The sequence below is a fragment of the Pseudoliparis swirei genome, chromosome 12 (genome assembly GCF_029220125.1).
Source record: "Pseudoliparis swirei isolate HS2019 ecotype Mariana Trench chromosome 12, NWPU_hadal_v1, whole genome shotgun sequence".
In the NCBI taxonomy this organism is placed as follows: domain Eukaryota; kingdom Metazoa; phylum Chordata; class Actinopteri; order Perciformes; family Liparidae; genus Pseudoliparis; species Pseudoliparis swirei.
Window position 1 is genome coordinate 14245538 of NC_079399.1, and position 142655 is coordinate 14388192.

Below are 142655 nucleotides of genomic sequence, written 5' to 3' on the forward strand. Positions count from 1 at the left end.
ATCATATAAGCTAACGCCAATGGAGAGAAACATACACGGTATGTTTACGGGTTTTATGGCCCACAACATGGACCATAGTGTCTGTTATAGAAACTTTGGACGAACCCTTATTTTAGAGGGGAAAACTCTCCACTGGTCTATCCATAGCATAGTTTATCAGCGAGGGTCAAGCAGGGATTTGGGCCAGAGGCTCGGGGAATGCACTTAACCAAGGTGGCTGCTGTACCTCTGTTCGTGGGCTCAGGGTGTGGGTCAAGATGGCCGCTATCCACCCGTCCAGCAGTCTGGACGTTCAGCCGCCACTCGCCTCCTCCAGGAGACGCTCCTATATCCTCCCATGGGCGCTTGGATTTCAAAATAGGGCCATGTGTCGAAAGGGCGCGCGATAGAGCAGCACAGACAACTGTTGTTGGGTGAAGGTGTGTGAGGAGTGGACGGGCGACCCGAGGTGAGGACAGTAAGACGTGAAGGGGGCGGGGCTGGGTTCACATTGTTGCACACTTAAAAAATACGTGGATTTTATAATCAGTTTTATCAGCTTTATTGGCCATGTGTGTGTGCACATACATGGAATTTGATTCGTACAAATAGCAGGATAAATATATTTAATATTTTTATATTTAATTTAATTTGTCATTAGTATTGTGTATGCATATATGTTGTATATATACATATATATTTTATTTTATATTTTACTTGTATACTTCTATATCTTTCATCCCTGTTTTTTATATTTTATATTTTATTTTTTATTCTTGTGTGTTTAGTTTATTGGTGCTGCTACTGTTACGACAAATTTCCACTTGGGGATTAATAAAGTATATATCATCATCATCATCATCATCATGAATATAAAAAACAGGATAACAGCATGTATGTACAATAAAAAACAACAACAGTGACAATGAATGGGAATGTTAGTGCAGAAGAAAGGAATGCAACTTTTTTCGAAGGATTAAAACATATACAGGGTTGGAGACTCAGACTCTCATAAAGTTGTACAAATTAATATGTTTACACCATATACATGTGTAGTTTGTTTGGCTTCTTTCATTTTAGGGTTTTATGGCCTCAACTTTAGTGTTTTGATTTTGGTTTAATATTAGACTCCATCATATGACCCAAGGCACGACTTCAAATGAATGCTAATGTTTCCCTGTGTATGCTTGAAATGGTTTAACGATTGTCTCCATATTTAACTTTATAAAATGACAAGATGTGAATGTTGTGTTCAAAGCTTGTTGCACTGCCCCCTAATAAAAACCGATCAATGCAATGCAAAAAAAAACTTGACTTAGACTTAAGTTATATACGCAGTGACCTCACAGAGAGCCGATCACAGCTGCTTGGTCGAGAGATGCGGACACAGGTCACCTGTCAATCACAGGGGTGACATGTAGAGACAAACCACCATTCACATTCCCACCTACGGGCAATATTGGACTCAACATTGACCCTCACCTGCATGTCTTTGGACAGGCCTGCAGCTGGCCAGGGAGTTCAAATCCAGAACCATCTCGCTGTGACGCCAACTGCTAAATGCATTTGAATCACTTGAAATCAGCTGTGTGAAAACAATATTATTGCTTGGTCAATATCAAGTTATATAATGGTCAGCATGCAGAAACCAGAAAGACTTTCAATTGGCTTGTGAAGACTTTTTTTAAATAGCCCTGTAGATATTTTCTGCAATTGTAGCTGCATATTAACTTCATTAATATGGTTTATTAGCAATGACCATATCACAAACCGGCCTAAGAGAGCTGCATCATATAACGTATATAGAGATAAACAGCCCAGGCAGGACTAGTCAGCTTCATTAGTATACTACTACTACCTGGAATAAGAAAAGACTCTTCCTCCTCCTCTCCGAGATCCAATTCCAAAGCCATTGTAGTGGAAACCCTCCTTTGCAAGGCCCTTGTATTTTTAGGAAACGCTATTATTGTTCTGTTCTCTTGTATTTCGTGCCCCAGGATGCATTTCCCCCGAACAAGGTCAGAATTCCTGTTTTGTCATCATTATTCTACCAGAGAATAGTGAACTCGGCTTACAATGCTTTCTGCTCTCGGTACTTGTTTGTCTTCCATGGATACAAGTAGAGCTGAGATGGAATTCGGCCCGAGCTAAGTGAAGCTATTGTGGCAGAGAATAGTTTGGAATCAATTTAACTCAGCTGGAAGTTAGCCTGAAGTCATTTGGCTATTGATCGACCAGTGGACAAAAATAAATTCCTTAAAAGGGAATTTCTCTTCAAGTCTCTGAAGGCCCAATGATGCATTGTAATTGATAATATAAGTAATGATCACCCAGATGCTTGTAGGTTTTAGATATATCAGTTTATATGGAAGATAACGGACAACATTCCTGAGAAAAAACACATTGGCAAACACAACATAATACATCATAAAACGCTGTTACGACTTCAGTATTTTATAATGTAACTTTAATCAACCCACAGCCATCAGTGTGCTACTTAATGGGCTGCATGTTCTCATTTATAGTGAGTTTCTTCAGATGTATTCAAAGTCTGCTGCCCTCTGACACACCTGCACATTCAGGTATGCAAAGGTATTTCATGGCTTGCAGTAAATACACGGTCATGTTTTTAGACACTTATACGTTTTAAATAGGTATATTTTAAAGTGTCAAACAGGCTTTAAACCATGGGAGCATTCGCTCTCCACGTAGAACAGCGCAGATATCAAGGGAATATTTTAATTAATACGTATTTGTATTTTCCCTTCTAATGAGATGCAATATGTGGTCTCAAAAGTTTAGAAGCCACCTCTGGACTGGAGGGGTTGTGAGGCTGTTGGGACCATTGAAGCTTGATACTAAGGGACAGCTGCTGTGTCCCCCTGCTGGGAGGGAGCCCATTTTAACAAGGCAGGCCTATTGTCTTTTCCCAAGAATGACCAGAGAATGTGGCAACTCCCTGGGTCACACAGTGTTTACTAGTGAGTGTGTGTGTGTGTGTGTGTGTGTGTTGGTCATTGGGGTGAGTGGTGGGACAAGGCTGTGTCGCTTTCATTCGCATCACTATGGGATCACATGCCATCAGAGCTAATTACCTGCCTGGAAGAACCAATTAAGACACCCTCTAATCCCCCCCCCCCCCCCAAAAAAAAGATGAACAGGAAAGAGGCCCGAAGAATGACATTTGAAGTCGTCTGTGTGGAGACACGACTCCGTATGTCTCCGTTTCAGGAAGCCAATGCACGGACAAACAAACACAAACATTTAATCCAATTTAGGGTTCATAACAATCGAGAAAGTCTCGGTGCTTCAGATATTCTAAAGATGTCCACATACAACGTTCTGTCCCAGTAGTGAAACATATAGATTAGATTAGATTAGATTAGATATTCCGGTCCCACAGTGGGGAGATAGTAGGATCACAGCAACGGGTGCACATTAGAGCAGTAGTAAAAGATAAAAATAAAATACAATATTAAATACACAGAGGAATACAAAATATATATACAAGGTAGTGAATAAAGTGAATTGTCAGCGGGATAAAGTGTTGAGTAAGTATATAGTAAGGCAGAGACATAAAATACTATTGAACGTAGTGAAAGCGTGCTCTGTCTTTGTGGAGGTTTCATACTTGTTTCCTCTAAAAAGGTGAATATATAAAACCTTTTTCTGATAAATTAAACCTAAAAGTGGGGGATATACTCCTAATTTTTTATATCAAGCAATTTATCAGCCTGTGATTTTCCGGCTGACACGATGTTCTCTCACGATAGATGACTGAAGGTCTGTTGGACGTCATATGATTAAGAACGGCAATGTTAAAAAAAACGAAATCACCAGCGACAGCGTCACATTATGAACCTGGAATATGTTCGATGTTATGAAGTGGTGGATTTAAATAACCAGTACAGGCCTCCAGTGACTCCGGTTTACAATGGGACCTGAACGTTTCATTTTCTCTGAACTCGTAGTGAAAGTATTACGGGCTGTGAAACACTTAAATAATACGTCCATTGTGTGTTGCTTCTCCTCGGGTGCTGCTGTGAAAACCCAACACTTTGTCCAACTGGAGCGGCCAGTATCTTTCTGCTCTGACTGTCTGAGTGAAGCTGTCACAGCTGGACTGCAGCAGCCCTGTGAGACCCTTATAAGACATGGAGTTGTTCCGCGAACAAACATGGCCACCGAGGCCAGAGGAAGGGAGGGACAATGGAAATGACTCCAGTGTGGAGGTGTTGGCAGGCTGTCGTTACAGTTTTAGAAATGGTCGTTGGCATACTTGAACTCTGACCTTCTTTAAAAATCCACATGAATTGAACCATGATAACGAGGTACTGCACATCCACACGCAACATCTGCCGCTAATCAACCCAAGTGAAAACCAGATCATATTCTTGGTTCCTTTTGTTTCTCTGTCGTGGGAGGCTGTCGCATCTCATTCTGCCAATTGGTCACTTTTCTTTTTATAAAATAGTTTCTATTGGAGATAGAAATTGAGGTATAGCCAAGCATTGCAGACACAGTGAAGCCAAACAACACTGATCCCAGAATGTCGCTGTGGGTGACCCGCAGTTATATTTATAAATGGAAGTATGATGTCAAAACCATTATTTATGTCTCTAAATATGAAATCCTTATCCAAGCAGGACTTGGAGCTGAACGTTGCTGTTGTTTCTAATCTCATTTCTTTAGATTAAAATGAAAAATAGTCCTTCCTAGTGCATGCACCATTTCCCTTTATTTTCTTTATTGCACGAAGCAGCAGTTTGTCTGGCAGGTGGTTTTGTTTCGACTTAAATACAAAGGAAACCTTTAGGCTCTTTTCCATCTTCCAAACCCAATTCTCCCACGTCGACGCTCCTGCTCCCCGGTGAAATACTGCTCCTGGATGTGTGGATAAACAGATTGGGAGCAGGTAGCTTGAGGCCAAATGTTCCACTTTACAGAATTATACATTTATTTTCATCTAAATCCAAATAAACTGTAACATTTGTCACTCAGAAACGTGTTTCACTGCCCCTCTCATATGTGGTGATGCATTTAATGTCCAGTGGAAAAGATCTTTACATTCTGAAATATATGGTTAATTCCATCAACTTTTTTTTATTTCTTGCTTCATGCCATTTAGTTGTCATAAAGGTTTCTCCTTTAGTGTTTGTATTGTGCATCCCCCTTACAATCAGCCCGCTTATCTTATTCAGACACATTTTCCAACTAATTGTGTAACGCCATGCGATTGGGACCGGGTCACATGTTTCACTTTTATGAAAAAAGACAATGAATTATGACATGTTGTTATGCACAGCAGCAGCGGAGCTCTAATGGCAGCATGGTAATAGATTCCTTTGACATTATGTTCATATTCCCACTGACGGATCTTTGACTTTTCCTCTAGTGCCACCATGAGGTTGACATTTGTGGTTTTGAGTATTGCCCCAAAATGTGTTGTTGTCATAACTGACCGACCAATGGAAACTCTTTTCATTGAGCGGTATCATGAGGTCAAACAATGTAATATTTGATTTGACTCTTACATTCTCATCAGTCCTGTGCACTTTGTGTCTCGTGCTATATGTTAGCATCATAATGTGATCAAACTTAACCATGTGTCCTCAATGTGTTGTGCCTTTTATATATTATGCCCTGAATCCCTTTGAATCGACTTAAATGCAGTAAAAAAAACAATTATACCTATTTGTATTGGGCTCCGATCTAATGGATGATTCAGTTTCACATTGTAAATAAAGACAAATCCTTCAGCGGATCGATGGAAACGAATTTGAGTTGACCCCCAGGATGAGGTCAGGAGACCCAAATGCTACTTCAGCCAAACTTAACCCCCGCCGGGGCAGCCTGTGTGTCCTCGATCTGGTTTGACAGCAGCCGTTGTTCCTGGGGGAGGGACGGAGGAACCCGTGTCCCCTGACGGCTCACTGGAGGGTGACGGTTTGGAAAGTCCTCTTTGACCTTTGACGTCGGGGCTTGAGGAATGGACAGTCCACACCCCCCACACCATCTCCGAGGCTTGTATCTGGCTGCTTGACCTTTTCAAATGACCTCAGGACACTGTCCATGTCAGTCACGTTTCTGCTGTTGCTGAAGAGCTTTGAGCAGGAGCCAGGTCTGCAGCGAAACACTTCCATGTTTATGTTGGCTCAGTGGAAGACAGAGAGCCTCCACAGATGAGCTTTCTTTGTTTGAAGGTGCATCTGCTCTCTGGTCATCACAAGGCGTCCATTAGCCTTAAAATAATTCTGAGACGGTTAAAAACACACACAAATCTAAAATGCACCTAAATTCAGGTCAGATTCGATGTTGCAAAGTTGTTTACATTTCATAGATTAAAAGCAGCACAATGTTGTGCTCCACGAGAGTATCGGTCATTTGCAGCTCATTCTCATCTCAGATTTACAAACTTCAAACATACATATCTTACATCCACTCTGTGATTAATCAGTGGTTTTCAACCTCAAGGTCAAGACCTCAAAAAGGTATCAAGATAAATATCAGGGGTCACAAGATGGTTCATACAATTAGGAAAGAGGATCTGTATTTTTGCGACTAGAATTGGTTTAAATGATTTTCAAGCTACCTCAGGCATCTAAAAGAAATCATAGAATCAAACAATCTGAGCAGGAAAGAAACACCGGTTCATACCGCTCACAAACATCCACACTCAGGACATTTTCTGTGACGAGGGGGCGGAAGTAGAGATTGCTTTAAGAGGTCACAAACCAGAGTGGGTGTTGAATACGGTTCATATCTCACAGACACATGGCGCCCTCTAAAGCTCAACCACAGTACAGCGTTTAACGCTGGAGGTGTTTTCAATTTAATTTAAGGGGATAATGTCAACTTGGTTATTGTGGTGAAGTAGAAAAGAGGAGCACACTGAGAGCCTATTTAAGAGTATTCAAAAAAACATGTAGGTGTCGAGAATAAGGCCAGATGTCGATGTCGATCAAATCCGTGGCGGTAAAACAAGCCTTAAAGCCCATAGTCTCAACAATGACTAAATATATTGCAAGATATAGATTTCACATTCTGCAAAGGGATTATTATTATTGATGATAAATTACTGGCCTACATGTTGTAGAGAAGCAGATTAAGCAGAGACTTTAAGTATATCATCTTATATTATCTGATGATGCATCTTGTGAAAACAAACAAACACAGTTAAGCGTCAATAGCAGTGCAAACTAAATATTCAAACATTTTTTTAATGCGCGTATATTTATTAAAGTTATTAATGACAAAAGCACAAACATCTTAACTAACAAGGAACTGTCGTAACAGTATGATGAAAAATAAAGATGAAATATATTTTCATATGTTCAGTACTGTACAAAGCTACAGCAAAAAGTGACATTTATAATCAAAACAAAGTGAACTGGGTTCATGTTCACCAGCGGTCTGCACACCTGACCAGGAATCTGTGAATGTGTCACAATCAATAAACAATTAAATAAATTCAACCACATTTTCTAGATACATGCCTGCAAACTCACAAGGAGTGAAAAAGGTGACAGGGGGGGGGGGGGGGGAAGTGTGCTGGTGACTTTTTTTTGTCGCCACATGTTGTATGAACTACGGTCATTTGATTGTTCTGACCACAAATCTACATAAAAATAAACATTTTAAGAGAACAATAGGTCCACCATTCTCACTAAGTCAGTGATCGGGCCCTATAATAATAGTAATAAATATAAATTGTCATTATATATAATTTGGTCATTCATGAACCAACTTTTTGGCCTGAACAAGTCTTCAAGTCTTGTGTGCTCTGCTGAGCCTCGAGTCTGTTCCTCGAGTCTGTTCCTCGAGTCTGTTCCTCGAGTCTGTTCTGCCTCTACCTGGTTGTCACGATCTTTGATACAATACCTGCCATATCATGATACTACCACGATACCAGAATTCAATACCATAAATACGATACTGGTATATTTATCTATGATAGTAATAAATAAAACTTCTATTTGGTTCCTTTTTTACCAACTTTTTCAACACTTGATAGCCATGATAGCATTGATTATACACGGCTCTGTGGCTTTTTGTCAGTATCTGATTAGATGATACAAAGTTCCTTCAGTGTGAGCAATTATAGAGTTACATAACTTTACAGATGTGTGTTTAAGGTGAAACCCCCTTGGCTTTGAAACACACACACACACACACACACACACACACACACACACACACACACACACACACACACACACACACACACACACACACACACACACACACACACACACACACATATATACTTATATGCTTATCCTCCTGAGACACAGCCCAATCATTTGTGTGTATATATATATATATTAGGGCTGTCAGCGTTAACGCGTTTATCTATGCGATTAATTTGGCCGCGTTAACGCACTAAAATATTGTAACGAAATTTTTTTTTAAAACCGCGGCAGTACGGTTTGACACTGTTTCCGTTTTTAAAACAATTATTTCTCCGCGAAAATAAGGAGCATAAATCAGTTTAACTCGTGGATGAATCAGTCGGATTTCCTCCTGCTCCTCCTTCCTCCCGTCTCCCCCTCTGATACACAGAGGAACGGAGGGGCGACGTGTCGGGTGACGCGGCGCGGAAAGAACTCGACACACGAAACCTTCAACGTGATTTGTCAATCCGTTTGTCTGTCAACATTTCGGGAAAAAAACAACCAATGAACACTCAGTAAATCACAAAGGACCTCCCACCTCACAGGTGAGGCTCATTAGCAGCCTGTCAGTCAGAGAACCAGAGAACACGGCGCGAGGACAACTGAGCCTCATTGAATAGAGCTGAGATTGTTCTGGAATGTTTGATGTATAACACGTGGGGATGTGTCACATGCAAAAGACTTTAAACGGTGAATTTAATTTATTTTGTAAAATGTATAAAATGCCCCCAGCCTCCAGAGGGTTAACGTGACATATGTGAATGTCAGTCAGTTACCAAGGCCACTGGTTCTGCTGTTCAGTGTTAAAGATGACAGGACCAATGGGGTCTCAATATATATATATTTTTTACTAATCTGATGTTTCACTGAAGAAACAATTTATCATCCACGATATTAAATACCTCACTGGCACTTTATAGGTAGGAGCCTCATTGAAAACACAGCTCTGTGTGAAGTTTGGTCTTTAAAAAGAAGGAACAAACTTTTAAGCACGATTAATCGCGATTAATTAATCGCAATTTCAAAATGTGCGATTAATTAGTTAATTTTTTTTAATCGATTGACAGCCCTAATATATATACATACACACACACACACATATGTACATATATACTTATATGCTTATCCTCCTGAGACACAGCCCATTCATTTGTGTGTATATATATATATATATATACATACATATATAATCTGAGTTAAGGCTGCTTTTGTCACGCAGCCATTGAGACACGGTGCGTGTGTTAAATGATAGGCTCTCCGACCCCACCCCAGGAGGAGAATCACACAAGGTGACTCCCACCAAACCGCCCTCTGATCCCGCACTCTTTTAATGAAGTATAGATCCGAAAGATATGCGAAATCATATCGTTTTTAACGTACGGATAACTTGTTAGTATCGATACAACGTGCAACATGACTGCAGTAGATTTAGCGGGCTCCAAACGATGTCGACATCTTAACGCTGATTGGCTGAGACGCGACACGTCCCATCAAAGATGTTTTATTGCGAAGACCACTTCACATTTTCTCCGTGTCTCACTCCAATCTCATAAACGCCGGCCGGCCAGTTGACCACCCCCCCCCCAAAACAAAAACTCTTCGGATCTACACGATTCACGTGGATGACCTATTTTGATTTCAAAACGGTGAATTTCACCGAATGGTGACAAGTTTGCAGGTATGTAGATAGATGACATACAACACTTTCATTGCTTGAATAACCTAAAATAGTCAATGTGTCGTCTACAATGACACGCTTTCTGATCCGAGAACAAGCGGTTCAGGATATTAATGTTAGCGATTGTAAATAATGTTGACGTCTGGAAAAATATTACAAACAAGACCGAGGCTACAAGTGATCTGATGTAATCCGTCAATTTGAACCAAATGCACTAAAATGTTTCGTTTTTTTGCGTGAAAAAGCCAGATAACACATTTTGAAGCTTTAATTATTCAACATCTATACTGTACAAAAGAGTTTGAGAAAGAATTGGAACAAATGCTGGTCTCAACAGAGCAGATTTTCATGAATGCTTTTGATGATCTTGGTCAGGACGTTCTTGGCTGGACTGAACGACGCCACAATTTCCTCAATCTGCTGGATCCTGTGAATAAATGAAAACATTACATATACATCAAACTACATAGCGCCGAGTCAGCGCTGCGCTTACTGAACAGCAGCGCTGATGTAACACTGAAGACTGGAAGCAGCCACACCTCCTGTGCAGTGTGTTTTCTGTTATGTGAAAATTATGATCTAATTCGCCATGAACAACACTGACGGAGGACGTTACCGGTTACAGAAGCAATTTGTTTGTCCGAGAAAGTTTGTAAAAAGTGTTAAGCTAAAGAACACTTTATTTGAAGGCTATACCTACACACCTTTTTAAGCCATTAAAAAAACATAATCAATAAATAAACAGCAATAAATAAGAACAGAACGGGCCATTGGAAACAACGCAATAAAAGAAGGTCACCAAATAGGAAAATATCATATGATAAATGTTTAATAATTGAACAAATAAAACCATAAAATATGTCAAGGAAGAAAGAAAAAAAGACGCGGTTTGGCAGTTACACTCGCGTAGACGGCTGCTTAGATCGACATGAAGGCGTATCCGGAAGTGAAAAACGTCATCTTTGTTTGAACTTACGTTGTGTTGCCAGTCACGCTTTTGAAGCTCTGCACTTGAAGGACACAGAGGCGGTCGACCAAACTGACGGAGAAGATCACTTCAAACTTGGAGAATGTCTTGAGACGGCTGAAGACGATGTGCACTCTGGATAAGACAAAAAGAACGGACATTATAAGGTGTAATGTTACCGTTTTTCAACAATGGATCACAAGTTTAATTACTTTGTATTGTATTTGTATTGCGTTTCATATTTTGAAGCCACTTGTTTTGCTATGTACAGGCTAAATTCATCACAACGTTGCCTGTAAAAAGGCTGCACTAGCTGTGTCTGGTTGGGTAGAGTTCTGACCGAGTGTCCACGCAGCTGATGTGGAGAATATCGAGGCGTAGACCCCCCCACAGCTGCAGCAGGCGCAGCTCCTCTCCCAGCAGACGGCAGCGACTCACCACCAGGCCGACGTCGTGGAGCAGCTACACACAACACAGATTCACATCAACCACGACTGACAAACAACTTGAACACGCCTGACATCAAACATGACGCGCACAACATGCAGCCACACATGTGCCCCTCTTGCAATAGAACAAGTATCCATTCGCGCCTACCATTGGAACATGTCTGCTGGTTGGATACTTCCCCAGCCAGTCACTTTCTCCCTCGATGTACTCGGAGAGCAGTGCGTGAACGAGGCAGGCATGACCCCGGGACTTCTCACCTAGTTAGAGAACAAAATGCACAGCAGTCGGTTTCTTTGCTTTTTTAGACAAATATCCGGTAACAAGAACGTCCTCAAGTGTATCCTCATTATAAAGGCCTCACAGCTAAGCAATGATGCAACAAGCACAACATCCAAAGACACGGAAGACATGAATCAAGATTTGAGTTCATGTGAATCCAAACGCAAGAGTCACCACACATATTCTGACATGACACAACGGTCTGGTTATACGCTTTTCTTTTCTTACCGTCAAATTGAAGTTTGAATGCGAGGTGGAATATTTTCCTCTCAGACTGATCATCAGCATCATTTCCTTCAAATCGAACAACAAAGAAGAATAGTATTATCTATATATATATATAAATACACACACACACCATTTTTTTTTAAAGCATGGCTGTAAATTAAAACACCAATCAAATGACACAAAGTCTGTAAAGATCCTTTCACTCTGCCGGCTAGGACACTGGTGAACTTTGTAAACTTAGTGTGGCTAAAAGGGCGACATGGTTCAAATGTTCAGCCTTTAGAGACATATTTGTGGACGCACATGTTAAATGAAAAATAATAATTCTTGCAGAAACAGTATGAACGCCGTCCAGCATCTATAAGCTGATCTTAATTATCCACTCATTCCCTCTTCAGTGCCCGTCTGTTGAAGACCACTTACCACAGGATTCCTCATAGACCAGCTCCAGGTGCACGGTCTCATGAAGGAACGTGTAGGTGGTGCAGTTGTCCGTCTTCTCTGCAAACTTCCATTCATTCACCCTGAGGTAAGAAATGTACAGAAAGGATTTTGCTTTAGTATCATGGTCTAATATGAAAGTGGTTCGAGATGCACCACCGTGAGTGTTTTGTGAATGAGCTTCTGCGTGTTTTGAAGCTGACCTATGCAGCACGTCCACCTGGCTCTCAAACTTCCTCGTCTCAGCTTTTAGTCTGTTCAGTTTATTTGAATTCTGCTTCTTCTGCGTCTCCAGTTTGGCTATTTGCCTGAGGCAAAAGCAAAGAAAAAGAATGAACATTTAAAGTATTTAAACATAAATTAAAAAAAATTCATTACAAATTCTCAACTCACTGTTCATTATCCGCCAAAGCCTCAGCGACTTTCTGCATTTCTGTAAAAAGAAGTAAAAGAAATTCAACATTCAATTCAAGGTCATCAAAATGAATTAATACAATCATGAAAAGGCATTACAAGTTACCTTCCTGACGGGATTTCAGACTTGGTTTGTCTTCGAAACCCTTTTCTTCAACGGCAGTAAGTTCTAGAGGACGGTAAAAAGAGAGAAAGTGCACTTCATCATCGCAGTCACACCAATACGGCCCCATTTCTTTGGGTCTGAATTATTAACCTTTCATAGAGAGAAGGTGGCACAGTAAACACAGGAGCATACCGGTTTCTAAGTCATGAATACAGTCATCCAAACTTTTTAGCATCTCATCTGCTTCCTCAATCGTTGCTCTCGACCTCTGCTGCGCCTCCTGAAAATGTAAAAAAAATATCCTTTACGTTCCATGTCCTTTAAAATAATCACGATGTTGCGATTCAGTATTTCTGTGTGTGGAGGCTCTTACCAGACTAGCCTGCAAAATATTGGAGAACAACACCTCCTTCATTTCATGGGACTGAACTTTGCTCAACTTTCTGAAGAGGTTATTTCTCTCTTTTAGTTTTGCACCAAACGATTTGAGCTGCGAATTCAGACAAACACAGTGAGGGTCAGGGCAACACAAAATATACACCCAATTGATTCTCTTCCCACTGCTACATCTACACAAACAGCTGAAGAATAAATCACAGTCTTTGAACAGAATTACAATTATTCTCCTTTCCACACTGTTCCTGTGACACTGTAAACATGTCACATGACAGTCATGGAACAAAAAGGAAAAGAACTTGCAATTAACCCTCCTATTACCTTTGGGGTCAATTTGACCCCATTCAATGTTTAACGTCTCTAAAAAATTATTGACATAGTTTTTTTAAAATTCATATTTCATGACTTTCCATAATTTATTGGGGACAACTGGGTAAACATCAAATTCATATGATGATATGTTTTCAATGTCCTGTACAATTTGATCCCAGGCTGTTTTTCACTGTGTAAAACATAAGAAATATCTACTTTTTTATTTATTTAAAGGGCTATGTAGGTAGTCAACACACAAACATAAAGTACCTGACACTTAAACTTGGGAAACAATATTAATTCTAATAATTTTCTCTAGGTTTTATTTGCTAGTGTCAAATTGACCCCAGGGGTAAAAGATGTTAGTACATTTGAAGGTAACAGGAGGGTTAAAAAGAAATACACTTGTTTAACCTTTCATACCTCTTTCTCTGAAAAATTTCTCACTTCTTCCCACAAAGCTCTATTCACAATCTTCAGTGGTTTGTCCAGGTCTCGCATTCGCCACTTCAACCTGGGGAGAACCCAACAAGCCTGTGTTTTAGTTTACCTTCTTACGACAGTATCTTCCTATGGCTCTTCCGATTGTATTCTGCAATTTCGGACACAGTCCAACAAGATGTTCTGCTTTTAACAAATGCCTAGCATGCTAAGCAGCTAACCCCGGTGCGCCCCGTCTTATAATACCCCTCGTTTCTCCGAGAGGCGTGAGTGAGGCACCGTGGTGTCCATTCTGCTCTCAGTACAACGTGAGAGGACGTCGAGCTGCTCAGAGGGTTGGTTGTTTTGATAGAAGTGGCAGAAACAAGGAAATTACTCTAATTGTGGTTTTGCCCGGCAGCTGCTCCAGGAGACGGACCTTCAGCTGGCTGCATGAGACTTCACCGGGGGTCTGATCGAGGGGATTGACCCGACACCTCGCTGGATCAGCCAACTTCCTGTTGCTGAGGTTAGACCCAGCTGGGCAGACCGCGGCGACTCCCGGAGCAGAAGTTTGTGCTGGCTGAACTCAAGTTTACGTTCTGCCACTCTGGATTTGTCAGTGAACAAACTATCCAAAAATGCACGGATTATAGGGAGACGCCACTTGATGATTCAAAGATAGCAGTGGTATTTTGGCCTCAGAAGTTTGGATTATTTCTGTGTGTTTTTGCGCTGGTGTTAGTTTGTAGTTTTATTTTTCAATAACTGATGACTGTGAATTTAGATTGCATCAACCTAACAGAGATGAAAGGCTGAACCCCAGTTTACTGGTAGAAGATGGACAAGTACCACACATTGCACCTTTAAGGGGCCATGCTGACCTAAAATGAGACATGAACAGCCTTCAAGAAAAACCACAAGGTAAACAGCGTACTGTGACGAACAACAACAAATGTGTGACACAAACTCAAGCGTACGTACCCCTCCACCTTTTCTGTGAGGTTTAGGATGTCTGTCTCATACACCATCTGTTTAGGAAGGTAGATGTGTCTGTCCTTCAATAAATCCATTGGTGTGGAATCTGTGTCTGATAAAAGCTGCAAAAGAAGAAAGATTAAGAAAAGGTCATGTTACCACATTTGGCTATTTTTTCATATATTTGTGATATTATTGAAGATTAACCTACTCTGCCAGGAAGGATGCTTTGCCGAGGATTATGGATGACAAAGTCTATGTTGACGAGTTTAAAGAACTCCGACACTGTAATGTTGCCATCACCGAGTTTCTGTAACCAAAACATTGAGAGCAATAAATAACTGTATAAAACAGGATATTTCCAAGATTTATTCATAACATATGTCAACACTATACCCTCTGTAAATCATTGGTGTAGTCTTCAAGCTGGGATTCAAACAGGCTTTGTTTGAAAGCTGAAAAAAACAACATCAATCAACTGAAAATCTAGGGAAGCACAATTATGTCCACAAAACCTCATCAAATATGAATTTTAATGATACTCAAGTGAATCTATAACAACTTACTTGATTCAAATGAAGCTTCACATCTGACGCTGCCTGTGTGAATGCTGTTGGAGTAATCTGTGCTCTGTGTAGTCTGTAGAGCCTCCGCAGCATGAGACTGAAAATAGAAAACAAATGAAGAACCTCCATTACAAAAAAAGTGTAATATAATATACTGGACATTTTTGAATCAAAGTCAATATGCAAGTGAGGTGGGGTTAGTTCTGGTCAGTTTTTCCCACAAAAATATGATAAATATACCATTATAAATAGGCATTAAAAAAAAAAGGTAAACAAAGGCATTATCTATTATTTGAGAATTTACAATCCTCTAATTTGACCTACCGTCTCAGCGTCAGTGGGCGCCTCAGTAGATGTTTTCATACTCTTTTCATCCTCCATGTTGTTTTCATCAACTGGCAAAGATCTCCTCTTCCCATGGACAGAACTAGGAGACTCCTCTGTAAATACAGTGTCCTCTAACAGCTCATCCACGTGGAACCCTTTTCCAGCGGCTCTCTGAGGACTCATGTCCAGCGTTTCTGACACATCTTCGTAGCTTCCAAGCTCTTCGTTATAGATATTGCTCAGATCATCGTCAAAGCTGCTCAGTTTATTCGCAACATTGACAGTAGCTGTCCTTGTATGTTCTCCCACAGAATTCTGCTTCTTCGGATCTTTGCCTCTTTGAGGGAGTTTTGCCTTGAAGCTTCCCACTGAGAGTCTCGACATAAGTTGTTTAGTCTTCAGGTTGAAAGGAGTTGGAAAGGTAGTAGCAGTACAGGGCAGTTCTCCTTGCATAAGACTTTGATCGTGTGTTTTTTCTTCCATGTTCACCAAACCCATTTCAAGTTCAGGCTCCGGTACCGGTGGGCATTCGATTTCATCTTTTGAGTCATCGTCCATGTCGTGTCGCAGGCGAGGCAGAGGTGCTGTGCAGGCCTCCATGGCGACAGGAGCGGTATTAATGATGTGGCTCAAACGTCTTACTTTTGATTGGAGATCGGCCAAACTAATTCGCCGAGACTTCCGTGAAGGCGCTGCTTCAACATCATGTTTGACGGCACCGGGTGAATTCTCCATCTCCTCAGATAAAGTACAAGTTTGATTTGTTGGTTCGCACCCGGTGATAGTTTCCTTTGAGTGAAGAGAATCAGGAAGGTTGGATGATGCCAGTGCTTCACTGCTTAACTGGGAAGTGACCTCGGTTTTTGTTAAATGGTCTGAATTGGGGCTCAAGTCCTGTGTGGAAGAGGGGCATTGAGGTGGCTCATCCGTTTGTCCCAAAATGCAGCATGTCTGAGTTTCATTCATTGCCATGCTTACATCGTGCTCTGGATCTTCCATCATGGTTTTATGTATTGGCTTCTTCACAGCAGAGTAAACTAAAGCTGGAGCTTGCTTTTCAGTATCCACATCGGGCTTCTGTGTTTTCACTTGGTGCGGGAAGCCATTTGTGTCTTCAGTTTTTTGAGGGGACAGTGCAGTAAGAGCCGCTGCTCTGGTGATCACAGGGTTAGCCACGGGGCCACTTGTCTCATTTAGGGGGGGTTTAAATCCTTGGTCCAAAGCATCTGCTGATAAAGATCGGTCTCTCCGCTGAAGATGGGTCTTCTCCGCTGAGAGAGGAAGATTCATGTTTTCATGGCTGGATAAAATGTCCGAATCTTGGCGCTCTGATGCAGACTTGTGGTCGAACTGTACAGTGAGGTTCTCGGTCTCGTCCATAGCTGCATCTGTTCCAGTGAACCTCACCGTTGTCTCTCCACAAGCAGGTAAAGTCCCCACATTTTGGGGAGACTGCAGTTGAAAATATATGTCTGCCGTGTGACTTCTTGTCGCATCAATACAGGCGTCGTCAGCAGAGAACCTCACTGTTCTCTCTCCATAAGCAGGTAAAAAGTCCACATTTTGGGGAGACTGCGGTTGTAAATCTATGTCTATGTTGACTGTGTGACTTCTTGTCATCTCAATACAGGCGTCGTCAGCTGAGAACCTCACTGTTCTCTCTCCATAAGCGGATAAAAAGTCCACATTTTGGGGAGACTGCGGTGGTAAATCTGTGTCTATGTTGACCGTGTGACTTCTTGTCATCTCAATACAGGCGTCGTCAGCAGAGAACCTCACTGTTTTCTCTCCACAAGCAGGTAAAAAGTCCACATTTTGGGGAGACTGCGGTGGTAAATCTGTGTCTATGTTGACCGTGTGACTTCTTGTCACCTCGATACAGGCGTCATCAGCTGAGAACCTCACTGTTTTCTCTCTGCAGTCGTCTTCATTATCAAAATTGACCTGAAGGAGACAATCGGGGAAAATGTATCACACTTTTCTTGGAAAGCAGGTTAACATTATCATTTCAGAATTTAAACATTTGACCATTTCAAAGCCACGATTTCTAAAAAGGTCAGCAACCCCTTTCTAAAGCAAAGAAACCTGTACAATCGCTGTGGTTTTCTATAACTAAACTAATGTGTTTATGAGTGAGATGTGAATTATCACCGCTTAGGGTTATGCTTGGAAACTCCTAGGTTTGTATGTTTTCCATGTTCAGAGAAATACAGTGTTTAAAGAGACGGTTTTTAAAGCCAACATATCAACAATTTAGAAATGTGTTAAAGCAGACATTAAACAATGTTTACATATCCAGCAGATATGGAGAAATATTTGAGTTTGACACTATGACATTAACATTACATTTAATTCATCAAGTGTTAAAATAAACTGATTACTGGAGCTTTAATGATAGTTTAGAGATGCAGTGTGAAATCAAGCATGCAGTATAGTGATTCATTCAGGAAATAAACGTGTGATCAAATTAAGAAAAGGTTTATGCTCACCTGATGTTTTTGCACCTTTTTCTTTAAAAAAGCAGTCAATGATGTATCCATAGCTTAATGTGGAGAGGGGAAATAATAAAGAAACAATTCAAACAAAGAAAAACAGCTTTCTAAACACAGTTCCAATTTAAAAAAATTAAACAAAGTTGAAGCTCTTGTCTGTAGCCTTGTCAAACTAATTGGAGTGTTAAGTGTTTCCATACCTTTGAGGGTAGATGATCCCAGTGATGCATTGTGCTGCCGTCGTGAAGTAATCTCTTGTTTCTTCAGACTTTCTTTGGGTTTCATGTCTTTTGTGGAGAAAGCAAACGGGAAAGGCTCATCTGAGCCAGTGAGTCCTGTAATGCGACCTGTCTGAGCTTCAGTCAAATCCATGTTGGCATCATTATCAGGACAGATTGTACTTTCATTAAAAGATTCTCCAGAAACCCTGGTTGTAATTAGTGACGGATTTTCTTTTCCAACAGTACTTTTCAGCTGCGACAGGGAGCCGTTAGTGTCAACGGTTTCCCGAGAAGACGCCGCAGTCGAAGGAACCATTTGTGCAATCGCAGGACGGCCACTGGGGGCACCGGGTGTAGAGAAACTTGAAAGGAAGTTTTTAAATCCAAGATTCAAACTGTTAGCTGACAGGCCAGGCGTACCAAGAGTGTCACGTTTTCTCTCCTCTAGAGATGAAGCATAGTCCATTTTTCCACGAGTGACAAAAGCGTCCACGTCTTGGTCTGAAGGAGCAAATAAACCGATGTTCACCGTGTGACTCTGGGTCATATCCACCATCTCATCACCTGCAGTGAACATTATTGTTTTCTCTCTGCATTCGTCTGCTGTATCAAGATTGTCCTGAAAGAGAAAAGACATGGGAGAACATTAACTACAGGTATACACAATTAAAGACATAAAATGTGCGCAATTGGCAATGGTACATTCCACGATGCAAAAAATGAAAGGGAAGAATATTTGTATAAAATCAACATCAGATTAAAAAGCAGTAAGAAGATTTTAGAAATAAGGCAAAGAGGAGTTTACTCATTTATATATATATATATATTTTTCTTCTTTTTCTCAGTGTTCAATCTTAACCCTTGTGTTGCCTTAGGGTCATTTTGACCCGAATCAATATTACACCCTCCCCCCGCCTTAGGATTAATTTGACCCCATTCAATGTTTAATGTCGGTGTTCTTTCGGTAGTCAACAAACAAACATAAAGTGCCTCACACTTAAACTTGGAAAACAATATTAATTCTAATAATTGTCTGGAGGTTTTAATTGCTGGCGTCAAATTGAACCCAAAGGGTAAAATATGTTAGTAAATATAAAGGTAACAGGAGGGTGAAACATTGAATCGGGTCAAAATGACCCAAAGGCGGGGGGAGGGTGTAATATTGATTCGGGTCAAAATGACCCTAAGGCAACACAAGGGTTAAGTAAAGTTTTTTTTTTTTAACTCACCTTGTGTCTTTGATTAAAATCCTTTAGAGATGGATTCTTCAAGAATGGCATATCTGAATTTGGAAATTGAAATAAGATGCGAATAAAAAATGTTTAATTAGTCGTATGAAATAATATCAGCCTTCCAAAAAGACACAAGATGTACTGTATTAAGTCAAAGCAAATACAATATTGGTGTTAATCAGATTTTTTCTTGAAAGGAAATAAAATACCTTGAGGGTTTAATGATGCCTGTGGTTTACTGATCTGCTGCGGTGTGGTCTTCTCTTTGGTCTGTGACACTCTGCTGTCAAGCCGGGAGTACATTTCTTGTGTGGGGAAAAGACACTGAAAGGGATCATCGTCATCACTGCATCCCAGAATACGACCTGTCTGAGCTTCAGTCATATCCATTCTTGAATCATCTTCAGGACAGAGTGCATTTCCATAAGATAATTCGTCAATCTTCCTGGATGTACCGAGTGACTTCTCCATCACAGCTGGAACAGAAGTTGGAGCCTGGTTTTCTTTGCCCACATCAGCCCTTTGTGTTTTAAGCTGGGCCACGGAGACATTTGTTCTTTCAGTCGATGCAGCGGGCGTCATCGTGGCGATCACAGGATTAACGCTGGGTTCACTCGGTTTATAGAGACCTGCCAGAAAGTTTTCAAATCCGGGATCCAAAGTAAGTGCTGATGACGATACGTTGCTCTTCTCTACTCTTAGATCCATATTTCTGCTATTGGGCAGTGATACTGAGCCAATGTTCCCATTACGACTTCGGGTGATATCCATGGTGGTCAAAGAGTCAAACTTTTGGAGGGAAATGTCGGCATCATCTGCAATGTTTATAGTGCGACTGTGGGTCATGTCCATGGATGCATCATTTGTAGAAAACATCACAGTTTTCTCCCCAAAGTCATGCCCAGTATCAAAGTTGGCCTGGTGAAGATAAGTGGCTTTAGTCAGTGAATGGTCACTAAATATCAAGTTCTACATGAAAACGTCTCATAAACATGATAATGAAGCATTGTATTAAAATAACCATAACAAAGCAATTTAACCACGAGTGGCTGTGACAGTGGAATAAAATTCAACTCGGACAAAAACAGCAAATAAACCGATGTTTACCATGTGACTCTGGGTCATATCCACCATCTCATCACCTGCAGTGAACATTATTGTTTTCTCTCTGCATTCGTCTGCTGTATCAAGATTGTCCTGAAAGAGAAAAGACATGGGAGAACATTAACTACAGGTATACATAATTAAAGACATAGAATGTGCGCATTACACGATGCAAAAAATGAAAGGAAAGAATATTTGTATAAAACTAACATCAGATTAAAAAGCAGTAAGAAGATTTTAGAAATAAGGCAAAGAGGAGTTTACTCATTTATATATATATATATTTTTTTTTTCTCCTTCTTTTTCTTAGTGTTCAATCTTAAGTAAAGGTTGTTGTTTTTAAACTCACCTTGTGTCTTTGATTAAAATCCTTTAGAGATGGATTCTTCAAGAATGGCATATCTGAATTTGGGAATTGAAATAAGATGCGAATAAAAAAATGTAAATTAGTCGTGTGAAATAATATCAGCCTTCCAAAAAGACACAAGATGTACTGTATTAAGTCAAAGCAAATACAACATTGGTGTTAATCAGATTTTTTCTTGAAATAAAATAAAATACCTTGAGGGTTTAATGATGCCTGTGGTTTACTGATCTGCTGCGGTGTGGTCTTCTCTTTGGTCTGTGACACTCTGCTGTCAAGCCGGGAGTACATTTCTTGTGTGGGGAAAAGACACTGAAAGGGATCATCGTCATCACTGCATCCCAGAATACGACCTGTCTGAGCTTCAGTCATATCCATTCTTGAATCATCTTCAGGACAGAGTGCATTTCCATAAGATAATTCGTCAATCTTCCTGGATGTACCGAGTGACTTCTCCATCACAGCTGGAACAGAAGTTGGAGCCTGGTTTTCTTTGCCCACATCAGCCCTTTGTGTTTTAAGCTGGGCCACGGAGACGTTTGTTCTTTCAGTCGATGCAGCGGGCGTCATCGTGGCGATCACAGGATTAACGCTGGGTTCACTCGGTTTATAGAGACTTGCCAGAAAGTTTTCAAATCCGGGATCCAAAGTAAGTGCTGATGACGATACATTGCTCTTCTCTACTCTTAGATCCATATTTCTGCTATTGGGCAGTGATACTGAGCCAATGTTCCCATTACGACTTCGGGTGATATCCATGGTGGTCAAAGAGTCAAACTTTTGGAGGGAAATGTCGGCATCATCTGCAATGTTTATAGTGCGACTGTGGGTCATGTCCATGGATGCATCATTTGGAGAAAACATCACAGTTTTCTCCCCAAAGTCATGCCCAGTGTCAAAGTTGGCCTGATGAAGATAAGTGGCTTTAGTCAGCGAATGGTCACTAAATATCAAGTTCTACATGAAAACGTCTCATAAACATGATAATGAAGCATTGTATTAATATAACCATAACAAAGCAATTTAACCACGAGTGGCTGTGACAGTGAAATAAAATTCAACTCGGACAAAAACAGCAAATTGACTTCAAGCTCACCGTTTCCTTTTGTTGAGAGGCATGTAGAGGAGCATTCAACAGGGTTTCCATTCCTTAATTTGAGAGACTTGAGTTTAGTAAGCGTCATCTTACACTGTAACAAATAATGTGAGTAATATATGTTTGAGTTTTAAAAAAATGTATATCCCTACCCATAATTTGTTGAATCCCATCTTCAGTGATCTCCACCTGGACCCTTATGAAAGTGAACACACAATACTATTGTTGTTAGGACAGAACATTTGGTTTGGGGTGACTTGAAGTCAAAGATTAGCATATCAAAGCATTGCTAAGGAGGTCAAAATCTTAATATGGGGAGCTTGAAAAGATCAAGACACCTTACCCATTCTGTGTGGCTGTCACTGCTGTTGAATAACAAAGGACACATATTACAAGGATGCTCCAAAAGCTAATAATAAATAAAATACTTCGAGCTACGAACATTACATACTTGTTGTTATTAACCCTTGTAAAGGACTTTGGGCAGGAGAGGCACTTTTGACATCCCTGTAAAGATAAAATACAGATTAGGTTAAAATGTGAAGTGTCTTTGCGGTAAATTTGAGCCTGACTTTTTTCCTCTTGGTGTCTCACTTTGAGAAAAAAAGAACGTCGTTGGCCTCGGCAAAACTGACTCTTCTTGAAATCCTCTTTTCCACTGGTTTGGCACACTCCACCTTTGTAAAAATAAAAAACATACAAAGTAAAATATAAAACCATAAGCAAACTTTTCATCCTTGTTGGGCTGAGAATTGACACGAAAATATATTACGAGTGGAGCTTATCTTTCATTACAAGAAAAATCCCCAAATCCCACAAATCTAGCAATTCAGTTACCACATGTTCCTGTTGCTGGGGCTCAGGAAATCGGACGGATCTCCTTGGTGCTTTTAAAATCTAAAAATCAGAAATGGCAAAGGTTATGATTCAGGCGTATGAATATTTGTTTATACAAGAAATGTAAATATACGTTATCCATAAACGATGTGTTGCACTGACCGAAGAAATGCGTCGCTTAGAGAATCCACTGCCTTCACTGAAACAGCACATGAAACACAGGATTCAGATACGGTGGGTGGTCGTTCTTATATGAAATGTGAATACAGACTCATATCAAAAATCAATGTTAATGCATTTGTAGTCTGTTGCTTTGAGATTCAGGCACAAAGCACACATATGTGCTTTCTCCTCACAATAGAAATGTTTACTCACTCATTCGTGGCAGGATCCAGAGGCTCCATTCTCAACTGTGAACAAATGACAACATGAGCTTGATACAGCAAACCAGATTATGCAGTACATGATAACATTATATTATATTACAACATTACGTGCTGATAAGACACATGGCCTTTTCAGTGACATAGGGAAACATGTACATGGCCCTTCTTTATCTTTAGCAAAAGGATTAATTTAACCTGTTAACCCCCACCCGTTTTTTTAGGTTTCTGCTCAAAATGACATACCCAAACTAAAAAGGGTGTAGCTCTGCAACCACACAAGCTATTTGAATAATGTTGGTGTTATAATAAAGGGAACACAATGAGCTTTTGTTCAGATGTGTAAATATTAGCATATATGTTACTGGTTAAGAGTAAATAAAGATGAATCTTCTATTTTCATAGAAGTTTCAGGTTCGATTAGAAAAAAAAGCACTTTCAGGATGAATATATCCTGGATGGATGCACAGCAAAGGCCTAAAATCACCCAGATAATAATACAACTTGTGAACAGACTCTCTGCAAAGTTTGACTCAGAAAAATTAAAGCAGAACAATAGTTGGAGACTTTTTAGTAAAGAGAATTTAGGCGAGGTCTCTAAAATTTGCATTTGGGCACATTGAAGCACCATCTGTGCCATTTGACTTTTCTCATGTACCAAACCATTTATTTCACTTTCACTTTTACTTGTGGTGATCAATACAAGCAAATACATCATTATGTGGCTTTAAAACAGTAAATCAAAGATAAAAAAACGATCAAACAAAGTGGTGCTGTGCGCGTGCGTGCTGTGCGTAAAGCAGGTTTTTGGATCTGTCACAGCGCAGCTGTTGCGCGCAGATATCTCCGCCGGGGAAGGGCGGATTTTAAAGAACGACACGTCATTGGAATACTTAGAGCCAATAGAATCGATTGGTACCAAGAAAGACAAGATTGACAGCACTGTGAGCCAATAGGAGACAGAAAGGCGTCGCCATATTTGAAATGTGAAATCCGATTTGCTGAAATTGAACTTCCTGACAGCTGATTATGACGCTTCCCCAAAAGTCCGCCTGGTTTTAAAGGGACATACACACACACTAAAGCCATGCCGGCTGGAATGCAGGGGAGAGAAACGTTTTTTCTTCTTCTCAAGAACAAAAGTATGTTGAATTTGCTGAATGTAAAGCTATGAAGCGATTAATATTTCTGTGTTCTTTGGCTTATATCTCCGTGATACTTTGGTGTAGAAGGATTCTGTAAAGATATTTAGAATCTGTGTTAAGTCCTCTTGCTTTTGAACATCTCTTCTTTTATGATTGCACAAAGCTACATGTCGCTAGCTACGGAAACGTTCTGAGTGGGCCGACACCTGACAAAATTATGATTATGATATTTGTATTTTTATTTCAGTTGGTGTTTGAGTTGTGTTTAAATGGCTCACTGATACTTGTAGCCCCAGTTGTCTTCTTTAATTGATGTACAACATCAATATATTTGCTCATGTTTATTATAATATTATAGACAGTTTAGAACAAAACATCAAATCTGCCCCACAGGTGGGGCAATGGGGCTTAAGTGGCAACCAAATATATCATGTTTGGTGGATAAGTATACCTGGTGCGTTGTGTCTGGTTGAAGAAGTAAAGATTTACTAGCTAAGAGGTGGGTGAACAATTGACGTTATGGCATAACATTAAATACACACGTTATTCAACAGCAGTTAACGTTAAATGCTTTATTTATTTGCAAAATAATTGATTAATTATCCGAAGAACTAACGTTACAGTAATACGTGATGTGCAACGCTAGCAGGAAGTGAATTCCCCCTTTTAAATCCAACAATATTATGTTTGTTTATTGTGATTGAAATTCCGCGTAATAGCAAATGCGTGACGTCAGGTGGACATGAATTTCCTCACTACACAATCAAACTAAAACAACTTTCGCCAAAATACATATCTAATGTGTTCAAATTTCTCGTCATTCATTACAAAAACAGAGAGTTACTACAGGATTAAATGTTAGTACTGAGCTCGTGAGCAAGCAAACATTGTACCTTCGTGTTGGTCTGCCATTATCAACATGAACAGGAAAAACAACTGAAACCAAAAGAAACAATACAGCGCATACCTTGCAGTTGTTTAGAGCTATTTCCTCGGCTTTACGACGGATAGTGTTGTGCTATTACTTCTTAACTAACGTGAAAGAGCGTTCATGGCGGTTATATGAAGCTGGGTCGATGTGCGAACCTGTGAAATGAAGCTAACGGCAACGAGTATCGATGCTAACGTCTTCAGTTTTGAATTTAGCCGCCTCCACGCATGCGCAGTGGACTATGTTATTATTTTGTTGTCTTTCGCTGCTTATTTCGGTTAGTGCAGGAATGTTAATTAAACAACAATAACATAATGATAAACATAACGCTTAGCTATAATTAATCTAGAAATAAAAATCCTCCAAAGACAGGGAATAAAGAAAAGTCGTTTTTGCCACACCGGAAATAACGGAATCAAACCGGATATGACCGCAGATGGCGCGACGTTTTTAAATTATTGAGGCGCGTTTTGTTAAAATGACTGTTGACAAGCCAGAAACCTAATGCATCCTTAACGGTAGGCGTTGATGTTGTGTCTTACATGTTAGTATGTTTAAGTTGTGTCGAACTTTTAACGAGCACCTAAGCTAACTAGACCTAAGCTAGACCTTTTTTTAAAGTCATTTACCTAATTTCGAATTTGGAAACTCGCACCAAACTCGATCCATTCAAAGATAGACGGATTGTATGTTTCGCCTAATAGTGACTGTATAGGTCCTATCATTCTCCGATGAGGTTGTTGAAGCTTTAGAGTACGGACTAGCAACACGTGTTAAAACATTTTTGTTCAACTGCTGGTTCAGTCAAATCTTCCAGTGGTTGAAGATACTTTAATCAGATTGTTTCTTCGTACAGGTGCCTTTTCCATAGCTTGCATTGCACAACAGATGAAGAAAATGTCGTCCAGAATTCCAAGAAGTAAGCTGAATTTTCTGTTTTTGCACTGTATTGATAAATATATTGACGAATATTTAAATTGTTATTGTAGTTTAATATAAAACTAAGCCGATGTCTAAACAAACTTATGTTTTTCAGGTCTGCAGTTACCTGCAGAAATTAAGAAAGCCGGTTATAAAGTTGAATCCAAAGAGACAGCAGCTGTATCTGCAACAGCACATGCTGGACAGAAGTCAGATGGTATCCTCAAACCTCAAAAAGAAAACGTGCCCAAGTAAAACATGTGCAAATCAACACTACACTGTGTGGTTGCTTCACATCGATTCAGTTCATTCATTTTGTATTTCTTTTGTCTTGCAGGAAAGCTGTTGCTCCCAAAGTAAACAAAGGGTAAGTCTTGCCTCATGTTGTATATCCTGAACATGCAGTGAGCACCGGCATAAATATTTACAATGTTATATTGCACCTGTTAGGATCTCCACCAGGTATGGGCAACAGGCAGATCTTAAGGGGCAAAATCAGCATCTGATGGCTACTAATGAGGAGCTGCAGAAAAACCTCACAGAGACGCAGGTGCAAGAAACGGTTTTAATTAAGTACTTGTATGATTAAAACAAAACTAAATGTATGTATTTTATACATGTCATTTGACTGTTTGCTGCAATTGACCAGCATTTGTTTTCTTGTTACTTTGCAGCAAAGAGTAGCTACGTTGGAGCTGCAGGTCAGTGAACTTAAAACGGAGGCTGGAGAGGTTCAGAAAAACCTGAAGGACTGTCACATGCTCTTAGTCGCAGCTAATATAGACCCAGGTAAATATGCATTATTTTAAAAATGTGTTTTTCTTTGCGTTATTGCTGTCGCTGCTTGATGGAAAACAATGTAATATCTATTCCCAGTTTTAGGAGAACGAGTTGGAGAAGCTGCACAACAAAAAGAAGATAAATGGAAAGGGGTTATGGTATGTATATTTTATTTCAGTTTACTGGATGTTATAAGTAGTCATGTTTTGTTTTATAACACTCACACAGAACTACAAACATGCACTTGACTTGTTGTATAGCACACAATTAAAGTGAGAAATTATATAACCCGATTAAAAAATAATTCACATTTCTACTATTCTTGTATCCTACACATAAGGGGTAACAGCCTTTTGGCTATCATAGGCAATGCCATCTATTAAACACAACTTTCATTGTCTCTATTTCAGAGTGTCTTCACAGACCTGCTGAATGAATTAAAAGTGTTTGGAGACACTGCGTCACAGCAACATGTCTGCTTAGAGGTGAGTTAAACTTACACTTTGCCCTTTGTTGTAAACTATTTAAATGATGATCGCAGTGTATTTTAAATTATCCTCATTTTACACTTTCATAGGAAATCCAAACAACGATGACAGGACTCTCAAAAGCGAGGGAACATATGATGCAAGAAAGAGAGAACTTCTCCCTGCAGGTGGTTGAAATGGAAAATGCTCTCAAGGAAGCAGAAGCTCTCTTGCTGTAAAAGTTATAATGTCCCAATTACAAATTAGTTAAAGTATTGATCCTTATTGTATGTTTTAATGTTTGTGTGATTGAAACTTAATAAAATATTCTTTATCTAATTCTTATCAAATTTTCATATTTAAAACGGTCAAATGATGCTTCAGAAACATTATTTGTACTTTTCTACGAATAAATAAAGACATTTTATCAGTTGCAGTTTAGTCTTGAACATGTCATTTTAATAATCATGTTTTTCTATTGTAAATCTGTTTACTCGTTTTATAATGAACTCCATGAAACGCAGCCTTTTCAGATCCTCAATGAATGAAAATTTGCAAACCAAATTCTGCTCCTAAGAAACTAAACAATGTAATATTAAAGTAACTTCCCTATGCACTAGTGACTAGTGTATGTCAGAGCTGACTTACAATGTTATTATTTAACCAGTACACTTCTTAATACTACTCGCTGACTGCAAGCTGATCAGCGCCCCACTTTAATCCCACGTATGTCTTGTCGGAGTTTGAAGTTGACGTAGGTGTTCTCGCTGCTGTGCAGGCTGCTTTGCAGGCTGCTTTGAACAGTGCTGATGCTGGCTGCGCTTCCATTACCACTGGTTGGCTCTCTCGAGTTACTGGTTTTACAGTAGTAGATGAACAGGAAGAAACCTGCCAGGCAAAGAAAAAGATGGTCACTAATATGGACAAGTTGAGCCTTATGGAACGTATTTTTAGTTTAATTTACACTCATTGCTCATGTAGGTGGGTTTTTACTTTCGGTCGTCCAATCTTAACCCTTGTGTTGCCTTAGGGTCATTTTGACCCGAATCAATATTACACCCTCCCCCCGCCTTTGGGTCATTTTGACCCGATTCAATGTTTCACCCTCTTGTTACCTTTATATTTACTAACATATTTTACCCTTTGGGTTCAATTTGACGCCAGCAATTAAAACCTCCAGAAAATTATTAGAATTAATGTTGTTTTCCAAGTTTAAGTGTGAGGCACTTTATGTTTGTTTGTTGACTACCGAAAGAACACCGACATTATTCATTGAATGGGGTCAAATTAATCCTAAGGCGGGGGGAGGGTGTAATATTGATTTGGGTCAAAATGACCCTAAGGCAACACAAGGGTTAAACAGATTTACTTTTCTTATAATACAACAATGTTGAAATAACCACTTAAACACAGTAACTGCGGTTAGCTTTCATCAAGCAATGAAATAGTTTTTGTGTGTGCATTGAACAACTATTGTGGAGCAACATTATCGTTCAAGCGTCTGCTTCTGGAAGTGATGCTAATGAGAGCTGGAAGAGACCAACACGGTTACGTTGCAGGCTATAAAGTAGTGCTTTGAGAACTGCAGATGCGGCAGATAATTGACAATACAAGCAACACATTCCCATGCATTCATTTTGTTACGTTCCTCGACTAAAGCCATATATATATAAATAGATATTACAGCAGTTTTATCTAGCGAGTTAAGTAATAAAAAAACACCTATATGAGCAGTGAATATAAAAAAAAAAAGATTTAATTATATTATTTTAACTGCAACAGAGCAATACATTGAAAGCGTATTAATATCACAGTTGATCACCTTGGAAAGAATTCAAGACCGTGAAAATGTAGTAGGAGGGAATCCGGAGGATACCGGAGGCGAAGAAGGCGAAACCCCAAGTTATACCCATCATGCAACACAGTCCCATGATGATTGAGATGCCTCGTATATTGGTGTTTATTTCTGCGCTACTTTTTCCACTTCCCACTCTCTGGAGACAAAAGAGCCAGGACACTACGATGATGAAGGTAGTGAAGGTGAAGAGGAAGACCAACGCATAGTAACCTATGTTGACAATGTAGTGCACGTCATTGTCCGTTATCCAGCATCTGGGAACAGAGAGACGTGTCGGTGACGGAGAGGAAGCGTATGAATAAATGTATCATTCTGTATATTATCCACGCACTCACATGGTCACATTGTGTTCAGTGTCACTCGTGGCAATCACTTGTTTGCCATATTTTCCTGAGGAGAACAGGACCATCCCAACGACACCCGGTAGCACTGCAAATGGACAAAGAGGATTTCCCAAGTAACCACTGACTTGCAGATGTCATGTCTCTGTTCAGATAAAACAACAGAAAATACTGACGTGTCCTCACCCCAACTGGGAATGGAGACTTTGAGGATGTAATGACGGATTACAATGTGGCCCCCCTGGTAGAGATTGAGGCAGAGGTGGAAGGCCTGCACAGCAAACCAAGTGAAGGTGGTCAACATGAAGTAGTGCATGAAAGCCGCCTCAATCATACAACCCAAAGAGTTGCCCAGTTTTGCCACAAAGTTGTTGATCAGGAAAGTGAGGTTGAGCAGGAACATGGCCGACACCAGGTGGATGAGAATTATTGTGGCTGTAGTGGCCTTGGTCCTCCTGTAAGAGAGACACATGTTGCGAATAGACAAGTCATTGTATTTTATGATTACCACATCTGGTGAAGGCGTTAAAGATGCAATGAGGAACCTTTAATTGTGTGTTAATTTTGGCGACCCCTGTGGACAAAAGCAGAATTGTTTCCAAGTTGAGATTGTTGTTCTGACCAGACAAGAGATTTAAAGGAGCCTCTTTGACAAATAGTATTTATTTTATGACACTTTAACAAAGCAAACGATAAATGGATGAATCAATAATCAAAAAAGAGCAGATTAAATCAATAGAGAAAGATAAATAATATAGAAACATGATTCTTCCCCCACCTCTGTAAATGTATCATTACCATTTATCACTATCTCTTATAAATAATATTTAATCACTAATTGCATTATTCTGTGCATATTTATTCATCTCTAAACAGTGTTTAAATATAAAGGTAAGTTCAATAGTGGCCTGAAAATATTCATGTGATCATGCAAAGTGAGGAAAGGCACAGATGGGTTGTTAGTTTATTTTCATACGGTATTCATGTGGTACGTAACACCGTTGTTTCCAGAGCAGTCCAACAATGGAGCTACTATTCAACCGTCTCATTTTCCTACTGCAAACACTGGACATTGTGTTCTGCTGTTCTGAAAGGAGATTTATTTACATACACTTTTACGAAAGCAGCTGGCGGTGGGACCATAAAGCTATCTTTTGTTTACTTGTAAAAGCACATTGGTGTCAATTATATCTGAATTAAAGATAAACTGATTCATTGGTTGGCTGATTCATTTTTCCTATGAATGGCTTTAAAAAAATCAGAACTATGTCAAAATCAATCCTGTATCTTAAAGTATGACCTTTTAAATACTAATAATGATGATGACACTGCAGACAGAGGGCATATCTACCGAAGCAAACTAAGACAATGTGTCACAACATGTTGAATAAAAGTTATTTTAAGTTCAAATTACAGTCTGTAAAGCATCATATTGAGAAAGATTAACCTGAATACTCGGATCTCTCCATGATGGAAGTATATTTTAACAAACCTTGATGATAAATGTTTCTCATTCTGCAGTTAGAAACGCACAAGTAGTTGTTATTACTGAAGCCAAGTCCAGTATTTTTAGACTTATTTTATTCATGAGTAGATACATTATTTAGTCATTTACATGGAGACGTTTTGGAAAAACATTAAGCTCGTGAAAATCTGACCTTGTCCACCCTCTGTTGAAATATAGGTCACACTTTGTTTGTCATAATTTCCTGATAATTTCTTAGAAATAAAACTATTTAATCTGAAACTTATTATGGAGACATGTTATAATTACCTCAGAAGGAAGTGCATGAAGAGGACTACGCTGAGGAAGAACATGGACACAACACAGCCAATTTGGGTGATGATGGTGAGGGAGTTCACGTGAGAAGAAGACTGGAAAGAGAAAAAAGTAAACAGTATATCACATTATCACATCATGGACTGGCATTAATGAGGATGGTTCATGATGGATAATAGAGGGGGGAAATGAAAAAGGAAATAGCTACAGAGTGCAATCAAGAATGTCACAGAGAGGAATGTCCATGAATGTGTATTCCACTGGGAAAGTACGAAGCTTAGAACGTCATAAGAAGATAAGAAAAGTCGTAAAACGTACCAATAAGATAGCGAAAAAGGTCAAATGAGAACACTCGCATGTAATGGTGTCATTATTTATTTTGGTCTGACATCCGTCCTTAGTCCAGAGTGGTCGGCTTCCTAAAAGACAAGCAGACAACGCAGAGCTGAAGCCGGAGAGTTCATGAGTCCATTGAGTGAGAAACAACAAGTAAGCATCGACGCTACCATATGAAAAGGAGATTACATGAAAATACTGGAATATCAAAGCCAGATGTGAATATCAGAATGTGTGAGAAAAACAATAAATTAGACATTAACACTGTATCCGTTCTTTTCAAGTGTCCCAGTACAGTGAGCCATGACAGTGAGCCAGCAAGCACAATACAAGGACTATACAACTGAAGCTAAGTAGAATACAGCAGTCATTAAGTGTATTATTTACACAGCGGTGATCTTTACCTTCACCATTCCATGAACCACAAGATGGAATTTTTCCCTGAAAAAAACAACAACAAAAAATCCACAGGACTGCATTATAATGTGCTATACAGTATATATAAATATTTATATAAATTTATTTATTTACAGTTTTTCTACTTACATATGTATTGCCCTTGTAATTGATGTGTATTTTGTCTGTCAGATCAGCGACAGTGATTCCCATTTCAACTGCGAAAACCTCATTGCCTAAAAGAGTGCTGTTCTCCTCATCCTGAAAAAAATATATATATCTAATAAAATAGCAACATGATTACATTTCCTGTATCACTAAAGGTGACATTTTGATATTGTTTCTTACCGAAATCAGATTGTTGAACCGTAAAACGGATACAAATGGCAGCATATGCTGACACACGGCTTTGTTAAACGCTTCTTTGGGCATTGTGACAGATCGTGAGTATTGAGTCAGAGTAGCTTTGTCTTCTATCATCTGAGGGGAAGAACACACGTGTGTCAACATGTTGTAGTGCTGTTTTAAAGATTTAAGATTAATGAAACTATTTACTTGAAGCCAATCGAATTATAATCCAGGAAATTACTTCGTTTTCCTGCTGCGATTCATTTGTTTTGATCCCTTACATGACATTACATGTCATTTAGCAGACGCTTTAATTCAAAGTGACTTACAATAAGTGCATTAGACTATGAGTACAAACTCAGAACAACAAAAATGAAGAAAGTAAGCTTTCTTCAAGAAATCCAAACTACAAAAATACCATAAGTAAGGGCCACTGAAGTGTCACTGAAGTGCTAATCTGTTTTTATTCAAGGTATAGTCGGATCAGACAGTAAAGACTAGCAATATAGTAGCCCCATTACAGCAAATACAATAGTGCTCTAGCAGATAACTTATTTAAAGATCCTTTCACCTCAATCTCAAGAGAGCAAGTAAGAAGAAAGTACGGGATGGCATGTCCTCAAAGTTCAGATGGATTATTTCATGACTGAATTGGTACATTAGTAAAGGAGAGTGTCCATTATCAGGGATTAATGTCTGACAGTTGTGGCCTCCACAAAAAAAAAGTGTTACAAATAAATGTAGCAAGCGCAGTAATTTAGAACGGTTTATAACATACACTTAAACTGGAATTAACTGGTAGGCGTCCATTATCAGGGATTAATAGACAACCTGCAGCCAATCAGAATCAAGTATTCACACAGAAATTGGAATACGTCAACGAGGACGCAAGCAGCGGCCTCCTGGGTAAAAGTCCTTTGTTTGTTTCCATCCTCACATCCGACCTGCCCTTCGTTCTCTTCCTCACTCTTTATACCAAGTGAGTTGACGCTAAGTTAGTGAGAACTGGTTATCCAATTCATACTGAAGTCTGTACTGAGAATATTACCACATATCACATGCATATGGATGTCAAATTAAAAAAAATACACCCACATATATCTTGTTCCTTTTAGCCACAATAGCAAATGAGACCTCCATGACATCTTGGGGGTCTGTTTGTTTCATTAAGATACCAAATACACCTTCTCCCAAAGTCATTGAAACCGAAGAAGAGTTGATGGATCTGGCAAGTTCGGCCATTTTGTTCATGACTCTACTGTTGACAGAAGGAAGAATATTCAATATATGGACCATTCTGAATTTCATATACATTTTTACATATATTACAGTGTTGTAAACATATCATAAACATAAACATAAATATCCAACACATTGTTTCCCTCTCTGTTTATTAGTTTATATAAAACTAACCAAAATCCACCTAATTGCAACTTTAAATGTTAAAAATGAAGAAGTCCTCCAGAAAGAGGAATGTAAAGCTGTGTGGTATTACACGGAACGTCCTGCTGTAACTATTTCTGGCAGCAGCGACTTCCTGGAGTCTTGTTGACACGGAGAAAATTGTCATTTTTGCATTTATATTTGCAAACAAACAAACAAACAAGCACGATACAACATGTTGATTGATCTTAGCATTAGTGGCTTTGGAAAGGAGATGTTCCTCTGCAAGGTGAAGAGAACGTCGTTGATCCGACAACAGAGGCCCTTCATATTGGTCATGGTGGCGTTAGCTGCTGTTAGGAGTGCTCAGAGACAGAGCCTGAATATGTGAATTCGAACACATCATGAGTCAAAACTATAGCAACTTAATAAGTAGCAGCCCATAAGACTCATGAATGAACAGTTAAAAATAGAACAATGTGACTTCATGACTTGTTCTCTTAAAGCACTCATTCACTTTGTGACTTTCTTTCAAATAAAATAGCACAATTAGTTAGTTTCTTTCAACGCTCTATCTATTATCAACGCATTATCAGAAGTTCAAATTTTTTTTACTATGAATGCGTTGCCTGTCGATTTAATGGAGCTCCTAATTTGTTTGGCGGATGCTGCTCCGGACTTTTCCAGCGGTGCTCCACAGTGAGAGAAGAACGAGTCGAGTTGTTTCCGCTCTCACAACCTGTGCTCGAGCTTCAGGGTGGCAATAATCTTCTCATCAAACTCTCAGGCAAGAAAGCAAATCAAAGCAAGTTTTCCAAAATGTCTTACTTAGCTTTGGCGGCGTCGATGACTTCTCCGTGTTCAGTTGGAAACATATTTTTCAAATCAATTTGGTTCTCCGGCAATTTCCCTGCATTACAGTTATGACATGATCGGCGCTCCATGTTGATGATGTACTTCTCTTCGACCTGAGGGACTGAAAAGAAGGGACATCGGTTTGATCTCGAGCATTAGAATCTGTAAAGTGAGACGTCCGGTTGGTGAGACGTCCAGTTGGTGTCTTTAAATCCAGCATTGCGAGCGTGCTGTGCACGATAGAGCACAACAAGGCAAGACATGAAGAAATAGTTACACAATCATTGTTTCTCTTAAAGGAACTCACACATTTTGTTGCAGAGGTTTCCATTGTAACGTTGTTGTTGACATTCAGCTCTTTGCAGACATGTATGCATGCACGGCCCTACAAAGAGAAACACTGTCAGCATCTTCACAGACACAGTCACAGCACGTACACGGATAAAACATATTCAACAATCTCTTTGAAATATGTATTTTGAGTTTATTAGATGTGTAGCTACTAGTAGCTGCATAGTTTCAGCTACTAGGGATGGTTAAAAGAAGAAGAAGAAAAAAAAGCTTCCAAATTGAATTAAAGACTTAATTATATAAGACTTGTTTCATTATTCCGGTTTGTACATTGCGTGTAAACGTAATAATACCTGCATAAGCACTGTTTTATTATTGGGTTTTTACATTGCGTGTAAACCTAATAATACCTGCATAAGCACTGTTTTATTATTGGGTTATTACATTGCGTGTAAATGTAATAATACCTGCATAAGCACTGTTTTATTTTTGTTTTTTTTCCAGACTGACTTGCAAAAGAAAGTTGTTTACCTTTGAGAGGGTAATTCATGGGACAGGTTGAAAATGATATCCCAGATAATTCGATATTGACAAAAAAAAATCATCAACTTAGAACGGTTGTTTTAAAGGGCCACACATATGTCATACTTTCCTCTCTATATGCCCTGTGTACTGATTAATAAATACAGTAAAGGTGAATAGAATGCCATTTAATGTTGCTCACAACATCGGAGAATGGAAAACAGCTGTTTGTAATGTCACCTTTGAGGGTAAATGATGTTAAGTCACACTTCCCTTCCAGGACACACAGACACCCGTCCACTGTGATGTAATCCTCTGAGACGAGTAGTACACGAGAACCATTATGCTCCTTCATTTGAGGAAATATCTTTCCAAACATCTCTGTAGATTAAAATCAGAAACACAGTTCGATCATTATTTTTGTTGAAAGGCAACGGAAAAAGAAATTCAATATTCTTTGTGTAATAACTTGGTTGTACTCACTTGGTGCCTCCATGTTGTTCTCCAGAAATAGGATGCAACTCTGGTCTGCAGAGAAGGGAAGAATGCCGTCTTTTTATGTTACGTAGTAAGAGTAACAAAGTGAGGGCCAGAAGGCTCGGTCTACTGTCTGTATAATTCAACAACAGCTCAGTCTTCCATCTACATGTGGTCAGATGGACCAGATGATTAACATATAGTAATGTTATTGTGCTGTATTTCATCATTTAAAAATTATAAATAGCTGTGACGATGCACCTTTCATCCCAGACTTAGTTCCAAATCAACAGATAATGCAATTAAAAGGTTTATTTTAGTTTTAACTCACTCCGATCCAAATGTTCATCTCCAGTGATGAAGCCACTGAAGTTATCAGCAATAATAAAATGTTGTTTCTTCATCAAACAATCTTGGAGTCGTTTTCCTTCAGTCTCATTTTGTCCACTGGCTAAAATGCCATAATCAAAATGAGATAACAAGTTAAAGAAAACATGAACTATTCTTCACACACTATGTTTACACAATATATAATACATCTTTAAAAGAAGTCATTATTTATGAGAATAATACGATATGATACGTACACTACGAGACATTATTATTTGGAGATTTTGGTTACTTACAAACAGGATAACTCCACAGAAGGCCCACAAACAGAACCCAAGTGGTCCAGCTCATGTTGTTTTAATGATCTACTCCCTGCTTCAGAAGATGAATAACAGGTATAATTACAAAGTACCTTTTTCCACACAGATTATCAGCTAAAAGGATATTACCTTTCTGTGGTTGAAGTGGTGTCAACGCACTGGGGAGCAACCCTGGAAACAGAAACAACTGAACCTTTTGGACACTGAATATGTTGTCTCGCTGACTTTGCATAATTGCCTGCTGAAGAATTTTGTTTTGCAAATAGACAGCTCCAGGAAATGTAGAACATAACCAAAACAACATTTTGCTTGCATGAATATCCAGTTAGGATGGAACTGAATTCAAGGAATGAATGATGGCTGTGACGCACGGTAGCTTGCGTGAACATCGTCATTGTCAAGTAAAAATGTATAAATGGGCCTTTTATTTACTCTTTACTTTGTCCTTTGACAAAAATATCTTCAAGAATAGAAGATTTTTCAGACAATGGTTGTGTTAATGAGCTCATAGTTAACCTTTTTCCCATATTTTGAGTAAATGGTACATTTTCAACAGCAACGTATAATTAATGGAAAATATTTCAATTTTAATTGTGTCCCACAGTTTGAATAGCATTTGAAAAGTGATTTTCAAAAGAATCTTTGATAGATAAAAATTAACTCTTTGTTTATTGTTCTACAACACATAACCTTGTTTAGCTCAGAGCAACAGGTCATGACCTTGTCTAGCCCAGAGCAGCAGCTCACATGTACTTCTTTCTGGTCTAATGACATCTGCACACTTCTAGATTAGCAAAGAAAGACAATCTTTGGTATTTTCTAATTCTGTACGTCAAGCACAAGTTAAATAATGCCCTAAAAGCGGAAGCCTTCAGAATTAGTCGTGGCATTGCATTGTTATTACATTCCTGTATTTGAATTGTATTGCTGTATCTCAATTCCTCTAATTCTTCCGTCTGCAGTTAATCTGCTCGCATGATTTACATCATCAAACTTTTGGTTTCCAAGAGATGTTGAAAATGGTGTTTAGTATTATTTGATTTACTAACTTGGTTGGCTCGGTTTGTTTTTGACGCTCTGCTTGTTTATCTTTGATGTCTTTTCCTGCTGTGTGATTATAGAGACTCATTAAGACTCAGAAAGCCCCACCAGAAGTCCATTTGACTTTGTTAACTTTAATCAAATGTGGGCGTGTCCTGCTGCCTGTCTAGCATCACAAACACATGCTACCTAGAAGGGATCTGATCATTTAAACCCCTATGAAGGCCAAAATAGTGTACTCAGGCTAAATGTAACCTTTGACTTTTTGTGATGTCAGGTCAAGTGAGTAAAATTTATGCCAAAAGCAGGCTTCTTCATGCAGTGTTGTTGGATGGCCACTTCATTTTTATGTGACGGTGCCATGCTGGTTTGTCCAACATGCTAAAGAGCTGGTAATCTGTTGCATTGGTTCCCAACCCAAGTGCAGAGGTCACTCTGAGGGGTCACGAGACAGGTAACATGGTAGCAAATAAGTAAATAGAACCAATTCACCTGGTCTGTGCTCTTGGATTTAAGTGTGACAAATCAATCACCGAGGTATGGTATACTGCCATCTAGTGGTAGAAAGGTGAACCCTCTGCTCTGCCTCTCATTCTGCGGCGTTCACTCAAGAAACAGCAGAATGAGGTGGAAATATAAATATAACAACTCTACACACATTAATTACTTTGATTAATCTATGTTAGGAACTGTGTTGCATTAAACAATGCAACGATTAAGTGACAAGTTGATTCTTTCTGTGTACATATATATGAGGTTATATTTTATTCTATGCTATTTAGGTTATATTTTGATATGTTAGTGTTTATTCTTATGATAGTTGTAGTTTAGTTTAATACATTATGATTGTTGTTTGAATATATTGAAGTTTTAGGATTGGTTCACTGATTGGGTAACACTGGGCACCTGTGGTTATATGTAGATATAACATGCACCAGGGTGGCCGATGGTTTTTTACCAGCACACGAGAGGCAGTGTCAGCATTTTGTTTATTCTTTTTGTTTGTTTTGGAAATAAATAAGAATAACATATGGAAATGGACATGACTTTCTTTTGGCTGCTTCAACTCCGAAACCCACGGTGCGTCAGTGGCAATTTGATTTCTAGTTGTATTTGTTTTATTTGGATAAATAGCCACTCCACTATTAATAAGATAAGTATGAGCTAAATAGTGCTTTGTAAACGTATCTGCTGTTTCTGGTTGAGCACTAACCCGATGCACTATATGGATATGATTCGCTCTGCAGGATCATCTGTCATGTTTAACGGGACTTCCTGTAAACTCAGAGGGTTTTTGATTGGCAGTTGGCTCCACCGTCCACTTGGAGATAGAACCATTTAGAAAACAACATATTTTTAGTTGTATTTCTTGGTGTGTCGGACCTGGATCATGAATGAAGCAGATAGCCTCGAGTCGGGCTGCCGGTCTTTTGCATGTTGCATCTCGTATAATATTATTTACCACCAAGATGCGTAATGAGAGCACTGGCGTAAAAAAATATTATGAACCAACAACCCAAAAGTGAAATAAAAAAAATATTTTAGTGTATAAATGTTTCAACCATTAGAGTATGATTTATAACCCAATATGAAGAGCATGACACGGTGTTTGCTGACCCAGTAGTTTCTAAGAATAAAAAGACATATTCAGATTTTTTTTAACATTTATTCATTCAACTCTTCAGGAAATAACTCAATACTGTACACAGTCTATGTGACAAAGGAAATACTTTATAAAGCTTTTGTAATAAAGTGAGTGAGGAGCTTCCTGTGTGAGTGAGGAGCTTCCAAACTAGGTCCTCTGTGCCGGTGGGAACGGGGCGCTCCTCGTCCTCTTGGCTGCGGACGGGGCGGGCGGTGTCGGGGGGTTGGGTGGACGGGCAGGGGGGTCCTGATGGTACTTCACTGAGTCTGGCACTCTCTGGGTCTGGGTGCCGAGACCGGTTCAGTGGTCTGCTGAGGGTGGCGGGTTGGTTGACGTCCACCCTCAGCTGCCCCAGGAGTGAGACAGAAGAGTCCAGCCCTGAGAGACACAAAGAGATGAATACGTTTGAACTGAACCACACAACCTTTACATTATTGTGTTGAATCTGGCCTCCAATGATGGGATCGTATTACTGATACTTCTGTAGTCTTAGTGAGGGATTACTTACTCCGCCCACGAAAAGAAAGGCAACCGCCGCTCATCATCTGGTCCTGCAGTCTTCCATCCTTCTCATGTGGTCCTCCATCCTCGTCGTCGTCAAGGAGATCCTGGAAGTTGCTTCTTGTGTCACAGCAATCGATACCTAAATAAAAAACTTGGAGACTTTTCTTAACGTTAGCAATTATAACCACGCCAACCAGCCAACCCCGCCAGACGCGAGGGAAGGCTGTCTGGCACTTTATCAGTCCTGCCGGGCAGCCGGGCGAGTCCTCTTCCTGCTCCTCCTGGTAGACTCTTCTGGTTTCTGGGGGACTGGGGCCGGAGCTTCTTCAGGACCTTCCACACCAAAAGGGAGGGCGAGAGGATCGCCAGCGGGAAAGGAATAACCAGCAGATACGGGAGAACATTCCTGCCAACTGCTACACGACTTTATAATAACAGATCCTCCTGAAATTAATAAATAAACATTGCACAACTTTCACTACACTGTAGACTTTGCATTTTCTTCATTATTTAATTTTCTTAAATTGAATATGTCCTGCCCTGCTATTCTATTGTATACATTGTGTGTTTACTCTGTAACCTTGCTTGCTGCTTCTACAACCAAAGTTCCCCCTGTGGATGAATAAAGTATCTGTTCATCTCTCTATCTATCTATCCATCCATCCATCCATCTATCTATATCTATTGCCAAGTATGTTTTCACATACAAGGAATGTGTCATGGCAGGTAGTGCAACATTGAACAATAACATTAAACAATCAACAATCAACACAGTGCAAGAATTGTAACATATTACATTTACAGTAGAATATCAAATAAAGTGCACATACAAACAAATAACAGTACTTTAAACAGTGTAATGCAAGTGTAAGTTTAAAGGGACAAGTGTATAACTTACCTAGTAACTTACCTGCGGGCCTGTCGGAGTCGGCGGCGTTCCTCGGCCCTTTCGAGTCGGAGAAAGGCAGCAAACAAAAACCCAAACAGATTGTTGACCTTTGCCCTTGATGTGAACTGCCCCTTTAATGAATTGACGACGTGTCCCGCTGTGTCCAGTAGGGGGCAGCATCGGGGTTTCGCTGCATCTGTTCTCGCTCAACGGGATTGAAGAAGTAGCTCCACGGCGGAAGAAGACACAACAGTCACCCTGCAACATGAATGCACGACATTGAGTAAACCGCACAACAGCAGAAGACAAGTGGGGAAAAAGGTAATACTTGACTGTGAAAGATGCAGTGGCACAGATGTTTCTTTCATAAATCAAACGGCATTGTTCCGACGACGTCAGGCTCAGAGGAACTGTAAACAGCTCCCTCGGTCAACGCCAGACTCCTATTTGATATCCCACAGTTTAATGTTGACAAGGTATTTACACACCAGGTTCACCACAAGGCATGCAAAGCAATTTATGAATTGAAAAAGGCATGCTGGTGAACGAGAACACGGGGAATAAGTATTAAAACGTCCACAAGTATGTCGATAAATAAATGTGGTTTATCACGAATATCCCAGTGGATCCTGAAGGGGTGAACATGTCTTATTGTGTGTGACGTTTTAACAAGGGCCCAACTTTAATTGGACAATGTTTCAATGTGGGCGGGCCTTATGTCACAACTGTGTGAACTGGCTGCTGATGCAGAGATGAAATTAAACTCAACATCCTTTTGGATAGGTTGGTGATATCTGGCCTACCGAGCCCGTACTTTGACTGAATTATATATTTAATTCAGGTGTATGGCAAAAGGTGGCCAGTTTATATGTGCCTACAAGACGCTACTTAAAATACCTGCAGGAGAAAGCAAGCTTATAATTATAGTACATGTCATATTCTTGATAAATGGAGAAAAAAACTCAGGAAGGTTTAACATTATAAAAGAGATGCTTTTATCACAATGTTATGGCATTTTTTGTGATGTATGCGGTTTCATATAATGAAATCTGCCCCCTGAATTGTTCCCTCCATTTAAAAAATAAATAATAGAAAGATCTAGGAGATGTCTGCATGCTGTGTGAGGTGGATGCTGAGCCATACAGTGAGAGCCGTGTGTGGTGGCAGCCGAGGCTACTGGACAGCAGCATCCAGATGTGCCGCACCCGGCGAGAGATCAAACGTCATCGCCTCCTCCTGGAGGTGGTCTCCATTCTGCACAGCTGTAGACGATACAGAACAGACTCTCGCACCAAAGAAGAAAAACAAGCACGATCCCAAAGCTCATGCCACAATCGGCGCTGTTGGCCGTAAGATCCCACACCGGGAGATACAGGTGATAAGTCAGACAGGCGAGAACCTGGGCACCATGCACCGGGCAGATGTGATCAGAATCCTGGACGAGCAGGGCCTCAAGTTGGTGCTGCTCAGTGAGAGCAAAGACCCCCCCGTCTACCGGCTGATGAGCGGCAAGCAGATCCACGAAGAGCAGCTGAAACTGAGGGAGAAGCAGAAAGCAAAAGCAGGTGTGTGGAGATGATATTTCTCAAATCTTTTCTTTTTACTTGTTGAATACCAAGATGTTTTACTTCCTCTGGGCTCTCAAAACATATTATGTACATATATATAAATAAATGTATTAAGACTGTGACAAGCTGAGGCTTCACTTCAGCTCTGTTGTGCTGATGAGTGTACAACTTCTTTCATAAGATGTTTAAGAAGTTAGGGAGACCGAAATATGATATTTCTAAGATCTTTTCTTTTTACTTGTTGAATGCCAAGATGTTTTACTTCCTCTGGGCTCTCGAAACATATTATATACATATATACAGTGGGTACGGAAAGTATTCAGACCCCTTTAAAATGTTCACTCTTTGTTTCATTGCAGCCATTTGCTAAGATCCAAAAAGTTTATTTTATTTCTCATTAATGTAACTCAGCACCTCTTCTTGACAGAAAAAAACTGAAATGTAGAAATGTTTGCAAATTTATTAAAAAAGAAAAACTGAAATATCACATGGTCATAATTATTCAGACCAGAATTTAAAGGGGTCTGAATACTTTCCGTACCCACTGTACATGTATTAAAGCTGAGGCTTCACTTGAGCTCAGTTGTGCTGATGAGTGTACAACTTCTATCTGTTAAAGGTATTGATTCAATAACTTCCAAATGGAATCTACTCTCAATATTTATGAACTAACTCTGTAAAATAACACTTTACCTGCAACCTGACATTTCCGTCTCCGTGCCATCAGTATTCAGCAGATCTCTACGGAAAGTAAAACATGTCGTGTTCTCTCCACAGCCCCCGTGCTGGTGAAAGAGCTCACCTTCTCCTCCGGCATCGCAGCTCACGACCTGTCCACCAAGATGAAACGAGTGGAGAGTTGGCTGGAGAAGAAGAACCACGTTAAGATTACTCTGCGATCAGGACGCAGGGCACCTGCAGTCGAGCTGGTGAGGAGAAACATTCGACTGGAACGATGGCGAGATCACAGGGAAAGAAGGGAGAACGACAACATGACGCTTTCTGTTGTCTACTCACTGCGTCGAACAGGGCATCCGTGTGCATCTGCACGGTGGGAATGATGACAGATTTAACTTCATCTGCTTCCACGTCTGCCAACATATTAGAATACACTGAAATGTGTTCATTTAATAGTTCGTCCACCATCCGGTTTCGCAAAGTTAGCGGAAAGAACCACGTGAAACAACATCCGTTTTTCAAAATAAGATGTCGACAAATCATACACTAGCATATAAAAGTAAACGATGAACTGATTTTGTATCTTTATAGATCGTTTCTGAGATTTAGCTTAAATTATGCGAACATTGAAACATTTTTACTATACCAAGGAAGAGTTTATAAAAATAAGTCTGACTTTTGTATGTTAAAAAAAGTCCTGTCTATAGATTTCCCCAAGAGTTCCAGGAAATGAATAATGCAGATGTGTTCCATACATATCTGAAATCCCCTACAATAGCAATCAAACAATTTTAATGTATCAATTAGGACATTTTTCAAAGTAAAAGTCCTAAATGTTTAAAGAAATCTGTAATTTCTTTAATGTTTGAGTTGCTTTATATATGTATTTCCTCATAGTCCTAGGCAATAATGCTACACAATAAATAGAATGCTTCAATCGACACCGTGATCGGTGATCGGTATTATCGGATCGGCAGATACTGATTTCAGTGATCGGCACAAAAAACCTGATCGGTGCATCTCTACAAAGAACTATTCTTACAAAAAACAAAAAATCAAAGGGATTAAAAATACTTGTTTGTACTCAAAACTAAAAATCATCTTCGATATGCTTATCAGGTACATGTATCAATTTAATAACTGTCCTCTAGTGTTGTGTCGGCTCTGCTCTGGGATTTACTTTCATTTTCGGAGTTAAATGTGTAAAATGTCGTGCTATGGTGCATTCATGCTCCATTCTGTGGCTGAGGGTTATAACTGTTTATGCCCATCGCTCAAGCAGAAGAACAATGAGCCTTTCTCTCTCCCCGAAAAAAGCAAATCCTAAAAACACATTGTTTTATTTTCCGCAGGACACAACTCTGGAGCAGATGGTGCAACAAATGGAGGTGGCGGTCGGATTCGTTTCCAAGCCGAGCGTCATACGTGACGGTCAAGCGGCCATGTGCATCCTCCGGCCGCTCTCAGCAAAGGAGCTGTTAAAACAACAGAAGGATCAGGATGCAGCTTCGCAGTCTGACAACTCGACTTCAAGTACCGCTGAGAGCGAAACGCCCGGCCCGCCTGTTGGCAGCGCAGAGACGACAGAAGGGTCTCTGCAGCAGTGATCTGACGGAAATAAAGACATTCTCATATACGCTCATTGAAGTGTGCGCCTAAATGTCAAAGTTTGGTGGAAATTCCTTCTTTGGGCTCCATTAGCTGTGCATAGTGTCAGGATCTAATAACGCTCGCTGTATAATGATGACACATCCTGCCAGAGGGAATAACCACCATAACTTCAGAGTGAAGTTTTTAATGTATAGTGACCCATGTATATATACTGCATTCACTTCTAATGCATTTGCACCAACTGGCCAGCTAGTTGTCTAGTTGGCTTTTAGTCTCTCATGACCACAGGCTATAGTGACCGCAATACACTTTATTTGTTAAGTGCAGGTCGCCATTCGCAAGATTTAAAACGTACTACTGGGGGCGGGGTGATGATCTCCACTAAAAGTGGAAGCAGTGGGTTTCACTCATCATTCCGCTTTTTTCCTTTTAGAAGGGGCAGTGTGTCGGGTTTGGCGCCATCTAGCAGTGAGGTTGCAGAATGCAACCAGGGGAGTCTGGAGGACGAGAGGCCGACATGAAACCCGTAAAAGCCCCCCCTAGAGCCACGGTTTGTCCTTTCTGGGCTACTGTAGAAACATTCATTCTTGGGTAGCATCCCCCTAAATGCTACACTGGCCCTTTAACTCGTCCTGTGTTAATGTGACATGACTGGACCAGGTGTTTGTGATTTGATGGGTCTTGAGTCTTCACATTGAGAACAGACTTTTGTACCCAAAATGTGATGAATACATGTTTCGCATATAAGAATAATACACATTTATTTTAGGTTGACAGCTCAGGAGAACAGGATTTCATAGATTGTATTGACTTGTGACCATTTCAGACGAGCCAGATGATGATGATATTTTATTACAATAGTATGTCAAAAGTGAGTAAAAAAGGTTTTATATTTGGGACGAAGACACAAACGCATTTCTTTTTCTGCTTTATTTGAGATTCATCGTTATGTTTTTGGTATAAAAAAAAAAAGAGAAGTTAAATAAAAGCAAATTTTGGCATACAGGTACATTCATTTCTCACAGATAAGTGTGTTTGCTTAACTGATGTGCCCATTCCACACTTTATCAACACGTTTCTCTAACTGCTGAGATATACTGTCTTGGAACTTTTTTTCTTTTCTTTTTTCTTTTTGTTGAAAACTAGTCATACTTTTTTTCTATACATAAAAAAGAAACCAAAAAAAGAGCGAACTTAAAAGACATAAAATCACCTTGAGGCCCCAAAAATAAAATCTTTTAGAGGTTGTGTTTTAAATAAAAAAGTAGAACAGACCGCAGCTTAACCAGCCTGCATGGACACCATTTGTCAATAAGCCTCGAGTACTTTGTAGGAGGAGAACGGTTTCACAAAGTGATAGTCCAGGTTGCCGCAGTGAGGGCACTGCTGGACGTTGCTGTACTCCGAGAAATACTGCATCCCCACTCGGACGTCCACCACCGGCTTCCCGCAGTGCTTACAGTTGAGACGAGCCTGAGGACACACAGGGAGGACGCAGGTCACTTCAGAGGACGTTGAATTGAGGCTGTACAAAAAGTCACAAGCTTGTTCTGAGCTCTCAGCTGCAGCTCACAGTGCTCATCAACACTGGCGAGACAGCAATGACACGAGCGGCGCCGAAATTCAAACTTCGCTTGGAGCATTTACCAACTTTTTATATGCACTTGTCGAGTAAAAAATAAAAGCAAGTCACAATTGTATCTGACAATTCGTTGAAATTGGTATTGTGGTGGAAACAGGTCCAGTGTGTGAGTATCCGGTGGCGTCTCACCAGCAGTCAGATAGGAGAGAGATACAAGTTTATATGCATCAGGTTAAGAGATTAGTCACAATCGACCGAGAAGGAAGAAATCCAGCCACAACAGTATCTAGTGTACTGGATAGTAACATTTGAACGCCTCAACAACTATTTCAGTGTTCGTACCTTTACGTTCGTATGGCGGGCTCTTTAGCAAAAGTGCAACCATCGCACTCAGGAAGTCGTTTCTGGTCCAATATTTACTCCTCTGGCTCTTGGTGGCCTCTCAATGCTCCACTCGGCTCACCTGCTCGTATTGAACTGAGTTTGTCTGTTTGCTGCCAGACAGGTAGTCTACAGTTTTTGCTGAAAACAGCTTCCTGCTTTGGGTTGATGAGAGACTGAACCGAAACGGAGAAGTTGCAGGCCAGAAAAATAAATTTAACGAGCTGAAAGACACGTTTATGTTCCATAAATCGGAGGGGTTTGCCACGACAGGTGATACCTCAAATTTCACATGGTAATTTATTATTCTATTGTCATGAGACGTGCAAATTCCCAATCGGAGATGATAACATGCCACATTTCAGCCTCCTTTGGCAAAATCTGGGCGGCGGGGAAATATTGGTGGACCGACTGACCGCCAACAGAGAACTTCAATTCCTGGTGAGCAACCGGATGAAGAGAGTATCGGAGAGAACCACCGTTTCACTGACCATTTACCCGAGGACGCGTGTGATGGTAAGTCAGAGAAATCAGTTTGTACCTGGCAACACGGGGAAGCGGCCAGTATATCGTAGGTGTACATTGTGCCCAGTTGGTGCCAGCTCCCGTCCCAGCGTGACTTGCACTTGATGCAGACAATCTTGTGGACGCCTTCTAGACAGTCCACACAGATGGCGTAGAGGTGCATTAACCTGCCTGAGAAATGCACAAGTACAGGTTAAAGAATAACAAGGCAGGTCATCGGATAATCAGCCAAGAAAATAGAAAAAACAACAAACTCCTGATTGCTCCCATGGCTCATTATCATGCTTCTGCAAGATCAAAAAACATGTTGTGTCCTTTCATATTGGATATAGACCAGAGACTAAAGCTACTGGAGTGATCACATCCCAAAAGGTCCGCCGGGCAAGTACCAAAATGAAACCTTCCCAGCGTGTTACTTGTTAAATCTATTCTACCCAACAACAGCGTTGACCCAGTTTGAAGCTATAGAACAAATACAATGCAGCTTACCATCCGCTTGGTAAATACATGCAATGCATTCAGAGCCACTCACACATAGAGTCACGATTTTGTTTGGTGAACATGTAAAAAGTACGAACCGGCAAACTGAACTAAAAAAAGACTAAATTAAGCTCCTCTGCCTCGTAAGGCAAAGCAGGTCTTGGGCAAGTTGGTCTCTCGTGGACTGGACATTTGAGCACCTCAACAACTATTGAGATTCAAGGAGATCTGAATCACGCCTCACTGTTTAACTGTCCAGCATGGTTCAGTTCTCTTTCGCCAACATTTATATTCTGCCTGACGCAAAAGCTTGAAAAACTGAATAAATGATCCTTTCACACTGATGCATATCAGCACCACAAACCAAAGCGCGTGGGCCGAAACATGAAAGAAGCTTCAGGCTAACTCACATTCATGTGTGACGGGGCCAGCAAGACAATCCTCCATGTCTATATTCACAATATTGACTTACCATTAACCAGTTGTAATTCATCTTTGTAGAAAAGAAGCTTGACATTTAGAATATAATGTGTATCTACGATTGAGCAAATAACAAATTCACGATTGCAATTCATGAAGACATTAAATATTGTTATTTTAACATCAGCCGGTCCAGAGCTGAATAACAAGACTTGATAACTGTTGGTTTCTGTTTTCAGATGAAGCACTGGACCTACAACACAAACTGAACAGCGTAAATAGTTGTATATTATTTTACAAAATGTCATGTGAGGTTTTACAATGCAAACGTCAGCATCCCAACAAGCTCATAATGACAATGCTAACATGCTAATATGTTCTCATCTACTTAGTTTAGCATTATATATATTTGCTGATTAGCTCAAAGCCAAAGCAGAGATGAGGCTGATGGAAATATTAAAATGTGCAGATGATAAAAATAAGTATAGGACACATTTGAATGTTGAATCGATAGTGGTGCTATAAATGAAAGCGCTATCAAAGTTATAACAATTCATCCTCTGGGAAACCAAAATGTCTGAAACCAATTTGAAGGCAATCCATACGAATAGCACTTGAGAAATTCAACAAAAAAACACTGACGTCAACCTCATGGTTGAAGTCAGAGGATCACAAGAGTTCGGGTTCATCCTCTGGGCACCATGAACGTCGGTACACGTTGTTTAGAGACATTTTTACTGGACTCTTACACATGCAGTTATAGGAGCAATAAAAGGAGGTGCAGGAACTGGCTTTTACCCCAGATGATGCATTGAGAGTTTGAGGAATATATGACAAAAGCCATTCTTATTATCTGCAGCTTTAATAATGTGCATCTGTCGCTCGTGCTCTCGAAGCCACGTCTGACCTTGAAGGTGGCAGGGGACGTCGTACTCGATCTCGTCGTGGCGTGAAGGGCTGAGGAACAGAGTCCCGTCCACCAGAGGAAACTGTTCAAACACGGGCAGCGCTCGGTAGCACAGCGCACAGTTCACCAGGTTCCTCCGGCTCGCGCTCAGCGCCGACAGGATGAACCTGCAGGACGACACGGGAGGAGACAACATGACGTCCGCTGGCAGCGCGACGTGATATTCTGTCTGCTTTTATCACAGTTGTGTTTATAAACAAAAGAATCAATTAGAGTCTAAACTAAGACTGATAACTAATAAAGTGTTATTACATAGTACACCATTAGAGGTGATTAAGATGATTAACAGCAGAATACAATTAAGTACTCTTTAATACATTGTTGTGCGAATTAAATAAGCTTTTATCATTTATATGACACCTGGTGTTGTGGAAAATCATCATCAGCATTTTAGCAGACCTCCCAGCATGAGTGTTAGAAACTCCCCAGAGTCCACTGTTGTGTAGTTTAAAGAAAACATCTATGAGGGGAACCCGCTGTGTCTTTATTCCATGTTGAGTTCAGTCACAGTTGTTTATTTTCATAATGATAATAAATATTTGAAGCACGATGAAGGATGGTATCAATTTCAGACGTTTCCCCACTTACACTTGACTTTAGTGCGGCAGCCCAAACAAGTATTATCCTTTATAACCGACTTGTAACGTAAAGCAAGTCTGACTGTAATGTCCAGTGAACTTAACTCCACCAGTTATACACTACCGTTCAAAAGTTTGGGGTCACTTAGAAATGTCTTTATTTTTCAAAGAAGAGCACTGTTTTTTCAATAAAGATAACATTAATCAAAAATACACTCTATACATTGTTAATGTGGTAAATGACTATTCTAGGTGGAAACGTCTGGTTTCTAATGAAATGTCTCCATAGGTGTATAGAGGCCCATTTCCATTAACTATCACTCCAGTGTTCTCATGGTACATTGTGTTTGCTAATCGCCTTAGAAGACTAATGTCTGATTATAAAACCCTTGTGCAATTATGTTAGCACAGCTGAAAACAGTTATGCTGGTGATATAAGCGAAACAACTGGCCTTCATTTGAGCTTGAAGTTTGAAGAACAAAATTAATACTTCAAATATTAATCATTATTTCTAACCTTGTCAATGTCTTGACTATATTTTCTATTCAATTTTCAATTCATTTGATAAATAAAAGTGAGTTTTCATGGAAGACACAAAATTGTCTGGATGACCCCAAACTTTTGAACGGTAGTGTATATATTAAAAACAACTCATGACACGTGTTGAAGTCCATAAGCTCAGTGAACTCGCGTGTGGAGGCAGAAGGGAAACATGTGTTGCGGGGTACCTGCGCAGCTCTTCTCCCTGGCCGGCCTGGGCGTCGTCCTCCATGCGGACGTGGTAGGTGTTGAGTTTATGTCGGGGGACGTGGGTGAGCAGCTCCGAGAGGTCCAGCCTCCTCAGGAACTGCACCGGGTGAGAGTGCGCGCCGTTCCCCGCGCCGCCGGAGGCGAGCCGGTGGTGGAGCGGGAGGTTGAAGGCCAGCGGCAGGGGGACCGCAGACCCGGGGTCGCCGCCGGAGGCGCCCATCGAGCAGCCGCCTCCCCTGCTGAGAGCTCCCCCGACCAGCAGGTGTTTCCGGTGCGGGTCCGTGTGGACGGCAGATTTGAAGAACTCCCCCAGCCGACGGGACCCTCGCGATCCGGGTCCTCTGGCGGTGGGGGAGAGAGGGAAACCAGTTGGGGGAGACTTCCCCGGGGAGCCGCATGGAGACTTCTGAGGAGGCCCCAGAGAAAAGGGTCCTCCTGCCGCTCCCCTCTCGGTGGAGTTCTGGCGGTCCAGTGATAGTCTCCGGGGTAAGTCCTGACCGTGGGGTAGCTTACCTCCTCCTATACCCACCGCCCCGGGGGGCTTGCTTCTCTTGGGCTCGTCAAAAAGCCCGTCCCCGGGCCCTGCGGCCCCCCCGCTGGACCCGTTCCTGCTCCTCTCCGTCGGCTTCTTCTTGCAGACGTCGTGCAGACGTCTCACCTGATACCAGTCGGTGTCTTTCTTCAGGTGGCCCTGGCCGCAGCGGCAGGAGCAGAACCTGAAGGCCAGGTCGTAGCCCTTCTTGGTCCACATGTTCTGCCGGCACTGCTTCTCGTTCCAGGAGCGCGCGCGGCCGATGCAGTTGAACTGCACGAGGATGGAGCTCTCCCACTCGTAGAAGCACTGCAGGTGCATCCAGTTGCCGTGAGGGCAGAGCTCGCTGTTGCAGAGCACGCGCTGGTAGTCGTCCTTCTCCAGGTCGATGGGGCGGGCCAAGCTGCAGCCCAGAGGGGTCGCACACTGGCCCTCTGGAGGAGTGGAGACCGAACCACATCTTACAAAAACTGGATTTGTTCAACCCATACATGTGTAATATGTTGCTGAGTCTATGCCACATTGTTTATTCAATGGAAATTAGGTTTTTGATTAATCAGTTAATCATTTGTACAAATTGTGGGTGGAAAAAAATAAAGTATCCTCTTAAAATTGCTAATATTCTTATAGTCCAAATTCCAAAAGTTTTCAAATGCATGACTGAAGCTTATTATCAATTAATCTGTTTTTTTACTTCTTTTATTATCAATCTTTAAAATGCTTGGTAGCAAACATCAGAAAATAAGATTTAAAAAGTGTCCCTGCTGACAAGAAAACCAAGATAATTAATTTACAATAAAAAAAGACAAAAACAATGATTTGCTCAAAGAAGCTGGAACACATTTGTTGTTGTTTTGACGCGACGGAACCATGAAAGCGGTCTCCCATCATACATTATATCAGCAACACAACGTGTTACATTTTAGATTTAAATGTCCCTGCTGCCTCACCACTAGGCCATCCAAGCCTGAGCGGCTCATTTCAAGCACTGCCAACTGTCAAGTCTGGATGTAACTCAAGTAAAAGTGGGCACTCATTCTCTCCAAGAATAGTTTATGATAACTGTCTGTGTGTTTCCTTTTCCTTTTCCAGTACAGTTCGTGTCAGCTCTTTTTTTCTCCCTCTAAAGTCACCAAAGTGGGGTAAATATACTTATTTTAGTGGATAAAACTGATAAAGTTCCACACTGAGCTGCTGCTTTAAATTACTTCTTGCTTTGGCACAAAAACCCATATGTTTTCAAAACTTTACCGACTTTACTGTCCTGAAAAGAAAATATATAATCATATTATTTTGAGCTGCAGATACAGACTTGTCTGATGATTATTTACAAGGTTAATCGATTCATTTGGGTAAATATAATGATATAAAAGGAGAAAATAGCACCAAAAATAGAAGGTACACTCAAATAGCTTATTGTTTCCAGACAATTAATACTTAACTCCTCTGAAGAATAAATATACATACAACTGTGGGGCATTCTTTCAGCAATGTAGGGATAATACATCTATATTAAAAGTGTAATAACAATGATAAAGGGACTCAGGAGACCACCAACACATAACATACAATAAACATGCTTATGTGTTGATATTTTCAACCCCATGTCTGTTAGAGGAGCCGAGCAGCTCGGTCAGTTGTTCTTTTTAGCTGTAAATCTGATGGGAAGTTGAACCGAGTGCGTAGACAAGCGGCCAGTTGTCAGTATTACCCTGGAGGGAAGAAGGCCACAACCAAGGACTGGAGGCAAGGTGCGCTTCAGGAAGAGGAAGCTGAGGCCTGACACCAGATAACGTGCACGAAGCAGCGCTGCATTTGGGTCATTAACAACACCCGCTGAGTCTATATGTGTCGACAAAGAGTATGTTTATAGATGATTATGGATTTTTTTTACAAGAAGGGCTCGAGGCGCCACATTCCACTAATAAATACGACAATTAAAAGACTTCTTGCGTTTCGGGTACTATCCAAACGTGTAAAAACAAGACTAAAAGACTATTTATGGAAACACACCGAGTGTTCTCCAATCCTGCAAACAACCGACAGGCCAACCAACACCTGTGTCAGTAACATTTAAACTTCTTAACCTGCTGTTCCCCCCAATCCTCCTGCACCAAAACAAACCACAGTTGCCCCATGTTACACACACACACACACACACACACACACCCAGGGTCCACTGCAGCTGAGGATGCATGGCTACTTGCTAGTTCACATAAACACAATCCACCCAATTCACACGAGGCCTTACGTCGTGATCGACCATCACAGCCTGCGCGTGCTCGACAATCAAATAACCGTTAAAGCAGTTTGCCATCCAAGTTGGGCGCAGCGCTCTCTCCAGGTTGGAAATAAGTGGCAGAGGGGAGATGGATGCATGTCACAGTTCCCACAGAGGAGACAGCTTGAGCTTCCCCCTGGCGGGAAGGCAGCCTCACTAAACTTCTACATCGGTGTGGGTTTCCTCTTACCACTGGAGCGCTCGTGCCTGGGCGCTGCAGCCGCCGCCGTCGTCGTCGTCGTCGCCGCCGCCGCGCCTCCCGGAGCGGCGGCGCAGGCTCCATTTTCCTGCTCATCTCCGCTACTGTTAGTGCGTTTGCTTTTCTTTCCCTTGTTGCTCTTCTGGTTGGGCATTGCACAGGATTCGGACGTCAGTGTTATTCTCGACCTCTATCGACGGCTGCTGCCAACGCTGTCTGACATTTCTGTGGACTCCATTTCTGCAGTGGTGCTTCCTTTTCTTTCTTTTTTGCAGTGCTTTCTCTTTGTGTTGTTGTTATTGGTGTCCTCGTGGATGATAGGCAGGGTTTACTGCAGCTATGACAGCAGCAGGTATACAATATAAGCTGCGCTAACCTTTAAGAACGAAGGCGTGTCCGTCTCTTGTTTTGATTCTTGCTCTGTCGTTTTCTTCCACCCCTAACGTCACGGGACCACGCCCCCCAAACTGTCCCTCAACGACTGATGCTGCATTCAGGGCCTGTGGGAATGCCCGGACCTTATTGCCTCGACATTCAATTAAATACTTAATTAAAATCTTGAATAATTTAATTTTGTTTATACCCATCACAACCATTGGTAGAAGAAAGTAAATAAGACGAAACGATCTCTTATTGACACAAGGATATATATATATATTTACATATATATATGAATATATATATTTATATATTCATATACATACACTACCGTTCAAAAGTTTGGAATCACCCAGACAATTTCGTGTTTTCCATGAAAACTCACACTTTTATTTATCAAATGAGTTGCAAAATGTATAGAAAATATAGTCAAGACATTGACAAGGTTAGAAATAATGATTTGTGTTTGAAGTATTAATTTTTTTCTTCAAACTTTGCTTTCGTCAAAGAATGCTCCTTTTGCAGCAATTACAGCATTGCAGACCTTTGGCATTCTAGCTGTTAATTTGTTGAGGTAATCTGTTGAAATTTCACCCCACGCTTCCTGAAGCACCTGCCACAAGTTGGATTGGCTTGATGGGCACTTCTTGCGGACCATACGGTCAAGCTGCTCCCACAACAGTTCAATGGGGTTGAGATCTGGTGACTGTGCTGGCCACTCCATTACAGACAGCATACCAGCTGCCTGCTTCTTCCCTAAATAGTTCTTGCACAATGTGGAGGTGTGCTTTGGGTCATTGTCCTGTTGGAGGAGGAAATTGGCTCCAATCAAGCGCTGCCCACAGGGTATGGCATGGCGTTGCAAAATGGAGTGATAGCCTTCCTTATTTAAAATCCCTTTTACCTGGTACAAATCTCCCAATTTACCAGCACCAAAGCAGCCCCAGACCATCACATTACCTCCACCATGCTTGACAGATGGTGTCAGGCACTCTTCTAGCATCTTTTCACCTGTTCTGCGTCTCACAAATGTTCTTCTGTGTGATCCAAACACCTCAAACTTGGATTCATCTGTCCATAACACCTTTTTCCAATCTTCCTCTGTCCAATGCCTGTGTTCTTTTGCCCATACCAATCTTTTCTTTTATTGGCCAGTCTCAGATATGGCTTTTCTTTGCCACTCTGCCTAGAAGGCCAGCATCCCGGAGTCGCCTCTTCACTGTCGACGCTGACACTGGCGTTTTGGGTACCATTTAAAGAAGCTGCCAGTTGAGGACCTGTGAGGCGTCTATTTCTCAAACTAGAGACTCGAATGTACTTGTCTTCTTGCTGAGTTGTGCACCGGGGCCTCCCACTTCTCTTTCTGCTCTGGTTAGAGCCCGTTTATGCTGTTCTCTGAAGGGAGTAGTACACACCACTGTAGGAAATTTTCAGTTTCTTTGCAATTTCTCACATGGAATAGCCTTCATTTCTAAGAACAAGAATAGACTGGCGAGTTTCACATGAAAGTTCTTTTTTTCTGGCCATTTTGAGAGTCTTATCGAACCCACAAATGTGATGCTCCAGATAATCAACTTGCTCAAAGGAAGGCCAGTTGTATAGCTTATATCTCCAGCATAACTGTTTTCAGCTGTGCTAACATAATTGCACAAGGGTTTAAGGTTTTTCTAATCAGACATTAGTCTTCTAAGGCGATTAGCAAACACAATGTACCATTAGAACACTGGAGTGATAGTTGATGGAAATGGGCCTCTATACACCTATGGAGATATTTCATTAGAAACCAGACGTTTCCACCTAGAATAGTCATTTACCACATTAACAATGTGTAGAGTGTATTTCTGATTGATTTAATGTTATCTTCATTGAAAAAAACAATGCTTTCCTTTGAAAAATAAGGAAATTTCTAACTGATCCCAAACTTTTGAACGGTAGTGTATATATTTCATATATATATTTATATAAATATAAATATATTCAAATATTTATATATGCATATATATATATATATAAATATATGTTCATAGTGTCACATGTATACCTGTCTCCATTAGTATTGTGCCTTTTTACTTCCTGGATTTACATTTCAATAATATCGTATGAGCATTGCTGAGACTGGTTCATATGAAAAATAAAATGGCACTATGCATTTAATAGCCCATGTGAGGTGCTATTATTAAACATATCATTGGATGGTTGAGTAAGTAACGTTTTGCTATTGTGAAGTCAAGTGGAGAAAATTAAAGCTGTTTTATCTACTCTAAGTCTTTAACAATGCTTACAATTTTAAAAGGGTATTGTGTGTCAAATATGAATTACCAACAGTCACAACAGCTGATCGATCGTGACTCAAAAGGTCTCAACAAATTGATAATGTTGTAGAGAAAAGTTTTCGGTGGTAACGCATAGAAATAATCAAGTACACCAAATGGTGTTCAACCATAGTACTTTTGTCTCATTTCCATCAAGTACAACAAAAGATTAAAGTTAAGAAGGAGCCAGTATCACATAACTGTGTGCCGGCATCACTCTTAGTTAACCGTTATGACAGCACACCTTTAATCAGCCCAGCGGGGACCCCAAAAAACATCCTTGCAAGGTAACAGTAGCATTGCTTCAGAACTTAAACATGTATTATACATCAAAGTACAGCTGGAACAACCAATGGCATTTCAAATTAACCACATATTTGAACACCTGAGTGAATGAAAAGACAAAAAGAACAAAACCAAAAAAATCTCCTTCAGGATATCAGGGAACCAAACACCCTTCATGGGACACAAAATGACCAAACACAACAAACAGCAGGTTAAACGCTTCAAGTGTAAATATTTTTATTTGTGTGTTTATTCCGCAGTAACAGAAACCTTTATTCGTTTCGGAATGTGTTATCGCCAATACAAAAAGACAGTAATGACGCACATGAACACATCACGAGTTCACAGTTCAATGGCTTGAGGTATTAGCACTGCTCGGATCATAACGGTCTCCCATGGTCAGTGTTAACTTGTGCTGTAATGTGCATTTATGATCATCAGCAGGACAATTACAAACGACAGTGATGCAGGCAGCATGTTTCTTCCCAACTCTTGCTTTTCTCCAATAATTCCATGACCTTTCAGTCTTCTACTTTGCCTCTATTGTTTTGTATTCTAATGATTTCAATTGTGTTTAAGGCTACATTTCAGCTTCATTCATGATCGGCACACACATTCTTTTCATTCAGTTGTCCTGATTTAAACACATTTTTAATCCACCAACGCTGTGAAGAGCACAATGTCCTATTATTGGGTGCAGAAGAAAAAAAGACATCATTCAAGTCAAGCTGAAACAAAACAGCAAACACCTGAGCAACAACAACAATATGCTCAGTGGATACAACAGCAGTGAGTGTGAAATGGTTCTCATAAAACTTGCAGAGGAGGCGAGGTGTCACAGGTCGAGTTGTTACGATATAAATCTTGATATTATGCAGGTAATCACAACGAATGCCATATGACGTGTTACAATCAGGCAACATATGTGGAGATTGTTAGTCTTTAAGGGAATTTATACAAGACGCAGAGCCAGGTACGCGATTGGCTGTTTCTTTGGTCTGACTGCGTGAACAGCCAATATGTAATAGTTACTTTGAAATATGTACATTTTGAAGTCTTTTTAAAAAGAAAAAATATGTATATAATATTGGGGGGGGGGGGAGAAACACAATCACGAATAACAGATTTATTATATTGATCAGAGTTTTAAAAAAATATATAGGATTGTTTCACAAATTCATGTCTAATTACATATTTTGTCTGTATCTATTTATATGATATATTAATTTCATTTTGACCAATATGGACCTTTATACAAAGCTGGGAATGCTTGTCGAAACCAAGCAAATTTATCTCGCCTGATCTGCAAGTATTACATTTGACCGACAGTACAGAACAAAGATTGGTAAAATAAAAAGATATAAACAATAAAACTATAAATGCTCTAGAGATCTTGTCACAAATAAGACTAATTTCAGAAACAGGACATTTAAACATATTTTGGTTCCGTCGATTTGGTCCTGAGAAACATCACAATATTCATCTTTTGCATCTGGCACCAATCACCCTGTAATTATTATACCCTAATAAAGATTGCACAAGAAATACATTCGCCATTTGCTCATCAACTGTTTCTTACAAAAGGCAAGTTTTAGAGCTTGTTTAGCAGAAAAACTTTACTTTTGACCACATGTAAAAAGATGGAATAAAAACTACGACTAGTAGATTGCATCGAGTACAAAAAGGTGGAAAAGTCTGTCTTGAAATGCACTTGTCTCTGTAGTTTCCATGAAGGAATTGTTCTTGTATTTCCAAGAGCACTGGTCTTATAAGGTCATTTTACAAAGTCCACAAGAGGTAGTAGAAATGGCTCATGTAAACAATAAATGAACCAACTGCTTTTTGGCGACACTGTTGGTGGAAACACGCTCTACTGATAGACCTAATCAACTCGATTAAATAAGAAGACACATGATATGCTTTATAAGTTCTGATGTCTTAACTCCCATTGCCACTTGAGGCTGATAAGGTCAATTTTTTTACAGCTTTCTGAAAAAGTATCCATTACAAACAATATGTCAAGGTCATAGTGCTCTAATAAAAATATATGAAGAAGTCTATCAAAGTGTCTTGTTCCATGTCTCCCTCCTCCCAACACCATCAACAGAGCCATTTGGTTTGTAACTTTGTAAATAAATAAAAAAGTAAGATTACATTCCTGATTTGGCCCTTTAATCTTAAAAGTGAATCAAAATCACATTTCAGACCCGTGGTTGATAACAGCAGTGCCTGAGAAGGAGATGAACACATATTTTCCCAGTCATCTGAAACCATGAATGTGGCGGTTTTTCAGTCTCTGAAAACCTAAAATATTCTCAAATTACTCTTTGTGATACAGTTTGGCGAAGTAGAGTAAAATTAAAGCATATGCAGACATGCCAGCTGTTTGATCTCATCGGTTTGAACTCAAATACTGAGCCCTGCGCATGAAGGAAGAGAACTGAAAACAGAAGCTCAGTGACAAGCCGGTAGAGGGCAGAAGCTCGGGTATTTGAGAGGGTTCAGTAAGCCGCTAGAAGACAGTCTGATAACAATTTTGTCCTCATTCTCCGAGCAGGACGATGTCAACCTTATCATGGATGCCCTGCAGCAGCAACTCGCCCTCGAAATTGATCAACTTTCTCTTCTTGGCCGCCCTCAAGGTGCCCACCAACGCCTCGAAGATGTTGGCACACCGGTCGTCTTGAAATAGGACCCCAAATGCTACTTTGATTTGACCATCAGCACCTTTAAGAAAGAGAAAGATTGAGAAATTAATGCCAAATGGGACAGATTTGGCGCCCACTGTTGAGACTCCGCCCACTCCTCCTCCCCACCGCCATCTGCCTGATGGATGGAGAGTGTCTATCGTGTGTAATAATATGCCTATATCATCTATTCATGTCATATTCATATTGTGTGTTATTTACTCTAAATCTGTCCTCCTTCTGTACATTATATCTATTCTGCATCTGTCCAGGAGGGATCCTCCTCCTCCTCTTCTCTCCTCTTTTTTTCCTCCCTTTTTTCCCCCTGAAGTTTTTTTTTTTTTTTTTGTTCCATTGTGAGGTTTTGGGGCAGGGATGTCTATGTGTAGAGTGTAGAGAATGTAATTATTGAAATTTGTTGTATTTACAAATAAAAATATATTGATAAACTGAATTGAATCTATTTAAAAAAAAGTGATAATGACATGAGCGTTAAGGAATTATTCTGTAATGTTCCCATTAATAAGCCTCAGTCACCCCATTGTTCTCAAGTCACTCATTCGAAGTAGTTAATTACCTTCGCATTGAAAATGCCGGAAGGTTATGTTTTGATCGCCGTGTATTTATTTATTTGTATGCGTGTTATTCGCAAAACTCAAAAAGCATTGAACCGAATCGCATGCAATTTGGTGGGATGATTGTTTATTATCCGGGGACCAGTTGATTAGATTTTGGGATCGATCGGGTCAAAGGTCAAGGTCAAAGGTCATGAACAGGTCAAAATCTTTCGCAGAACTCAAAAAGTATTGAACCGAATCGCATGAAATTTGGTGGGATGATTGTTTATTATCCGGGGACCAGTTGATTAGATTTTGGGATCAATCGGGTCAAAGGTCATGAACAGGTCAAATCTTCTTGAATCACATGGAATTTGGTGGGATGATTGGTTATTATCCGGGGACCATTTGATTAGATTTTGGGATCAATCGGGTCAAAGGTCAAGGAAAGGTCAAAATCTTTTTTTTACCATAGCACGATAAATGTTTGTCCAATTGGCATGCAACTAATGCCAACATATTCATAATTCAATGCCCAATCTTGTGATATGCGAAGGTATGCACTCTACCGAGTGCCCATTCTAGTTAACTTATGTTTAAGTGATTTAAGAGATAAATAAGTGTAAATATAATATTTTGATTCAACCATTAGTAGTGGTGGCTTAAGAGCTTTTTCTTATTGATATATAATATGCTGATTATTATAGACGCATCTGATTAATTGTTTAGACTAGAAAATGTCACTACACTGTAAAAAAGGGATTCTCTTCAAATTGATATTGGTGTACAACCAACTGTCCAGAACCCAAAAATGTACAATACAAATGTAATAAAATAAAGTAAAAGCACTGACAAAACCAGCACTTCTTGACATTTGAGAAGCTGGAGCTGCACGTTTTTTAATATTGTACCTAGCGCATGAAAACATTATTAAAGAGTGTTTTCTTTATACAAGTGAGTGGAGGCTGAGGGCTGGTACTGAAGTGTGTTTGTGTTGCCAGCATGAGAGGCAGTGAGCTTGAACTTTAATGATCAACATCACATGATTGCACGTTTACGGTTCATTAGAATTCATGGCATGAACCGCTTCAAAACTGTTCAGCTATGCCGGAGCACTTCACGATGAAATCACCTCCAAGACAGAATCATAGCACGGACTCACCTTTAGTGCCCAGTCGCTGAATCTCCTCTACCAGCATTTTGACTTCATTATCGACATTCATTGTTACTAAAAGGAAAAACAGAAACAAATATAAAAACGCAATTCGACTTTTGCTTGAAAGGAATCTGCTTATTTTCTATAAAACATTAATTACTCTGTGTCTAGATACATAACCTTCTCTTGCAGGATAAGACCACTAAACCACAGTCCAATCAGAAATGTGCCCTTTTGTTTTCTGTTGCTTCAAGGAAACAATATATTCTAACTCTTTAATACAATTAAATAACTCAATTTGGTATAGTTTAATCCATCAATCAGCTCTTATTAAAAATAATAAACAAATAATTTGCTCTATGGATCAACAATGATGTGGTTAATTTTAATTTATATATATATTAAATTAAATACATACATATATATTTAAATTATATATTTAAATACATATACATATATTTAATTTATATATTTAAATATATATTAAATACACATATATATATATAAAATTAAATACATACATATATATTTAAATTAGATACATATATATATATATATAGTATATACATATATATTTATTTAATTTATATATATATAGATATATATATATATTTTTTTAAATATGTATATATTAATATTAAAGTTTACTTGGTGATTCATTATACGATGGATTTTCAGAAAGATAAGTTATTCCGAAAAATAAATCTTGATTAACCCCATAATTATATTCGATGGTATCATAAGCCACACCTTTAATTAAAGAAGCGACATCAGCGTCGAGATTAAAGGGAACAAGCTTCAACGTGAACAGGGCGGACATGAGAATGCGGAAATGGGTGAAGTAGCATCGAGGCTAGCTCTCCAAAGCACAACGCCTGATGTAACTCGTTCATCTTCAGTCATACGAAGTCATTCATTAGTTCGGGTTGATGTTTACAATTCAAATACCTCTTACATAACTTCAGGTACGATATAAAGTATTGAAATGAGCATCAGAAACGAGCTCGCCGGTAACGTTAGCGTCTAACGTTCAACAAATGATCTCGTGAGGGAGGACGGAGGAGTTTCAGACAGCGAGGCGGACGTAACGAGTGGTGGCAAAACGAAGACGTCCCCGTAAACACAGAGCCAGATGAAATGTTGAATTAACATGTATATGCATTTACCGTTAATTTCGTCTTGATTCTATTCTAATACGATGACTGACGGCTTTCTGAGGACCCAGCTCCTGTGGATATTGATGATGCGTTCAGGGTCTGCGCGGAACCTTCCACTATCTAGATACAAAACAATCCGAGATTTATCCGTCTTCTTCTTTAGTGTAATGGAGGACTACAAACCGAACTTTAAGTTGCCTGTCGCTGCCACTGTACCGGAGAGTGTGTAGCATCAAGGCTTTATGGTGGTTTTAAAAAATAATATAATTTTTACAAAAATCTGATTTCATAACATTTTTAAATTGTAGATATTAAACCCAGTTCATTAAAAAATGCCAATAAAGCTCTTTTAACCTGGACTTGTTTGTCATATATCTCCCAGCTAGCTCTCCAGAGCACAAACCCTGACTGTAATTCTTATTCATTAATCTTCAGTGATTCTTAAGTGTGGGTTGATATTTACTATTCAAATATGTCTTACATAACTTCAGGCCAACAGAAAGTATTGAAATGAGCATCCCAGTAAACAGAAAAACAGATTAAATGTTACATTAGCATTTATATATTTACCTTTTATTTAATCTTGATTCTAATAAGCGTAGAAGTCGTCCGAGTTTAGTATATGTCCAAATGGTAAGAGACCTAGACCCAGAACACAAGAGATTATATAGCCAGCCCCCGTCAGGACCTGGAAAGGTCTTGGAAAAGATGAACGTTTGGAAAAACCTGCAGAGCCTGCTGCTCCTGAGACCTAGTCCCAGAAAAGCATTTTTTTGCTGCAACATTCAGACAGTGGTGTCAGAATTCGTCATCAACACCATGAAAGCATGGCCTCACCTAATCATATCAACAGTTCAAGCTGCTGGTGGTTGTGTAATGCTGTGGGTGATACTATCTTGGTAGCAATTTTGGGCCACCAACTGAGCATTGTGTAAATTCCACAAACTACCTGAGCATTGTTGCTGACAATGTTCATCCCTGTTCACCACAGTGTACTCTTCTTCTATTGGCTATTCCAAGCAGAATAACGCGCCATGTCACAAAGCTCGAATCATCTCAAACTGGTTTCCTGAATATGACAATGGCTTCATGGACTCAAATGACCTCCACAGTCACCAGATCTCAATCCAATAGAGCACCTTTGGGACTTGGTGCAAAGATGCTCAAGTAGTACTAAGAGGTCCAAAGTGTGCCAAGAAATGTTGATGAATGATGTTTTGATGTGTGGCACAATTTTGTAGTCATATCCTTTCCACGTCTGATTGCAGATGGCCTTCCAGGTTTATCAGTGAACACGACCGTGCATCCATCATCATGGATCCGATACGAGGGGGAAAAAAGCTCTAATGATGTGTTTTAGTGGTAACCAGAATGAATAGGACATACTACTCAGACCGTACATTGTATTCCGCGAACAGTTTGAGCTCACCTATTTTGCTCTATGGTGGTGTTCGTTGATGGAGGTGGTCTGTAGGGGAAGGTCAATGATTAAGGCCGAGGGACGAGTAAACCTATAAATATATCAATCTATCACAAGGACATACAAAATTAAATGTACACATAAATGTGTGTGTAGGATACATGTTAACTAACACACACCCTCTGGGACTCTGTTCATGCGGATCAGTTTTCCTTTGTTGATGGTGGTCTGCGTGTAAGTAAACAACAACAAAGCAGCGTTGTAAAAATTGAATGGAAACATTGCTATTGATATGATACACTGACTGAGATTGTGACACATGGCTGTAAGTAGCAGTGTGCTGGTGAGAGCATATGTTTTGATAAAGTCTTTGTTTTCCTGCATAGACAATTATTGTTATATATGTTATATGTGAAAGGACAATTAATTAGCAGGCAGTAAAAATAGGTCCACATAATATCATTTTTAGGACAAATGCAGAGGAACGTATAACAATCTTCGTTTCAGTATGGAATGAGATGAGGTTAAATGTTCTTTGGCTCAGGATTGGATTCTTGGAAATTTCTAGAATGACATGTAAAACAATTCAGCATGGATCCATCCTGATCGTATCAATGGCTCAGGCTGCTGCTCGTGGTTGTGTTATGTTGTGGGTGATATTTTCATGACACACTTTGGGCCCCTTAGTACTCATGGAGCATCAGAAGTAAATCATCTACCGGCTCGTCACTGAGCTTCTGTTTTCACTTATCCTCCTTCATGTGCAGGGCTCAGTATTTGAGTTTAAACCGATTAGATCAGACCGTACGGGCACAGCTGGCATGTCTGCATATGATTTCATTTGATTTTACTTCGCCAAACTGTGTCACAAAGAGTCATTTGAGAATATTTTGGGTTTTCAGGGACTGAAAAAACGCCACATTCATGGTTTCAGATGACTGGGAAAATATGTTTCTCTCCTTCTCAGGCATTGCTGTGATCAACCACGGGTCTGAAATGTGATTTTGATACACTTTTAAGACTAAAGGCCCAGAATCAAGAATGTAATCTTACCTTTTTTCATTTAAAAAAAGTTACAAACCAAATGGCTCTCTTGATGGTGTTGGATAGAAGGACACATGGAACAATAAGACCCAGAACACAAGAGAATATATAGCCAGACCCTGTCGAGACCTGGACAAAGTTGCTGGGTAAATGGGCGTCTGGAAAAACCTGCTGAGCCTGCTAAGCCTGATGCTCCTCATACCTATAGCCCCAGGCAATTTCTGTAGCAACATTCAGACAGTAGTGTCAGAATTTGTTGTAAACAACATGAACGCATGGCTCCATCCTGATCATATCAACAGTTCAGGCTACCTGAGCATTCTTACGGACCATGTCCATCCTTGTCCAGCACAGTGTAGGGAGCACAGTGTAACCATCTTCTATTGGCTACTTTCAGCGGAATAAACGTGTCATGTCACTCACAATACTCAAACTATCTCAAACTGTTTTCCTGAACATGACAATTTTCAAATGACTTTACGGTACTCAAATGGCCTCCAGAGTCCACACACTATTTCAATCAAATAGAGTACCTTTGGGATGGGGTTCAATAATATACCTTTGCACCATAACCCAAAGGTTGTGGGCTGTGGTGCATAGTAATATACTCAGAGAAATATGTGAATAGTTCAGTCAATAAATGTCTACAAATTATCCCACCAAAACTCATTTGAATCTACTTTTCCATGATCATTTAAAAATAATAATAACAATTTTCTAGTTACTAATTACACATAATCGTGAAATTAGGGATTACATGGGTTAAATCAGAGCCCTTTAAAGGGCTCTGGGTAAAGTTTACGTCGAACCGATGTTTTAATTTGAAAAATCCAACCGGAAGTGTTACTTTAACGGGCTAAACGCTGGTGGTAGGAATGGCGGCCAAGATTACAAGAAGAAGGAACCCAAAGACCATGAAACTTTACTTCTAACGGCCCCGCTGAGGAATTTGTTTCCAGCGAAACGCAGAGAAGCCATCCCATAACGGATGAACGGGAGAAGAAGCGCCGTAACGTGATATCGACGCAGCAGATGTCCTGAGCTCAGGAGGTGGACGCGCTTTGCGACTCGCTAGTTAGCTTAACGTCGGTGCCACTGACTTTGATTCAAGGTAGCCGCTAGCTCGCTGTACTGCTAGCCAGCTGTTGGCTACTTGGCCCAACAAGTTAACTAAGTAATTAACTGTATGAAAACATTCATTGTTTTAATAGTCGAGCGTTAACCAGCTGCTTTTATTAACGGATAGCATTGGCGTTTTTTTTTTTAATTTTCCCGAGAGGAGTCTCAGGCGACAACAAGTCGACACGGCGCGCGCAGATCAGTGTCGCTGCTAACCTAGCTCGTGCAGTAACGCGAGCTAAGTTAGAACCCTGAAGTCTCGCCCATTTCTGGGATCCTGCCCTCGCCATTGGCTCAGGGCTAATCAACGGCCAAGTAGTTTGGGTTTCGGGGTCAATTGGTGCGACAATGGAAAGTCTGACGCTGACTGACGTCGAGCAGAAATATTACTCGGACTTGTTCATCTACTGCGATACGGACAACACCAAGAAAGTGGCTTCCAACGGGAGAGCTCTTGACCTCTTCCGGGCGGCCCAGCTACCCAGCGAAGTTGTCCTGCAGGTAAGCTACCGTGAGCCAGTGCCAGTTTTTGAAAAGTGGTCTCGTCAGACTGTGAGGCTGGTCAGGAGACGAGGCTCTGGTCGGAGCCGACCTGTCATCCATGTGCAGCTCTGGGTTGGCCGTGGTGGTTCCCAATGCTGCGCAGCAGAAGAGACACACCTTCTTCTGGCTAATGTTAGCCTGAGCCGGAGAGAGTGGGCAGCCAAGTCGCATCATTTACGTTCGCTGAACATTTTGGTCTCCAATTGGCCTCTTATTCGTATAACAGACGCGTGGATTTATGCTCTCCAAGTATCACCAATTGTAGTAAATGATTCCTCACCAGCCTCTTTGATTCAGATTACTGCCCACTCTTTCCTGTCTTCTCACTCCATTCAAATCTGTTGTTTTGCTCGCCACTGACATGATGGAAAAGCAGACTCAGTGCCGACATGTCAATGTGATTTATAACAGCTGTTATCTAACATACCGCCACATGTCTCAGTATTATCCTCATTTAGGAATGGTGTCATTCAACCTGCCCATACACGGATCTATTGTTGCTACTTATTAAATTAACGTTATGGTCACATCCACCTTGATGCCATCCACGCCCTCTCTGCTTTGCTAAGAGTTTACGAGCAGCCACCTCAAATGCAGCAGCTCCATTTTTTTTTTTTTTTTAGAGACTCCAGGTTTCGCAGCAGTCTGATATTTGCAGTTTGTGAGTCAGAATCCTTTTAAAGGCCAACAAGGGGAGCTGTGATGTTGACGATTTGGGCAGTCTTGTAATCATCTACTTTCAAAATGTACACTGCGGTGGTCAATCGGACAAATGCAGCGACAGTGTCATGTTGTAACAGGCTGCCTTGTATCCAGAGACTCAGAATACATCCTTTGTCAGCAAGAAAGGAATCGGTCAGCTGTGGCGGGCTGTCGATGTTGGGCCTCTCGGCACTGAAGGAATTGTCCTAATGTTATGAGGTTTAACTCGGTGGGTGTCAATCACACACAAGAACGCATCTTTATCATGTGACCCCAATGAATTATATACTCTACACCAAAAGATTGCCATATCTCCTACGTGTTTCTTTCTGTGCACATTTTAAACACTGTAGTGTCCGTCTGAATGTTCGGTCTACCATTCTGGACAAAGCCGGCTCAGCATGACGTCAAGTCCAGCAAATATGTGATAATCAGGCTGATTGGCAGTCAGTCCCACTGATCACCTGCCAATAAGCGGAGTAACTGAGACTACGTCATTAACTCAGTCACTCTGTGGAGACCTCTGGTTCGATATTTCCAGCGGTTATAATGTTGCTTGTGAACACGGAGAAGAAAAACATTTAGTTTCTAGTAAAAGCAAACTTGAGTTGTTTATTTTCTGGTTTAACTGTAAAATTGTGTAAGCCATGAAGTGGGTTTTTTAGTGTACACTTTTATTAATACCACAGTGGGGAATTTCTTCTCGGCATTTGACCCATCCGTGGTTATTGAGGAGCAGTGGGCTGCAGTGAAGTGTCTGGGGAGCAACTGGGGGTTCAGTGTCTTGCTCAAGGGCACTTCGACATGCAACTATGGGCAGAGCGGGGATCGAATCGGGCACCTTGTGTTTGTGGGACGACCACACCGCTCTCCCCCACGAGCTACAACCGACCCAAATGAAGAGTCTAGTCGGTCTTTTCTTCTCTCAGCAACGTGTAATATCAGAGTTTCAGATGAATACAATGTTGTGAACTGTTCCTCCTTGTTCTTTTGTGTGTGGGTTTAGATCACAGAGCTATGTGGAGCCACTCGGCTGGGTCACTTCGGGAGGAGCCAGTTCTACATTGCTCTGAAGCTTATTGCCATTGCCCAGTCCGGTCTGCCCCTGAGGGTGGAAAGCCTCAACTCGGGTGAGTCCACCGATTAATTGAACCGTTTATCTTACTTCAGAGTAACGCAAGAGCAGATGAAGATAAAAAGGTCTTTATTGTCATTGTTGCTATACAACATAATTTTGTCAGGGGGACAAACAGACTGTGAACTGGGTGGGTCGGGTCCTTGCAGATGTTGCTAGCCTTCTTGTGTAGACGACTAGCACACACGGTGTCCATTTATATATATATATATATAGTTCCGTCATATAAAACGTACCAGTGACACTGGACTCGAAAGATCTTTGTGAATGGTAGCTTAATTAATTTGAGGAGGTCATGGGGCAGTATAGAAGTCTTCAAAGTTAAAGTCTTAAATAATGCTGGCTGTAATTAATGGGCCTAATATGTTAAACAAAGTAATGTAATAAGATAAAAGCCCAATATTTGTTTTGTCAGGTGCTTCACAATAAGACCTTTCTATTTATCTTTGTACTGAATAGTCTTTAGTAAAAGCCCTCCAAGGTTTACACTCTGTTTGTCTTTGGCTTTGGCCTTGGGTCAACAAGGGGAGATGTTACTGTCAACCTCTGAGTGAAGTTACTTGTTTGACCTGAAATATTGCAACATGAAGTGGGTGAAATTATTTAATAATTTCAATAAATATAAGGAAATAGGGTGGCCAAAATGGACGTGATCAGATGCCTATTAGATTTGGGGATGTTTTTGGACTTAAACCGTTTCCTCTTAAAGATAAAACTCTCAGACATAATTGCAGTGAAACTAAAGTCCTGGATGGAATATGGTTAAAAATGTTCACTGGCTTTGTGCCATCAGAAAGCTTAAAGTCACCCTGTTCATGCTGACATGTTGAATATATAATAATGATTATATATCACAAGTTTATAGTTTGTTCCCCAGAGAGCACTGACGAGTACATGTGTCATCTGTGAAATGTTCCACTCAGTATATTGCTTCGTTTGGGGATGCACATTAGGTTTTTGAGTTTTTCTTTTTATTTGCCTGGTTATATGACGAATTCCTATCTTTCTTTAAATACGAGCCGATGAGCTAAAAGCAGAAAAAACCAACAGTATTTTGTTCTGACATTTAACAGGCGAATCCACTGAAGCGGAGACAAACACACCGTTTAGTGCAGCAACGGTAACATCAATAGGAGTCCATGTTTCATTTTGAGGAAGCAGTCGGACCGGTTTCCTTCTGTTTTCACACTGTTGTTCTCATTTTTACTTTTGTACCCTTCAATAACACATAAACCACAGACTGCGAGACGTTAATGCTTGTTCTCAAGGCATTCTGGGAAATCTCTGGAATCAAAAACTGAAGTAGAAACGCATTAGATGGGATGACTACAAAAGTAAACTCATCAGTGAGGAGTAACTGATAGACTACTAACCATAACGGACTGATGACATCTGACAAACTTCGTCCAGTGCAGAGAGAGTCGGTCGTCCTGTTTAGTGCATAAAGCACCTGAAGTCAATCTGAATCTACTCTTTCCTCTAATCCTACGACTGGATTCCTGTCTCACCAGTCAAAGACCTGCCGCTGCCAAGGTTCGTGGTGGGGAAGAATGAGGCCGAGGCGAGGCACGCAGCTCTGTACCAGGACTCCGACAGTCAGGGGTTGTACCCCGCCTCTGCCGCTGCAGTAATGCCCAGACCACCAGGCAGGGGTCTCCAGAACAAGAAAGGACCCCCATCGGCAACTTCAGTTCCTGCCCACGAGGTCGTCCATCCCCTGGCACCCAGCACAGAACCGCAGGTCAGTCATTTTACTCCTATTGAATACTGTTATCTTAATGTCTTAACTCTTTTTCTTAAACTTACCTAACCCTGAGTTAGATGTTTATCTAACTTATCTAAGTTAGGTTGATGTTTATAGACATGCATACCTTTTTATAACTACATTGGAAAATGGACTTTACTTTCATCTATGTTTTGGGGAACATCATACACACACTTTAGTTCCTCCTGCAGCTGAACCCAGCCGTTCCTAGAGATAAGCCACTGCAATACTGCTGCGTTTCCTGTGTTTTCTCCTGTGCATGTTGGCTGAAACCCACAGTGTGTTGCTTGTCCGTTACGCAGACCTCATCGATTTGCATCTATTTGAAAATGTTCGCTCGCTGGCTGCTGGAACCTCCTTATCTGTCATGAGCAGAGTAACAGCTTTGATGCAGCATTTATTGGAAATATTCTATTAGGAGATGGAATCTGAAAGTTAATACTCATAACATGTGAAATTATGATAAGACGGTTGTGGCTGAGCTCCTTTTTCCTCCCTGTGTGTCACATTAAGATCTTCGAAGATTGCATGTCTGGAGCCGTTTATTCTCGTTAAATCTGCAGTTGTTTATGTGTTTACTGAATGCCGTCTATCTGCATATTTCATAAAATTGATTGTATTTACGTGTTTTACCAGCCCGAGCCGACGTCCCCCGTAGTCTCCCCTCAACAGTCTCCCCCCACCTCCCCTCCCTCGTGGAGGAAACACAAGCGGCAGCCCAGTGGAGGTGCCGCAGACAGACAAGCGGCGGTGGCTCCAACTGGAGCTGTGTGGACGCATTTCAGAGAACCACAAGCGGGTAACATCCACCACTCGAAACATGTTACACAACGAACAGCCACTGCTGCTGAATACAAGTTGTTGCCGATGAATTAGAAGTGAATTGATTGAAATTAGTGTCAGTTTGTCCAGTCTCATGTTTCCTGCCTTTCTGTTATCCATTAATGTCATGTTAAACTAAATATCTTTGGTTTGGGTTTTGGTCAGAGAAAATGTAACCTTTTTATTTGAAACCTTTGACTCACTATATATTACCTAATGCTGAGAATAATCGGTAGTTGCAGCCCGTCATTAAAGTCAATAGGTAGACGCGACAAGGTGAAGGATAATGTGTTTGTATATATATATATATCAAACATTTTTTTTTGGAGAGTAGTGTGTTTTCAGAAGTGTTGATACTGGAGAATGTGTTTAGATTTGGCTGAAATGTGATGCCAGCTGTGGCGCTGGCAACAAAGAGCATACTGGTTTTGTTTGTAATACTTCCTGGTATTTGCAGCTTGTACATAATGGTGTTTTGTTGAGAGCGGCAGTTAGTCATTAGAGGAAGAAACGAGATGTCACATGACCTGTGCCATGCTTTCATTAGCACGAAAAGGGATGGAGATATTGTAAAAAAGAATGGTATTAAAATAATCGAGGTGCAACTATTTTCTGATAAGTAGATGGTTATCTTTTCCAAATAACTCTTGCAGTATATTTATATGTGTATCATGAAATGAAAATGTTTGCTATCCTCTCTTTCCTCCTCCAGGTCCGGTACCTGCTGATGGAATGTGGCCGTCCCACTCGCCCCTGCCTCCAGGTCAAGAAAGTTGGGTCAGTTTCACAGCAGACACCCCGCCATCCATCCCAGGAATGCATCCCTCGTCAGTCCAGGTAGGGCAGTGTTACGCGTCTGTCCTTCAGTCCGACGGCTGGTCAGACATATTTGCTGAAGAAATTCAGTTTTAAATTATTTAGTTGCCGAGCAAACTCCTCCCATTTCCTTCTGTCCTTGAGGCTTAAAAAGAAGATAAAACATACTGCTGACCATGCAACAAATACATAGTTAGTGCTGTCAAACAACACCATCAGCAAATCACACAGCTTTTGTGGTGACAAAATAGAATTAGCTTACAGACTATTATGGCAGGAGGAAATACAAGTTATCAATATATATTATGAGACTGACTCTGGAAATATTGTGACAGGCTGTGTTAATCAGGAGGGAAAACATCATCAACCGCTTTCGTCAGATAGAAAATTGCAGTCAGACATTGCAAACATAAAATGTAATTTTATGAATCCCACTCAAACACGAGGCAACATTTTATATCGGTTCTTTATCTGCCGGAGCTAATAGACCAAAACTGTCCAAAACTGTAGACGCCTCTCTGCCAGATTTTAGACGGGCCACATGCTGACTTTTAGCTTCATAGACTGTTTCCCCTGGGTTAACTGTTTTGGGGGGAGTGGGGGGGAGAGACACTGACCTACCGACGCAGACGGAAACACTTAAAGGAAACATGGTGTTCATTTCTTTGAAGTGTGCCGGTTTCGTCACTGCAGGGTATTTTTCGGGGCTTTCAGATGAACATGTCCAGAGCCTCTCGAAAGAGCCCATTAATGGAGATCCACAGGCTGCCAGATGGTCTCCTTGCAGCCTGTGGCGGATGTTTGTCTAGACCTGCAAATGCATGAACTGTTAGGCCGTCATAGCTGATGGCTTAAAATAGTGATCGCTTAAAGCAGCAAATCCCATTGTGAAAAGTATTTATTACTCTGTTTGTTGAGAAGTCCCTCTCCCAGTTTACACTGCTGACCGAGACTGTCGGGGCAATGGAAGCCAGCCACTCTGGGTGCCACTCTGGGTGCTACTCACAGGAGAGCGAGTGTTGCCATCTTAACAATAGAAACGTTTTTTTTTAAACGCAGATATAGCTGACGTGCGTGTGTGCCCGACCATGTAGAGACAGAAATGACATGAATAACATACGGCCATTAGTTTGTTTCATAAAGGAACGAGCTGGAGACCTGTTCGATGATGACTTCTGTTGGGTTCTGGCGCTATAGAGAACAGGACATCAAACTAAATTAACTCCACCTTCAGGGGCGGGCGGTGGGGACCTAATATAATGGTAGGGGAAACACGGATAGATGTGATTAAATCCGTTAAATTGTCATTGATGGATGGGATCACAACGGGCCTCTTGACTGTCCACGTTGCCTTTGTTCTGCTACCTTCGTGCTACTTTTATGATAATCTGTAACAGTTTATACAGTCAAAACAAACTAGACTACAGTACAAACAGCCACTAAAGAAACGTCACTTGAATACAGTTGTATATTCCTTTAAACCAGTTTTAATGTATTTAATGTTTCTGTAAATGTCCCATGTGGTTTCCCGTAGGAAAGCACAACAATACGAACGGTGGCCTCGGCAGCGATGACCAATGAGATCCAGCGACAGTCCAGCGGCTACGATGATCCGTGGAAGATCACAGACGAGCAGAGACAGTATTATATTAACCAGTTCAAAACCATCCAGCCAGACCTCACTGGCTTCATACCTGGTACACACACACACACACACATACACATACACACATATATATATATATACACAGGGATTGTGTTAATTTAATCACTTTTGTTGTGTTTCAGGTTCAGCCGCAAAAGAATTCTTCACCAAATCAAAGCTACCAATTTTAGAGCTGTCACATATTTGGTGAGTCTTCCCTCTTCTGCCGGTCACCATCTCTGCTGCGTTGGTCTCTCCTGAAGATATCGAGTGTCCCATGTAGAGTCTCCAGTGAAGCTACGACTGGACAGCTACTGGCAGTATTGATGACGTCTTTACTATCATCCTGTTGTTCAGTTACTTATTTTTAATATTATTGTAGATTGGAAAGGAACCAAGCATTGCCATTTTAAATATTTAATTTGCAGGATGAAATGTAGTTTGTTCAAAATCTGATGAGAAAAAACAAACTTATTTGTGTGATGAATGAGAATCTGTAGAAAGCTACATTCTGGCCATTTATACTTTTTTGTATACATTTTAAAAAATGATTAATTGAAAAAATAACTTCTTAATCTGATTTATTTTGAGAAAAACTCTTCTGCAGCCATAGCTGCTAATGTGATGTGTTTTGTGAGTATGGCGCACTCCCTAATGTCTAATGTGTGTTTTGAAGGGAGCTGTCAGACTTTGATAAAGACGGAGCGCTGACCCTGGACGAGTTCTGCGCTGCCTTCCACCTGGTTGTGGCCAGGAAGAATGGATACGACCTCCCTGAGAAGCTGCCTGAGAGCCTGATGCCAAAGCTGATAGACCTGGATGACTCAGCAGGTACAGTCTCTCTCTCGCTCTCGCTCTCTCTCTCTCTCTCTCTCTCTCTCTCTCTCTCTCTCCCCCTCTCCCAACCAACCTCATGCCCCATAAATCCTGTGAGGTGGCCGCACTGTAGTGCGCTCTATCGGATTTGTGTTGGTTCATCGATAGATTAACTTTGGCTATACTTTCTCTGATGTATGTTTCTGCTGCCCTGTTCACGGCACGTCCTCTCTCTAGCTTGCCAAAACAATTTAGCTTGCAAAAAAAAGTGACATGTTTTGTGATCGATATCATTGTTTTCTGTATTTTAAGAGAATTGCAACCCATTAGTCAGTTATTTATCACTCTGGGGTGTCAAGATGTACATTTTTTTTTTAGGTATGAATTGGCCAAATATGCCATAAGCGTGTTTTCACTAAATTGCCATGTTCTGTGCATGTCAAAAATGTTTTATATTGTTTGTCTCGGACATTTTAATGTAACTTACTGAACAGTGGTCACTTTGACCACAGAAGGCAGTTTACAGCTAATATAGTGTGATGAATGGAGAGGAGTCATCAAGTCTCCCTAATCTACTGGTCATCACACACCAAATAAAGCTTTAGCTGTGTTTTCTTTATCATGGTTTAGAATTCTTATTTTTTTAAAGAGGAGAACAGTGTTGCTGTTTGTTTGGAAGCTGGCGAACCTGTGTCTATTTTTGGGATTTCAGAGGGCGCTGAGCAGACCGCTGACGTCGGATACTCGGGCTCCCCGGTGGAGGTCACCCCCAGCAAGTCCCCCTCCATGCCGTCACTTAATCAGGCCTGGCCGGAGATGAACCAGAGCAATGAGGTTCACGACACGCACACAGCACACACTGTTCCTATTGTATCTTCACACGTAATGTGAGCTCCGTGCTTCTTTGCTTTTGCTGTGTTTGCATTTGGGTCATAACTAATTGCGCAGGGTTAATCGGGTGCTTTTTCTCCATTCATCCGTCGTGATTTGACTGCCACCTCATCCTCTTCACCGTCAAACATAATGACTGATAATTCAGCTCCTCTTCTCTCACTTCCTGGACTGTGGCGTTGGCCTGCTATTCTGTATGAAAGTTTGTTTCGTTCCGTGCCCACCGATGATGTCTCGTCGCCACGCCGTCTGGCGATGGCCAACGTCACATGACGGTAGCGGCTCAGGCTGATGATGTAAATGTGTGATGTCACTGCACTGGCTGACTGACGTGTTTTTTCTCACTGTCTGTCTGTCTCCTGCAGCAGTGGGAGACGTTTAGCGAGCGCTCCTCCAGCTCACAAACTCTGACCCAATTTGACTCTAACATTGCACCAGCTGACCCTGTAAGTCAATCACTTAGTATGCATGGTTTCACCATTAATGCACAGACATTAACCCTCTCTGGACCTCCATGAGGTCTCTCTCTCTTTCTCTCTCTTCTTTGATGATTTGAATTCAATATAATATGCTTTATTGGCATCAGTGTAAAAAAGGCGATAAGTAATCACAAGATTCAAAAGAAAAATGTACGGTTCATAAAATCAAGAAAATAGGTTTGTGTGTGTGTGTGTGCGCGCCAGTTAGTACCTGTATGGTAGAGGGTCTGTGTGGTTGTGTAATAAGCACCTACATTAGACTCCTTACCCCACTGTGAGTATCGGTATCAGTTGTTGTAAAAGCAAGAAATATCCCAAATGATAAAAAAAAAAAAGTCTTTATAGAATTATAATAACAACATTATTTATCAACACGTGTGTGTATATATATATATATATATAAACACATTCTAACCATCTCTCAGTCTCTCTCTCTCTTTCTGTGCATGAGGTTCTTTCAAAGTGTGCTCTGGCCAGTGTGTGTTGTGATTTGGCTGCCTCTATTGGACATCACCTTATTTTACGACAGGGATATCCACCAATCACGTTGCAGATTTTGACGGATACACTTTCCATATATTGTCAAATGTTGAAAGTACTTAAAATGGTGTGGTGCTTTCCCTTTTACTCGTGTCGTGTCCCAAGTCCTTTTGCAGCTCAGGCAGAACACATTTTACCTCCAGCTTTAATTTGCGCACGAATAGCTCTGCACTATTAATCTGGGGAGGAGTGCAGTATTGACAACCACAATTTGCCTTATTGCAAGACTGTGCATATTTCTTTAGATTGCTTTGGGTACTCTGAAGTCCCGGCGAAAAAAATTGCTTAACAGAACCGGAACCTGGCTGTAACCCCCTCCTCCGATTTGGACTTCAGTACTTGTACAGAGTGACACTACTGCGTTGGAGAGTTAAAACACAGTACTTCTTTAACCTCAATCATATTCCAATTGGAATATTCAGAAAAATGAAAATTGTGAAATCATGGCAGTTTAAAATTCTGAAAATGTGATGTGGACATGTGATTGTAGCTGTTATGAAGTTGAGTCTTTATTGTTTGTCATTTGATCGCCTGCTCTGTATCAAACCACGTTGATTGATAGACTGAGGCCAAGCCTGAGAAAGTAAACGGATAATAAAGTGTTGTGGACTACAAATGTATCTCCAGTGATACTTCATAAATCGGTCTTCCTCACCTCCTGTCCCCACACATCTGTCCTCCAGGACACGGCCATCGTCCACCCGGTGCCCATCCGGATGACGCCCAGTAAGATCCACATGCAGGAGATGGAGCTGAAGAGGACCGGCAGTGGTGAGACGACCTCTGGCCTCAAGGCTGGCTCTCCACGGCGTAGATTATGATTTCATGAATCAGTATAATCGGTTTCTGCCATGATATAAGTGCAGCAGCAAGCTTCTTGTAAGATTCCTATGTGTAACATTGTGAGTGAGTTAAAGCTAATAGGAAAACATAACGATACTTTTATTTGAAGCCATGCCAGCAGATTTAGGAGATTTGAATAGTCTAGTTGTCGTTTAGATATGGTTTATGAGGAAAAATAAATTGTCATTAACCATCTGTTTTAGTTTACTTTTCTAAAGCTGCTCAAGATATTTTGGGATGAAATTAGTCTTAACTGTTAAAGTCATTCTCATTACCATGATCAATTGACTCAACACCTGTGGCCTCCTGTTATTGCTCAATTCTTCAGACCACAACCACCCGACCAGTCCGCTGCTGGCTGAACCTCCGGAACTGTCCGACGAAGCCATTTTACCGACTTCCCTGAAGTTCGTAGCGGCCAACGCTGGAGGTGAGTGAAGGACGGGCCGCTGCGCTGAGAATCCATGTTGACAACAGAACTCCACCGAGAGACTCAGACGGGAGTTAAGAAAGTCAACATGGAGTCAGAAGTATTTTAATCCACACATTCCTCTCGTGCAAACCTTGCGCTTACATTACCCACAGTGCAACTCGCAGACAGTTCAGTCAGATAGTCGTGTGTTGTGCTCGTTGGTAGCAGCTGATTCAGAGGTCTGCAGAGGTCTGATAAGCTCATTTCTTTCTAAAATGTTTAGCTCACTGTGAGGTGAAAACTGACTGGCATAAAGTCTTCTAGTGTATCTTTCATAAATACATAATAATCTGTAGATTGATCAAATGTTTATGGGATGTTTTGTGTGTGTCTGCGATGAAGGTGATGGTTACAGCAGTTCTGACTCCTTCTCCTCTGACCAGGAGCCAACCACAAGACAACGGTCAGTGGCTGTCACAAGTTTAGAGTTTGCTTCTGTTCTTTATTGTTGGAGTGTTGGACAATCACTGTGGACATGTCTTTGAGTTTTCTATCTATTTATCTGTGTTTTTGACCATCTTTCCACTCTGATAAACCGCACCGGAAATATACAAAGTACAAATGTAAATCCTGTCCGTGACGCCAGAAACATAAAGGCTTGTCTTCAGGTCTCAGTCAGGAGCGTCTCCAGAGGCTCTGAAGGTGGTCGCCCCCCCACCACCTCCACCCCGCCCCAACGCCTCTCACTCTCGCTCCTCGTCTCTCGACATGAACCGCACCTTTGCTGCCGTCGTTGTTGCGGGACAAACGCAATCCTCTGCGATAGCTCACCCGCCCGCTGTGCCTCCTCGACCGCTACCCACACAGGTCAGACGGACTGAAAAACAAACCTTTGATCTTTCACCTTTTACAAAATATTAAGCATACGGTTCAACTGCATCTCATCATAAATCCTTTATCAAGTGTAATCGTGACCTTTCGCCCGACTTCTCTCTCTTTCTAGACATCTGCCCCACACACCGGGCATCGTGCGGAGGCTGAAGGTGCTTCAGGAGGCGGTGCGGCGCTGAGCACCACCACCTCCCCCCAACAGATTCCCCAGCAGCCCAACTTCGCTGACTTCAGTCAGTTTCAGGCCTTCGCTGCATCTGAACAGCCTTCGAGCCTGCCGGAGGTCGATACACACAGTGAGGCCGGACAGGTACGTTGTCACCTGGACTCTGTGTGTCTATCACTTATAAACATCTCACAATTAACTCTTCTTGTTATTTGACCACACTGAAGGCACAATGACATCTGGCATCCTTTTATTGAAGATGACCCTCAGTGTTCAAAGCCTTCACAACCATTAATCACCATGCAAACAATCAACTGTATATGGATCTATATTTAGCAAAACAATATCTCCGTGTCATTTTTGTATTCAGATAAGTGGAAGGATTTATTGTTGCTCAACATCCAAAGATGATGCATATTTCGTATTTCCAATAAGAATATTGAGGCTGAGAGCTTTTCTACTATCACAAGAAACCTAGGCCTAAAGAGTCTTAAGGAAATTAATGTTCTCATCATAATACAGTAAATTATATGTAAAAAAAATGCACAATCTGTTGTGCATAGTAAAAAATTAGAGCCATAATTTCACAGATGAACTATCATGTTCTTCGTGTCGACAGGTGAAGTCATCGGAGGGAGCCGGCCCTTTAAGAGCAGTGAAGAGTGATGGCCAAGCGGATGACAGAGCCTCAGCCACGGTCAACTCTGTAAGTCACCAGGAAAATGTAAACAAACTGAAAAGATGATTTAATACTTGCAACAGTTCACGACACAACCGAGCAATATTTACAGAACGTAAGGAAGATGCATGTCTCGTCTTGGGTAAATATTGTGAATACATTTGCAGAACAGTAACATTTGTTTTCATGTGAAAAGGTTCAAGATGAGTCGAGACGGCAGCTAACCTTTATATTTATTGAAAATTAAGCCGACCACTTACTTGATTATTTAATTGATTTGTGTCGTATACAAATGCTGTTCAGAGTTCCAGTGAAAAGCGCCCTCCTTCCAAACAGTGAAACTAGACACGGAACTATTTGTTCCCACTTCCCCCTCCTCAGGCCAAAGGCTCCGGGTCGGGTCCGCTAGCGCCTCCTCCAAAGCCCGTGAGGCGGAGGTTGAAATCTGAAGACGAGCTTCGACCGGAGGACGAGCAACACGGTCCGCAGAAATCCAACGTCATCGCTGCCGTCCTGGCCACTCAGCCCTCCATCCCCAGGTAAACAACCGGGTTGGTTAACAAGACTTTGGAAGTTATTAGTTCATTTAGTTTTTGGATGTATTTTAGTAATAAATGAAAATATGTGTGTTTCTAAGGTCGGTAGGAAAAAACAAAAAGTCCATTCAAGCTTCAATCAGAAGAAACAAGGAGACGAACACAGTGTTTGCACGACTTAACAGTGAACTGCAGCAGCAGCTGAAGGTACGTCGGAGGCAACGGTTTTCCTTCTCGCTCTTTTACCTGCTGGCAATAACTAAAAGTTCACTGACAACTTGTCTTTATCCAGGACCTGCTTGAAGAGAGGATATCCTTAGAAGTCCAGCTGGAGCAGCTCAGACCTTTCTCTCATCTTTAACCAACGTGAGGAGGAATACTCTGCTGTAGTGAAGCAAGGCCGGGCCCTGTGTGTGACTCCGCCTCCAACCCCCCCCCCCCTCCACCACCACGGCTTCCCTGGAGGCTCCGGCCTGCTGCAGGATGCTCCGTTAAAACTCTCGCGCTCAATCACACACTTAATTAATCAAAACCCAGAAGGACCTGAGAGCACAGTCTTATCAGGAGGAGGAGGGGGGGGCAGGAGTGTGGGGGGGAGACTACACACTGGCACTTTTTAATTTTCTCTCTCGACAAGTCATCGCGAGGACGACAGCGGACTGAAAAACAGTTCGGAGCGACAGACGAGACGCTCCAACTGCGAGTCTCAAGACGAACTGCTGGTGTCAGATTACTTTACTCTGAATGACTGAAGAAAGGCGGAGTGTGTGTGTGTGACAGTGTATTTGTGTTCCTGTTTATTGACTTGCTTGAATCTAGCACCGATGTGTTTATTTCCCCTTGCGGTGACGACTGCAGCGCCAAACTCCTGTTAAAATCTGATTGAAAGAAGCCGTGTAGATGCACTTTGCTTTCTTCCATATCGGTCTCATGTGTGTTGGCTCAGATTAGCATGAAGACTGGAAGCAGGAGGAAACTTCTAGCCTGGCTCTCTCCTCAGTTCCAAACTGCACCTCTAAAATTCACCAATCAACATGTTTTTCTGTCCTCGTTTCAAAAAAACATTAATTTCTAAGTAAATGCTAAAGCTGTAAATGCTGGAACTGTTGGAAATTTGCTTCGACTGACTATATAGAAGACACCTTATTTGTATTTCTCAAAATATAACTATTCCTTTTAAATGTCTTATCATTTAATAGCATTTATTGGTGTGCTACCTTCAAAAATGGAGAATTGTGGAAAACTTAAAAAAATCTTTCGAATTGAAACCTCACCAAATATCATCTATTTGAACATTCAACCATCTTCAAGCGATCACAGAGCTGCACACACGGCGGAGGCTTTGAACATGAGAGATTCTCCACCTCCCAGTGAGCAAGGAACGTAAAGTGTACTTTTAAAATGTTTTGACGGGTTTGTGTGCTCGGTCTCATGAAACACGCCGGGCTGCTTCAGCGCAGGATGTATGGCGTGTTTCTGAGGCCTTAACAGGCTTCATCATCATGGTGAAGGCTTTTTAATTTTTTTATTTAGTGCTCATCCTGTGATATGAACTCAGCCCATTTCTCTTGTTACTGCCCCGTGGCGTCTACGGTGTGTTGAAAGATTATCTTTTATTTTGAATTTTTCTTTCCGTGTGAAATAGTGAGTCCGGGGTGAGATGTGACGAAATGGTTTAACTTGATGCCAAATGACTGAACTCCCCCTCTGCTCGCTCACCTCTCTGTCCGTTTGGAAAAGAAACGCAACCGGTTTTTCCTTCCTGCAGCGTTCTCTCTCATTTCCAGACGTCCCCGTGTATCGAATGGTTGCTTGCGGTCATTTCCTGTCTGTTACGTCACCCGGCCGTTAACCGGGCGTTCACTTGAAGGGGTCGAAGGTATTCCCGCCGCTCGACTGCAGGACGCATTTCTGAAGACGCTCACGATCCAAAAGCACACGGATCCAAACTGATGGGATACGAGTTTTGAGATCGGTTTAAAGATTAATTTCCAATCGGGCAGTCGGCACTATGCAACCACGGGGGCGACAAATCCTCACGCACCAACTCTACTTCTGAGTTCGCAGCACAGTGTCCTCTGCATCTTAGAGCTTCCAGAGCACCGGCTCCTGTATGCTGAGGAGTCATTGAGCCTTTTTCTTGACCCGACCCGAGAGGGAAGTCCAGACCCGTGTCCGATAGGGACGCGGTCACCCCGAACCCGCAAGATGTGACTTGCTGGGAGTAGACGAAGCTCAGCGGCGTTCCAGTTGGAGACCAGTCGGCGGACTGGGAGACCTGAATGACCCAACTGCACTTTGAACTTGTACCCCCTCCACGCCCAACTATATTTATGTTACATCCCCTCTTCGACTTTCTTTTAACATGTGCATGTTGGTCTTGTCTTTCACATGTATTAATAAAAAAAGAAAAGGAGAAAAATAAGCTTTACGGAGAAACAGATCGTCCCCCCCCCCCCCCCCCCCGTGTGTGTTCTCCTCCTCGAGCCTCACTTCCCCCACTGGCGTTCAGGTTTCCACGGAGGCTGACTGACCTCTTCCCGGTTGTATCGAGGGTCGCCGCTTTTGTTTTCTTCTGCTGTTCAGGATGATGGTGTACTTGGTGTGTGTGTGTGTATGTGTGTGCCTGTGTTACGTTGATCCAGACCTGGAACTAATCCCATTTAAAACCCTTTGTTTGCTCGCACACGGCTCCCCGGTCCTCTTCAACCCAACAGGCCTCCAGGCAGGAGGTCACAAAGTGTTGGATGGGATTTTGAACGCGACGCTCTCCCAGCGCCGTGTTGTATATTTTATATGATTCACACTTTTTTTGGACTTGTATGTAAATTTGCATTAATTGCTGACTAGCAGCGAAAGAATATTCTATTTAATTCCTTCTCTGGGTTCCTAGATGTTTAACTGCATGGATGTACTGTATCTCTGCAGGTCGACTAGCAGCTGTGTGATTTTTACACAAAAATAAAAACGGCACAATATTTTAAACGCTGCTCTCTTTACCTTCTTGTCTTTTTACAAGACATCTTTTCCCTCTGCTTCTTTTTTATGAATAGTTATGTACAATATGACAAAAATATATTTTGCACATTGCTTTTAGCTTTTTTTTAAAGTATAACAAAATGAAAGGTTTTTAAATTAACACTTATGTTCTCACACCTGCTCTGTCCCGGTTAAGCTGAGTTTGTCTTTCTACTGATTATGATTATTGAATATGCAGAAAAAGAGGAGGATTACAAACAAATTAATGGTTTTTCTTGGCAATATATTATTTTGCGTTTTATTTAACTCTTTAGTTGGTTACTTTTGTATGTAATGTTTTAATATTTTCAGTAGCAATTAATAGGACATAAGAACAATCTAGTATATTTATGATATAAAACAATACATAAATATGGACAAAATAAGTTAAGTAGCTCAAAGGGAAGACTTTAGTCCCGGAGCGACGAGCAGACGATGAAGAAGTTAAGAAAAAATAACAAACTACAAATCAGTCATATTATTCTTCATCAAGGACGACCGAATCAACCCGGATGCAGCTGAGAGGCAACGCTCATGATCTCATATTCAGAGCATTTCTGGAGCAACACATAACTAGTTGGTATAAAGTGGAGTCGTGTCTCTGTTGTCATGGAGTCTGTTTCACGCCTTATGGCTGAGAGCCCAGAGGCCTCAGCTGTGCTCTCATTTTCTCATTTAGCTCCTTAACAGGCCCCCCGGGCTCCCTGAATAACCGTTGTTCGAAGTAACACAATTCACCAACATGTGGTTCCATACAACAGAAAATATGTGATTGACAAAGGTGTTTATGACTCTTAATGCATCAATCAACATTGAGAATACAACAGTCAATAGAAACACAAAGACACTGAATAGGTTGAGCAGGTTTTATTAATGTCTATTCTTTCATGATAGACTCTTGTACAGAGGGGCTCAAAGCGATCCAGAGCATCATCACCTCCTGTTCCCCGACTTAGATCTCTCCACTTCGTGAGTTTAACGCCAGATAACCAACCAACTCAGGTCACAGCGACATCGACTTATAAACAGCTTAAATTCACTTGCTCTAAACTTTAGTTTTCTACAAATCTTTGCAACAAACCAAATGTTTGTTCTAATGTGGCAAAAGACATATCTGTATATTCTTCATGCGATAGAGAGGCTGAATGCAAAGGAAAAAAGTCTTTCAGACTTGATGACACACATTTGAAATTTGAACAGAAATGCAAGCAGAATTTATTGAATACTATGAGCCCTTGTTGCAAAGCCAGCTCACATGTATGAAGGCCTTTATGATGCAGTTTAGACATAAGCAGGCCTGTATCTACATCTATGGAATGTCTCCTCTTCCAGAGGGACAAAGAGCTATAATGTGACGATATACATTTTCAGTTGTTTGCCAAAGCAGGACTCCAAGAGGATCGACAACAGAACCGGGTTTTATTTCTTCTTCTTCTCTGGTATGTTCATGACGTTATTTGACCACACTGGAAAAAACAAAGAGAAGGAGATCAGAGATCGTGATTCTTTAAATCCTGTCGCCCGTAGAAAGTTGATTTCCAGTCCAGGGTTGTAACACTGTAATGAGTCCTTCTGTACACATGACATCTCTTGCTTCTGTCCATCCTGGAGAGGGATCCTCCTCTGTTCCTCCTGAAGGTTTCTTCCCTTTTTTCCCCTGTAAAAAGGTTTTTTTTTCTATTTCTTGGGAGTTTTCCCTGATCCGATGTGAGGTCAAAGGTCAGGGATGTATGTGTACAGACTGGAAAGCCCCTATACCAAATAAACTGAATTGCATTGTTTTGGGATAGCAGACAACGAAAGAGCCATACATGGATAAGAACCTAATATATCTTCAAAATGTTGCCGTTGTCCAGCGTTAAAGTTTAATCTAGACCTTTAAACCATAGTTAAAAATGCAAAAAGTCAAAGTCCAGTTAGTGTGTACGATGATCTGCTGAGGAAGACCACAAGATGGAATCAAGTCCTAAAGTGAGGGATTTAGACAACTCAAATTTAAAATTAGAAAATAAGATCAAAGATCGCAAATAATTTACTGAAAGGCAATTTAAGTAGGATTTGTAGTTTTAGTTTACTAAATAACTGCAACTCTGCCCTGTTCCTTCGGTCCACTGCCTTTACTCTCGCAGCTCCGTTGTTGGTGAACTGGAGGACATTGTGTCAGCTCAATGTGGAGAAACACAATCAAGTCACAAGAAAAACATACGAATGCTTTGAGGAAAAAGTCGTCGACCTTTTGAAAACCCCCCGCTGTGCTCGACACTCACATGCTGGCTTCCTTGTAGCGGTCCAGCGCCTCCTGGGCCACCACCTCGGAGAACTTGGGGTCGGTCCAGAGGATGTCGCTGTCCACGCTGAAGCTCATGGGCGGAAAGTCGAAGAGCTGCACGGACACGTTTGTCCCCTCGGTGTTTGTGATGTTAACCTGCAGCACAGTTTCATCCGTTAGTGGCACCGCACGTCTGCACGGCCTCAGCAGACGTGCGGTCCCAATGCTGACGCACTTCAAGCTGTTCATGTGCAGATTATGGTGGTTTTTACTGCTCCCAGTCGCATTGTTGCTACCACAAAATAAAATGTGAACATCATTTATCGTATTAAATCCAACTTGCACGGTGGTCGTCAAGCCAAACGTATGTGAGTGGAAGGATTTATGCCACAAAATGAAACTTTTAAACAATTAAAATAACCAAAGAAATCCTAAAACATGTGCACTGTTAAACACAGTGTCCTAAATTCATCATGGAAGATTTTTTTTTTTGTAGATGCATATAGTCCTTTATAATCTCATCACATGTTTCTTATTTCTCTGCTGACCCTCCCAAAAAGATATTCCTTGATTAATTTTCTCAAACTCAGCTTGTTATGAATTTGAAGTCTTTTCTGATTTAGGAAAGCTCCATCAGCGACGACACAACTAACAAATAAAAATGTCACGCGTGACAACGACGCATCGGTTGTGGCTTCTTCTTCGTACCTCGTGGACCCGGAAGACGTGGTCCTTGGTGCCGGTGCTGTTGGCCAGAGACGACACCCAGCCGAACTCCCTGTTGAGCTGATCCAGGGTGGAGGAGGTGTTGAACATCTGCTCCTTGAAGGTCTTCAGGAGGCGGCTGTACTGCTGCGTGAAGCGCTCGGCCGAGGCCAACGCCTCCTCCAGCTCCTCCTTCAGAGGGCCCTCCAGAGGCCTCACCCCGGCGCAGTCTGTGAAGCATCATCATCATCAACCAGCGTCATCACCAATCTCTACACTGGGATTATATTCATTAGAAGAGGACACATTTGTTTCAAAGCATGTTTTAAATATTGTTTTGCAATTTGATCCAAGATAATGTCACGTCTGACAAAGACTTCCCCTGCAGTGTGTTTAAAGTGATCACTTTTTGTCCCAAAATGTTATTACAGGTTAAAATATTTTACCATTTGAAGCTCTTCCTGTTTCCAAAATGATGATACATCAGGATTGTGTTGCTTTAATAAAAGCATTTTAAGTGATGTCGTCCTTTTATAAAGTTCTTTGGTTCCCCTGATTTAGTTTGTCTGTTGTTTTTAATTTTTATATTTGTATCTTACCATTCTATTTGTTTTGCCTTGATTCTCTGTAAACTCTGTTTTTAAAGGTGCTATATAAATAAAGTTATTATTGTTATTATTATTATTATCTCTGTAATATACATGTAATAAAACTTTAACCTGCTGGAAATTCACTTGGTCACTGCCTTGTGTATATATTTTCTTCCCTCTGTATATTTAGTATTAGTATTTAGAATTGTTATTGTGTTTTTAAAAGGACAAACGGACCTCATCTCACCCACCGAACCCTTTGGGTAGTTTTTATTATTATTATTATCATTAAGTTGTTTTAATACATCTTACACTACTCATTCAATCTTTGAGGACGTTGTTCATATTTGATCCTAATTCAACATATCTGTCCTAAGTAGTGCTCATGATTTGTTTTGATCTGCAGCCCATATGTTGTCCATCTTGTATCCCAGAACAGAATAAAACACGTGGTCAGAGAGTGATGTCACCGATATGCTGGATCTCTTTGCATTTCTGACACTCTTCGCGGAACTTGAGGCAGCCGGCTGAGTTGCGGCGGATCTCTCTGCAGGTCATCCTGCCGCTGCCAAAAGGTTTGGTGATGACCACGTCCTCGTTCACGCTGCCGTCTGCGCGACCACACACACACACACACGCGCCGTTGTTAGGCGATTAAAACCGCCCTCCAACCTTATCAAAGCTTTCTGAATAAATGAACGGGGCGTCGGAATATGTGCGACCATGCACCTTCGCTAGGAGCCGTGTCCGAGTGGACGTCGGCCATGGAGCCCATGGAGCTGAAGAGGTTCCTGCCCATGTCCATCATGGGGGAGAACATGTCCTGGAAGCCGTGCAGCGGATCGTTGAAAAGAGAGCGAATGCTTCGGCTCGGTCCCAGGAAATTGGGAAAAAAGAACACTGGGGTGCTGAAGTGCACGTGATTGGCCACCTGAGACACACACACACAAAAACAACAACAACAAGTGAACTTGTTTGTTCTGCCGTTAGTGTGCTGTTGCATCCGTATCTCTTTCTTGTTGGCGCAAGATTTAAGATCCATAATCATGATTCAGCAGAATGAGCTGAACACAAAGTTCCCTGAAAAATGATGATGATGATTTAAACTTGGGTTTCAGAGATTTCAAAGCTGATATTATCAGATGTTTGATTTTTTGTCGCTTAGTCTGTTCTCGACTGTCGAAACAGGGCTTCCTGAGATTCTTAGTTTAAGGTAATTGTACACAAATAAAAATGTACCAATGAGTACTTTATTCCATTCCTGCCAATATATTATGCTAAATCCTACATGTGTGTCTGTGTCCATCGGTCCATCAAGCAAATACTACCTTCAAACTCTCTGAAAACAGGTTGTCCACAACATCGGTCATCTCTGTGAATTGTTCCTGCAGGCTGTTGAACACTTTGCGCTGACGCTGCCCCTCCTGCTCCAGGACGCCTGTGTTCTCCCCGTTGATCCAGATGGAGAAGGGAGACGTTCTGTTCAGCAACTCCTCCAGCTGCAGGTCAAGGGACAGCTTTTCATTTTAAATATCATCTTATTTTGAGAGAAAGTGGATGGGAAAGAGTGTTGCAGTACGAGTGATCAGGCTCGTGTTTCTGATGCTGATACTCATCTTTGTTGTGGTATTTTTAGTTGTGCCATGTAATAATATTACATTGGGCTATTTACATGTCCCTGACATTCCACAGTATTTACTATTAATTGACAAGAAAAGTGACTGAAATTATTATTTTAATCCAAAGATATTACTCATAGGCAACATGTTTGCATTACGGTCACTTTAGTTTAAAGGGTTCTTTGATTCTCAAAGCAATATGTAACTAGAACGGGCACTCAGTAGAGCACATACCTTCGCATATTACAATATTGGGCATTGAATTATGAACATTTTGGCATTAGTTGCATGCCAATTGGATATAAATTGACCGCGCTATGGTAAAAATACGATTTTGACCTTTTCATGACCTTGACCCGATCGATCCCAAAATCTAATCAAATGGTCCCCGGATAATAACCAATAATCCCACCAAATTTCATGCGATTCAAGAAGATTTTGACTTTTTTCATGACCTTTGACCCGATCGATCCCAAAATCTAATCAAATGGTCCCCGGATAATAACCAATCATCCCACCAAATCTCATGCGATTCGGTTTAATACTTTTTTACTTATGCGAATAACACTCACGCATACAAATACACGGCGAGCAAAACATGACCTTCCGCATTTTCAATGCGAAGGTAATCAATGAAACGTCCCCCTTATAGAGGGAGGCAGCTAACAACTGGATTATAATCTAAGCCCAGATGTCTAATGTAGGATGAGCACATGCTTGTGTGCATGCGATGGTCTGACCTGGCGGCCCACCAGTCCAGATCCACTGCTGCATGTCCGGGAGTAGTACTTCACGCAGGTGTTCTTCAGACAGGGCTTGCACTGCTCCCACAGAGCCCTGGTGGTCTCGTTGCAGACCTCCTGCTCCTGCTCCAGTTTGGCCTCCATCTCTTGAGCCATGAGCACGGCTTCCTGTCGGGAAGCAGGAACAAGGAATTCATCGGGCACGCTCTTATTTTGGTGGGATCCTGAGAACTCATTGCTAATTGTTATCGTTGTAACTGTGACACGTCGTGTCAGTTAGAACAAAGTGATTGTAATATAATAAAATATATTTACATTCTGTTCGTTTGAAGATTGTTTTCAATACAGTGAAAGAAACTTCTTACTGCAGCAGTTCAACTTGATAACACCCGGTTATTGAACCCTTCTTCGTTCTTGCAGAAAGTGGTTAATATACAGACGGCAATAATCTTCTTTAAAAAAATCATAATTTTCAGTCTTTTTTTAGTCAGTAAATGGAGAAATTACCCCCCTCAAAAAAAGTATTGTGAAGCCGGAACATTGTTGTGGCGTCATTATACGCGTCTGCTCAATTACAGATATTTTGTATTTAAATTTTCACTTGATGAAAAAAAAGGTATGACCCTGTGTTCCTGTAATCGCATCATAAGATGTATACAACAACAACAACAACATAAACCAGTAAACCAGTGCATCATATTGTATCACCGCCTGTATATATGTATGAAATAAGCACTGTTAATGTGTTTATCATTAGTAAATCCATAACATATTACAAACCCATCTCATTTGCATCAGTGCTGATATCTGACTGTTTCTACCTCTTTCTGCTCCTTGGTTTTCTCCAGAACATCCAAAACCCTCTGGTGGTCCTCCGAAGATGTCTGCATCACGCTCTTCATCTCCTTCACTCCGTTAACAGCGGTTTCAATCTGTTTATCCAGATACTTTTCTCCCTGGAGTGAGATCTCTGTCAAAAGCAAACGCGACATATTTACGGCCGACTCCTGACTTTCAGATTATTTAATGACAACATTTATGTGGGATGTTTTAGTTTAGTTGATTTTCTTTATTTATATGTAATATTATTTAAGATATATAATATAAGTGGCATATACAGTGGCATCACAGTGACATCACAGTGGCATCAGGGGACTCTCAACTCGATACAGGACTCTACTTGTTGTGTTTTTCAGAAAAAATATATAGAAAAATAATTTTTTCATTTACTATTTTAGTTTGAGTTCTGCAGGCTTTTATTTTTAGTCTGTTATTTCTGCTGCAGCCCCAAATCAGGTTGACTTACGGTTCAGATCTTCTTTGGATGGAGGAAGGAGGCAGTTAACTGAGGCCAGAAGAAGAGCCACCACGGCCACAGACTTGGACCCCTTCTTCTTCATCATCATCATCATCATTAACATCCTCTCTGACTCTCACGGGGCCAGCAGGCAATGATGAGAAAGTGACCTGGAAAAAAACAACAACATGACCAACCAGTTCTGGCTTTCCGTGTGATGCTGTTGTAATACCGCTCCATCGCCTGTAGGGGGCGACACGCGCTGTGAAGAAAGCAGAGACCTACGCAGGAGAAAATAACTTTATTAATCAGCAGTTTTCCGTCCCTACTCAGCACAACATAAAAATAACAGCACTGATCAATACTTATTAATAATTTAGACTCATGTAATTGAACCATGCACCTCTTCTCCTGTTTCATGCACCAAAAGGACAAACTGACCAAACTGACCTCAGATCAGTGTTCCCTGTGACTTTGATCAACTGAGCATTATATAAGCTAACAGCAGGCCATTTCTCTGTTTACTCAGTTTCTCTATGACGTGATTGTTTTTTTTCTTCATTTTGGGACATTTATTTCCTTTCTTGAAGAGTGTCTGATGATAACATGTACACCCTATGTGCATAACACCAGGAAGTGATGAGCTTAATTTATCTAGTCAGGTAGAAATAAATCCAGAATTGCGTCTAATGCTTACAACTTAAATTGCTGCATTTTGTTTGTTTAATCTGAGCATAATCAGAAAAGTTAGTGTTGAGCCTCGGCCATGTTTGAATTGTTCCTTCTTGTGTTTTTCTAGAGGAAGATTTAACTGGAGAGGAGGAAATGCGTTCATTTAGAGGTGAAGGCCAGATACACACCCACCCACCCACACACACGCACACACATCATCCTGTGCGACGACATTGAAGTCGTTCCAAACTACATCTCTGCTCTGGAATACTGGCATCGGCCGTGTGGTTACGCCGTGAGCAGAGGAGGCTCCGGGAGAGTCTTGAAATACATTTAGGATTAGAGCAGTCAGTTCCTCCAGGACGCTGGTCTGACACCAGACATCTTTTTAAACCCGTCTCTGGATCTGTCGCTTATCTTTCTAACTCCATCCTCTTTAAATGTTCTACTCTTTCAACTTATTTCCTTCTCTCTCTGTCTCTGTCAGCCTCTCTTTGTTTAATAACAGAGCTGGAATTTTACAAGGAGGCCACAGGGTCTGCAGAGAGTAACAGACGTAAACCTGGACACACATCTGTAGTCATTTTACGTGTCTTTTAGGGCCTCTTGGGTGTCCACCTGGTTGGTACGTGTCTCCTTGAGCAACATTTTGTAGAGGAAGGCCAGGGGGGCTCCTGACACTTTAAAAAAATCAATGAAATTGTGTGGTAAAAAAAGCATTTTATGACCTTTTAGATACATTTCTCTGCAACTATTATAGGTCTTATAAGGTAGAGCCTGTTGACAGCCTCCCACTGGGTCTAGATAAAGCAACAATAGCGAACAGAACGTCTGTGTTCAGAATATGTGGATGAAGAGAATACCAGACGTATCGATAAGAGAATGACACTGTGAAAATATGTCCTCTACGCTCCGTCCAATATGGCCCCCACTTGTGAAATTGCAGCCGGCCATGACACAGCATCCCGCTTCTTGAAGCGGCTCGGCAGTTATCATAACAGGAGCTTTATTTGATTGCACCTATTAAACAAAGTTTCTATTAGTTAAAAAGCATGCCAGGACAATGGAAATATTAAAATCAGTGACAAGCCAGAATGATGGTATATATAACCTCTCAGAATCTTGGTGCTTTCATTCTGCAGTGAAAAACAAACGAAAAGGTCTGAACGCCCACCTGGGAGCTCGGAGCCCCGTCCCACTTTCTCCTCTTCAGCCGGATGAGCTCATGTGTGTTTACGAGTTTAACACATTCAGCGCAGCAAGTTGCAGCCGCTTACGCAACGAGGTCAATATTCATGTGACAATAAGCTTTAATCACAGCAGGCCGGCTACTGGAAGGTTATAAACAGGGGCAGACTGGGACCAGCGAGACTTTTAATGGGAAACCCCCCACAATGAGTCAGACTTTGAGGTGCAGCTGGAGGAAAGAAGGAGCAATGGATAAAAAGAAAACAGACAGAGCCAGAAAGAGTTAAACAGGCAGAGACAAGTTGACGGAGAGAAAGATAAACAAATATAAAAAAGGAGAGAAAGGTTAGGTAAATGGCGTTGCGGATGTCTGTTTGCTGCTTGGCAGCTGCACATCGCAGTGACACCACTGGAAGAATGCCAACTGACAAACCCTGCAGATGTTGCCTCAGGGCCTTCTAGAAAGTTCAGCTTCACCAAATTAAATGCAGTAAACATCAGACACTTAGTTTGAGTCTAAAACTAATTTATCCTACATTGCATAACAATACATGTAAGACTCTATAGTAATACTCTATTAATATTTCAATTTGTATTATTGTGTCATTATATAACTTGTTAGACTATAATGTGGTATTATTTTTCTTTACTTTATTCAGCGTGCAGTTCACATCATTATATATATGTATATATATATAATGATGTGAAATGTATATATACAACTTTAATATCAACTGAAATGTTTTTGTGAATGAATTGCTTAAAATTGACCAACACGGTTTTTGAAAAATCTATTTATAATTGATGTTATTCCTAACTTTATAGTTTTATTTCACTGTGTTGCTGTGACACATGAATACAATAAAATGTGATGCTATATTTTTCCGTAGTAACATTTTTACATCAGTTGATAACTGCAGCTGATGCTTGTTTTTCACGATTGATTAATTCCTCTTCTCTTTCTGTCCCAAAGCTACGCAGAGAATAATGAACTAATCTGGATCATTTGAGCTCCACTTGCCACCAATGGGACCGTCACGTGTGACCTCGTTTTGGCCTCATTTTATGAGTTTGGAGATGTCTGCACCCAAAGGATTCACATGTCATGTGGTTGCAAAGGAATTAGGGTCAGTTTTAATGTTCAACATCTTCCATTTTCAGAACTGTTAATATTGCAAATAGCTCCTCTACATATACATGTGGAAGACTAATATTATACCTGACAGCATTTTCTTTAAATCCTCTATTCCTGTACTCAACACTTATAGTTCTGTATCAATAGCTACTTAATATTCATATTTAAAAGTTAGTATTGCTGCAGGGTGCGCCTCGCCTAAAGTGTATTAAAGTAAACATATGATGTCATCTACCCTAATCCAGTTGTTTTGATCCAAAAACGAAGGTCACACCCATGAATGAGTAAGTAACACATAACAACACATGTCACATGGTCAGCCATGAAGTCTGCACGAAGAAAAACAACTGACAGAATTAAAATAGAAATACAAAATATAAAAAACAAGCACATTATACATTCGAATTAAAGTTAGAAATTTAGTAATTTCATAAACTGAAACTGGAAAATGCGTTGCACACTGTTCTCATTTCTCAGGGTTAGGGTTAGGGTTAGGGTTAATACAGAATATAAAGATATAAAGATTTCCCTCTGAGCATCACCGAGCTGCAGACTCCCAAAAAAATAAAAAGCCCTCTGACTCACCTCTGTTGGTTTCCTGCGACTCGAAACCGTGTGGAGCTGACCCAGTCTCTCTGCTGCTCGTTTTTATACCAGCGGAAAATGGGGACGGTGCAGACACGTGACTCATGCAGCCCGACGCGGCCACCGTCAAGATACTGCAAATATAAAAGCGAGATTCCGGTTTACCTTTCAAAATAAACTTCTTTCAAGAAGGTTTCTTTTTGAGATACAGATAACAGGTGAACATACAGTTTTAAAGCACCAAACTCACATAGGATGCTTTTTTTTCTTCGTTTTTTTAGAAATACTAATACCACACGGTACAAATACTCCGACACTAGTAATGCCCTGAAAATGTTGCTCAAGTAGGCAACACATTATGGTCGCTTAAGAAGTGTATCAGGATCATGTATTGTGTTTTAATCTCAAAGCAGGATTTTGCATTTATTGTGTACTTAGTTGAGGTATTTGGAGCACATTTCAAACTATTTGTATGCAAGTAGATATTTATTTCTATTTGCTTAATTTTTTTCCTCTACCAATCGATATATATATATATATATATAGAGAGAGAGATAGATAGATATAGATAGATGAGACTTTTCCCTGAGGCTAGCATTATGTGTTTATGTGTTTGTATCTATGTATAATATATGTAGTCTCTGTTATGATGTTTAACTCTACTTGACTTGATGCTCGTGATCTGAATCATCCATAATTTGTCAGAAACCAAATAATACTAATACATATTGTTTACAATTCAATCAGTTTTTAGTGGACTGGAGTTTACCCTCCATAGATTATAGTTCAATTATGATAACTCATTCGTTTTCATAAAAAACTCATTTTAGGTTCATTGGAAAAATCTAAATAAAAATGTCATCAGTTTCATTTTTTTTTTCATGGAGTGATGTAGATAAATAGAGATGAGACACCTGGGCTCTTCGGGGTCACATTGACCAGCCCTTACTTCGTGTTCCCGGTCCAATAAAGGTATTTAGTCGAAAAGTGAGAAGATAAGTAACATTGTTTAGTCTGGAAAGTGTTGTTCAATGTGGAGACGGGCACATAAGGCAGGATAGAGAAGGTTCCCATAACTAACACCTGGTTGTGTGTGTGTGTGAAAGAGAGAGAGAGAGAGAACTATGTGGTGAAATAAATATCTATCTATCTATATATATATAAATATGATATCTTTTTATTATTTTATTATATTGATTACACTAAATAAGGTAAGCAGGAGTGGTATACAGAAAAAGTACTTACAAATATTTTTCCAAGACTTTTAAACGGGACAATTTGACCCACAACATTACAAGAGGGTAAAGCACAACATAACATGTTTTTATTCATACTTACTACATGTTTGATTAAATACAGTGTTGTTCCAGCACATATGGTCCATGGTTTTCGGGACGCTCCAGACCAACAGCAGACATGTCACACAGGTGTGACTCAGACATGTCACACAGGTGTAACTCATTTAATTAACGAAGGCTCTACTAAGTGTCCCAGTTATTAATGTCAGCGAGCAATGCGACTGGTCCCTGAAACTGTGACTCATAAATGCTCTGCAGCAGGCACGTGCACAGACATTTTGGGAGGCAGGTGCTCAAACCAAAAAAAAGGGCACCCATCGTCAAAAATGTTGAGTGACAGAGTTGAAGCATAAGCAGCATTACACTAGTGAAGCTGTCCTCGACCTGCGTTTCCTCTGCGCAGGATTAGACAGTTAGCTTACATTTTCTTTATGAATAAAGATTAATTATTATATGGCAACGACAGTACAAGTGTTCTGATTGGCTAATGGGGCATCATGCCAGCCACGTATCGCCTTCCTCGCCGGTCTGATACTTATCCGTAACAGCAAAAAGAGGATGAGTGGTTAAAACCTGCATGTGCGCGCGCACACACACACACACACACACACACACACACACACATTTGTCATGTTTTGACGAAGGTTCCGGTAGCTCAAGACATTTAAACTCCCCACTTTTGAAATTATTATGGTCTTGCTAAATACAAATATAAAGATACACCGTAGATATACACCGCATTTAATTGACACTTAATCCACCTACAGCAGTGGTCACCAACCTTTTTGAGCCCAAGATCCCTCATCTCCGCCTTCATGACCGGCAAGATCTACCTATTGAGGCGTTGAGAGAAAACGACTTTCCAGACTGGACTTATGACTTGAGGCTTTTTATTTGGCCTAATTCTAATTGAATGAAATCAAAACACTTTGGTCCAGCTTTCAAATTGATGAGACCAGGAACACAGAAATTAAGTGCAATATAAAAAGTAAGATATTTGTTCACCGCACACAATATGAACAAGAAAAAACACATTTGCAATGAGCAGCTGGATGAACTACCAATATAAATGTTATAATTATTTACATTACAACACAACACTGACAACATGATCAGTCAGTACAACTCATGTAAGTTCAGCTCTCATCATAATGCCATCAAGTCATGTGACTCCAGTCAGTGTGATGGCTGTGACTGAACTCTGTCTGTGAGCTTTAAATTAGTTCATAAGCACAGACAGACAGTCTGAGGCAGTCTGTGAGCTGTCTGTCAGTAATCCAGCTCCTGGTCTTTGATTTGGTGATTTTCTCAACTTCACTGACAAGTTTTTTGGGCCAAATGTGGTATTCATGAAAGTTTTCTCATCTGGGACTGGTTCTGAAGTCAGCCCATTGGTGAATACGTTCACATCAGCTCTACAGGCATCCTCAGATTTAAATAATTATAATAATAATAAATATGAGAATCACCATTTGTGACTCCTGCATCTGTGCTTTTTCAAATAATAGAATACATATAATTGCAATAACTTTCAAGTAAACCAGATTGCTCCATCAGACAAGAAAAAAAGCTAAATGTTGAGCTTTTGTTTTGAAAGACAACAGCAGAAAAGCCCAAGTCACGGAGGTAAGACCTGGCAAGTCGCCAAGAATCTCGGCAGTTGCGCATGCGCAGGCGTAATTTGTTAATGCCGTAACGTAAACATTGACACTAAGGTACAGGTATTACAACATTTATTTATTGATGACGTAGTTTGTATGTCCTTGTACTTTGAACTTGTGTAATATGTAAAGTTATGAATAAAGGTCTTTCTGCATTTCCCCTGCGCCTCACCTGGAGTCCTACGCTCCCCTCTTTCGGGGAGCACAGCTATGAACACGGCTGTCAGAGAACCCGCTTTCAGGCGTTCATTAAAATCAGGCGGAGATCTTTTCTGACGTCGATCTTCCAGTCAGGAAGAAAACGTTTCAGAAGACACTTCAGAAAATGTTCGAGAACGAGGAACAATGTGTTTGTGATTTTATTTTCATTTTATTTTGGAGATCGACAGGGAACGTCTCCGAGATCGACCGGTCGATCGCGATCGACGGGTTGGCGACCACTGAGTCCTACAGCATCCCAAAAATACTCTCCAAGATGAAAGTGGAACTGATCATCCAAATGATTCTAATTGAACTAATTTGAATGATTATATCTCCACAAAATGAATAAAGGAACCAAGCCTGCTGTCTTGTTCTCTGCTGCTTGCAGCTGAAGCACGTCCACATAAAATACCACAATGTTTTAAGAAATAATTAAGTTTGAATTATTATATTCTAAGTCTGTCACAAGATGATTTTATTTTATTTTTATTTTTAGCTTTCTTGTCCCTCAGTACAAACGCCAAATGTAACACTAGGTGGCAGGAGCTTCATTCTTATTCAGTAAACACTTCTTCCTACACATCAGATCGCTGTATAAAATCAGTAATTGAATTGTTTACCAAGTGTTGAATATACATTTCCTTCACATTACTTATGACGATGATCTTTAAATAATAAAGTCCAATTAGGAATATAATATAAATCAATATTTGACTGCTGTCTGATTTCTGTCTGTTGATAACATTTCAGTGTTGTCCATCCGCCTAATCGAGTCACGTAGAGCCTGTTGACAGCCTCCCACTGGGTCTAAATAAATTAACAATAGCAAACAGAACATCTGTGTTAAGATAATGAGGATGAAGAGAATACCAGACTTATTGATAAGAGTATGAAACTGTGAAAATATGTCCTCTCCGCTCCGTCCAATATGGCTCCCACGTGTGAAATTGCAGCCGGCCATGACACAGCATCCCTCATTGAACAGCGACTCGGAGGTTGTCATAACAGCAGCTTTATTTTATTGCACCTATTAAACAAAGTTTGTATCCATTAAAAAGCATGGCCAATAAAAAAATACTAAAATCAGTGACAAGCCAGAAACCGTTTTAAAATTGTTTTATCACTTTGTGCAAGTCATCTGTGTTTTCCTTTTTTTGGACCCCGCTGTCTCTTTTTTTGGAGACTTGTTTGCACCACAACAAACTCCGGATGGAGCTTCATCAAACCAAGATGGCTGTGGTTACAAGAGAGCTATTCTCTGTCAGGCGGCATCACGGGAGATGTGATTGTTGGAGGATCTTGCTGTGTTTATCCTTCACAATGATTTACAGCCACACTGAACTCACTCGCACACACACAGCGCTCCTAAAAGTTTCTCCTCATCCCACGCCGAACATTCAAAACTGAAATATGCTGTGCTGTAGCATGTTTAACATGTTGTACCCATGGCAGGCCCGGGGTGGGTAATCGGGAGAATCGGGAGAGTTCCCGGTGGGCCGCTTCACTTCTGGGCCGGTCGAGAATTTTATTTGTTGACATTTGTCACGTTAGTCCATCTTCTCTTAAGGTGGGCTACACACGTTCCGCATTCTGACAGCGCAGCCTCTGCATGGGTTGTACCATGCGAGGAAGTTCACCCCTCCCAAATATTAGAGTTGGTTCAGTCCATTATGGAACCAACCAACTCATTTTGGGAGAGGTGAACTTCCACGCATGGTAGGCTACAGCCGGTATACCATGCGAGGAAGGTCACCCCTCCAAAATAAAGTTGGTTCGGTCCTTAGCGGTCTTTTCCAAAAAGTTTTCTCAGCTACCTATAGCTGGGCCGGTCCGACCGCAACGATACGCGTCAGGGAGGATGGACGGGAGGAAGAGGGCAGGAGGGGCTGAAAAAGCCAGGTTGAAAAAAAGAAAGGCATTGGAGGAGGATGCTGCCAAATGTGCCAAGCTTCCCGATTTATTTTCAAGAGGACAAACACAAGTGGCAAGACAAAGGCCTAATGATTAGCAACATAACTATTCGGCTAACGTTGTGGCCTTGATTAATATCATTGTAGCGTTGTCAACCTATTCCCAAGCAAAATATTAAATTGAATTAAAATATTAGCCTTTTTATATCACCCAAAATATAGTGATCCATAGACTTTGCAAATATTATGCAAATATTGATATATACTATTGATATTGAAGTATGCAGTAATATGACTTAATTTTTCTTTGTAGCTTCGGAGCAGCAGATAAGACACAGGCATGAGAATCCCTCACCTTTCGGCGAAATTCGCCGTTTTGAAACCAAAATAGGTGACTTACGTGAATCGTGTAGATCCGAAGAGTTTTTGTTTTGGGGTAGGGGGGGGGGGTCAATTGGCCGGCCGGCGTTTATGAGATTGGAGTGGGACACGGAGAAAATGTGGAGTGGTGCTCTTCGCAATAAAACATCTTTGATGGGACGTGTCGCGTCTCGGCCAATCAGCGTCAAGACGTCTTCAGCGTTTGGTGGTTTAGGTTAGCTTGTATGTTAGCCCGCTACATCTGTTGCTGTCACGCTGCACGGTGTAGCGATACTAACAACGTACCCCTACGTTAAGAGCGATGTGATTTAGCATATTTTTAGTCTCGATACTTCATTAAAAGAGCGCGGGATCAGAGCGCACGCGCTGCTCCGTGTCAAGCTGTCTGCGCACACTGCGCAGCGCTAACAGAGAGGGGCGTTAAGTGGCGGAATTGTCGGCTTTAAAAATAAAAATAAAAAAAGATGCCAGAAGTGAAATGTTAAAGTTCAGTCTGTAAAGTTCTGTAACTCTACAGCTGCTCATCCTGATGAACTCGGTATCATCTGGTCAGAGACTAACGGCCTCATAGTGTATAATCAATGCTATGATGGCTCCATGTAGTTTCATTCATATCTTGTAGGCTAATACTAATATTACTGCCATTTGTTAAGTGTTGAAAAAGTTGGTAAAAAGTGAACCATACAGATATTTTATTTATTACTATTATAGATAAATATACCAGTGTCTTATTTATGGTATACAGTTTTTATGGTATTGTATCAGTATCATGATATTTATGGCAGGTATGGTATAGAAGATCGTGACAACCAGGTAGAGGCAGAACAGACTCAAGGACCAGTCATGGCTCAGCAGAGCTCAAGACTTGAAGACTTGTTCACGCCAAAAAAAAAGGAAGTTGGTTCATGAATGACCATATTATACACAATATTACTATTATTATAGGGCCCGATCACCAGAATGGAGGACCTACAGACAGGGATGGATTAACAAACGGGCCTACCGGGCCCATGAGCTCAGGGGGCCCCTGAGCCTGAGCCTCCGCGCGTGACGTCGCTGTGATTAACATTGTATTGATATGAATATGATGATATGACACGATGCGCCGGAGCCGGTATATGCTAGGCTTAAGTCATTCATGTCAGTAACAGGGCCCCAATAGTCCTACTGAGGGATGGATTACCGAACGAGCCTACCGGCACCAGGGGCCCATGAGCTCAGGGGGCCCCTTAGCCAGAGCCTTTGCGTGAAGTCTCTGTTATTAACTTTGTATTGATATGATACGATCTGTAGTTCCATACGGACTGTTTTGTTAGCGATGTGTTTTTTTTTGCGGGGGGGGGCCTTGACACATCCAGGCCCAGGGGCCCGTGGTTTCTTAATCCGTCCATGCCTACAGATTATCATACAACGTCCAACATCGATGTTCGTGGAAGTCACCAGCACCCCAAGGCGCCTATCCTTCTCACCTTTTTCACTCTTGACCCGTTTTCATGCCTGAAGACAGTCTCCTGCTGAAAATGATGAGCCCGACATTTGCAATGAGGAGGCCATGACTACAGGGACATGTAGAGAGGATAACAGAGGAAACTATATGAATTAAAGTTATATATTCTAAGAAAGAGCAGTACAGTACTTGATGAACCAATATGCATTGTTTGCTCAGAAGTGGGTGTAGTAAAGGAGTAAATCACCACTATATAATACTCATGCAGAAAAATGATAATGACCATGACCATGACGGCCCCCATGAGGTCTCACTCCAACAAATCTGGCCTACTGCCTAATCTGAGTCTGACACCCCTGCTACGCCCTTCTGCCTTTTTTAATGTTGTGCATATTTTGTTAACTTCTCATCTTAAATGGATTATTATTGTTCTATTTAACCGTAACATTATTTGTTGGACCATGGTATTAATAAAAGAACTACAGGATAGTAAGAGCTGAACTGTTGCTTCATTTATCCAATTTCCACGATACCATGAAAAAAGTGGGCTGGTCTTGAGCCTGAAATTCCCGGGCTGAAAAGTGGCCCCACTCCGGCCCTGACCCATGGGATACTGTATAGTTACTGATATCAATTAACAATACAGCGTAGCGACAGAAAGTTTCTGATAAACAGTCCTGGACAACTCATGCACACTTTTCTTTACTCAGATTTAGATGACCACATCTGGATAAACATGCTTCCAAAAACTTTTTAAAAAGATGAATGTGGAACGAAGCCTCCTATGTGTCTTTATTATTATTATTATTATTATTATTATTATTATTATTATTATTATTATTATTATTCTTAACAATTATTATGCTGGTATTGCCACTTTGTTCTGGTGTTAGTACATTGACTATTATAGCTAGATTAGTTCACTACACAGCTTAACCACATTCGCACATCAATGAGTGTCTCGAGGTTGCATGTGTACTTACTTGGCCCATAATGTGTTTCTGAGTTTCTGTATTTTAAATATAATTGTTGTGCAGTGTGAATAATCACATTGCTAGGTGTAAAGGGGATCTCTGATGCTGAATGCAGCAGAATGAGAGATATTGTTCTGTTTTATTCCACGCATTCTTTCTCCTTTCTCAAAACATGGTGACTACATTACCCACAATGCAACTCCCTACGTTCTAACTGCACACCTCCATATTTCTTTCATTAACTGTAGATCTAACCGACATTTAAAGCAGGACTGAGGGACTTTCACATATGAATTAACTTCCGTTTAATTGAAGCCGTAGCTATACGAGTTCACACACTATGTGAATGAGCCTTTACCTGTCAGGGAAAGCTTCCTTTATTTTAACTACATGAGTAATAACCTCGTAAAAGTGCAGTCGGATTCACCGAGCACTGCCGTTGTCTTTCCTTAAATCCTTGGGACTTCTCCTTCGCATCTTTCCTCGACCTCATGACGTTCTCCATCGAGGTCAAGGAAAAGGAAAAGTAGTCAGGAAAAGACGTCACGATGTACATTTAAAAAATAATTTCGTTTTACAATTCGTTGCCAGATGCAGGAAGCTCACCTGTGGCATTCATCATAAGCATCCGTCAACTGTGGTTGTTTGATGACTCCCACTGCTAGAGGGGGAGACACAAGTTCCACACTGCAGGTTTAATTTGTCAAACTTAACACAACTCCCTCCGGAGCTACACAAAGCGCTGAAGTCCCACTTCACACTTATATCCAAGTCTGGAAATCTCTTCAAGTCTCCAGCTCCGGCTCAAGCACGACTACTGAAGTGAGAAAAGGGTAACCGGCCATCGGCTACGCCCTCTTTTGTTTCCCCGGTTACCAGTAACCTCCGTGAGTGAGACACACACAGGCCAACAGCGCACATGTGGAGTTCAAACTGGATGGCCCCGAGGTTTGTGTTGCTCCGTGTGGACAGAAACACGAGCCGCAAAGCCAGTGTGACTAAACTAATTACCTGTTACGTGACCCGTGGCAAACTTGTGTTTTGCTCCACTTTTTCTGTGTGTGTGTGTGTGTGTGTGTCTGTGTGCATTATGGGCCGAACTGCTCTCGTGTTTAATTGGCCATCTAGTGATTTGAAACCATGAAGCTCTGCAGCCAGTGGCATGAATTATAACAATTCAACACACTCTCTACTGGCTTCTAACACAAAACATCATCATCACCAGGCTTAATTGGTCCATTGGTGGTTCTGAACTTAAAAGCCACAAATGAGCTTTAAACATTTGCACGATTCTGGTATCGATTTAGGGGAAATCGTGTTTCTGAGTTGGAATGTGCATGTAAGAATGATTAAGAATGTTTTTTGATCAAAGGCCAGTGGCTTTGTGATAAAGTCCAGCGGACACATGTTAGTCATTAAATTACCTCATGGGATCCTCATTTTTATAAACCGTAACATCCAAAGCCCGAATAACTTGTAAAGGAGAAGATGGGGAGAGGAGGATGTAGCTTCAAAAGTCATTCAGGGATGTAGAAGTAATCATCATAAGGGCATTATTCACTCAGATTACGGTTGAGTTGTAATGCAGAAACATTTGGCAGTGATGGGAACTTCAGAAGATCTTCTGTGGTAATAATTGTGAGCAATGTCCTTTTGGGCCTGGAAATTATTTCTCTTAATTTTTTTTCTTTATCCGTTGACCTTTTGTTGACCACCTCCACTACCGCCTTTAACCACAGGGGCCGCCAAAACTCAACACACAACTAAAATCCAGAGTAGCTTTAAGTAAATTTGATTCAAATAGTTTTATAATTTTACTGCAGGACAAATTTGAACGCAGTAATTTATCTTGTAACATAGTATTTCCACATAGTAGTGTTGACACTTGAGTACTTCTACCACCACAGCTTAAGTCTCTGAAACTACACAACATGAGTTTTATTCTCTTTTAGTGGACGAGTATAACAACCCAGTGGAATATACACACATCTTCATACGTCTGTGAGTACATGTTAAAGGGTCTTAGTGCGTGCAGGAGAGGAAATAAAGGCAGCCACTGGATGTGCCCCGTCAGCCGGACGGCCGGATGTGTGCGTTGGTGAGAATATTCCACCTGCTGTATAGTCTCTCACACCGGTAGTCGAGGTTAGCGGGATCAAGCTGGGAAGACGGCGAGCTGGTGCCAGACAGGGATTACAGCTTTCACGTGTGTGAGAGTAAGTGTGTGTTCACAGAAACTATTTTCCTGTCTTGCAGGCCAAGGCCAAAGATATTCAAGGTGCTCACACCACAATGTTCAAACATTTGTTACCAATTAGCCTCGGCCACAAAAACTGACTCTCAACAAAACACATGGACCCTCCCTCCTTCCCCTCTCTCTGCCCTTTTTTCTTCTTCTCCCTGTCCCTTTTCCAGTCCCTCCCTCATTTTACAGTTTCTTTGTTCCCCTCCCATCTCTTTCTCCTTCTTTCTCTCAAACCTTCTTTTTTTTTTTTTTCATCCCCTCCCGCTCCATTTCCTCCCTCCCTCTCAAAAGTTGCACATGGTTTCTGTCCGAGGAGGTTTAGTTTCTTCAAGCTCTGGATGGGAGAGGGAGGATGCTAGAAAGCTGCAGGCTGACACACATGTTCAAAACTCCAGAGGTGCTTTGTCCTTCAGCACTGAAAGACTTGCAAGACTATTTGAAGTTATATAGAAAGCAGACCATTTTTTAGGTTGCACAGGTGCATTTGCATTTTGCTCACATGGAATAACATCCACTCTGGCTGAAACCTGAAGTCTTTGCTTTTTGTTCACCGATTTTTAATATGTGGAAGTAAGACATTTTGGGACTTTTGGGGCTTTCTTCTGTCTTTGCAAAACCGGAACATGTTTGCTGGCGCCTCAAAGTGACCTTGCTGACTACCCTTGTTGTTCCTGGACACTTGCTTTGTGGTGAGAAGGGGAAGAGGACTGCCATACTGTTGAACATCATCAAACTAGAGCACAACTTGTTTGAGTGAAGAATCATGAAAGGTAAAGTAATGTCTTCAGGGTTGTTTCATTATCTCAATTCTGAGCACCTACAAATTATATCTTACGACTTTCTGGTCATGCACAAATAACATTCACCTGGTTGCATTTTCCACTGGTAGAAAGACTTAAAAACAAAAACAGGAACAGTGTCCGTCATTGTGGCATTCAGGCAGGCACCTGCACAGAGAACCAGCGACCACATATGCTTCTCATCTGCTGTGAATCTTGGCAGTGTGGATCCTGAGAAAGTGCCGGTTTGTTATTCTTGGATGTGAGACTATGATCAGTCAGCTTTAAATCTCTATGCCTGTGCACACCACAGCACCGTTTCATAAGACATAAAATGTTCCCTGGCCTTGCCAATCTGCCGCAGATTGCCTTAATATCCCACTTTAAAAGAGAGTGAATGAAAACATCACATCTGAATTTGAGCGTTCTCACGACATGGCATGAAAGGAGAGCTGCCACTGGCTTTGAAGGGGGCCGGGGCTCATACATGTGTAGTATGAGAAGTGAAAGGCGAACAGCGATGGGAGGTTACATGTGGAAGGGAAGCAAAGGGAGCAGGAATACATCACGTGAGGTAGCAGCTTGGAAATAGGTTAAGATGTGCTGACATATTCATTACCAACTGCAAATTGGCAGAGACAGTATGATGGCTTAATTCCTGTATTTATTGTTGTTGTTAACTTAAATCAAACTGAACTCTTTCCTCTTTTACAATCTTGATGCCTCTCCTCATTTCTCTTTAGGTCTGTTTTATACTCACTGAGCCTAAACAGCAATTAGCCAATCATAGCGTAGCAACTCCAGCAACCCACGTCAACGTTACCACCGGATGATTGTTTAGTCATCACCCTAACAGCCTCTTGCAATGTGGAATGTAAATATGTTTTTTTTGCTCTGTTAAAATTATACAATATTACATTTTTCCTTAGAATAATTATTTTACGAGAACAAATTATATTTACACGGCAATGCAAGAACAATGCTTTAGTTTGTGTTAGTTTGCGATCTACATAGATCTTCAACTTGTGAAGATGCTCACTTTGTGCTTTAGCTTCAGGCTTTTTAGCACGATATCATGTCGCTGGCCAGCAAGTTCACATTTAGTTTTCTTTTACAGGGTTCTTATTTTAAAATGTGTCAGCTTGAAAGATTGAAAAGCCTGAAGACTAAGTTTTCCCTCACTCAAGCTTCATAACGAGCTACAGCCGATAAAGTCCGCTCGCAACATTTCTCACTTGAGCCGGACAAAAAGACAGCCATCTAGTGGTGTCATGAGAAGGATGCTGTATTTGTATGTAGGCTCTGCAATGTGATTTTAAAAACAACAAGTTATAATACATATTTAGGTGCAAGTTATTCGTTTCGTTGTTTGTGTATTTAGTTGCCTGATATGGGTTCTTGGGTTCTAGCACTGACTTTCTGAAAGCTGGAAGTGTGCTTTAGGATTTTATTTCACACGATCAATTACAGGAAATCAAGGAAAGCTTGTAAGTAACAAATAAAAATAAACCAAATCAAAAAAAAATGTGGTCAGAACATTGTGTCTCTGCTCCTGTCGAGTACTGAGTCGAGAGTCGATACAGAAGGTTAACTCCCAAGAACATATACAGTCCTCAGAGGAGGTCCAGGAGGTCTGTTCATGTGGTTTTCAGCTCTACCCGACCTGATCTAAACATGCTGCCTCATACATTCCTCACAGGGCTGGAGGGAGTCAGAGGAGCTGAGGCAGGTGTATGGCTGGCAAAGGTGAAGGAAAGAGTGAGGGAAAGGGAGAAGAGAAAGGGAGGTACAGACAGAGACACTTCTGCTGTGCCAGCGTTACACATTTACAGTCAAATCATTTTGAATTTGGATTGAAAGGAGAACAGGGAGGATGTCATATTCATTTGTTCTTCCTGGACGCAGTTTGTACTTTTTGTGCTTTGGCTTGGTTTGTTAATACGAGAACACAATGATCTTTCCAGAAAATGTACTGCCTCTAAATTGGTGTCAACAGTTTTTTTGTTTCAACGTAGCAATGATTGTGCACGTCAAAAAATATTGTGTTGCTAGGTTTGCATTAATCCATGGCTAACTGTGTGTAAAGTCCGTCCAAGATTTCTTCCTAACTACTATTTTCATAGTAATGATTCAGGTAACACCATAAAAAAACAACTATGTAAACAGGAAGTTACAGTAGTTTGATATTACATTTTAAACAATTCTTTGACCCATTACCTCGTCAATCTGAACAGGTATTTAACAAGCTAGTCAACGCTAACGTTGGCTACGTTAGCCAACGGGGTTTACATTTTTAGTGACATCAATGACAACTAACTTGCTACTAGTTTGTCGTAGATGTGCAGGTGTGCAAATATCCTCTTTAGTGAACACTGAGGTCCACGATAGGCTATATGACAGGTGTCGAAATACTTTCAACCAGAGATTATAACTTCCTTTTGAAAAGCGTTTCTTATTGTTATCATTATTCTGTGGAACATTCCTATAAGTGGGTGAGCATGTGAAGTTTGAGGGCAAGTCAAAGAAAATACTGAGCGGCATGCAAACAATACACAACAGTATGAGGGAATATTGCACACACCCTTTGGCCTTGCACCCTTGTAAACTTACCCAGGCTGTCCAAATTGGTTTTAGTTCTGAGAAAATATGATCATTTAATGGGATTGTGACTGAAAATCTCCCATATCACTGCCAAACCACAGTAAAAGAACATCTTCTTGTCATAACTTGTCTATAACTTCAGCTTCGCCCTCTGCAGAAACACATAGCTTGGAAGTCGACACAGGTTCTGAGACTCATTTGGCTTTATGACCTCCACCCTGATCTGGATCAGGGCCCATCTCGGGACTCCTGGTTTCACTTAAAGCTATTTACTGAGGGTTTTGAGGGGAATCTTCTGGTCAGGATAACTTTTATGTAATGTTGAATAAATGTATGTCAGACAGGAACTTGGAACAGCACAATATGATCTATGCATCTTTACATGGAGAGAGTATTTCCATGTTAAATTGTATTCTTCAGTGATGTCAGATTACAGGACATTCAAGGCATGTTACTCCTGGCATACGTTTTGTCCAGAGTGGTAATGAAGGGAGGGACCGGGTGGGAAAGGGGTTTTAAAAGTCCAAAAAGCCCCAAAGAGGAACCACCACAGACATTAAGTGGTGCTGAGAGTTAGCTGACTCAGGCCTCGCTGGCACTGTGTTCCCAAACACCAATTGTTCATTTGTGAAAGAGGATGGGAGGCAACCCTGTCTCCTCCAAAATGATGTTCCCATCTAACTAAAGTGCACTCTCAATTACGAGTGTCTCCAAGAGGGTGAAAAAACAACATCCGGATATTTTCATTTTTAGTACTTCATCTTCAAGTCATAAATACACTTGCCTTCATTCACGTGAACATGTGTCCTTATTGAACTGACTAGAAACAATCAGAAATGTATAGAAATGCTCTGTAAAGTAACCTGTGACATGTCTGTCTCATATCCTGCGTGTGCTGTTTTAACTTGCTGCAGCTTTTCATAGTTGTGGTTGGTCCACTGTTCACCATCTGAACCAGTAAACAGTGCAGTACATTGACTGGAACCAGAGCAAGCTCCTAGCTGAACAGTAACGAAGATAATGTTGCTTTGAAAACTATTTTTTAGAGGAAATTGCGATTGTGTGATTATCTTTTTGGTAAGATGCTGGAATTCATACTATTTCATATTCTCTCTACTCTTATAAAATTGTCATAGATTGCAAGTTTCAGGCTGATGAATGCGACCCATGAGAAGGTGTGTGCTCCTGAGATTTGATAATTACAGAGTCAACACCGCCGAAACTGCGATATTAAGACTAGCTGTTTGGGAGAATGACAACAGAGTCTGAGAGAAGATTGGCACTCAGTCATCTTTGTTCTCTTCATGTGGCTGGCAGCAGTATTATTATTTTTTTCATCCAGTCACCCTCTCCAGTAATTAGTCATAAAAAGTATTATTGGCAGAATTGAGAAATATGCTCTTTCCCAACCTTGTTGTACTTATGTTGAATTATCCACTGCTCATGACGACAGCCATTGGAAACAAAACCTCTTGGAAATGTTGAGTTGTGTTACATTTTGTTTAATACATTTTACATTTCAAGCCCTTTAAATAGTATATTTACTTCTTGTCAAAGCACAAGGGCCCACTTGCTGCAGTGTGTATACAAACCGCAACCAAATGTTTCCATCCTCAGTCAGCCTCCCGGTCTAAATAAACAGCCGTAAAAAAAAAAAAAAAAAAAAAAAAGTCTGGTTTGGTGTTTTCTGCAGAACATCTAACTGCAGATAATCCATAGATTCCATATTATAATATCAGCAATAAAAACGTTATTCATGTCACATGTCACATTCATGTTATTACGTATTCCTACATTTGAACACGTATTTATAATTTTGTCAGTGTCTCATTATATTTCAGTAATTGTGAAAGCTCTAGAGATGTTAAATTAAACATATATTTAAATGAATAGTAGATGGATAAAAATACTAAAAAGTCCACATATTTTTGTGAGGTAGAAATGCGTGAATCATGTCTCCGTCATCGCTAGGCAGGGTTTGACTTTTAGCTCTGTGACGCCTCGCTGCAGCAACCTCAGGGTTATTCCTCCCTAAATGCAGATTGTTTAGAAAAAGAAGAGCACACCAACACAAACCAGTTAGACGGAGAACTGGCTGCGATGGTGGTTTTGAATGATCTCATTCAGGAAAGCGTGACATGGACGTTTTACGTTGATGCTCTCTGTTTGTTTAATCTGAGAGTAAATGCTTTGCAGCAGCACATGTCTGACCAATGGAGTTATTGATGAATTACAACTCACTTTACACGTTAAAGCATTCGCTAGCTGAAGTGTAAATCTGAAAAAGAAAGCGAGTGGCCGCTGATTAAGACTGAACCCGACAGTTTTCAGTGGTCCCGCGGTGTTTTGCCTGACTGACCTCTAGGGGTCGTGTTGTGCTGCTGTCAGATCAGCTCAGTTCTGCTCTGTGAGTGTTGGACAGGTTTACTTCCTCACTAACGAGGCAGACATGAGGGGTTTTTCCACAGAGAGAATGAGGAAAACATGAGGAATAAGAAAAAGTTATGAAGGGAGTTGAAGCAGGAGAAACGAGGAGCAGCCAGATATTTGAGGTGGGATACTGATGGGGATATTTTGGACTAATCATGTGCTGACATTTAAAAGATTGAATCTGACCATTTGTTATGCCACATATGTCCAAAAAATGAGAGGAATTCAGTTTCCCCCTCAGAAATGTATTTAAATCAGTGTGGGAAAGTCTTTGAAATTAGATTTAGACCATATGGGACAAAAACCTGAGAAACCCTAGAATTATGATGGCATGTGATGTTACTATTCAAACTACTTGTTCTCCTCCTTCCTCCGGCTTTTATTATGAAGATGTGAGTTACATGAAACTTATTTTTTGTCCAGTTGGAGTCAGCAAAACAACACAACATTTGCATAGTTCCACCTTATAAAGTTGATGAACATGTAAGCAAACAGTTAAACATATATATATATATATATACACATCTAGGACACAGACATAATCATTCATGTTATTTTTCAAGTCCAACATAAACTCTTCTTTTAGTGTTGGTCTTCACCACCTCCTCAGAAACACATGTGACTCTTTGCTAAGTCCCTCTGCTGCTACTCCATCAAGCTCCATCCAGCTATGAAGCCCACACTGTCACTACCCGTGGAAATAATATATAATTATTGGAAAAAAACGTAGAAAGCTTTGCCTGGGAGGAAGAAGACAGAAGGGTCTACATTACAATAGGTGCTTGAAGGATTTATACAAGATGCGAAACAGCAGTGAAAACAGGTAAAACATAAACAGATAGAAGCTAACGCCTACAGATCCCAGTGAAGAGGTGAACCACCCCCAGATAGACGACAATGACATGAAGCAACAACACTGGTCCTGTAAAGTCTGGTGGGTCTGTAATCTGTTTATTCATTCAGTTTGGAGGCTTTGTGGCCTTTTTGATATATAAAAGATTGTCTCTCATGTGAATGAAAACACGTCTTTTATACTTGGAAAACAGATATCCACGATGTGACTCATTAGTTATTCTGCTTTATTGTGCCTGGAAGCTTTTTGCAGGTAATATGGAGTAATGTTTGCAGGTTTAATACGTTGTAATCATAGCATAAGCTCATTAGAATGTAAAGTACATAACGATGTAATTGAATAACTGGCTCTACAGAGATGTTGCCTATGCATTCATTATTCTAATTAAAGGCAAATCCTGACTTATTATATCAGCAAACTGAAATATCATCGTCATTGTGAGAGTTTCCTCTTGTCCTCGTGAACCACCATGTGCAACGATTGACTTTGAACCTTCCGCGAAAACAGATTCGGGGTGGACATGCAGATCTTTCTATGTTTCACATCCTTCATTCCTCTTCTCCTGTTTTCCCTCCCCTCTCTCCACCCTCCATCATTATGTGAGCATCAGTGTTTTGTGACTCAGGCCTGACCTCAGCTGATCCTCTGCTGATTGACATAAACATTCTCCTCATTGTGGGGTTTGCGGGCCAAGTTCACTATCAAAACATTACCGTCATTGTTTTGGGAGATTGTATCGTGCGTATTCTTTATTTTATTATTTTTAACAACAACCTAAATATGTGCAAAACTTAACGTGAGAATTCTTATCAACATCGCGTTTGTGTCACCAGCTATGTATCCCATAATGCAATGCACAATGTTATCTCTTTGAATTCATTAAGAATTAGCAGTTGTAGGTCAGGGCCACCCTAAATCTTACAGATGTGGCATATTCTTTTAAATGACATCACGTCTAGACTCAGTTCACACATTTTCCACATTTCCAGAATCATAAATGTCATTGCAAAGTAATTTCGCTGTCCTCATTTTCAAGTGCAGTACTAAAGTAAGTCTGCAGAAGTACAGTGTGTGTGTGTGTGTGTGTGTGTATATGACATTAGACAGCAATATTTCCGCTGCCTGACACTGTTGAAGGGCACCTCCCTTGGCAACAGTCCAACTTCTTCTTGTTTATGAGTCTTTATGAAAATGTTTCCCAGATATTTTCATTCAGAAACAGCCTCCCCTGAAACTGGACTGAGTGCCTCCTAAATGTATCTCAGGTGTGGGGTTGCGTACGAGCGTGGGTGGTGTACAGTTAATGACTTGTTGTGAGTTCATTGCTGTTCATACACTTATTAAAACATGATGGTGAATGTATTTTTCGAGGCCTTGTGCGGTTTTTTAGGTCCTCTGGTTTCATTCTGTGGACGTCATGCACCTTATTTCAGTCTTTTCCACTAAAGAGTTTGTGATGACAACTTCCTCAGGCACACAATACGCCCACCAACATAAGCACACTAAACCAACAACAGTTCTCATACGTGGTACCACCGTGGGGCCGAGGAAGCTGAGTAAGCCGAGTAAGCTGAGTAAGCTGCTCAGCTCAGAGAAAACATGAGAGCAGAACAAAAACCTTCCCTTTTATTGTGCTAAGAAAGCAGTATTGTACATGTTCAGTACAATACAGGATCCTCAGGAGGAGGCTGCATTGTGAGGCAGTAGCTTGTATGATTTATGACAAGAGCAATAAAAGTTGTTGGTGGGGCCAACAGATTCGGTTTCAGTCCATTAAATACCTTTTTTCTGTCTTTCTTTCCGTTTTGGCAGATAACTATGGCGGATACGAAAACCAGCTTTTCAAAGGTAATGATCAGAGTTATCTATTATCTAAGGAACATAAATGTCAAGCAGTTTATGACACATGATGAATATGGTCGAGTCATCTGGGATGTTTTGCTTTTGGATTCCCACATTCTGTTGATTTGTGCTGCCCTTACTTGATCTTGTGAGATTCCCCTTGATTGTTTTTTTTATATTTTGGGACCTTTATTTTCTTTCTTGAAGAGTGTGTGATGATAAAATGTACACCCTGAAAGCTAGTCAGGTAAAAATCCATCCAGAATTGCGTCTAATGCTTACAACGTGACATGTTGCATCTTGTTTGTTTAATCTGAGCATAATCAGAAAAGTTAGTGTTGAGCTCCGGCCATTTTTGAATTTCTTCTTCTTGTGTTTTTCTAGAGGAGGATTTTACTGGAGAGGAGGAAATGCCTTCATTTAGAGGTGAAGGCCAGATACACACCCATTCCCCCATCCCACACACACACACACACACACATGCACACGCACACGCACACACACACACACACACACACACACACACACACATTAATCTGTAACAATAACAAATAATAATAATAAAAGTTTAAAAAATGTCTTTGTCTTTTATGATAGTAAACTACAGTTTAGCTTTTTAGAGATTTACAAAACAAATACATTTTGTATTCCAACTAGGGCTTTCTATAGACATTATATAGACCAAAGCATTGATTTGGATATTCAAAACAAAAACTGGCAGATTAATTAATGATATACATCAACAACTCAAAAGAGGTCATTACTCATAATGCACTTTTACTTCTGATACTTAAGTATCCGCAAAATGTATTATTATTAAATTGGAGTATGTTTGTATTGCATCATCTCCAAACAGTTAATCAAATCAAATGTAGATTCTCACATTTTTGTTTTTATTTACGTGTATATTCTTCGAATGCCCCTCCAGGTCGAAGCAGAGGCGGCTGCATGAGGTGCCAGCAGAGCCACTCCCTCCAGCTGGCGGTCAAAGTCCTCTATGGATTTGTTGCATTCCTCATTATTACTGTGGCAGTGCTGGCGACGCTCGGTGTGTAAAAGACTCCAAACCAAAAATACCCCATATATTACCTGACTCTCGCACAGACATTAATCTCCAAGTTAAGTCAAGTAGTCAACAGCCTTACACATTCATTAGTTAAACGTTGCATCAATAAGAGCCAGAAGTGGCTTGACATGGGAAGAAAATCCTACTTCTCTCTGCACGTGAGTCTAAATACAACAACAGCCCATGTAACTCCCATAGATCAAATGAATGTGGTGCTGAGCCTGGAGTGCCATGTTTTACCTGTCAGCCGCTCCACACCAACAGATGCTTTTCACGTTAACTTAACATTTTATTGGGTTTCAAAGTCGTAAATCTTTATCTTTTACTACCTTGCCCATGCCTCATGGGGCAGAGAGAGAATGGAGCTTGGTGAGAATGATGTAAAACACCACAGAACATGGATAAGTTTGTATTCAGGTTCAGAAGTGTGGTAAATAATTCACTTATGTGAAGTATGTGCTGCAAACATGTGGGCGTCGTGATGGGGGGGATTCCAAATGGGCGGGAAGACCTTATCCAACATGTTGATGATTGTTGGAGAGAGAAATAAAGACGTTCAATGTTTTGGCAAAGAATAATGGGACATACAATATGTTTCATTTGTTTGTGAATCCAGTTTTTAATAATGCAACCAAGGGTATGTTTTTGTATTTTTTTATTTAAATGCAGTCGCAGTCCTCTTTGTAATAAATGTTGAAATTAACGTGATTTATCAGAAAGAGTTATATATAAAGGATACATTTATTTTATAGTTCCACACAGCATTTTCTAAAAGTTGTACTACCAATAATATTGAAATAAATGTACAGTGATTTTAGAAGAGTTTAACTGATACCCGCCTTTGGATGGTAGTAAGAACGTTTACAATAAAGATCATAAGATTATGTGTTTTTGTACAAAGTCAACATTTACAGAGAGGATATTTAGCATCAGCAAAGACAAATTAACATGTACAAACATCGGTTGTATCCAAATATCTCCCAAATGAAGGGCGAGTTTGAAGATGATGGTGTTCCGAGCAAGGGCACTAGATGGAGGGTGGTAGGAAGAGGGGAAGGGGCCATTGGCCCTCCCAACGGGCCATTGGCCCCCCGAACTTTACGCTTGGTACAATTTGTTTCTGTTTGTGTCAACCTCCTGCACAGCTGTGCAACACCAAAGCCCTGCACACATAAGTAAAACAGAGAAGATATTTCCCTTGGCTGCAATTCACAACTGTGCATGTGCACATGGAAAATCAACAAATAATAACCTTTGATTGTATCTGCCCTGCTGAATCGTTGTCTTATAAAAAACACTTCAGAAAAAAGTTCTGTTGTACACATTTTATTTTTAGCTCTTTGCTCCTCGGGTAAAAGGAGGATTTTTTTTTTTTACGGTGTCACATCCAAACATAAAAAAAGATCAATTACGGCTGGTAATGCATAGGAAGAAATCTCTAGTGGTTGATTTACACAAATACGGATATTGCTTATGTATTGCTTTGCTGAATTTAGCTAACATTTAAGCCTTTTTCAGCATCACTGGCACAGCAGCTAATACAATAGAGCAGGTAGTGGTGATGTGCACCTGGAAGCATCTATATATGCAAACACACAACAGAATGGACACACACTGATCCTCTCAGTCAGGTCCAGGCTTAGGATGCTGAAAAGTCTGCAAACACACATTATTCAAACATTCTTTGCACACTCCTCAAACTCACACTCACTTGTTGTTGTTGTTCCCTTGGGAAATAAGTTGGGACAGCAGGACCCGAGCAGCTGGCTGAACTATCATTCATCAGTGTGTTGGTGCCATTTGGTAACAGATGAAAACTTTACGTGTTTTTGTTGCCTGGGCTTGAATTTCAACTCCCTGTTTTCACTCCTTTGAAAGCTTCCTATGTCCTGTTAACACTGAAGTACTAATCACGAAGATCATTTCTGTATCTTCTGCGTTTACAACCATCCTGACTTTCACAAGAACAAAGCCGTGCTCCTTCACTGAAACGTAAAGCCAGAAGTCAGGAGGAAGAATATGTCATTTTGCAACCCTTGTATGTTTTTTTCTTTTATTTACTTTATCAACTTCTCCATGTCTCCAGTGTTCAGGAAGGTTGGCAACCTGTCTGAAGAGGAGTCTGTCTACCACACAAAGATCAGCCGAGTTCAACAAGGAATAGACGGTAAAGCAGCTGAAATAACTTGCAAGTGGTCATTTTTTATATTGAGTCTGGACGGCCTCGTATTTCTGAAGTTATGGGGAAACGAAAGCTCTAAAAAGAGACTTATGCACACGGAAAACAAAGAGTATTCAAGGTTTCTTAGAGTAATAACTAAAAACCCTTCTACATATAGGTATATTAATTTGTATATACAGTGGGTATGGAAAGTATTCCGACCCCTTTAAAATGTTCACTCTTTGTTTCATTGCAGGCATTTGCTAAAATTAAAAAAGTTCCTTTTATTTCTCATTTATGTAACTCAGCCCATCTTGACAGAAAAAAGCATCAGAAGAAATGGGCAGCATGTGAGTTAAATATGAGTGTCACAGCAAAGGGTCTGAATACTTTTGACCATGTGATATTTCAGTTTTTCTTTTTTAATAAATTTGCAATAAATTTGTTTCTGTCAAGATGGGGTGCTGAGTGTACATTAATGAGAAATAAAATGAACTTTTTTGATTTTAAGGGGTCATTTAAAGGGGTCTGAATACTTTCCGCACCCACTGTATGTATAATATGTGTTAATATATATATGTCAATTTCATTGAGTGATACAAACCTGAATAGCCACTAAAGAGGCCTTGAGGTGTGACCACATCTACGCACATGTACTGGCCATGTACCAGGTGTTTTATGGTCGTTCGTGAAGTGTTAAGCCGTACGGATGATTAAATGTGATGTCAGAGTAGCTTAAAATATCTTTTTCTCTCTTACACACATGGTTCCCAGAAGCTTGTCACATACAGACATCTAGAACGTGTATAGATCCTGCCTCTTACCTTCCCTCCTTTTTGTTCTCTGACTCAATCTCTTTTAGATCTGAGCTCCACCTCCAACTGTTCAGGCTGTCTGGATGTGACTCTGTACAGCGAGGAGATCAGCAGGCTGAAGAGGGAGTTTGAGGACATCCAGAGAATGATTCTGGGACAGGAGCAGGTACTGTGTGGTGAATCACAAAACCAGCTGGTTTTGTTCAACCAAGAGTCCAAAACCCAAAGATACTTCATTAGTAAAGACATAAAACAGATCCTCAGATGTTAGCTTTTTAAAACATTGTACAGCCTTCGACTTCATTCTTTTGTAATCACACATTCTTTGATTCCTGCCCCCCTCCAGGTACTGGACCAGGCCTCCCAGACCCAGGCCACCCTCAAGACCACCAGCAGCCGGCTGTCACGCGACACGCAAAACCACCTCATGTCAATCAAACTTCTAAACCAGTCGCTGGAAAGATACTTGGATCGGGTGGAAGGCTGGAAGGACGTGATCGAGGAAACAGAAGAGAACATGAAGACGCTGGTGGAGGATCAGTACGACATCAGAGCTATTGCACAGCAGGTCAACACGACAGTGGCTCTCAGGTGATGAAAACACGTGTTCTATACTGGAAAAACAGATATCCACCACATGACACAGACGTTATTCTGCTTTACAAGGAATGTGGAGAAATATTTGCAGTTTTAGGTTTTTTAAAAAGTACTTTAATTAACATTTTCCCATAAATGTAAGCCCCAAATATATTTTCAACATATGTCACAAATACATTAAATTCACTCGCATGGAGACATTAAAAATGTATGTGTAACAATTATATTATTCAATTCAATTCAGTTTATTTGTATAGCCCAATTTCACAAGTTACAAATTTGTCTCGGAGTGCTTTACAATCTGTACACATAGACATCCCTGCCCCAAAACCTCACATCGGATCAGGAAAAACTCCCAAATAACCCTTCAGGGGAAAAAAAGGGAAGAAACCTTCAGGAGAGCAACAGAGGAGGATCCCTCTCCAGGATGGACAGAACAATAGATGTAATGTGTACAGAAGGACAGATTTAGAGTTTAAATACATTCAATGAATGTGACAGAGTGTATGAATAGTTCGTGGAAGGCATATTCCAAGATGGGGACCTCCACGATCCATCAGGCAGATGGAGGTAGAGAGGAGGAGTGGGCGGAGTCTCAACAGTGGGCGGAGTCTCAACAGGGCAGTGGCGTAGTTGGTAGCAGGAATTCCACGATCCAGACCTCGATTATGGCGGATGCTATTATTACCTAGGACTATTATTACCTAGGACTCTTTCGGGCCCTTCAGGCCCTTCGGCACAACCCCATGCTTGATTATTATCAGGTCTTGTTAGCTACATGTTAATGATCATTTAGTAAACTGGCCAAGTAGCTGTGAACAATCACGATGCCAGGATTGAAGCCAAAACTGCAAATAATTATATATTGATTAAAAAGGCGCAGCTGAAATACTTAATGCTGATTAAACCCCTCTATAGATTGTTAATAATGGAGTTAATTACCCATGTTTTTGTTTTTGTTTTGAAATACGATGATTTTTACGTGTGCATGCTTTATTAAGGAAAGAAAAAACTATTTTTTCTTATTTCTTTAATTAGATAGATAGTTAAAATAGTGGTTTAATAAAGTGATATATGTATCATACACTTTTGGCTGCTTCTTCAGTTAGTACAGTACAAAGATACCAAAAATACAGCAGACACAGTTTGATCAAAGAAAATGAATGTGAATACTGAACCTAACATATCTTCTGTGTTTTCTACTGCTCTCCAGTACAATGTGGATAGATGCTCTGCAGAGGAAAGCGGATGAGGAGACTCTGGTCCTTCAGAAGTTGACCACCGACTGGCAGAACTACAGCCGAGTTCTGAGCGCCATCAAATCCAACACCAGCAGCACCACACAAACGATGCGCATGCTCCAAAACAACATCGTACTAGATCACCAGAGAATCGACATGTCCACTGAGGTGTACTACGACCTTACCCAGCAGGTGTGTGCGTGTGTGTTTGCCACACTGAACACCCATAAGTATTTTCACAAGTCTGATTTAAAGAAAACACTTCTTTAAGAAAAAGAATAATTCATTTTAATGTAATTGTTGTAAAGTCACAGGGGGATTAGGGTGGACCCAAATGCACGACTCAGGAGACAGATAATGCAAATAAAGATCCTTTACTGAGAGCGTCGTCAGGAACGGAACAGACAGAATAATCCAACACACTGTGGAACGCTTGGGCTTGGTCGGAAAAACACAAGACAATCTGGCAGAGGACAAGTGCAAGTGAGGGAACCCAAGTAGACAGGGACTAATTAGGGAATGGGCAACAGGTGAGATGGGCATGAAGACCAGGTGAAGGTAATGAGGGACTAACGAGGGAGTGATCAGAGGCAGGTGAAGGGCGTCGGACTGACGAGATGGGAAGCAGGATCTGGAATGACATGATAGTTAGTGAGACAGGAAATAACTAATACAAAAAGGAAGGTGTGGAGCTAAACTGTGACATGTAATTGCAGTTGTCGCAGGATGCAGTCAATGATTTGTTTTACTCACCTTTTCTTTGAGAATCTAAGGTATATCAAAGGTTTTCAGTCTGTAGCTCTCTCGGCCATTGTAGCTCTCTCCCTTACTCGCTTGTTAAATGGATTGAATGGCAAACTTTGAAGGCTTTGTGTTTACGAAAAGCAACCGAAAACTGCAATCTGTCATACCTTTAATGAGGGTCCTCACAGGTGAAGAAGTACAACATGTCTGAATTTCTTCCAGGTGATGAACCTGCAGATGCAACTTGACAATGTGACGTCTTTCATGGACGAACATGAAGAGAACATGCACGACCTTCACTACCATTCCAGGTAACACACATGTACTACTACACACTAGAGGACATTATATTGACTTGCATAGATCCCCTGGAGGAAAACTATATCTTTCATGCCTGAATCCTACCTGTGCCACAAAACTTCCCCCCTTACCCTGATCTCAATCCGTAACCCATGGATGGCGACGTCGATAGGCTTGTGCACGAAAAGGTAACCCCAAACATAAATCAACCACCACAGAAAACCTGAACCGTAACCGAAGTCAAATCATAACCGTAACCCTAAAGTAAACTCTTAAAAGATGATTTACCTTGTAACATTGTAAACATATGTCCCCACAACGCGGTTGTCAGGGTAGATTCAACGGACTGGTCCCAAATGCCGACTGACCAGGGATAAAGTAATTTTATTCTCAAAAAGTACACGTGGAAAAAAAGTACATGTACACAGGGATGTACTCGGGGATATACACAGACGAACGGACACCAGGGTAGGAGACAAACAGGGTTTAAATACACTGGGCAGGTGATTAGACACAGGAGGATTCAATCAAAGACGTGGGGAGACAATCACAGGGACAATATAAACACTCAACAGGCAAACACAGAAATAAGAAGTATCATGACTTTAATCCTCATCTGTCCCTCTTTAGGTACTACGAGAACCGGACAGGTGAGCGTTTCTCTGCTTTGGATAGTCGTCTGAACTCCATCTCCATGGAGATCGAAACGATCTCTTCCAGCATCAACGCCACCGTCAGCCACGTCCAGAGCATGTACAAGTACATCAACATCGAGAGCTCGTCCTGCCAGGGTCGCATGGGCCGACACACTGAAGATCTACAGGTAGAGAACACGGTTCTATCAATGACTACACACAAAACTTGCTGCTTGAGAGCTGAAGCTTCCACAGGGAGGGATTATATATTCAAATGATTTATAGTATATCACTGTCATAAAGCAGCTTTTTGTCAAAACAGACCCTTTTATAGACTGAACCCTACCTTATATGTATTCTGTCTGATGAGTCATGTACTGCTGAAGCTAAATCTAGAGCGAGAGCTTTCAGAACTAAATAAGGAAAAGTTAGCTATAGCTAGCTTTGAATTGAATTGTTATTTCAGTTTTTCTTAATATTATTGACAGCAATGACATCTCACATAGCTGACCTGTTGATGAGGTTGTCTGTACTTTACCAGATTTCTCCTCCATGATGTCGTTCTTCTACTCTCCCTGTTCATAATTTGCTTCATATACTCATCCCCACATCCTCCTCTCTTTTGAGCAGAACCTGAACAACACGGTCTTGTTTCTCCTCCACTTGGCCGACACCCTGAGACAGCAAAACATGTTGCTGAACGTCCAGCTGGATGTGGACATCAGGAACGTGTCCATGGTGATGGAGGAGTTGAAGCTTGTGGATGTTCACCATATCCAGCTCATAAAGAACTTCACTATCCTAAAAGGTGAAGTCGATTTTGTCGTATATGAAATGTACACTTTATTCTTGAACTTAACTTCACATTCTTCTCTCAACAGGGGCTCCTGGACCACCCGGGACCAAAGGGAACCGGGGCGAGACTGGCTACAAAGGAACTGTTGGACTGACTGGGAGCAAGGGTGACCGAGGCCCTATAGGAGGTCGTGGAACCTCTGGAGAGAAGGGTTTGCTTGGGCCCAAAGGAGGACCAGGGGAATCAGGACCCAGTGGCAATAGAGGGGCAGTGGGAATCAAAGGTGCTAAAGGGTATCTTGGCCCGCCAGGACCACGGGGTGAGAGGGGCCAGAAAGGTGACAGTGGCTTCCCTGGTGCAGAAGGCACTTCAGGGCCTCCAGGGCCTCCAGGGATCCAGGGTCAGGGAGGACTACCGGGCCTCATTGGGCTACCAGGAGCAAGGGGAAAACCCGGGCCAGCGGGGCCACATGGACCACCAGGAACCCCTGGACCTCCGGGCTTGTCTTACCCCCATGCACGAATCAACACCCAGCAGCGGACCGTGACACCGGCTACTGTGTCCAAGAGACAGTAGAAGAACAGGACAAAGACGTGGACTCAGAGGGGATTGGTCCAGGTCCAAGAAGAATATTTGACAGATAAAAGAATATCACTCATTGTGACTGGAGATGCAATAATCCATTCGGATGAAGTTATGCAAGACAATTGAGAACTTCACGAACAAATGTGACTGATCTCACTCCAGATGGGTCTTTTATGACATCGCCACATGAAATGAACGAAGAGGAAGATCTAGAAAATAGAACAGAGAGCTGAACTATTGTTGAGAAGTGAAATGGCCCGTGTTTGTACAGAATATGAATATTGTGGTATGTTGGAGAGAACTGGTTCATTCAACACATGGGTCCCATTATTACTTGTCATGGCTCTCTTCTTGTACATCATAGCCAAAGAAAACCCAAAGACAAAAGCTCTGTCCATATATAAATGTCATTCTATGAGATTTTACCAGGATCGAAAATGTTAGATAATCAAATTACAGGAATACAAATTTAAAAACACATCCATTAGTCGTCTCGTTGAATGCACTTAAAGCAAAGGACATTTTTTAGGTTGTTGTCAAGCCACCGAAACCTCATGGGGCATGACAAATGAGAGAGCTGTTAACCACGGATTGAGACTAAGGAAGTGGTATCTCCCGTTAACTCAAACTACATTCCCATTCACTAATTCACCTCCTCTACACACTCACACATCCTTTTCTGATGGATGGCACTTCATTAGTGTGAGTCAGTTTTCTTCTCTTTTAGCCTTCCAGAGCAGGTTCTCTGAAGACATGTCTTTCATCTTCTGGGCAAAGCTGTCATTTTATGATCCGCGTTTGAAGAAGTACATTTACAGAAATCATGGCCCTCTGAATTTCTACTCTGAAGACCTTCGTTTTACATTTCATGCAAGATTTGCTTTTATTGTTGCTATATGAATGAAGAAAGTACTGTAACTCTTGTTGACATGTTTGTGAAAAGGTTTTTAAAATTCACTCATTTGCCTTCTCTGTGAAATTTTGATGAGAAGATTGATACCACTCTCATGCGTTAGCTTAAAAATAGCTTGTAAATTAGCGATTTGTCAAACAATCCAATCATAGACGTCATCAAATTCCATTTTAAGTCTCAAGTTACAAATCTTTTAAACGTGGGGTTCGTACATAGACTTGTTTTTGGAGCCCGCCTCGAGTGGCCATTTGAAGAACTGCAGTTTTTGGTATTTCCACTTTGGCTTCATTACTTAGCAAATCTGACTGCAAAGAATGACAGGCACACGAAATCCAGGTATATATATATCCAGATATCCACGGAAACCCCGAAATATTGGCAAGAAGCTAAATTTCAGTCAGATCCAGCGAGATTGCAGCTAGCTCACTAATTATAACAACTTTTGTTTGTATAATTCCGCCACAAACAGAAATGTTCAATCATTAATGGAGTTGGCTGTAGCTCATGGGGAGAGTAGTCGTCCTGTTCGTCCCGTAACCACAAGGTACCCGGTTCGACTCCTGCTCTCTCCATGCATGTCAAAGTGCCCTTGAGCAAGACACTGAACTCCCAGTTGCTCCCCAGGTGCTTTACCTATAAGCCCACTTCTCCTAAATAACTAAGGATTGGTCAAATGCTGAGAAGAACTTTCTTTCTTAATGAGGATCAGTAACAGCATATGACGTAACTTAATTTTTTTACATTTTTCTCAAGAACGAATTATAAAAACAAGATTCAATCTGGTAAATACTAAGATTTAGAGGCACTTCTCGAAGGTGTTATCAATCGTCTCATCTCATGGAAAGAAAATAAATAAATGCATAGTTCACAAAAACTATTCCTTTTATGAGGTATGAAGGCTAGGAAGCTCATTAAACTCATTCAACACATACATAACAATAATGGTTGTAAACATGACGTGATATAATAAATAAATAACACATTTTCCTCATTTTCTCTAACACTTGAGACAACAGAGTATTGACTTATAAGAGGGTTTAGGTCTTATGATACACACATAAATAACCTTTTATATCACAGAAACAAAAATGATTTACAAAAAGGGAAATGTAGAATTGTTGTAAACCTTTCTGTTGTAATGAAATGCGACTGGTTTGCATCGAACTCAATAAAAGTTTTTTTTCCAGACTCGTCAGTTTCTTCCTTTCAAAGCAGATTGCTCTTGACGTGAGGGAATGGAAGCAGACATGAATTCAAAACACATGGCAAACCCTTCACATCAGATCTGTGAGTTTTCTTTTTGTCAAAAGATATGTGATTGTATAGACTCTGTTGTTTTTGGTGCTTGCTGCAGTTATAGCATAGTTAAGTAGAGTGTAAGTTACAGATGACCAAAAATATGGTACGGACGGACAGCATTCGTCCTCGTCAAAATACCTTTCAGAATATTTTAATGTGCCAATCAGCAAACTTGCTCTAGAAAAGCTGGTGCAGCTGACGGATATTTTCACTTTCCCGGTGCAGGAACATGTCAGGCCTTGTGGGATGTTAGGAACCTGATCTCCAACAAAAACTTCCTTCAAGAATCCACCCAAAGCCCTGATTCCTGCAGTCCTCATAACTATAAGTTATGAGCATGGAACATTTGCTTTCAATCACTCGCTGTTTTCACCACGGAAACCAGAGGCAAAGGCCTAAAATTGCTGCTGTTTCTGATCTATGAAGCAGGAAAATATGATATATATGAAATGTAGATTCATACGGTGTTGATTCAAATACTGTATTCATGAGTCAGACGTCCTTCAATCGGACGAGCACTATTGTTATGCTTGTGGTGAGGGAGACCTCCTGCAGACCAACTATTCCCACATGTTGTTTCATAAATCAACTGTTGCTAACTTATTGGACAAGCACATTATAAGAAAGCTTACCACATGCAGCCTCAAGAGAGCAACGGGACAATGGGGGAAAGAAGGAGACTTTAAATGTGTTTAACCCCATAGATGCATGTCACCTCTCTTGGTTATTATGTCAAAGTGAATGTAATTGACCTGATGCACAAAAAGTGATTTTAAGCATATGGCTTGAAAAGAAGACCGTTGCCTGGTCGGTGAACAGTGTTGTCACTCAGCTTATTCAAGAGAACACGACATAATAACTTTGGATGTTCTGCCTTCTGTGTTGTTTGTCTCAAAACTAACGAGTCAGCATTTGTCTCAAGAGCACAAAGACCTACAATCAGGGTTAAATGTGTATTTAAGATGTGAAAAGAAGGCCTTCAGTCTACTGGATGAACTAAGTGTAATAAGGTACACATATTTGGTATTTCAATTCAATTCAGTTTATTTGTATAGCCCAATTTCACAAATTACAAATTTGTCTCGTGCTTACAACATACAATCATCATACATCCCCCCCCCCAAAAAATCACACCGGACAAGAAAAACAAAACAACACCCAGGGGGAAAAAAAAAGAAAAAAGGAGAGAGGAGGAGCAAGAGGGAGGATCCCTCCTGGACAGGACAGATGCATGAAGTGTGTAGATGGACATACAGATTTATAAAAAAACATTATTAAATATGAATACAGGAGTGTAGGTATATAGTAGGCATATTCCACGATGGAGAGACCTCCACCTCCCATCAGGCAGATGGAGGGTGGGAGGAGAGGAGGAGTCTCTCAACAGAACAGACAGTGGATGAGCATGAGCATCAGTCCCCCAGGATCCCCATCATCAGATAGATATATTTGATGGGCCTTCATCCGGCGACCAGGACTCATGAGAAAGCAAAAACCAAAAGACTCGGGAGAAAGCAGAGTAGTTGAGATTGATTGAGAGATGAAATCATCCAAAAGAGAAAAAGAGGAGAGGTACTAGGAGTGCATCCCTACGCGCCCCCGGCTTATATAAGCCAGCAACAAGGGCTGGGCAGGCTAAGGGCAACCCAATTCAGCCCTAACTATAAGCAAGAGGAAGGAGGAAGGTAGGTCTTAAGTCTTCTCTTAAACGAGTGTGTCCTGGGACTATAAAACTGCAAAGCTGGTTCTATAAAAGAAACCAAAATAACCAAAAGTCTCTGATTCTACTTTTACTTTTTTATTAAGTAGTCCTCCTATTTAGTTTTAGTAGCGTAGCTCTCTAGCCTAGTGGGGCATACGACAAGCTCCTTAAGCAATGTATGAGCATCACCAATCAAGGAGGCTTTGTAGAAGAAGTTTAGAATTGATTCTTTGATTTCTAAGTGGAGCTGCAGCCAGAGTAGTGCTTAGTGGGAGGAGTGATTGCAGCTTTTTCAGGAGTGCAGGAGAACCGAGCTGCAGCATATCAACTGAACTGAGGAGACCTGAGAGCAGCATTCTCGCAGCCCTGGTTAGTAAGCAGTAAGGAACGCCCAGTTTTCTTTTTCTTTTTTTTTTTATTTTCTGCATTATTTTTGATTTATGCCTGATTTTTTTGAATTAATTTGAGACAAGATATGCCTGATTTTTGAAAAATATCAAAGAGTCCAAGAGAAAGTAAAGATAACGCCAAGATTACAAGTAGTGGATTCTTTACAGGCAATGCTGCCACCAGCCAGGGCAATGTCAGAGAGCAGATCTGATTAATTGATATCTCTGATTTGGTCTGAGGATTAAAATTATGTGTATTTTCTTTTTTTTTAACATAAAGTTCATTTTTGTTTTTAGTGAGTTTATTGCTCAGAAGTTTTCTGTTATGTCTGGTTTTTGTCTGCGATAATTTGAATTTTCATACATCTGCATAACTCCTCTGGTTTTATGTTTAAATATAGTAAATGTCATAAATAGCATGTATAAACAATAAATTAAATTGGTCCACAGAACCTTGTGGAACTATCGAGGCGCTATCGTTAAGTTGAACAAACCATCTCGTTAAAAATATAAATTAAACCAAATTATGAGAGTGCAGATTTTAATTAATATCGACTGCATACATGAAATGCCAATCGACTGCTCATCAATCTTTTGTGTGTGGGTCTGGTTTGTCTTGGACATTTGTTGGCTGTTTTAAAAACGTGTTTTTATTATTGACGATGCTGTTTTATGGCATCAGTTATGTTTTTTTTGTGTGTATTCATTGCACGTTTTACTGTGTGTAGAGTATATTATTAACCACGCCTGTACTATTGTATATGTATTCTTACAGCCCTTTCTGCCTTTGAATGTGAGAACACTAGTTACTCATCCCCAGCATCTGCACCAGCCCGTCTTGAGTTGTGATTGAGCCAATCACAAGCCAAGGAAGTTAACGGAGCAGAGCAGATGCTCCACAGGGATTGGCTGAAACTGGTGCAGGTGATTAGTAATTACAGTTCCTCAGAGTCCAAAGAAAACATGGCTGTAAAACACACGCCATAGTTTTCATTTGGTGGGTTTCTCAGATTCTTATAGAGCTGGCAGAAGTGGCCAAAAAATGTATGCAGCTTAAACAGTGAAAAAGTGTCAGTCGATAATTGACTAAAGCTAAATTGATCAAATCTGACAGTACATTTGTACACTTTCCAAACCCGTGCATTTTTTTAAGTTTAGTTAGGCTACTCCTGATTTCTTAAATACTACACCTGTTCTTGATAATTAATTTCTTAATATGGGGATTTCATCCATCAGTATTTCCCCTTCTCAAAGTGTCTTTTCCAGCATCAGCACTCAGTTTCAGATTGTCATCAAACTGAGGTCCACTTGAGTAATATGGGGAAAGGGGGCTTGGGAACCAAGCCAGTGTTTACATTGGCAGGAATCACCTGTTATTTCGGGGTTGCTGTGTACACCACATGCTTACTTACAAGGTATACTCAAGAACTTTAAAATTACCAGAGGTCAGTGGGGGATTTCTGAAGGAGTTTAATTATTGTTTTCCTTCTTATTATAGTGGCTGAGCATCTCTAATGCTAGAGGAACAAAAACAGATGTAAACCTCTGTTGTGTCATGGTGAGTCAGAAACGCAGCAGTGTTTTTAACATGGGTTTTGAAAAGGTTCAATTAACTTGAAGGTTCTGTAAATACTTTTAAACTACAGCAAAGAGGAATCAGTAAAACATGAAAATCTCCAATCTGAACCGAGAGAATGAGTCAAGGGAAGTGAAGTAAGGCGTGTGAGAAGTGGAGGCATGGTGTGCTATAGCCGTGGTGAAAAACACCAGCCGAGCCAGCAAACCCGACGGCCAGATGTGCTTTCTGGAAACATGTCGGACTCTCCCAGGTGCAATATATTTCAACGCTTCATATACGGGTCATTTTTCGAACCCCAGGGGCTCAGCAACCGGCCGAGAGCTCTAACTTCATTAATGATCGGGATGTAACACCTCCCTCCCTCTTTCCACATGCTCAATTGAAGGCCGATTGGCTGTGTCGTGGATAGAGTAACAGTGAAGCACTGATGGAGCGATGGTGCTTTCTGCTGACTCAGTGGTGTGATGTCACGCCTGAGATGATAAGTATGCAAAGTTTAAAACACAATTCTTAAAAGTCATTGATGTTGTCCAGAGGATAAATTCTACTGAATTTGGCTTTTCTCTGATTGGTCCTCTAACACCACCATGAGGTTGACATTTTGAGTTTTAGACGTATCTCCATGGAGTTTGCTTAACACATCCATGGATGACATATCAGCTGTATTTTGTGTTTAGTGATATTTAGCTAAACATAGCACATTGATGCATTAAATTAAGAAGGTGAACATTGTCATTGTTAACAGGTTTCTGAAGAGCTGTCGTGAAACTCAAAGTGGGTGCCTACATCCGTCGCCACAGAGCAGACAGCTAGAGACCCTGAAAGGAGACACACCTGAAATTACATCGGCCAAGCCCATATTCTGTTCATAATTACGTTTTAATATAATAAAGAAAAAGGTAAGTTACATCAAATTTGACCCCCGTACAGTGACAAAGAACTGAAAAATTGCTTTAGAGACCAAACACGTCTTTTGTTCCATGCTGTGAAAATCTTTCTTCCTGCTGTAAAGCTTTAACGTTTAGTTCGTACACATTGACTTGCTTTTGGAGCCCGCCTCAAGTGGCCATTTGAAGAACTGCAGTTTTTGCTACTTCCACTTTGGCTTATTTACCAGGTTGCCCCTTTGTGTGTGGCTGTAGAGTCTTGCTTCTTACAACCAGTACTGAATTTACAAAAATATAAATATTGACAATTTTTTTTGCCAGAATTAAAAATGTAGATCTTATATATATATATATATATATATATATGTTTTCGCATAAAATGACAAACTTGTTCTTGTTATGACAACTTAGGCCTCTCCGATAAGAGTCCGCTGTAGTGTAATCAAAAGCTTGAATAAAAAATATACCTTATAATATACTTTTCACATCCAGTCACTCTATGTTGACCTCACCAGAAGCTGTTGATGGTTGTTTATTCTTTATGGTCACTGACTGCTTAACTTTGCCTTCGCTGACAACTTTGTAACTCAATGAGGTGAAAATGTCCAGATCTCCATGAGAAAAGTAAAGAAAAGATGATTTGTCATTTCTGTCATTCTGACGACCAGATCAGGTTCTGCAGTCTGAGTCATGATGACATTAAATCTGCCAGGAATGGGAGGTGGCACACAGAGACATTACCTAACCTGGACCAACACACACACACACACACACACACACACACACACACACACTTTGAGACATTAGCTAACAGTTGACTTGACAGGCCCCCAAAGAGCTCATTACATAGACAGCTGTAAAAACACACTTGGCCCTCTGGCTCAACTCTTGTTCTGTGTGTGTGTGTGTGTGTGTTCGTTGTGTATGTGGGGTGGGGGTGGGGGGGGTATCACACCTGCTGCAATGTGTGTAGCGAATCAGCAAGTCACTCTGAAAAATAAATAGAGTATTTGGTCCTGTGATTGAAATGAGCAAATTGTGAAATTGTGATTGCCGTGCTGCGGCCCAAAGCTCATGTCCTCACTCCGAAAAGTAAACATTGTATAATGTACCCGTGCCTCAAGAAATGAACACTTGATTAAAGTATGGTCAAGTGTGGGCAAATGAAATAAAGGGCTTGGACAGACCTTTTGAACCTGTTACAGTAAGTCCCCCAGCTGTAGACGCTATTTGTGTTGGCGGGGCAGCGAGGAGGGCGAGGACTCGCTCAGCACTCGAGAACGTCAGCGGTCACAAGACGGCGTTGACGTGAGTAAAATGGGAGTCTCATTATTTAATCAGGTCAGAACAAAACAGATGTCTTTAGTCTACATTTGATCACAGGAAGACAGATCAATGGGTTTGTTTTAAAGGAATGCATTTTGGAAAGCATATGTTTTTGTAACTCGGATGATCACGTTGGTTAACTAGGAGCTTAATTAGAAATTAGCCTGAAGGGAAGGGGGAAGCCTAAACTAGACCAATTTAAGATCGGACCAGTACGAGTCACACACTGTATGACACACCAACAATAAAACGTCACAGGCCAAACGCCCAAAAACCCAAACAGAAAACCAATGAAGTCATTTCTTGATCAAATCATCAAAGGGCATCGCAGAGGTGAATTTCCCTTTGTTTTCTATGAGCGATCACAGTAAACAAATAAAGCGGACAATGCATAGGTAGTTTACGTGACCTTGAGACCAAGACCGAGCTCGACTACTACAACTGACAGAAAGGTAGAAACAATGAAAAAGTAGGTCCTGTAACCGTTTCCTCATCGACTAGTGGTGTTGTCACTAGTTCCAGCACATACACCTTCTCCCGTAGATACGGACATGAGAGTGGTATCTGTACTACTAGAAAGGCCCCCGAGCTTCCCGGCTTGAGATCTGCATCTTCGGTCCGGTCTGTTTACTTTTGCCAGATTTCACTGACCTTGACCGACTCTTCCATACGTACAGTGTGGAAAATATTGTATGTATTGCATATATTGCATCAGAGTGGAAAGATAGTGTCAACGTGATGGTGAGCTGGTCAAAGAAAAAACACAACGTATCCTCTTACATAATAGGCGAGAAAATACAGACTCAAAATGTTCACATCACACACCTGTTTAGCTTGAGCACCGGCTCGACTACTAATCTGCTCTCTGAGAATGTTTTTCTCCACTTGAGGAAAAATGGTATCACTTACAAAACAGATTCCCACCAGATACCCAAAAGTTATTTCAAAAAGTAACCGAACATTTCATTGAGAGACCAAATTAAAGGAGTATAGGTGTGTTGGCTTTGCATGGCGGCAGGGGAAACATATTCTTATCCCGTGTGTTTGGAGTTCGGAGTGAAGCTGCAGCCCAATGAGGAAGATTAGTCTGCAGGCACCGGACTGCATTGTCTGATTTGTTTCCCAACGTTTTATTTTTAGCACATCGATTGGTCCCGTACTGGCTCCAGAAGCTGGTGTGTGAACTGGTTCAGCTTTTAAATGCTTATCTTATTGAGGCTAATTCCAATTAAATTGTTCATCCCGGTTGTTGAAGCCTGGTTACTTGAAGTAAATCAGATTATTTATACAACACAGTGCGGCCGACTTACTCAAATAAAAGTATCCCTTCGAAGAACAACAGACAGGTCACGGCAATTTGAAACATTCTAGAAATGCAATAAACAGTTAACTTTGTTAATTTGGTTTTGCCATTTCCCACAAATATTAAAACAAGCAGTGAACAACTGCCCAGTTCTAGTATCAACATTTCCATAACAGAGTTTATGGATGTTTTGGGGTTTTTGCTCATCTGAAATCCTTGTTTGCGATCCGAGAGGTCTTGTTTATGAACTACATGTGCTCATCGTCTTCATCTTTACCAAACATTAATTTGAAAGTCCTCCCTCCGGGTCTTGAATATTGTCATTGCAATGTAGCAGCGACGTGACGGTGGTCTTGTTGTGTGTTTTCTCTCGTTTGGTGAAACAGTGTGTGCGAGTCACGCAGCGCCCACATGGCACACAGCTGTGGGAACCGAGAGGACGAGCCGTGACAGTCTCTCAACGTTGAGCTGTTTGGTTGAAATAAACACACATCTCTCCTCGGCTTTGCCATCCTCTATAAATCTTCCTCAACTCGGTCACAAAGGAATTCTGACAGCTTGCAAACTCTGGTGGTCGTCACTTCTGCAATCATGAGTTTCCATTGCGTCTTTCAAGCTGCATTAATCAACATTGTGTACGTTATTTAGAAAGGTGCTGCTTGAGTGACAGACCCACCAGTAATTAACACCCGACTCTACGGAGCATTTTAACATCTTTCAGCTCATTGTTTTGGTTTTAAAGCCCACAACTTTGTTGTTTAGGTCTATTTTCTGTCTTTTGATGCTTTGTAATAATAAAACATTGTGTGTGTCCCTTTGAAAGCTGCACCCAACACATGACACTGTGCAGACTCACAGTCAAGACCCTTGGTTAACCCTCATCCCGTGTTTTTGGGAGGAGCTGCAGTATGAAACCCTTTGCTCATTTCCCTCCATGTGTTTAGAATAACACAAGAGCAGCTGCTCAACTCACTTCACTCTGCTGCTCCTCTCTGGTGTCTCTCAAGTGAAGCAGCGCCTCATTCATTCAGCGCGACGGCTCTGCCATGGGAGGAATGTTGGGCATTGCTAATTTAAATATCCTCTTGTCTGCATTACGGAACTGGGCTCCAGACCCTGCCATAAGTGTGTGTTCTTCCATACTCTAAGGCTTCACTCACTCAACATGAACACGAGCAGACGCACACATGTGCATGAAACGACTCGCTTGGTCTGGGTTTCATTTGTACATGTATGGAAAGAAAAAGAGAGGAAGACACAAATCAATGTGTGCTTCGTGACATCACTCACAATAATGTCATGTCATGAGTTTTGCGGATGTTTTTGACACCGCCCGTCTATAGTTTAAAAAGTTATTTGTATTATATTATGTTCTGATTTGGTATCACATGTACATTGTAAATTTTCATAATTTCTTTGGACTACTTCCTCTCAGTAGTTTGAGTCAACCGGACTAGATTTCTCTGAGTCGCTGCAGTAGTTCAGCTTCTTCCAGTGTGAAGTTCCAAAGTAGAGCACATATAGTGTACTTATAGTGTATAGTGAAACCAGATGTGGCGTGTTAGGTGTTGGTATCAGTACATATGTACTGGACAGTGTGAATGTGCCCGGAGGTGAAACACTGACACAGGGAAACGTGATGAACACAAAGTCGTGTTATGTAAACAAAATCCATTTCAGCACCGATAATCACTTCCATGGGGAGCAGATCACGGTGAAGCAATACATGTCACTGGGCCTTTAACATTTTGATAGCAGCTGGAGGAGTCAGGGGGTCACCGGGGCAATCAGAGATAATTATGGGATGTTTATAAAGTCATTGCCTGAGACACGCGTAAACATGAACGCACACGCAACCACCCACACACCCAACACATTCTTAACTCATTCACTGATGTAAACACAGAAATATCAGATCCATGATTGAGTCAGAACCCTTTAATTAACTCCTAATTACATGTTTTCAGTTGGTTTGTCAGCAGGCAACAACCAGAAGACCCTCTCGTTCTGCACAGGGATGGATTTCAAAAATCTATACGGGACAGAAAAGCTCAGCGTGTCCCAAGCTGAGTTTTTTTTAGACTATTCCTGCTGCATGGTGATTCTTTATGTGTTGCATCACAAATCAAGTTCCCTCTTTACATATCTGAACAGCTTCATTCCTCTTACAGACTCTCAGGGACCTCTACGCCGAGGCCTCAGCAGACCTGGGTCCCATCAGTATTTGGAAAGCGTTCACATATTTGTATCTGTGATTGATCGAGCGCCCGTCTAGAACATGGAGAACATGAGTGTCATACCTTTCACGTCAGAGGTGTACGATACTAACTGGCCGATACATACACAAGACCATGTATCCACACACACATATATGGATGATGAGAGGATGTTTTACATTAATTTGAACATACAGTTTGCAAAGCAAACACCATCTCCCCATCGTGTCATTCATACTCTCATTAATGCTCTGCGTTTAATTTGACAATAAGTGAAGTAAATAGAGCTCAGAGTTTGATTCCCAGCACTTTTACTGTAAAAAAAAAAACACAAAATCATAAACATGTTGTGCAAAACTCACGCACACACAACCACACATGGCTGCCAGATTGACCAGCTGGAGCGCACATGCTGAAAATAGAAGAGTCCATGTCACGGGACCTCACTGAGAACATCACCTGGCCTGTGTTAGCTGTCCTGAATAAGTCTGATCATAGACTTGAGTGGAAAAATAATTTGAACTATATGTGCAGAATGCCACTGACTCACAAGAGCTACTGCAGTGAAGTATCTGAAACACAATTTAGATTTTTAAGAGGATGATGTTCGGTTTATTTTGGTTGAAACTAAAAGATGCTAAACACTCCAGTGCTAGAGGAGATACATAAGGATGTGGTATGTAAAGCTTCTTATTTAGATTGTTTGATGTTTGTTTGATATTTCATTTTTCAGTCAAATAGATGATATATTTTAAAGACCTGGCCAAGAGTAAGAAGCAAAATGTTAATTAATTTAAATGATCTTATAATCCAGTTCATCAAGTTTTAGTGCAGAGCCACAGCTCAAGTTTACTGCTTTAGTTTTCTGCTTCTTGCAGAAACTAATTAATGGTTCGGTGTTCTTTTAGTCAAGATGAAAACAATCGGTGCAATTGTCTTTGTAGATTGTTTAAATAATCTTTAAAGATAATTCCACCAATTCACATTGCATTATACTAAAAGATCAAAGTTGATGCAACAGAACAAAAGATATCCTCTTTGTTCTTCCTTGTTACTTGTCAACACCTGGCGTCCACATTACCCATGATGCAACTCGTCTGCTGTAACATGCACATAGCAGTGCATGCACCAGAGATGAGAATTAGCTCCAGAGGTCTGGTGAGTTCACCTCTTTCTAACTCCACGCCGCCATCTTTTCTTCATTTTTAAACTAGCAGCACCAACCGACGTCGCCTCAAGTGACCTCCCCTGAGGCACTTCTCCCCAGGTCCTGTAAACAGACTGGGATGATGTCATTCCCAGCTTTTGCTCACATCATAAAGTTTCCTTCTTTGAGCAGTTAAAGAACTCAAAGACAGATTTCAAAGCGCATGATGCTGCACAGCATGTGAAACCTACAGCGCCACCATGTTGCCCTTTGAAACCACTGAGGGTTGACCTCTTGGACCCATGTGGGTGACTGGTTTGCATGCATGGTGAATCACGTCTGCATGCAAGCACACACACACACACACACACACACACACACACACGCACACACACACACACACACACACACACACCCTTTGTCTCTCTTTGGGCTGTTTCATTATCCAACAAAAGCAAACCCTGCTGTTAAACACAGCTTGGTAAGAAGTGTGTGTCTGGGTGTGTGTGTAGGTGTGTGTGTGAACATGTGACACTCTGCTCTGGTGTGAGGTACAGTACAGTAGCAAAAATGGCGATACATGGGGTCTGAATGAATCATTTCTTTCCCGAAGTTTGAACACAATGTATGCAGCACTACTTGTGGTATTTGTGTGTGTGTGCATGTGTGTGTGTGTGTGTGTGTGTCATTGAGAAACACTGAGATGGTTCACTACACTTCCCTGTCCACATACGTCTATGGCATGCTGTGTGTGTAGGTTTGTGTTTGTGTGTGGTCCTCTTCTACCGTTTTCAACCACCAGCAGATGTTAGATTGACCACCACAGGGGTGGTAGATGCTATTTCCATATTTGCTGTGTGTGTGTGTGTGTGTGTGTGTGTGTGTGTGTGTGTGTGTGCATACGACAAGGGTGGTAGAGGATATTGTCACTGGAAGCCATAGCAGATAAAACAACATGGCTAACTTTGACCACCTTAGACCTCCCTCTGACTCCACACACACACACACACACACACACACACACACAACACGGCTGTGTGCACACCATTTGGCACCATGGGTAATTGTAAAAAATGGTTTCTTTTTCTTTCACATTAATCATCTCAATCTCTCCGTAGGTGGAGAATGGAGGATACAAAGGTACGTACACACACACACACACACACACACACAAACATACACCCACGCAGCTTAAAATAACACACTTCACGTACAGAAAAACATGAGGATATAACATTCGGAAGCAATCAGAAGTAAAATCGCTTAAAATGAGTTAAAGAAAGCGGCAGCCGAGACTAGAGGACGGTCTACCCGCCACAAGTGTTCTGCATGTTGAGCCGACGCCCTGCACCACAGAATGAGAGCTTTCTCTCTCGCTTGTTCAGGTGAAAGTCCTCACTAAGACACTATTCCTGGCATCCTGAATGAAAGGTTTTCCACTGGAGGTCGGTCATTATGGCCGAGCAGACAGCGACCTCTGGCAGTGACCACTTTAGAGCTAAATGTTTTTATTTACTGTAATATTAGTAATAAGTTAATTAGTCAATAATATTGATAATGTTACAAGTACCAGCATTGGTACCTAGTAGCCAGATGATGTTATTCTGTAAACAGGACACACAAATGACTCCATGCACACGTACAGTAGGAGTGGGACACTGCATCCACCCTGTTAAGATGTCTTTTCCCAGCATGCTTTGGAGCCAGTGAGGAGTCTTAGAACAACAGGAGGCAGCTGGACCATCTGGGACGATGACTCATGTTTTCCAAAACGGACCTGAGAGCAAATACAGCTTCAGCTATTTACAATGGATTCTCAGCATTTCTTCAAAAGTGTTATTTTAAGAGTTCACAGCTTGATGATGAATCTAATAAGGAACTTAACCTGCTCAAGTGCATCGTGGGAAAAACAACTCTAATGAGGGAGAATAACATCCTCCTTTGACAGCAGTCACATATTGGAAAGGAGGACACGGTTTGCGGATGTTGGGGTCCAGTTTGAAAGCTGAACACATGTTGAAAACATGAATTATGGGAACTGGGTGTGTTTGGTAGGACACCACGTCATCCCCCCATAAATATGAAGTTAAATGTCAGTGACAGAGCTGGACCTGCTCCCTGCTGGGGATGTCCGTCCTAATTGGTTATGCAAGACCATTCTGCCTCTTCCAGTGTCACCAACAACACTTTTATTTTGGCTGACCATATGTTTACAATATAGTGGTTGTTGTTTACATTTGCACAGACAACAATGAACTCATTAGACTAAGTATGACACACCGAAACACATACGACTAATATTAGAAATGACACAAATAATACTTTCTGCAGGCTTCTCACAGGTGTTTTCTCTTACTCTTACCACAGTACAGCTAGTTCTGGTTAAATCATTTTGAGTGTAGAAGATTAAATCAGCCTCATGTCTGCACCAGCTACTACTATAATTTTAGAATTAAAAAATGCAGTAGCGATGGGTTTCAATATGTAAAATGTAAGACAAGATACTGTAAAATAACCTCATATATTGATACGTGGATATAATAAGCTACCAGAACAATTACACAGCTTTGCTTTTAAAGCTTTAACAACCTGGAAAATGATACTCGTGCCATATAATAGTGTTCATTGTTGTACTTAATTAAAGAGACTGTGTGACAGGAAGTGCTTGATGATTTAGTTTCCATAAGAGCGAGCCTACAAACAGCTTCTAATTATCTGCAAATTCTCAGTCACAAAGAAACTACAAAGCAAATAGACACCAGAATGGCCTCCACAACAAGTAGAGCAAAGCATTCCTGTTTTATTTACGATATCAAAACAAGGGCCCTTTGCCTCAGCCAGACTAACTGATTCATAAAAGCACAACAAAGCAAGACAATGTATCTTAAAACTCTTTTGCCTTTAGGTCAAATTGAGAGAAACGGAAACCCATAAACAGACATTTAACTGTATCAGAGAGAGGGCGAGCCTGCCACTCGCCGCTGCTGTTTGCGAGAGGTGCCGAGGCAGTTGCCATATATTTTTCATAATTTGACAACATGTGACGATACATCACGCTGCTTAAGAGTACGACTGTTGTTAGTTGTGATTGGTTTAGCAAGAAAACGCTCCCCCTCCCCCCACCCCTTTTGTGCGATACACAAATCCCCCACCAGTTGTATTCCTACGAGTATCTTGGGTTCACATCCTGATTACCACATTCTGGTAGGCCTACCTAGGACTCTCCCAGATCCTCAAGTAGGCTTGAGACCAGTGCTTGAGCCTGCTCTATCCCTACGGGTGACGTTATGAACCCAGACACCGGGGCGCTAGATGTTACGAAGTGTCGCATTTCCACAAGAAGTAGAACGTAGAAAAAGTGGTTAATTATTCCGTGGCGGATGGCGGAAAATATTTTTCCACGGAGAAAAGTAACAGAGATAAGCCACGCCCCCTAAACGACGCGTATGACGGGGTTAAACCACAAACAGTCGGGCTAGTAAACTCACGCGAGTAAGCGCTGTCAGTTCTGTTTGTGACAGGGTTCATAATGATAAACACTTTCACTGAAGGAATGGAAATTGTCAATATTGTAACGTCTCGGACGTTTGTTTCACTGACGACATGGAGACAGGGAGACGTTTTGGAAGGGATACTTTATTGAAGCATCCACCAACACCGACGGAGAACTCTTAACCTCAGCTCACATTCACAACAAAGCGGTTCACGTCAACCACACTGAACTTCACATTCCCCGGACAGGTTAACCCCACCTCCCCTCTGCTCCACCAATCACAGGCACGCACTGTGGCCAGCATCCACACTGCCTCACCGTGATTGACGGCTTATACCTCCCAATACACACAGCCAACTTTACCGGGTCCCTACAATATGAAACAAATGAAAGGTATTGATTTGTGTGTATATATATATGTGTGTTACTATATCTCTATATGTATCAATATAGAGATATAGAAACATATGTGTGTATTTATATATATGTTATATACACTTCCGTTCAAAAGTTTGGGGTCATCCAGACAATTTTGTTTCTTCCATGAAAACTCACTTTTATTTATCAAATGAATTGAAAATTTACTAGAAAATTGTGGCAGCTGTCCCCAATCTGGCCTCGGCTGCTGGCTGGTTGACAATCAGTCAGCAGCCGATGCTGCTTGTATAAAAGGGCAGCAGAGCTGGAGGGAGGGGAGGAGTGAGCAGAGGCGCATGTTTGGCGGTCTGCTCGGTGTGAGTTTTGACAGAATAAATATGTCATTGAGCGAAACCTCTCTGTGCCTGGCTGGTCCTTGGTGCTGGTGGGGGAAACCCACGGGTAGCGGCGTCGGTCCTGCTACAGTGGAGCCCAACGTGGGGCCCCCTGGAACCCAGTGCCTGAAAGGGATGGAGCCTGGACCTCGGAGGTCTGCAGCTCTGACGGGTACTGGGGCTCGGAGGTCGGCAGCTCCGACGGGTCCTGGGGAACGGGGTTCAGCCGCCAGGTCCAGGAGGGCCTTGAGGAGCTGTTTTCAGCTGTGCTAACATAATTGCACAAGGGTTTTCTAATCAGATATTAGTCTTCTAAGGCGATTAGCAAACACAATGTACCATTAGAACACTGGAGTGATAGTTGATGGAAATGGGCCTCTCTACACCTATGGAGATATTTCATTAGAAACCAGACGTTTCCACCTAGAATAGTCATTTACCACATTAACAATGTATAGTGTGTATTTTTGATTAATGTTATCTTTATTGAAAAAACAGTGCTTTTCTTTGAAAAATAAAGACATTTCTAAGTGACCCCAAACTTTTGAACGGTAGTGTATATATATACACATATATGTTTATATATGTGGATATATGTGCTGATACTACCCTCTGCTGCCTTCACATGGAACTAGCCCCTACTGTCTTTCATGCTGCTGTGAAGTTTCTCGATAGAGTTCCTGCACCACCTTGTGTTGCAGGAAACAGACGCGTAGCCTAAATAAAAGTTAAACGATTCTCATAATATGCAAGAAATATAGTTTGAGAATTTTCTTAAAGTATTGTTGACATTTTTTTTTTTTCATTCTTCAACTTTTGCCATGAACACTGGAATAATTATTACATTTCTTGTTAGTCATAAATGCCATAAACATAGTGTAGCATGAGTCACCATGTTTTCTTTTAGTAATGTAAATTAGAAAGAAACAGGAATGACGTTGTTTTTTATCAAATGCATTTGTTTTTGCTGTGTTTATTCAACTGAAGAATTATGCACAACGATGGTTGTGTTTACATCATCTGGATTATAACTAGTCATCAGGCTTCATCCATCAGAGTTGGAGCTGAGTCACAGACCAGATGGAGGCTGCAGGGGGACGGGTGTGAAATGAGTAGAAACCTGGCTGAACAAACCTTCCTAACGAGCACCGAGCCAAGAGAAACATTATTATTTTTTCATATGGAAAGCGTATTTATTTTACGTTACAAATGGTTATGAATAAATTGTTAAATTGCCAATTCGTCTTGTTTTTACCTTCTTACTAATAGACTTCAATCATCCGATCCACCAAACAACAACAAACAAGAGACAATATATTGTATATTTATACCATATTACAATATATCTGCAAAGTATTTCATTACTCTGTGTTTGTGTAATAAAGCACTAATGAGTGTTATGCAAACAGTTCTTAGTTTTCATATTCACAATCTGCAGGACCCAATATTTATTTTCCACTTTGTCACTTGCTGACATTTTCTCTTGGCATACATGTGATTTGCAATTAATCAATGCATGTATAAATGGATAGACCCTGCAATGGAGCATTTGACCTTTGACCTTATAAAAAGGACGTCAGAGCATCTGACGTCCTTTTTATCTAACAACCCATTCATTAAAAATCTGTTTACATTTACAACTGCAGACTGGATGTGTTATTGTCAATGACAAATTAACATTCAAATGTGTTTTCAAATGACTCACTAATTTTTACTGAATGCTTATCGAAAAAAGAGAAACACAACCCTTTATTAATTACGTTATTAATATGTATAACTGCAGAACTTAATGCAGAAGTTAATTAAAAAGGTGAGTAACTCACAATCACTTCAAATTAAAGGCACTTTCTGATTTTTTTCCTCATTAGATCGATGTCATTGTTGTTGCTTGTTCCGTAGGAGATGTTCAGCCTGCCAAAACAGAACATTACATATCAGCGTATTTACCAGAACAGATCAGTAATGAACAGAACTTTGATCAATATGAGAACCTCGACTGTGTAAATACCAAAAAGTCGACGGGGTCCTCTGGTTTGATCTTGGTGCACTCCACCATGGCTTCAGTGAGCGAGGGCATCACATACTTCATCAGATAGTTCCTCAGAGGAAGAGAGTGAGCTTCCTGCAGCTCGGACTCCTGCCGCTGCACCTCGGACAAATTCCTCTGCTGATGAATTATAGGATATTTCAATTGGCTGATATTATTTACAAGTCATGATATTCTCGTGAAGTAAATACTCCTAATGTGGCATGGTAATTAATCTCGACCATTCATAGATGCATTTTACAGCACTTACCCACTCCTCATACTGAGCAGCTATCTCAGCCAGTGCAGCTTCATTCCTTTGTTTCTTCTCAGCAGCATCTCCAGACAGTTTCTGCTTCCTCTCTTCCTCTTTCTTTCTGTCCTCCTCCTCCTGCTCCTCTGGACCCAGTCCATAGTTTTTGGGAATCCCCACCATCTCTGTGATCTTCTTCATAACATATATGTACTCTGAATCAGCTGCAGTGATCTCTGGAGAGGGACGAGACACACTTACTTTCAAGAAACAGAACCATTGGGAAGGGAGTTGGCAACCTCACTTCAACCGACACGTCAAAAGGACAGTTTCCTTTTAACGGGGATGAGCAGTTTGAAGGCGACCAGCAGAAAGTCCAGGCAGTTAGCGGTTCTTGCCAAGAAGTTGTTTGCCACATGACCTCCGAGGAAAATGGTTATTTGTAGCTATTGTTTTTACAGAGATATACAAGTGTTATCAGTCATCTAATCTATCTCTACAACAAAGCAAATATGTATTTGTCCCTAAAGGTATTCGTTATTTCTTTTAAAAAATCCCTCCTCCAAGACCCGTTTGAGAGAATATATATATATAATATATATATATATATCTTTATATATATATATATATCTATATCTATATATATATTGTGTGTATATATTGTCTGTATATACTGTACATATATCTATATATCTATATAGATATAGATATATATCTATATATATCAGTGGCTTCAACTAAGAATAAGCATGCTCTTAAAAAAATGTAGCAATAGTGTTTACAGGAAATATTATTCATTTGATTTCAAAAATCACTTTAGACCCCAAATTGGTCTTAGACATGGTCACTTTTCTTCTGTTGCCTCCTATAAAACGTGACCTCATTGTTAAACACCGACAGGACGTCATGAAAACCTGCTTCTAATGACCAAACTCACATTTTCTATAAAAAAACATGTTTTACATCTAAGGTCAATATTCCCCTGATGGTAAATGGTGAGTACCGATATGTTCCGGGTGAATTTCCAGCTCATCAAAGTAGTCCAGCAGGGTTTCCTCCGCGGTGCTGAGGAGTCGGTATCTCGCCAGGCGAGGCACAAATTCCTCCTGCGTGTAAGACATGTTCTCAGCCTCCCTCTGTGGAAGTCCCTGAGCTCTCTTCGTCAGGAAATCATCCGTCGCATTGAGGGCAAAAACATGCTCTGCAAAACATGAAACAAGTTGAATAAGAATGTTAGAGAAGATACTTTGGGGGATTGCCTTTTATCCTGTCACAATAGAATAGTTTGATTGGTGGGTAATTAAAGTAACAAATACATCAACAACCTGGAGTGATATTCTTGTTGTACACGCGTGTTTTGGGCATCAAATCCTGGTTCTCTGTGTCCTCATCTGCATAATAAAACCACCACATCTACATTAGTGTTATCAATATTCATAAACATTACAGCGTGGGTAAATGAATGGGTGAAACATACCAGAGAAAATCAGCTTTGCCTCCTTATAGGACTCGGGGAAGCCATTGAGAACAAATCCTTGGTTCCTGCACAGCTTTGAATTCAGCTTTTCTTTCAAAATGTTAACAACGAGATGGTCAGCCAGTCGACCTAATGGACCAACACAGTTGTTTGAACCTAAAGTGAGAAAATAAAAGACTCTGCATGCAACAACAACCCAGCAATTATCCAACTACAGACGTGCCAAATGCAAAGGTGTCAAAATGAGCGTAGCCCTCTGCTTCAGTTTCTTATTATTGAGTAATAATATATATGATTTTTGAAATTTCCCCACTGTGGGATGAATAAAGGAATATCATATATCATATATTCTTCTCACTTTTAATATCTCATAGAAATAGTTTTAGTATACAGGTTTGAATTAATCCAAAAGTTGCTCTCGTCAAACATCAGAACCACAGCTTTTAATGTCAATAAACCAAACCATATCGCTCTTATTGTGGGCTGTGGTTCTCTCACTAACCTGCATTCATTGCAATGCTTTGGTTAAACTGTTCCAGTTGTTTCACTGCAGCAGTCACTTCTTCACTGACAAGTTCAGGGTCAGATCCATTCACTATCGCCTTCTGTAGAACAAAGAAGAAACCCGGAAATTAAAAATGAGAATGAATATTTGGAAGGATTGTCAAATTGCAAAGGCCTTCCACGAGAGGGCAGCGGATTCCCTTTTGTTACTTCACGGCAGTTCAACCTTTCACTGACCAGCTGTGTGATCTTTTCCTCTATGACCTGTTTGATCTCGATGTGTTGTATTTGGTAATGACTGCAGAGCTTCTCTGCAATGATGGTTTTACCCACAGCTGGAGGTCCAACCAGAGAGATTCTGATTGGCTGTGACAGTAAACGAGACAAAGGAAATCATGGCAGCTGTTATCTGGTATCAAAATAGCCTTTACGCCCCAAATATCCCACCAATGTGTTTGTAATGTTGTGGATTACTTTACTGACACATTCAATCTGGCCACACTGTGGATTGGAGCAACATAAATTATTGAAATATGTCCTGCTATCTGTACGAAACACTCACAAGAAGCTGCCTGTGGTCTTTGTATTCCTCAACAATGCTCGCCATGTTTTCAACCATCCCAGCTTCAGACGTCCAGTTGAGACTGAAGTCT

The 142655-nt window shown here is 40.8% G+C and overlaps 10 protein-coding genes across 15 annotated transcripts in view; 4 read left to right on the top strand and 6 right to left on the bottom strand.

Moving 5' to 3' along the window:
* Positions 1-10084: 10084 nt before the first annotated feature.
* LOC130202747 (uncharacterized) lies at positions 10085-25633 on the bottom strand. Its single transcript, XM_056428480.1, has 33 exons — positions 25557-25633; positions 23437-23471; positions 23224-23260; positions 23062-23121; positions 22819-22901; positions 22676-22731; positions 22568-22589; positions 22377-22420; positions 22225-22277; positions 21326-22034; positions 21114-21166; positions 20768-20857; positions 19870-20578; positions 19658-19710; positions 18408-19047; positions 18205-18257; positions 15713-17659; positions 15389-15485; positions 15219-15277; positions 15034-15132; positions 14829-14944; positions 13848-13938; positions 13090-13206; positions 12909-12996; positions 12717-12779; positions 12590-12629; positions 12400-12504; positions 12179-12279; positions 11756-11821; positions 11396-11505; positions 11139-11260; positions 10808-10933; positions 10085-10258 (listed from the first exon to the last, which is right to left on the bottom strand). Exons 2-33 carry the CDS (start codon positions 23463-23465, stop codon positions 10162-10164), a joined length of 6135 nt encoding a protein of 2044 aa, XP_056284455.1. The 5' UTR covers positions 23466-23471; positions 25557-25633; the 3' UTR covers positions 10085-10161.
* knstrn (kinetochore localized astrin (SPAG5) binding protein) lies at positions 24546-28124 on the top strand. Of its 2 annotated transcripts, none has more exons than XM_056428484.1 (9): positions 24546-24586; positions 26377-26439; positions 26557-26692; positions 26779-26808; positions 26892-26991; positions 27116-27230; positions 27318-27379; positions 27632-27706; positions 27799-28124. In XM_056428484.1, the coding sequence occupies exons 2-9, from the start codon at positions 26409-26411 to the stop codon at positions 27925-27927; spliced, it is 678 nt and encodes a 225-aa protein (XP_056284459.1). In that variant the 5' UTR covers positions 24546-24586; positions 26377-26408; the 3' UTR covers positions 27928-28124. The 2 variants fall into 2 exon arrangements, with proteins under 2 accessions (XP_056284459.1, XP_056284461.1); XM_056428486.1 differs by lacking the exon at positions 24546-24586 and adding an exon at positions 25961-26038.
* On the bottom strand, positions 27375-36979 carry LOC130202749 (adhesion G protein-coupled receptor G3-like). 3 transcript variants are annotated; one of them, XM_056428482.1, is made up of 16 exons: positions 36902-36979; positions 36607-36726; positions 36282-36326; positions 36039-36179; positions 35293-35370; positions 34959-35106; positions 33843-34002; positions 32748-32879; positions 32550-32660; positions 32408-32444; positions 31986-32086; positions 31662-31762; positions 30074-30342; positions 29882-29975; positions 29511-29800; positions 27375-28576 (listed from the first exon to the last, which is right to left on the bottom strand). In XM_056428482.1, the coding sequence occupies exons 1-16, from the start codon at positions 36954-36956 to the stop codon at positions 28392-28394; spliced, it is 2067 nt and encodes a 688-aa protein (XP_056284457.1). In that variant the 5' UTR covers positions 36957-36979; the 3' UTR covers positions 27375-28391. The 3 variants fall into 3 exon arrangements, with proteins under 3 accessions (XP_056284457.1, XP_056284456.1, XP_056284458.1); XM_056428481.1 differs by having other exon boundaries at positions 33843-34005; XM_056428483.1 differs by having other exon boundaries at positions 33843-34005; positions 36863-36937.
* Positions 36980-41239: 4260 nt separating this feature from the next.
* On the top strand, positions 41240-45862 carry mtif3 (mitochondrial translational initiation factor 3). Its single transcript, XM_056428422.1, has 4 exons — positions 41240-41325; positions 42097-42569; positions 43350-43501; positions 44603-45862. Exons 2-4 carry the CDS (start codon positions 42110-42112, stop codon positions 44855-44857), a joined length of 867 nt encoding a protein of 288 aa, XP_056284397.1. The 5' UTR covers positions 41240-41325; positions 42097-42109; the 3' UTR covers positions 44858-45862.
* heca (hdc homolog, cell cycle regulator) lies at positions 45775-53964 on the bottom strand. Its single transcript, XM_056428421.1, has 5 exons — positions 53549-53964; positions 50524-51511; positions 49157-49323; positions 47366-47520; positions 45775-46334 (listed from the first exon to the last, which is right to left on the bottom strand). Exons 1-5 carry the CDS (start codon positions 53709-53711, stop codon positions 46170-46172), a joined length of 1638 nt encoding a protein of 545 aa, XP_056284396.1. The 5' UTR covers positions 53712-53964; the 3' UTR covers positions 45775-46169.
* A 2788-nt stretch (positions 53965-56752) lies between these two features.
* Positions 56753-62163, bottom strand: abracl (ABRA C-terminal like). The gene is made up of 3 exons (XM_056428176.1): positions 62099-62163; positions 60939-61004; positions 56753-59259 (listed from the first exon to the last, which is right to left on the bottom strand). Exons 2-3 carry the CDS (start codon positions 60997-60999, stop codon positions 59075-59077), a joined length of 246 nt encoding a protein of 81 aa, XP_056284151.1. The 5' UTR covers positions 61000-61004; positions 62099-62163; the 3' UTR covers positions 56753-59074.
* A 3296-nt stretch (positions 62164-65459) lies between these two features.
* Positions 65460-82338, top strand: reps1 (RALBP1 associated Eps domain containing 1). 2 transcript variants are annotated; one of them, XM_056428377.1, is made up of 19 exons: positions 65460-66173; positions 67924-68047; positions 69564-69793; positions 70454-70616; positions 71352-71476; positions 72990-73152; positions 73244-73307; positions 73777-73931; positions 74629-74750; positions 75173-75253; positions 76510-76597; positions 76998-77099; positions 77484-77544; positions 77750-77948; positions 78085-78282; positions 78758-78844; positions 79199-79356; positions 79455-79560; positions 79646-82338. In XM_056428377.1, exons 1-19 carry the CDS (start codon positions 66021-66023, stop codon positions 79712-79714), a joined length of 2448 nt encoding a protein of 815 aa, XP_056284352.1. In that variant the 5' UTR covers positions 65460-66020; the 3' UTR covers positions 79715-82338. The 2 variants fall into 2 exon arrangements, with proteins under 2 accessions (XP_056284352.1, XP_056284353.1); XM_056428378.1 differs by lacking the exon at positions 75173-75253.
* An 885-nt stretch (positions 82339-83223) lies between these two features.
* Positions 83224-93256, bottom strand: clu (clusterin). The gene is made up of 10 exons (XM_056428385.1): positions 93175-93256; positions 89604-89764; positions 89119-89267; positions 88295-88465; positions 87264-87434; positions 86665-86866; positions 86406-86546; positions 85349-85575; positions 84639-84796; positions 83224-83837 (listed from the first exon to the last, which is right to left on the bottom strand). The coding sequence occupies exons 2-10, from the start codon at positions 89716-89718 to the stop codon at positions 83825-83827; spliced, it is 1347 nt and encodes a 448-aa protein (XP_056284360.1). The 5' UTR covers positions 89719-89764; positions 93175-93256; the 3' UTR covers positions 83224-83824.
* A 10362-nt stretch (positions 93257-103618) lies between these two features.
* Positions 103619-122837, top strand: scara3 (scavenger receptor class A, member 3). 2 transcript variants are annotated; one of them, XM_056428572.1, is made up of 12 exons: positions 103619-104061; positions 111767-111802; positions 112181-112222; positions 112725-112844; positions 114949-115029; positions 115886-116004; positions 116185-116429; positions 117649-117868; positions 118643-118731; positions 119351-119543; positions 119986-120163; positions 120237-122837. In XM_056428572.1, the coding sequence occupies exons 1-12, from the start codon at positions 104055-104057 to the stop codon at positions 120725-120727; spliced, it is 1821 nt and encodes a 606-aa protein (XP_056284547.1). In that variant the 5' UTR covers positions 103619-104054; the 3' UTR covers positions 120728-122837. The 2 variants fall into 2 exon arrangements, with proteins under 2 accessions (XP_056284547.1, XP_056284548.1); XM_056428573.1 differs by lacking the exons at positions 111767-111802; positions 112181-112222; positions 112725-112844.
* A 16213-nt stretch (positions 122838-139050) lies between these two features.
* Positions 139051-142655, bottom strand: part of ak7a (adenylate kinase 7a) — a 6319-nt gene continuing 2714 nt past the window's right edge. The window contains exons 10-18 of the mRNA XM_056427680.1: positions 142565-142655; positions 142240-142368; positions 142001-142103; positions 141499-141627; positions 141347-141412; positions 141025-141222; positions 140040-140257; positions 139751-139909; positions 139051-139653 (exon numbers count right to left, since the gene is read on the bottom strand). The exon at positions 142565-142655 is cut by the window's right edge and continues 56 nt beyond it. Of these exons, the coding sequence (XP_056283655.1) occupies positions 139618-139653; positions 139751-139909; positions 140040-140257; positions 141025-141222; positions 141347-141412; positions 141499-141627; positions 142001-142103; positions 142240-142368; positions 142565-142655 (1129 nt within the window). The 3' untranslated portion in view covers positions 139051-139617. The remainder of the gene's footprint in view (positions 139654-139750; positions 139910-140039; positions 140258-141024; positions 141223-141346; positions 141413-141498; positions 141628-142000; positions 142104-142239; positions 142369-142564) is intronic.

Bases quoted from the DNA above. Each gene is read 5' to 3' on its own strand.
- LOC130202747 (XM_056428480.1), bottom strand. From the start codon at position 23,465: ATGGAGCCTCTGGATCCTGCCACGAATGA. The intron at 19,711-19,869 runs GTATTTTATTTC...TTCCAAATTCAG, and splicing joins GGCATCATTAAACCCTCAAG to ATATGCCATTCTTGAAGAAT. The intron at 10,259-10,807 runs GTAAGTTCAAAC...ATTTATTCACAG, and splicing joins AGCGTGACTGGCAACACAAC to GATCCAGCAGATTGAGGAAA.
- knstrn (XM_056428484.1), top strand. From the start codon at position 26,409: ATGAAGAAAATGTCGTCCAGAATTCCAAGAA. The intron at 26,693-26,778 runs GTAAAACATGTG...TTTGTCTTGCAG, and splicing joins CAAAAAGAAAACGTGCCCAA to GAAAGCTGTTGCTCCCAAAG. The intron at 26,992-27,115 runs GTGCAAGAAACG...GTTACTTTGCAG, and splicing joins AAAACCTCACAGAGACGCAG to CAAAGAGTAGCTACGTTGGA.
- abracl (XM_056428176.1), bottom strand. From the start codon at position 60,999: ATGAATGTCGATAATGAAGTCAAAATGCTGGTAGAGGAGATTCAGCGA. The intron at 59,260-60,938 runs GTGAGTCCGTGC...TCTTTCTTAAAG, and splicing joins TCAGCGACTGGGCACTAAAG to GTGCTGATGGTCAAATCAAA.
- reps1 (XM_056428377.1), top strand. From the start codon at position 66,021: ATGGAAAGTCTGACGCTGACTGACGTCGAGCAGAAATATTACTCGGAC. The intron at 66,174-67,923 runs GTAAGCTACCGT...GTGTGGGTTTAG, and splicing joins CCAGCGAAGTTGTCCTGCAG to ATCACAGAGCTATGTGGAGC. The intron at 71,477-72,989 runs GTAGGGCAGTGT...GGTTTCCCGTAG, and splicing joins TGCATCCCTCGTCAGTCCAG to GAAAGCACAACAATACGAAC.
- scara3 (XM_056428572.1), top strand. The intron at 117,869-118,642 runs GTGTGTGCGTGT...AATTTCTTCCAG, and splicing joins ACTACGACCTTACCCAGCAG to GTGATGAACCTGCAGATGCA. The intron at 119,544-119,985 runs GTAGAGAACACG...TCTTTTGAGCAG, and splicing joins GACACACTGAAGATCTACAG to AACCTGAACAACACGGTCTT.
- heca (XM_056428421.1), bottom strand. From the start codon at position 53,711: ATGCCCAACCAGAAGAGCAACAAGGGAAAGAAAAGCAAACGCACTAAC. The intron at 49,324-50,523 runs GTACCCCGCAAC...GTCGTCCTGCAG, and splicing joins CAGGGAGAAGAGCTGCGCAG to GTTCATCCTGTCGGCGCTGA. The intron at 46,335-47,365 runs GTACAAACTGAT...GTGTGTCCTCAG, and splicing joins CCGCTTCCCCGTGTTGCCAG to GCTCGTCTCAACTGTAAGCA.
- LOC130202749 (XM_056428481.1), bottom strand. From the start codon at position 36,956: ATGAGCTGGACCACTTGGGTTCTGTTTGTGGGCCTTCTGTGGAGTTAT. The intron at 34,006-34,958 runs GTAAGACATTTT...TTCTGTCAACAG, and splicing joins ATCGACGCCGCCAAAGCTAA to TAGAGTCATGAACAAAATGG. The intron at 29,801-29,881 runs GTGAGTGCGTGG...CTCTGTTCCCAG, and splicing joins ACTGAACACAATGTGACCAT to ATGCTGGATAACGGACAATG.
- clu (XM_056428385.1), bottom strand. From the start codon at position 89,718: ATGTTAATGATGATGATGATGATGAAGAAGAAGGGGTCCAAGTCTGTG. The intron at 88,466-89,118 runs GTAGAAACAGTC...GCTTCCCGACAG, and splicing joins AAACCAAGGAGCAGAAAGAG to GAAGCCGTGCTCATGGCTCA. The intron at 84,797-85,348 runs GTACGAAGAAGA...ACTGTGCTGCAG, and splicing joins ACGTCTTCCGGGTCCACGAG to GTTAACATCACAAACACCGA.
- mtif3 (XM_056428422.1), top strand. From the start codon at position 42,110: ATGTCTGCATGCTGTGTGAGGTGGATGCTGAGCCATACAGTGAGAGCC. The intron at 42,570-43,349 runs GTGTGTGGAGAT...TTCTCTCCACAG, and splicing joins GAAGCAGAAAGCAAAAGCAG to CCCCCGTGCTGGTGAAAGAG. The intron at 43,502-44,602 runs GTGAGGAGAAAC...TATTTTCCGCAG, and splicing joins GGGCACCTGCAGTCGAGCTG to GACACAACTCTGGAGCAGAT.